Below are 144,179 nucleotides of genomic sequence, written 5' to 3'. Positions count from 1 at the left end.
TGTAGCTGTGAGTCCAACTGAGCAATCACCCAACTGATGAAACAGCCTCTGAAATAGTTTCAGAAATCAAGTTTTAATTTAAAGGTGAAGGAAAGACAAGCTGTAGAAGTCTCATAAGAGAAACAAGCCAAGTTATTTAAAGAAGAAGTTTAAAGGACAGAAAAAAAATAAGGATAAGACAAAAATAGTCTGATGTTATAACAAATACAAAAAGATTTGTGTCAACAAGAGTTCTGTGGAACACTCCAGAAACTCTGGTGTCCTGCTTATCAAAATATGAAACTTATCCATTTAGGTGACTTCTTTGAGGTTTTCTTTCCATAGTAGCAAGGAGTCAGGAGGAATAGTTTGTGCATATCTTGACATGAAGACAAGATAAAACTGGGGCGTGCTTCAAAATCCCCCAGTATAATTGCTACAAACTGTTATTTTTCAGTCTGTTCACAATGAAAGGACCAGTTGCTAATGAAAATCAAACAATTTTACAGGAAATGTTCAACTTTGACTCTGCTGGTTTGCTGTCAACAGAAACCCTTTCAGAAGAAATTGACTTTTCTCATCCACATTTCAACCTAGTTTTTTCTCTGAATTATTTTTGTTATTTAAATAAGTTGCATTATAAGTTTCAAATCTGTCAGTACAACAAGCCTGTTGTTTTCATTATATTTTAATTTGCACGTGTTGTATAACAGAGCTGACATGTTTTCCTGGGATTTGAAAACCTGTGAAAACCCACTTTGTGGCTGATCTAACATGTTAAAGTTACGCTCTATTCTGTCAGCTCCCATGTAATCCATAGAATTTGTCTTGATTCATCTTTCCTGTGTGATCAAACATGATTTGGTCATTACCAAGTCTATTTTATGAGGTTACAGATCATAATAACAAGTTCATAATAGACCTGTTTGGAGAAAAGTAGGGCTACAGAGGTATAATGCATATTTTACATATTTTCAATGTTAACACAACACAATGATTTAGAAATCTAAAAATAATTATGTATTTTATTTTTAATATTAATTGAATTATTTAGACCAGTCCTGTAACTGACTAAAATTGCTTAACTTAGTAGTAGTAATAGTAGTAATAATAGTAGTAGTAATCATAGAATCCCAAGATGAAACACATTTGTGAATTTATAATTCAGACCCTTTCTGAGCCTTCAGAGTTATCATGTCATTTTAGATTTAATCTAAAAGATAAACTATGGCTAGAAGTATTTCTGCTCCAATAATGCTCATGGAAACATCACCTAACAGTAGCATAGTTTTATAGCAGTCCCTTTCCCTTTCCCTTTCCCTTTCCCTTTCCCTTTCCCTTTCCCTTTCCCTTTCCCTTTCCCTTTCCCTTTCCCTTTCCCTTTCCCTTTCCCTTTCCCTTTCCCTTTCCCTTTCCCTTTCCCTTTCCCTTTCCCTCTCCCTTTCCCTCTCCCTTTCCCTTTTGCTTGAAATGTTTAGAACAGTCCTAACACGCACAATAATTCTTGTATTTTCACGTAAAACAAAGATCGATCATACAATAATATTCATAATAATTCAGGCAATAATTGAGAAATGTATGTCTGAAACTAACTCCAGCTCCTATTTGAACTAGGGTCCAGAAAAGGTAGCAAATATATTAAAAAATGAATTTTCTCTGTGTTTACACTGGAAACACACCTTTATGGAAAACGTGATTCAGGGTTTATATTTCCCTTGCAAATCATTTTATTACTCTAGAATCAGATGTGCTGTCTTGATATATAATCTATAGGAGAAGTTTCCTCAGAAACTATGCTTTTCTTTCAACATTTAAATGTCAGAAAAGAGTATCATATGTTCTTCTTTGCATCATCATCATCATCATCTTGCTCAGGGCATTTCAGTAAAACAAAACTAAACATTTAAAATTGAAATATTTTAAATAATTATTTAAGAAAAAATAATATTTGTTTGCAGTATGTTTTTTTTTTTTTTTTTTTTTTTTTTTTACAAAACTGCAGTTTCTCATTTGTTTAGGCTTAAACATATTAGAAGTTTTTAGTGTCATTTTTATTAGAATGCTGTTGATTAATTAATGTAACTAAAATGTCTATTACTGTTTTAATCATATACATTTTAACCATGCTACCTAGTTAGGTAGTGGAGGAAAAATTATAACTGCCTAAATTTTTTTTTTTTTTCTGGGTCATCATTTTTCCTATGTAAATTGGACTACAGAAACAGAAGGTGAAGTTTTTATCTGGTTTATGAAAGAAAATTCTATAAGAAGTTTGACAGGTCTGACAATTCAGTGCTCAAAGACACTGAACTAGAAAGATGTGTACATGTATATATATAGCCAGAAGATAGACAAGAAACCAGGCAGTCCAGAGAAGACATGGAATAGGATTAAAAATAGTGATTTGGGGGGAGAAACATAATGTGGTTCTGAAATATTAGATTAAATAACTAAATTAAAAGTAGATTAAAAGAAATACAATAGCATATTTTAATTATCAAAGAATACATTTGCATTTACTGAAATACAGTTCTAAACTCAGTAAACTGAGTGTGTTATGGATTAGTGAACTGCCATAGAAACACATTTCAACAACATATTTAAACACTACAGATGCCAGAAATTCCTATTAGCTGGGATTGCCTCCCAGCAGGCATGTGTCCTCTTCAGTAAACAACTGAATTAGAATTGATTCCTTATGGCTCTTACCAAAGAAACCTGATAAAGCTCTTTATTTCTCTCTCTTTTATTTATTTATTTATTTATTTACTATTTTCCCCTGAAGTAATGGATTACAAACTCTCATGTGTCAATCTCCAGTTTCACTTATTTCTCTGTAATGATAGAGGTTGTTTTAAGTGGATATTTCATTCCTCTAAAAAGCAAAACAAAATACTGCAAAACAAAGAATGTCCATTTTCAAATTCAGAGTAACTCAGATGCATTTGTCTGCTGAGTAGCTCCTTGTTTTTAAGCTTGAACTGCCTTTTGAACTGAAATACATTTTAGCATGACCCGTTTTGTCACTGACATGTCACTTAGCCTCTTTGAAATGACAGGTTTTATATGCCCTTCATATTGTATTGATTGAAAGGCACTTTTATTTTATTCATAGTCCACATTATTGTTTTGATTCCTTTTTTTTCATTCCTGGCCATCCCTGTCAAATTTTCATAGGCCTAAAAGTGTTATTCAGAGGGCTTACAGAGGTAAGATTGGAGTCTCAATCAATTTTATTCGTCATTTCAAAATACTTGGTAATTCACTTGATTTACTTTTTTTTTTTTTTTTTTTTTTTTTTTTTTTCCAGGTAAATATAAGCTTTATGCATAAAAGAGTGAGCCCCATTTTCAGGGAATATACAGAAATGGCTGAGAAAAGGGAAAACGAATATTTTCTGGAATTTTAATTATGTAGAATTTTAAATATATTATTGAAGATATTTTCAATGGAATATAACAGATGAAACTGATTAAATTATAAAATGTATTTCTTTTGGGGGTGTATGCCTATAGCTGTATTTTATCTATTTGTTTATTTTTAACTCTCTACCTTTTGAATGGTTATTGAATGAAGTAGTATGTCAGGACCATCTTCACATTATAAAACTCTTAGTCTGTAGCAAAAGTTTCAGAGATCATCTTAACACTGGATATATTCAAGTAGCTCAAGCTTTTTCCATGATTTCAGAAGCTATAATAACAATCCCCTTTGGAACAAAAACTGTTGGAATAACAAGATATTCACAATTTTTCAGTGAAATTATGATTGTCATATGTTGACAATAGAAAAAAAGAAATGGGAAAAAAAAACCTGAATTTTAATTTTGCTATTGAGGCTACTGCTACCCCTTTCCATATTCCTCACAGACACATACAGAGGTAGGAAACAAAAACAAGACAAATACCTCAATTAGAAAACTTGATTGATTTCACATATATGTGCAATTCACAGTTTTAATGCCCAAAGGTGTGAACAAAGATAACCTTTTCATTTAGAGGTGATTTTTTTTTTTTTTTAGTAAAGCAGTCAGGCCAATGAAAAAGTCAGCAAACTGCAGTGTATATAAATATTTATTCCTATTTAGTTATGAAGCATTATATTTACCAGGAAATATCACCTGGTAAATCTGGTAAATATTAACCTTGTTAAAAAGGTTAATAATTCATTAAGATAAAAGTTTTCAAGAACATATTAGGAAGTAGTTAGATAATGTATATACATTTTAATGAAACAACAGCATTTTCATCATACTGCCAGTAAAGATACAAACTTGTAAGAGGCATTTTCAATTTTTAACTTTTTTTCCCTTAAAAATTACTTTTAAATTTCTCACCTTCTGTATTCATCCTTTTAAAACAATGATGAGGGAAAAAAAAATTGAATGTGACATCTCTTCATCTGTTTGGAACTCATTATGCCTTCACAACAAACTGGATACTGATGTAAAATAAGAGGATGAAAACATTTGGAATAGTTACTTAATATGTGTGTTTATTCCCTGACATAATTGGGTCATTCTTGCAAGGTTTCCAGAATAAATTAATTCACAGGGAAGTCCGCAAAATGCTTTTAAATAAGGTAGTTATATAAAGGTATATAAGGTAGTTATATAAAATTACAAATGTCTATAGAATACTTATTTTCTTTGAATAAAATATGGACAGTCCAGTCATGATGAACAATATATTAGTCTTTTTATTACTGTAATTTTGTTAACTTTCTATACTCTACCCAATTTTGTGTAGAAAACTGCATGGGATGCTCCATGAAAACTAAATACAAACCCCCATGGGGCTCTGGAATATGAAAAGGTGTTATTAACAAGGTATGTAAATCTTCATCTTATGGGAAGAGTCCAGCGGCATGTCAACCTCAATTGATGTGCTGTGCTGTGCAGTGGACTCTCTCTACACAAACTGTCCCTCTGATGTCTGAAGTCTGCTTCCTGCACTCCTGCTCATCAGGTCGTGTGAGGTGTCTGCCCCAGTATAAGAACTCAAGCTTCGAAATCATCAACTAGAGAATCTAACTGTTGACCTGTTGGGGAAGAAATATTGGTGTCTTCCTCTTCAAGACACATTTTACAAAGTCCTCTATCTGTTAAGTGGATACAAATGCACAAACACTGATAGATGATGTTCAGTACATGTGAATCCAGACAAAGTTTATGCATAAGTTCTGAGCATCTTAATGCTGTGTTTACGTAATTGTAGATAGTCAAGAGACTTTAACAGACTGTAATAGATCTACTTTGTATTACTTTTTTTGTAATATTTTCTCTGTTCTGAAGCCAATGAGTGAAACAATAACCTTGTTTTCCCCAAAGAGTGGTCACAGCTATTCCAGGGAATATAGGCACAAAATAAGTGTATTCTTAATGGTGAAAAAATATTTCAGCAAACTAAAAATTAATCTAGGATCCATGTTTATGCATGGACATTTGTAAATGTAATGGCTTCTTAATATAATAGCTAAACATTAGGAACTTAATTTACAGTTTTAAAAAAGGTAAAGGTTTTTTTCCAGTGTTAAATTTATTTTTAATTTTCATTGTGGAACTGTGTAGTAAATATATTGAGTAAGTAAATTGTAGTAAATAAATTGAGTAAGCCATCAGAGAAACAAAAGAAAATAACTGGTCTAAAAACTATAGCTCTAAAAGAAAAAATGATAATAACATTGAGAAACTTGAAACTTCAGAATGAAGTTAAAGGAATTTTAATTGTTATCTTTTAAAATTATGAGCAAATAATTACATTAGAAAATGTGTAAAGATGCATTATTTTCTGATGATTTTTTTTTTTTTTTGCCCCCTTTGATTACTTTCTCTGTCTTCTTTTCTCACTTAGTTCTTTCTGGATGACATAACTATGTCATCATAAAAGATAGCAGATAATAATCATGGACAAGTAAAAGAAATTGTCTTTCTGCACTTAGCAAATGAATATGTGTATATGTATATGTATGTGCAGGGAAATTAAATATGTGTCATGGAAGTGCTCAGAGGACTGATAAATAAGTCCAGTTTTAAACTTTAAGAATGAACTTTGCTAAGTTCTTTCATTATTAACACACTTCATGTTAATGGATAGGTCTCACTCATTTTCAGTCATTAACACTATTTTATTCAAAAGTACAGTGAACTTAACAATGGTATCTTAAACTAATATAATGCTGTTACAATGGGTACATCAACCCATTATTATGTGAGGTAACATAATACTCTTAGGTCACAGGTAATTCAGACCAGTATAATCCAAAACAGTAGTCATTTTGTAGGAAAGTACTACTTTCAAAGGTCTGATTCACTTTTTCACCATGTTTAGAAATAATTTCTTGACACATTAGGCACTCAGCCACTGTGTTTATCTGAGTAGAGAAGAAAATTAAGACTAATCATAATATATTGCTGTGAGATAGAGATCTTTTTTATCCCTAAAGATGCCACAAAAATGGACTGTTTTCTTGAATGATTACTTGTTACTTCTAGAATGAGAAACAAACACGGAGAAAATAAACAAAAACAAAAACACTTTAATCTAGGAATAGTTCATGAGCTGCTATTTCTAATTTTGATTGGAATTAGAGATATTCCAGATAATACGGTAGCTAGGTTTCAAAACTTATGCCAGAAGTCATGCTAGCATTTTCAATAAAGTTTGTTTCCTACACAGGAAAGATCTTAAACACTTCATTATTGGTATTAATAACAGCAGGTTACACAAAACTTTATTGATTTTTTTTAATCAGTTGCTGTATTGAAGTTGCTGAAAAAAAAACACCTTATGTTCACCATGAAAATTAACTTCTGAAACGTTTAGTAAAAAAATAAAAATTAAAGAAGTAGAGCAAACAGAAATATATTGAAAAAAACTTATCAAGTTACTGCTATGCTTCTCTGTAATTCATAGTAGAAAAAAAAAAAAAGTCAGGTATTTACTTTCACAACCATTCTGCAAAACAATAGTTTATGAAATTGAGATGTTGTGTGAAAACATGATGTCTAGAGGTCCAGTTGAAACTATCCACATGATCAAGTATTTTGCAGTCCATCTCAATATAATTAATGAGATTTCTGGAAGCTTAACTAACTGAATGCTTTATTCATTATTTAAATTCCATCCATGCATTTCAGATTTTGATTTAAATTTTCTACATTTGTACTCGAGTAAAATACTAATGTAACTGAAAAATGAAATATATATTTATTAATAAACCAAAATGTGCAGACAAAATTAAAATATGATTTAAACTACAATTTGTCACAAGATTGATATTCTTAATAAAGAGATGAGACAATTATGTGATATCTAGCAACAAGAAATGACAGTTTTACTTTCACTAAAGTAATTATGTATAAACTTGTTTCTATAAAAAAAGCATTCAATATTTCTGCTTGCTGTGGAAGTGTACTAATTTCTAAGGTCATCTGTCAAAGCAGACCCAATTTTCTAGCAAAGTCAATAAGTAGTTTTCTCATATGATTCTCATTCTCTTTAAGGTCATAATACATAAAAATAAAACAAACTATAAAACAAATCTAATGAAGCCAAAAGATTCAGAGATCCAAACCACTGATTTCATAATTTTGTATATAGGGGCCACATTTTTACCAAGGGAAGAAAAACAATGTGGAAAAGTCATTTATTACTCATTAAACTATAAATTATTTTTTTCTGGTTTCTATTGCCAGAAGAAAACTTCCCCTTACTGTGCCTATCTTCTCTAAAATCTTCCAGTTTGGAAGCTGAGACAGTGATAACCAGTGATAGCCAGTGATGGTAAGGTTAAAGATATGCATTTTGCCCCTATCCCCCCTCCCTCTATCTATCCCACTTCCTCCCCCAAAGCAAAACAAAACAAAAGAAAACAAAAGAAAACAAAACAAAACAAAACAAAACAAAACAAAACAAAACCTTACAGAAGTTTTTATGTTACCACAGTAGATATTATTGAAAGTTTATAATGAGGACTTATTCAGTGTGTAACATGAGAATTGTTCCCTCAATAGAGAAGTATAAGCAATTCAGAAATAGTATAAATACATCTTAACTAATGCTATATTTGGATATGTCCTGATGAATGCTCCTATTAAGTATTATTTTTCCTATAGCACTAAAAAGAGAAAAATAATTTCAGTATTGCTTTCACTGTGGAAAGTAAATTATTTTTCATGTAATATTTTTCTATTCTGTGCTTTGAGCCTAAGGATAAAATTGTTTATTATACCGAATTTGAATTTAATTTCCTCTGGCCTTCTGCCTTCTTGGTTCCCCTTACTCCTTATTTTAACACATAGTAAAAAAAAAAAAAAAAAAAAAAAAAAAGTCTGGTCTGTCTGAATTTAAATATTTTTAATGTAAAAGAAAATATTTTAATTTTTTAATGCATTAATGTTTTAATGATAAATTATCATTTTCTTAAGCATTTTCTTTCCTTTGCCATATAAATCTAATTTTACTAATTTTGTACTTTATTACAATGGCAAAGACAATAAATTATCTTAATTTTAAGAAATTATTTTAGCATTCATTAATTTTTATTTTTTTTAATAAGTATAGGAAGCAACAGATACATATTTTTAGAAATGGTGACACAATTATATAGCAATTATTATAAACGAATCTGTTACAGTGTAGTCATTTTTCCAGATATTAATGCAAAACAATTATAGTCTTTTAAAAATTGTTGAAATCATGAAAGTTATTTAGGCTTTTGTTTTCCTCCCCACCACTAATTTCTAGATTATTTGTAAAGCTGGCTTTTGTCTCTTGGAAACTGTCCTTTTCTTCTACATTCCCACTCACTTAGTTCTCTTGATTAAATTCATCAGAACTATAGAGTTTTCCTTATTCAAACCATCTCGTTATTTTTTCTATATAAGGGGCTAGTATAATTCAAAGATAATTTATGTGCATTTGAGATAACTTTCAGACAGAATGACCCTGTCTGTATGTCTATCTATCTCTCTATATGTACACATCGTTCTTTTATTAGCTCAGTCTGAGAAATTCGCATACATTTAACAATTTTAGAAATGAGATAATTTCAGCTTCACAATTTTTAGAAAACACATTATAGAAGTATGTAAATAACGTACACAATACAAGCACATGAATTGAGAGAATAGAAAGTTTGAAAATGTTAATAATCAGAACATAAGAAATGTCAAAGCTGAGGTTTCTTGTATGACTTTGGTTTGTCCTGACATGTCTATGCACTTTAATTCAGTAATTAATTATATAATCACATAATGCCTTTGAACTGAAAGCCTAAACCACTCAATACTCCTCTTTGACATTTTCTTTTAAATTAATTGTTCATTATATGCCCCTATGAAGATTTATTGCATGTTATGAAAACAGTAGAAATGTAATCTTCACTTTAATTAATTAATTTTATTTATTTTATTTTATTTTATTTTATTTTATTTTATTTTATTTTATTTTATTTTATTTTATTTTATTTTATTTTACTTTTTAATTTAATTTATGTTATCTTATTTTTTCAAAATCTACTTGGTGAGCAAGTATGTTTATTTAATTTATACATATTGGAACTAATAATAATAATAACAATAATAATAATAATAAGCAAGTGCATAAAAACAGAGATGGGCTCAAACAGGGTTTAGGGTTTCAATCTACCAGAACCTTGACATACTTTTGTTTCATTTCTGACATATAGAACATGTGGCCAAAACACATCCCATCAGTTACACTTGCATTTGCTCTGAACTTCCGTAAATTGAGGAGAGGAGAGGAGAGGAGAGGAGAGGAGAGGAGAGGAGAGGAGAGGAGAGGAGAGGAGAGGAGAGGAGAGGAGAGGAGAGGAGAGGAGAGGAGAGGAGAGGAGAGGAGAGGAGAGGAGAGGAGAGGAGAGGAGAGGAGAGGAGAGGAGAGGAGAGGAGAGGAGAGGAGAGGAGAGGAGATACAAAATTTCTTCTAATATTTGTATTTGGAAGAAATGTTACATTCAATATCCAGCTGAGTAATATTATAATTGCTTTGTTGTATATCAGTAATTGCCTTGAATTATTATGGTAGTAGGAATGTTTCAAGCCAACTCAGGTAGTGAGATATATTAACTGTGAAAATAAATGCAAAAGTTAGGACTATTTCTATCATATGATTATCTCAAACAGCACATCATTCAGCACAGGATTATAAAGGTATTTAACTTTATAGTTTTATCTCGAGGAAAATCAGAATTGAAAGGTAACAGAAAGTCCACAGATGAATATTTTGAATACCTATAGAATACACAGTCTAAAACTGATCAGAATATGTTTTATTATTTCAAAATGTTATTGAAATGTGTTGCTTAAAGGGATCAAAGCATTTCACAGGTCACTGATGTTTTAATCTATAGATTTTTTTTGAAGGTCTAGTCCTTTCTAGTCCTTTCTGATGTGTGTGTGTGTGGGGGGGAGGGGGGGATAGTGGCAGGGGGGTTTGTATGAAGAAACAGATACATACGAAGAACTGTTTTACCCTGGCTACACTTCACATAGATGCTTAGAAGTTATTTAGAAGTTTTATTTCAGCTTTACTGAGTAAAAAATAATTATAAATCTTTCAAAGATGTCTTGAATAGGAACTACAAAAAATTATAATTTATATATAGTTTCCTTCTGACGCAAGGGGAAAAGTACAGAAGTGAAACAGAAAGTACACTAGAGGTTTTTTAAAGTATATTCAAGGAGTTAGTGTCTCTGGGGTTGAAAAATAATGGTCAACTTTAAAAGTGAAGCATCTCAGTGGTTATCTGAACATTTTATTTTACATATGAAGGGAAGACTGTTATGATATATTAAAAGTGCTGAATTTAGAATGTTAAAAGTAGCCCTAGGCTATGCCTAGAGCCTGTAATACCACAGATGTACCTGCAGAGGAACCACAAAGTTTCAACAATACATTTAAACAACATTATACTAGGTCAGCTGCAGCCTGAGAGCCTGAGGCTTGGTTTATATTACAAAGTTCTGCTGGCACAGCTGTATCAATATGTAGTACAACAACAACAAAAGAAACAGCAGAAGCTCCCTGCTACACTTGTACACTAGCAATAGCATTTATTCCAGTCCGTAATAAAACTTACTAATAGAGCCTGTGAGGAGCATGTAGATGTGATGTAATTTAATGAAAGAACCCATAACATAGGGTTACAAACTATAGTTGTTTCAATGTACAAATGCAGATAAATAAATAAACAAATAAATAATAATGATTGTAATAGTAATAATTAATAAAGTAAACAAAACCTACCAAAGAAGCAAAGAAATCAACTAGAATCCAATCTCTCCCACCACTAGACTATGGACTCACATTTCTACATGTGCTACCTTTCTAGTCATTTTTTTCTCCTTTTCATACAACAATAATAACTTTTGAAGACAGCATCCTTTCACATTTACTGAAGAAACTTGGTCAGAGTACCAAAGCTGACAACAAATATCTGGATATTTAATGCCATCTTAACCAAGTATACACTTTATAAGATATTTTTAAATACTAAATAATATTTTAAAATTATCAGGGAAAGTGTACCAATTTTAAGTCCAACCTTACATTTATGTTTAAAGCAAAGAGTAATCACTGATATATCAATATCTATTGAATTATTGATATACTATGGATCACCTGAATAAAGATATGAAAGTGCTGTTTTCCATTAGCTTTTTGTAGAAACCTTTTGCATGTCAGTGAGTTAACTGCTCTGCAGCTTATCTAAAGCATCTATCTTGTTTCAGTTACTATGTATACAACTCAGGCTTCTAGCTTATGGAACTGAAATTCATTGTAACTCTAGTTTCTGGAAATACTGATGTTGCCAATGGATTTATTGAACATTCACCCAACACTGTTTTTGTTTGTTTGTTTGTTTTTGTTGTGTTTATTTGTTGTTGTTTGTTTGTTTCTTTTTTAATATCTATTTATTTATTTATTTATTTATTTATTTATTTATTTATTTATTTATTTTTCCCTGATGTGTTGGGATTACATAGCAAGGTTTTGGTAGCAGGGGGGCTGCAGAGGTGGCTTCTGTGAAAAGAGCCCCATGTCAGCTGCCCCATGTCAGATCAAAGCCAGATCCAGATGGTTCCAAAAGAACCCTCCACTGCCCAGAGCTGAGCCAGTGAGCAATATTGGTTGCACCTCTGTGAGAGCAAAGTTAAGAAAGGGAAAAAAAAAATGCTGCACAACAACAGCTGGAAGAGTGAGGAGTGAGAAAATGTGAGAGAAAGAGCCATGAGGATCCCAAGGCCAGTGAAGAAGGAGGGGGAACATGTGCTCCAGGTGCCAAAGCAGAAGTTCCTCTGTGGCCTGTAGAAAGGCCCATGGCGGAGCAGGCTGTTCCCCTGCAGCCCATGGGGTATGATGGCAGAGCAGATCTCCATGCTGTATCCCATGGAGGAGCCCCTGGTGGGGCAGGTGGATGTGTCCTGGAGGAGGCTGTGGCCTACAGAGCCTCATGCAGGAGCAGGGGATCTCGGGGGAGCTGCTGCCCATGAAGAACTCATGTTGGAGCAGTTTGTTCCTGGGGGATGGGCCTCGTGATACAGACCCATACTGGAGCAATCACTGAAGAGCTGCTGCCTGTGGGAAGCCCACACAGGATCAGTTCAGGAAGGATGGCATCCCATGGGAAGGATCCCACATTGGAGGAGAGTCAGAGAGTGACCATGAAGGAACGGTGGAAATGAAATGTATGGACTGACCACAACCCCAGTTCCCTGCTAAAAGAAAGAACATAGAAAAGAGTGTATGGGGAGAAGGTGTTTTTAGTTTGATTTAGTTTCTCACTTCTCTAGCTTGTTAGTAATAGGTAATAAATTTTATTAATCTCCCTATGCCAAGTCTGTTTTGCCCATGACAGTGATTGTTGAGCAATCTCCCTGTTGTTATCTCAGCCCTTGAGCCCTTTCCATCATATTTTCTCTCCTTTTTTCTTCAAGGAGGGGAAGTGTGAGAGCAGTTGTGGTAGAGTTCAGCTGCATATCAGGGTTAAACCACCACTCCTGAAATCTTGTGTACCCATACATTGGTAGTAACTCATGTAGTATTTCTAAACCAAACTGTTCTCTTGATATCTCACAGTTCACTACTCACCAAAGGAAATACAATTTTGACCAATCAATTTTTTTGACCAGATTATTACAGGAAAAAAAAACAAAACACCAACAACAAAACGTGGTTTCATATTTTATACTTTTTCAAGTACATCCTTAGCTTAACTGGAGACTTAATTGTATCTACTTTACAGTAATTATGCCAATAAGTTAAGGAAAGAGTCATTGACATTGTTATTGTTTCCATCTAGGAAGTATTAAAACACATCTACACCTAAAGCTTAGCAATAGAAGCAATAGAAACAAATACCAGCAAAACAGAGAGAGAGAGAGAGAGAGAGAGAGAGAAAGAGTATAAAGATAAATGTCTTCAATAACCTTCTTACTTTAATTACTGTCATTTGCTATTATCATATGAAATAAGTATCACATGAAAAGAAATAAATTAAGAAATGAATATGACTAATGCAACATGCAGAACTGAAGACTGTATAAAGGATATGGACTTTAAAAACAGTTATGTTTTCAAAGTTTGGTTATAAGATCACTAATATTTTTTTTTATTATTATTATTATTTTTAATTTCTAACAGAAATTGTGGGGACAAATCAGAAGTCTTTATGAGGTATTGACTTGTTTAAAATATTTTTTTTTGCTTATACAATTGTAGTGATCCTAACCAGAAGACCATTGTGCATCAAGGAGTTAGTGATCCACATAAATTAGTGATCCACGTAAGTTAACCCAGAGAAGTGCAAACCTGTGCTGTGCTGTGCACATGTGCAGCTTAGCCATCAGACTTGTTCTGTGAATCAAGTCAAGCTCAGCCAGCTAATCTTGATGGAGAAGCCTTCAGGCAGCTCCCACCTCTTACTAGTGTTATGCCATCTGTGTGTATAAAGCTTAAAGCAAAACAGCATTTTATAATGTGAACATTATTTTGCTTGCTGGTAGAAATAATGTCAGCTTTTTCCTTACCTCTTGTCAGTCTTTCTCTCCACATCCAATTAAGGTTGGAGATTCTCCTTAGTCCTTTTTTTCTTATGTATTTATAAAAACATTTTTATTGTCTTTAGCAGCAATAGCCAGACTGAGCTCCAGCTGGGCTTTGGCACTTCTAATTTTATCCCTGTACATTCCAACATTTCTGTAGTCCTTCTGCCCCTCCTCTATGGTCCTCTCTAGTCCTCCCGCACCACCTTTTCTTCCTGAGCTCTAGCCACAGTGGCCTGTTCAGCCAGGCCAGTCTTCTGTACCAGCTCATCTTTCAGCATGTGGGGATGGCCTGCTCCAGTGTCTTTAGGATTTCTTTCTGGAAGAGTGTCCAGCTTTTGTGGACTCCTTTGTCTTTCAGGACTGCCTCCCAAAGGACTCCTCCAATTGGTTTCCTTAACAGGCCAAAGTCTGCCCTCCAGAAGCATTTTCTTCTAGCATTAACTACAATAAGTGGTATTCTAATATATTTCAGAATCTGGGTGACATTTTTACTGGGATCATAACAAACACTAGTCCTAGTGCATTATAATAACAATAGAGAATTAATTCATAGGTAACACATATTTCTGTGCAACAGAAAGAAAAAAGAAAATATGGCTAGACATTTTACTGTCCTAGTAAATATATATTATAAATATTATAGCCTTAATATTTCAGATTATAATTCTAAGTTTTGATTCATGTATCTTTTGATACGTGATTTAAAGTTCATTAATAATGAAAAGTTCAATATCATTCTTAATTTCCATGATAATGGGGGTGGGGGGTGCAGAATATCATAATTCTTAGTTTAAGAGCTATGGAAAATCTCCTACTCCTCAAAGAGATGCGTTCAGGTCATATTTACTTTCCGAAGAACTCAATTTCAGTATCACTTCAAGGCATTTAAAATGTTATTTTTCATACTGTCTTCTAGTCTCCCGGCAGAAGATATTTATTCAGCCTTATTTTTCATGATATAACAAACAAAAAGTTATCTCAAATGCAGTTTAATTTTCACGAGGCTATTCATGTGAACTTGCTGGTGAGGTGAGCATGTTACTTTAGCTTTAAATTTCACATAACATAAATAACACCAATTTAAACATACAGCAAGGGAAACAGACAATAAAACAAAAACAAAACAGAAAACCACCCTTATATGCAAATTAACAGCAATTCCTTACTGGGACAGACAATCATTAATTACTATTACTAGTTCTGTTTTGAAAGTTGTGCCTTGAATGATATCAATCAAATGAGGGAAGGTTATGTAGTAGAAATTCAATATCCTGAGATATCTAGAGATAAAATGCAGATACAAATGCCACTCTTCTCCATTATTTAATGCGAATACTTTCTACTCTGGCTATAGTTAGTAAATTAGTAAAAACAAACAAACAAGCAAACAAAATAACTAACTAACTAAATAAATATAACAAACTTTAAGCTTGCTTGCTTGGGAAGCTCAAAATAACTGCACCATACAGTAATCAAATCGTCACTCCTCCCATCTGGAAAATGCATAACTCAGCAAACACCATGTCCTGTTTAAGTATAGGGATTATAATTTGATTTTAGCTACCTTATTTACAACAGCATAAAAACAGTTATGTTAAGCCCTCGGGATCTGTGATGCAACAATAAAACTCCTAAAAACCTGTACAAAATAAGACATCAGTGTAATGTCAAAGTTTATGGATAAAGGAGCAATGATCTTGAGGAAAACTCTAATTGTTTTACTAATTACTTTATTTTGTAACTATTCTGTCTTTTATTTTTATTATTTTCATTTCCTAATGGCTACAAATATTGAGAGTAATCATTGAAGAATAGCATGTACATAGCAGATCAGATCATGAAACCATTTGTTTTACTGCTAGAAAGATCAATGTCTCTGATATTAAACTACACAGTATTAAACTAGCAGTTTATTAAACTACTGTGTTTTGTTGTTGTTGTTGTTTGTTTTGTTTTGCTTTTTAAAGTAGAGAAATAAGGATGGATAGAAAAACATCTATCTAAACTATTCAATTTGTAAAAAGATAGCAGAGAAATGTTAGGCAAGGTTTTACATTTTATTTATAAATGTTTAATATCCATACATGTCAGAATTGTTCACATAAAATGAAGAGTCCATGCATATTAAGTTTTTTGTTTGTTTGTTTGTTTTTTCAATAAATTTAGTACAGTGTAAGGAGAAAGCAATGTTTTTTTTTTTTTTTTTTTTTTTTTTTTTGTTGGTTGGTTGTTTTTTTTAATTCAAGAAGGCTTTTAACATTTTACCATTGTCTCTGATGTAGCTCAGATGAAATTAATCCATATTCTGTCCCTTTCAATTACAACTGAAAAGCAGAACAAGACATAGGAAATAGAGGGGACCATAAACTGTTGAGATACTGTTGTAAAAAGGCAAGTAACATTGCACGACGCATCAAGAGAAGTATCATATTTGACATATATGGAGTAATTACACTGTTGCACACTTTGCTGTTGAAGCTGTTCCACAGTATCTTTTTATTATTATTATTATTATTTATTTATTTAAGTAAATAAATTAGAAAGTAAAATGATGGAAAACAGTATTATAAAATGTGATGCATAGGAGTGGCTGACTTGGGGAAAAGAAAGAACAGTGTTGAGAGATCTTGAAAAGAATGAAAATTCACATTTGCAGTTAAGGGTCATCTCCCAGCTATAACAAATGCTGAACTATCTACTCAGGCCAGAGAATTTCCTTATTGAAAAAAATAAATTTGGAAACATGCTAGACAAATATCTGGCATTGATTTTTAACATGAAGTATTGAAACAGTCACCACAGAGAGTAAAACAATTCTCATCAGGAAATATGTAACCATTAAGATAATTTTATTTATCACTCTTGAAGTTGTACTTTGATCCACATCAGTGAGGATGGGATTCATCACTCTCCTATAAGCTATAGTCTGACAGTGAGAGGAATTTCTTGGAAGATGTTATGAAAATGTTTATGTTTTATGCTGGTCTCCTGGTTCTAGCAAAAATTAACTACTGAATATATTATTGCATTAAATATATTTATCCCCAGTGAGTGTGCTTGAAAAGAAAGTGATGATACACTCATTCAAAAAGAAAGAAAGAATTCAAAAGAATCTGTACTCATCTGCACAATATAGATTCACAGTGCTGATAAAATACTGAAAACAAATTACAGGAAGCTAAAAAAGAAAAACAACTAAACAAACTTAAATCAAAAAAGACAACATCCGGTGATTTTTGGGCATCTCTAAGCAGGTCAATATACTTGTATGTCCTTCATGACTGTAGCCTGTGCTATCTTCATATTAAATTCCATTTCTAGTTATTTTTCTGGGTGAGTATCTCTATTTTGCGTGTATGTATGTGCAGAACAGTCCAAGTGCCAGCAACTGGTTTGGAACCATGGGCCATCAGGCCCTTGTGGCTGGGTTCCAGCAGCTGGGAGGACCAAAATGAGTGTAAACCAAGTACTAGCAACTGTGGCTTCGTATCATAGGTGCCTATGTATCCATACTGTCAGCAACTGGAGTGATTGTGGGTGTACAGGTGAGAATGATTGCTAGCAAAGGTCAAACCAAATTAACTGGTTGGTAGATGAAGTGTCCAGGAAGCCATGGGGGTGGGAGTCTCTAAGGATGGAACCGCAACAGGAGCTCGTTATGGAGAGACATGGGAAGTCATAGTCCATACTGGAAGAGACCATAGGGTCTGGGGTGTCTAGGTGCAAGACCCATATATGTGTGCATCAGTAATGGTGAGAGCATAGAGAAGGAGGCTGAATACTGGAAACTGGGGCTTTCCCAACTTCCAGTCATTTCTGTATATAAGTATGCAGGGACAGAAGAGAGGGAGGGAGGGAAGGAACGAGGGAGGAAGGGAGTGAGGGAGGGAGCGAGGAAAGGAGGGAGAAAAGGAGGGAGGAAAGAGGTGAGGGAGGGAGGGAGGGAAAGAGGGCGGGACGGACAGATGGACGGACAGAGAGGATCTCAATATGAGCAACTAGAGTGGGGCTGCAGCCTTGGGAGCTTGCATGTCCAGCTGCTACAAAATAGGGAGCCTGGGATCCAGGGGCAGCTACTCAGCAGAGTGGGTATCTGAACCCATCTGCTGGAGGGATCCACATTGTACATAAGCATACATTTGCATTTCAGACCTTCATCCTGCTCAGCCAGAGAGGGGAACAGGATGAGGCCACTGGTGTTCTTTGTGTTCATGTGAGTGTTTTGTGTGGCCCCCAACTAAATCAGTATATACGCGTTGTATACATGGATGTGTATGCATCACATGCATATGAGCATGGAGGGACTCCATGCTCAGCCTTGCTACTAGCTGAATCTGGGGGCTTAGAGCTGCAGCAGCCTGACCTCTGTCAGTCTTATGGATTTGTCATACCATAACAATTAGTAGAAATGAAATCTTAAAAGTCTAATAAAAGAACTATTAATCATTCAAGATTTAACTATTGGAGGAAAATGTATAAGAAACTGAAATAATTCTCTATTTTATTTTATTTTACTTTTTCTTACCCATGAAATGTTTTAAACTTTTTAGCTTTACTGATGTGCTCTGTTTTGGGCACTAGGATCCAAGAGTTGAGACTGGAGGCCTAGAAGTTGTCATGTTTTCTAGAAGAATAGTTTGAATAGAATACAGTGGCTTAATCTAGAAAAGAGAAGATTTCAGAAAAATATCAAATGAAAAATTTATCTGTTACAGATATGACAAGAAATTATAAATTTTAGCCAAGGCAATAACAGAAACATTTCTGGAGGTAGAACGAGGAAAATTGTAAAAGTTGTCTAGATACAAAAAGTTTTCTGAACCTTTATTCAAAGCTTCCTGAGCCTTTATTCAAATAATTATTTGAATATTTGCTACAAATAATGTAGACATAACTGATTTTACCTGGGAGCCAAAGTTTAGATCTAATTTTGCATTGTTTGTCATGATATTTCAATGAGTTTATATCAACTCAAGCCTAAGTATCAGAATGGTAAACAAGTTGCCAAGAGACATCCTGCTGGACCCTAATGAAAACTGGAGTCCAAAATTAATCCAAGTAATTCAGAACTATATAAAAGATCTCTCTTCTGAGAGATATTTTGAAATTAGATTCTTAAAAAAACGTACTTTGCTCAAGTAATGTTTCTACATTTTTACATTACATTCTCTTGCTGTTCCTGATGGTACCACTGGACCTGTTTGACAGACCTTTAACCTGTCAGATGAAACTATTTAAATGTTTTTCTGCACTTTGAGCAGTTTCTGACTAGCAATGTAGAATCCTTCCAGGTGCTGAACTCCCAGAGTCTTTTATATTTGCTTTCCATTCTACATTTCTGCATAGCTAGATGTTTAGTAAGGTGTAGCAAAAGGGGACAGTCAGTTTTGAAAGGAGAATGGAAATAGAAATAATAGAATTGAACCTTTTTCAAGGGGATGGGGCTGAGCAGATGATGAATAGCTCTGAAATGTTATAGTCCTAAGCTACTATGATAATTCTAAAGAACACAGTATATCTGAAAGAAAACAAACAAACAAAACAAAAAAACTACAATAACAAAACTCAAACCACTATATTGTTCTTGGCTGGGATCAGGTTAATTATCATCATATCAGCTCTTATAGTGCTATGCTTTGTATCTGAGACCAAAACAGTGTTGTTAGCGCACTAGTGTTTAAGCAGTAACTGAGCAGTGTTTGCATAGCATCAAGGCCTTCTGGGTTTTTGAAGCTGTTCTGTCAGTGAGTGGGTTGGGGGTGTACAAGAACCTGTGAGGAAACAGCCAAAAATGCAAGTCCAAACTGGCCAAAGGGATATCCCATACCTTATGATGTCATGCTCAGCAATAAAAGCAGGGAAAAGAAGAAGGATGGGGATGATCAGAGTTGCAGCATTTGTTTTTCCAAGTAGCCATTATGAAGCCCTGCTTTCCTGGAAATGGATGAACATCTACATGTCAATGGGAAGAATTCCTTAATTCGCTTTGCTTACATGTTCAGCTTTTACTTTACTCACTAAATTGTCTCTATCTCAATTCACAGGTTTTCTCACTTTTACATTTCCAGTTCTCTCTCCTATCCTGCTTCAGGGGTGGGGGTGTGAGAAAGCCACTGTATGGTGCTTAGCTGCCTCCCAGGGTTAAACCACAGTACCACCAAACCAAAAACCAGTGTGGTTTGCACAGGTGTCTGTCACTGAAACAATACCTCCTTTCCCTTCTAGTGTTATACTGGTGTAAGGAAGGAATCTTGATAATCAGGACTATAACTGACATCATATTTAATGGGCCTTATAGATGTGGAAGAGGGTTTAATATTTTACATCAACAATAATTTGTTAGACTCTCTCTCTCCCTCTCTCTGCCTCCCCCCTTCCCTCTCCCCCCCCCCCCCCCCCCCCCAAGTTTGCCAAAGGAAAAATAGAAATTTTTTGTTCCTTTGTTTCCATGAAAGACAGTATGGAAGAAAGTTAACCCTTAGAGACTTCTAAGGGTTATGCCCCAGTACCATCTCAAAGACTAAATGAATCATTCAAGTTCTTACGTCATTTAAAAATCATTCTTTCCTTTTGACAAAGATGTATGGAAAGAGATGACTCCATACAAGTCATGTGTTTGAACCTCATCTAGACAGGAAGCAACTCTCTTAAACAGGATATTTACATTTTCTTCCTGGCTCGTAGGAACTCTTTTATTCATTCTGGTTTTAATAAATTAGATCTAGCTATACAATCAGACCTCCAGTCTCATGCAATAATAAAAACAGATTAATAAAAGGTTAGATTTATGTGGGAGACTGCATCAGTAGAGTCTAATGCAGAATCACAACCTACATGCCTGAAAATTTTAAAGTCCACAAAATAATGGAAAGAAGCATTATCCCATCATTCTGCTGAATACCGCAATTCATTATTTGAATTATTGCAACAGTGTGTTCTAATTATGTGTAACATTGTCTAAACGTAAAGCAGAGTTTCATGAACTCCTCTGACACATTAAATAAATCAACAGGACTGTATACCATAAAATTAGCTAAACATGAATATACATAAAATCAAATTCTATGTATCATAATAGAGAAAGAAATTTGTTTCTCTACTAGTTAGTATGCCATAGTTGTTTTTCTTGAAATTGAAAGACTATGATGTTTATCAACATGCAATGGTGTTTGTTCATTACATTGATTTTTATTACAGGTTCCCACAATTTAAAATAATTACAAAAGAAACAACAGAAGCAGATTTTTGATTGTTCATTGTTTGTGGCATCTGTAGGAAATGTGTTGGCTTGACATCAACCGTTAACAGGCTTTATTTAAAATTAAGGGAAAAACAGTTGCTAATTATAAACATTGTCTATAATGGAGCTTTGTAGTTTACATAATTATATTTTGTGAAAGAAAGGAGGCAAGCTTGGTCTGACTTCATTTTTCCATTAGAAAAGATTCAACTGTCTTCATCCCATGGTACCAGCTGCACTGTGCTTTGTATGAGATCACTGTGCTTAATTTCAATAGCCTGCAGAGAGAGTTTATTTTTTAAGTGCTGTCTCTTGCAGATGTGCCAAGGGAAAGATAATTTTGGTCTCTCTAATCATATGCAGAAAGCTAGTTCTGTTCTGAATCTTGGTGCTTCCAGAATATCCTTGTATCAAAAATAATAGTTTCAAGTTAAAGTATGTTTTAAGTCAGTCTTTTTCTTGTAAAGATTCTTCACAAAGGACTTATTAAATACTCATACTTTGCTACTCAAGGGTAAAGGAAATGCTATTTGAAAAGAAAATATGTATAAAAACTTTGCAAATATAAGAACAATATAAGAAAAATGTATTAAAAGGTGACATCAGGAACATAAAATCTCAATAAAAATTGATCTTACACCTTGATCAAGATCTTCGGGCACTGAGCTCAGCTTTACAGTGAATGTGAGAGAAAGAAAAAAAAACATTTTACACGGTAAGTTCCTATTTTAACTTGGACTAAATACCTATGGAATAGAGTTTTTGAAATTTTAAAATTAAAAGAAAAACAAACCAAAACAATCAAACAAACAAAAATACACAACTAATTCTTTGAAGAAAAGTACATATACTACAGTATATTCATTTTCCTGATCACAGATGTTCAACAATAAGATTTAGGTTTGAAGTAGTGTCTTATGGAATTGCTGTTCTGCCCTGTGAGTTTTAGATATAGGTTTTATTTTTTTGTCTTGGCAATACAGATAATTAAGTAATTTTTAGTCCCAAACTTTATGCATTTTTAAACTTATAACCTCCTTATTAAACTGAAAAATTAAATTGAAAATTCCACCAAAGTGGAATCAATTGGAAAAGCATTTCATGATACAAAACTATCCCATTTGATTTGAATAAAATGTTTAGTAATAAAATATTAAATACACAAAGATTTAAACAATCTGAGTGAATTTTTCCTATTCTTAATAAATATTTCTGATAGTACTTTTCCTTTCCTGAAGGCAAATTAACTAGTGTTTTATGCTAAAGGCAATAAAAATTTTGTGGAATGAATAGGAGTATGTGTGGAAAGGATTTGAAAGGGTTAGGTAATAAAACCAGATTAAGTAAAGATAGTGACAACAAATTAAGATTCACTCAATGTTATTTAATGAATAACAGGACAGACCTGCACCAAATTGTAAAACAAAACAAAACAAAACAAAAAAAATCAAGTAAAAATAGCAGCAGTAAGAATGACTGTATATAATCATAAAATTATTATATGAAAAGAGTACATTAGCTTGTGCAATAGCAATGGCAGGAGACAAAGTAAGCCTTCTAATCTTCAAATATTATTTACGCCTTGAAATGAAGGAGCAGAGAAATAATGAGACTACTTTTTAATGTTAATCCTTTCTTAGAGGATTAGAAAGTAAAACTAGCAGAGCAGATCCTGACTATTTCTTAGAGCAAGCCTTTAATCATATTATAATGCAACTGAATGTAGCTTGGTCTGGTGATTATTTAATTATAATTAAACGCTTGCAACACATGTCAGTGACAATATCCCTATTGCTAAGCATCAACTCCAGGATATATGTCTAATGATGATTTGAGACTGAAGCAGTTTGAAAGTGTCCTGCACATAGTCTCAAATGGGTAATATCTGAGAAAACAGATTGCAGAGAAAAAAAAGCTAATATTTTATTACCCAAAATTGGGAAAAGTCACCTACAGAGACTCATACTGACTTTAACAATATGTAGATTTATCATTGAGAAATTTTCTGTAAATTAGTGTCCCCTACATCTCAGGTTATTACTTTTCAAAAAGAAGTGTGAATTCACCTGATGATGTATGCAAAACAGATAGAATCATAGAATAATAAAGGTTGGAAAGGACCTTCAAGATCATCTGGTCCAACCGTCCCCTTACTACCAATGTCACCCATTAAACCAGGTCCCTAAGCACCAGGTCCAACCTTTCCCTGAACACCCCCAGGGACAGTGATGCCACCACTTCCCTGGGCAACCTGTTCCAATGTCTGGCTACACTTTCTGAGAAGTAATACTAGAATAGTATTACATAAAAAAAACTTAACCTCTCAAACAGTATAACATGGTAAAAATATGGGACATAATGTCTTAACTGGTGATTGGAAATCTTTTTCCAAATTCTTGTTTCTCTTGTAAAATATAGATTCAGTGAAACCTATCCCTTTTTTAATTAAACAACATCTGGGAAAATAAATTTTCAGTCTGGAAATCTTTGCTTATAACGTAGTAACAACATAACAATAGGTAAGTGATCTGATCAGTCATGATAGTTCAGAGGATCTGAGTTTAAAGTCTATATTAGGCAGAACAGGTATTTCAGTCTGAATCCTATACAGATGACACCATTACTGTCCGTCCTGTGCTATAGCTTCCCTAACTGTTATTCCTAAAAGGTTTGAAAGATCTTAGTTTTATCCAAGTGTTAGACTGTGTTAACTGCTTATCCAAGTGTTAATGAATATTTCAAGTCTTGCAAATAGTTCTCTTCCAACTTCAGTCATAAACTGGGGGTGTTCTTGTAAAAGTAATTCACTTCTCTCAGAGCACTGAACTGTTAGTTACCATCTAACAAGGAGACCATTGATTTCAATGGGTTTGGTACTGATGTAAGAAAAGCATTAGTGAAACAGCTGAGAGATGTCATGGTGGTTCATTGTAAAATCTGGTAGATCAGACAGACAATCTAGGTATTGTTGTTGTTTGTTTGTTTTGTTTTGTTTTGTTTTTTTTTTGCCCCATTTGCAGTATCGCAAAACACCACAATCACCGTACATATGATGTCTTTAACATTCCTCATCAGATTCAACATCAGGCCAGCTTTGGCCTTCTGAATCCCATCCGTGCAATATCAGAAAGCATTTCCATACTCTTCCTAGGCTACCTTCCCTTGCTTCCACCTTCCTTTCTATGTCTGTACATTTCCTTTCTACGTCTCTTTTTTAGTCAGGAGCTCCTTGCTCACCCATGCAGACCTTCTGTCATCTTTGCTTGACTCTTGGTAGAGGTCTTTCTTCAGCTTGGAAGATACCATCGTTGAATATCAACTTTATAATTAAATTTCACAAATGAAAATTAATATTTAAAATAGGTTTCCATTTTGTTTAAATATAGATAAATTTAGGTATAATATAGATAAATCTGACTTTCTTATTAAGTTCTACCAAATTTCAAGCCTGATTACCCTGACTGTCTTTAGCAATAAAGAAGTTGTTAACTTGCATAAAACAAAACAAAACAAACGATAAAAAAACACAACACTTTGCTGTTAACAGGTTAGGAGAAACATATTTAGAATCAAATTTAGAGATCCTCTCATACTAGGACAAATGGAATTAAGAAACACATAAATAATGGTGGTGTACTCAACACTTTTTTTTTCTCAGTCTTTTTGTAGCTTTGAGTAAAAGCTTTACAGATAGAGCATGTTCTTATTTTATTGGAGTACTACCAATGCTTCTTAATGAGACAAGAAACCTGTTTTTACAATGGCAATACAATGTGTGAGATTTCATAAATAGAAAAGCCCTCATATTCTGTAAATTTGTCATTGAAATTGTCCTCTTACCTTAATATTATATAGTGAAGTTAACCTTAAAGATATTACTGAGTTATTTTGCTGACACTAAAACTATCTGGTGTAACATTTCCAGCATTTAATTAACAACTACAATCAGGTTTTCCTAAAACATGATTCTGGATAGCTTTCTAATACCAAAATATTATGTGGCTTTCAAAGATCACAAAGAGCAGCTTCATAATGATGTTAACATACTCCATCAATTCTCTTTGATAAATGTACAGACATCCCTAACTCTGTCATAGGTAATACTTCTCTCCCCACATTGTGCTACTAGAAACAGAGACGTGGAAAGTCTTGAGAGTAAACCTTGCCTATATCTATCTATCTATCTATCTATCTATCTATCTATCTATCTATCTATCTATATACATACACACTATTTCTGATATATATATATATACACACTATATATACACTATATATACACTATATATTATATACTATATATTTTTATATATATAATATATATATATATATATTTATTATCTGATGGTAATACATAAACTATGTTATTTAACTTGGAAGGTCCTAAAGGAAGGAAAGGGTCTACCCAACTGTAACGTATCAGAGATAATACCTAACACTGGGATTAGATTATGAAATTGTATATCCTGTGATTTCAGGATAGTTAAGAAATGGAACTGGGCAATACTCAGTTTTATGCCATATGCTTTTACTTTCCTTGCTTTTGAGATGGTGAATTGTTGCTAATATGTGTACAAAGCTTTTATTATTATTATTGTTGTTGTTATTATCATTATCTAATGCTATATAATGCTAATATAATGTTATTATCATTATCTAAGTGAGTGTAACTCGCTTAGGACTGAACTTCAAGAGTATTGGTAATTAACACGATAAAGCATTTGGGTGATCAGCTTTATTCATGTCCTTCCAAAACAGTTACAGAATTTAGATTCCATATTTACAAGTGTTTTCCTCTCTTTTTCCCTTACTAAAGAACCCTCTTCAGCATATCCTTTCTTTCAGCTAATTCTGGCTTTGGAATCAATCTAGAAAGAGATGCCAACTATTTGATATGGACATCACAGAAAAGTCACAGGACCCAGGGACCACTGCCTTCTACATGAGTCTAAGAGATAATAACCTTTTTTATTTGATTTGATTTGATTATTTTATTTTACTTTATTTTACTTTAAAGTATCAAAAGCTAAAGCATAGCTCTGGAAGCAGCATGAATAATGCTTTACCATTCTTTTATAGAAATGAAGCAACCTCATATTCCCTGTTTTCTTGGTTATTCAAAAGACAAAGCCAAGTATAGGTATAGAGGTATTGTCCATTAATCTAATGGTAAAACAAAACAAAACAAAAAACTTCTAAAAATCTATAAGATTTTTGGGTGCATATTTACCAAATATGGTATTTCCCATTCTACTTTGTTGCTCTTCATTTATTTGCACCTGAACAGATTTCAAGACTTGCTGTGTGTTTTCTTTTTCAATTTGTATTCAAATGAATGTTAGATAAATTACTGACATATTTGAGGGAAAAAAAAAATGTATATATATATATTTGGGATAAGTTCTAGTCTAGAACATTTTCAAAGAGTTGTCTAAATCCTCACAAACAGATCTATTATGACAGACTGATGGCAGTACCTCACGTTTGGCTCAGAGGTATATGTAAGCAAAAAAATCCAATCTTGCTTCAGACTCAGTGTTTTAATCACCAGCTGGCTAAGACTACTAAACCATACATTACCCAAGGAAAGATTATAGAGAAAAAAAGCCCTAATCCCCTAACCACCTCCAGATTCTCATGAATTAATTCATTAGTTCATAAATAAATTGCTTACTCAAACCTCTTTCTAAACTAATGTTTAGTCTATATGTCTGCATCCCAATAGGTGTCTGTGTTCACTCAGCTTTCTTTAATTACAAATCATCAACATCAGAAGGAACATTAGAGTTACTTGCCCTCTCTTTCTCTACCATGTACATAGACAAGACATTGATACATTTTTAGAAATACCAAATGAACAGATGAACAGCAATGAATGGAATATATTTTTACTATTTCCTAAAGTAACGTTATTATTGATATGCAAATGTTAAAATTTATTATAATGACAAAAAGATATTGATACTGAGGGTACTATATTTTTATGTTATTTTCCACTTTTTATTCATTTTTAAGGGTCAGTTTTACAGTATTATCTACCAGCTTTCACATTACATGTTATTTGTTAATTAAGAACATACCTGACAGCTTTCAGTTATTCAGTTCTCTATAAGATGTAGTAGGTAGCCTATGGTATTTTTAAGCACTATTTCATTCACTGGATGTATTCAGAAAGAATAACTAGACCACTTATCTGTGTGCAGCTGCAATGTCAAAGGCTGGAAAAGAACTGATGAACTTAACATGAGTTTTATAGTCTCTCTGAGGCTGATGAGAGAATTTTACGTCCCAGGCAGAAACAGAAGTTCAGGTGCTTTTCCTCTTTATACCATCTACTGTGTGGCCCAGGGATCTTTACACTGTTGTCAGTGATTTCCAGGCATTAAATTATTATGTATATCATAATAATTAATATCAAATATAAAATGTTCTCTCCTCTTGTCATGATATATCATTTGTTTTTTGCCTCTTTTTTTAAAGTATAATAAACTAGTTGGGAAGCAGTTGTAAAAGCTTAATCAAATGTCTGAGCTGGTTCAGCCTATTTTGTGTTCTTATGACAAATATGATAAATTTGCAGACAATATTAAATTAGGGGAAGCTGTTGGCTCTCTTGAGGGTAGAAAGGCTTTGAAGAGAGATATTGACATATTAGAGCTATATAGTCACCAACCACATAAGGTTTAACAAGAGCAAGTGCTGAATTTTGCACCTGGGACAGGTCAACACTTGGCTATATGTACAGACCGGCAGATGAAAGAATGAACAGCAGCCCTGAAGAAAGGGATCTGAGGTTGATGACAAGTTGTATGTGAGTAATTGCTGTGTTCTGACAGCCAAAAGGACCAAATATACCCTGTGGTGCATTAAGTGCAGTATTGCTAGCTGGTCGAGGGAAATGATTGCCCTTCTCTGCTCTGTGCTGGTGTGGTCTCACCTTGAGTACTGCATGCAGTTTTGGGCACCACAATGTAAGAAGGACATAAAATTTTTGGAGAGAATCCAAAGGAAGGCAACAGCAACAACAACAAAATGATCTAGAGGGCAGAATGTATGAGGAACAGCAAAGTTGCTTGGTTTGTTCAGCTTAAAGAGAAGACTGAGCAGAGTTCCTACAGGTTCCTCATGATGTGAAGTGGCGGGACAGGTTATGATCCCTTCTTTCTGGTGACCAGTGACAGGACCCAAAGGAACAGCATAAAGCTGCATCAGCAGTGGTTCAAATCAAATATTAGGAAATAGTTCTTCACTGAGAGGGTGGTTGGACACTGGAGCTGGCTCCCCAGGGAAATGGTCACAGCTCCAAGCCTGAAAAAGCTCAAGAACTGGTTGGACAATACTCTCAGAAACAATGTTTAATTTTGAGGTGGTTCTGTGTGGACCTAGGAGTTGAACTCAATGATCATTTTGGGTCCATTCTAACTCAGGATATTCTGTGATTCTATTTTATGACTCTATGAGATTTGAGCAATGAAAGGCCTTAAAACCCACTGATGACTATATTCTATTCAGTGAGGCTGAGAAAAGCAAGTCAATAGAGTGAGTAAGAGTTTTTCTGTGTTTGCTGAAAAGCAACACATAATTTTACAATTGGCAAATGCTAATTAAATTAAGCTTCATCCTGTTGCAGTTTAGCCCTGGCAGGCAGCTAAATACCACACAACCATTCACTCACTCTCCCTAGGTGGGATGGAGGAGAAAATCTGACAGGTACAAGTGTGAGAAGTTATCAGTTTAGATAAAGACAGTTTACTAGGTAAAGTAAAAACAGTGTGTGAAGCAAAGCAAAGCACAGAATTAATTTGCTCCTTCCCATCTGCAGGCATGTGTTCAGCCACCCCCAGGAAAGTGGGGCTCGTCAAGCATAACAGTTTATTGGGAAGACAAATGCTATCACCCTAAATGTCTCTCCCCTTCATCCTTCTTTATCCCACCTTTTATTGATGAACACGATGCCATATGTTACAGAATATCCCTTTGGCCAGTTTGGGTCAGCTGTCCTGGCTGCGTCCCCTCCTAGCTTCTTGTGCATCCCCAGGTTCCTTGCTGGCAGGGCAAGAAGCTGAAAGAAACTGAAAAGTCCTTGACCCTGTGTAAGCATTGCTCTGCAACAACTAAAGCATTGGTGTATTGTCATTGCTATTTTAAGAAAAAAAAATTGTGAGCCTCTACAGGGAAAATTGACTCCCAGCCCAAACCATGCTTCATTCTTAAGGAATCACTATTGTGGTTTACTGTTTTTTTGTTTGTTTGTTTGTTTGATTGATTGTTTGTTCATTTTTCCTTGAAGAAAAGAAGAAGAAGAAATAAAGAAGAAGAAAGAAGAATTTTTCTGAATCTGTCCGCTATCTCACTGTTGGGGGCACGGAGTAAGAGAACAGCTGTGAGGTGCTTATCTGCCCGTCAAATTAAATTACAACAATAAGTGTTATTTATTAATTTTTTAATAGCAATTATAGTGAATATACACCAAAAATAAGTTATTTTTAGTAAAAAAACTTGTAAATATTCTGTAAATACAGTAGCATCTAAGATCACTTAAATTTAATTGATTTTTGACTGTACGATGTGCAACAGTGCAAACTCACCTAGGGCACTTATTAAAACTGTGTAACTCATCAGCATTCACACACTAGAATAGGAAAGGTAGCTTCATGTTGACAGTAAACATTTTCAGTAAAGACCTAGAACTTCCTAGACCTATTTAAAAAGAGGTGTTATTCCTAACACTGACTAGCAAAGAATGTTTGGTCATTGTCAGGACAAACATAGTCACATCTAAGTTTGCAGCACATGGTACAACATCCAGATAACTAATGATCATAAACACCTTTAAAATGGTCAAAGAACAGCATCAAGCTATTATATAATGTTATGACAAATAAAATATCAAGAAATTACTTCCTGGCATTGCAGAGATTATTTTAATTACTCTGCTGAATCAAACTTATAAACAAACATGGTCTCTGATGGTCTACCAATAGCAAAATAATTCCCTAAATTTCTTTTTATAAGTATCTGATTAAAAGGTCATAAATATTTCTTAAAAAAATAACTTTTATTCTCAATCAGCATGAGGTAAAATAATTAATAGTCTCACTTCCTTTCTTAGTGCCTGAAACCCTTTAATGTTACACAGCTAACTGAGACAAAACCACAGCCACAGTAAAACAAAATACATTGTGAGAAGCTCCTGGGAATTGTCACACACAAGGAATATGCGAGGTTCATACATATTGGGACATTTTAGAGAGAGCAGAGAGGAGTTAAATACAGGAGCTTCCTAAGACATGTCTTGTGGGATTGGAAAAAAAAAAAAAAGAAAAGAAATATTCTAAATGCTCTATGCATATAGTGAAATTCAGTGTATCTATTTTCTACCTTGTGAAGAAAAGTAAAAGTGACTGAAAAGACAAAATCCCTTGAAACTTTGTGAAACTCTCAATTTGAAAAGGTCAAAAAATATTTTTCTAAAAGGAATGAAATGTATTTGACAGGCTAAAGTTCTGAGTTGTGTAAACAGTGTAAGTTTCAGATTAGTCTCAGATTAATATTTAAATTGATGTACTGAATATGATAATGGACACTGAAATGTAACTTTATTGATTTTCATTTTGTTATTTCTGCTTTACTTTCATGTAAATGGCATGAATTACCTGACCTGCAATTTATGATGCTTTAAGATATTTTAATCTATATTTTTATTATGGGAATTATTATATCTTGAACAGAATATTGGAGCATTTGGAATCCTTTACCCTTGAGGACTGCATTTTTTTTTTCCTTTAATTTTCCAATTAAACAAATTATATCACATTCTTGGTCCCTATGGGGAAAACATTTGTTAGCTGTAATACAGCATATTTTTATTATCTCTAAGGAGTTAGAAAGTTTTAAATAGCTTCATTAATATTCACAAAATCCAGTAGTTTCCTGTATCCATCTCACACAAAATACTTAAGAACCTTAAGGAAGGTCAGACAGAGAGGTGAAACAGAGAAAATTAATTCCATTTCAGAAAACAAACAAACAAACAGACAAACAAACAAACAAAAGAATAACACTTCTGCATCCTGTCTTCAAAATCAGAATTAAAAAATAGCTAGTTTACCCAGTTCTATAACAAACAAGTTTTTTTTTATTATTATTTTTTATGTTTTATTTTTAAACAAGTTATTACATCAGTAATTTTGGAAATGTAATAATGAAGTATTACAAAGTCCACTATTAAATAGCCAAGAGAATATGTACTTCATAAATGCATTGCACATTCCTAGACTAGTTTACTAGATTTCATATGGAAAATCAGAATTTATCTGTGGTGTATCATAGAATCATTAAATAGGAATATCCTGATTTGGAAGGGACCCATGAGGATGATCGAGTCCAACTCCTGGCTTCACACAGGTCTAACCAAGAATTCAGACCGTATGACTAAGAGCATAGTCCAAATGCTTCATAAACTCCAGCAGTCTCGGCGCCATGACTACATACCTGAGGAACATGTTCCAGTGCGTGACCACCCTCTTGGTGAAGAACCTTTTCCTGACTCCATTCCCTTTGGTCCTATCACTGGTCACCTGAGAGGACTGCCCTTCCTAGTTTTAGATAATTCAAAGATACAGAAATTAAAACTAACACAAAATGTTGACATGTATGATTCACTGGCAAACCAAAATATTAACAGTAGCCTGTAGTGTCTTGATGTTGTCTAACTGTCATAAGCCCACCCAGCTGCTCTCTCATGTTGGACATGGGGAAGATGGGAAAGCTCTCAGATCAAGCTAAAGACAGGGAGATCACTTACAAGTCACCAGCATAGACAAAACACACTCAAACTGGGGAAAATAAATTTAATTGCTAATGAAAACTAGAGTTGGATGGTGAGAAACAAAGTCAAAATAATTAAAACACCACTTCTTTTATGCAGGCTCAAGTTTACTCCTTCAGTCTCAGCTTCTCTACCTCCCCAGTTTTTTGTGGGGAGGGCTTGTGGTTAACTCCATAACAACTTCTACTTATCACTCCTTTACCTTGCTCATTTACCTTGCTCCAGTGTAGGACCTTCAATGCACTGCAGTCCTTCAGGACAAACGTACTCCATGTACTGGGTCTGGCCGGCTACTCCGGCAAGGAATCTCCACAAACTGCAGATCTTTTAGGGTTTTTACATCTGATCTTGTGTGGGGTATACCTCCACAGTTTGGGTATCTCCTCCAGCAGCTGGAAGACCTTCCTGCCTCCTTATGCTCTGACATTGGTGTTTGCAGGACTTTTTTCTGTAAAACAACCCTGATCCCAGCTCCTTGACATCCACACTCAGCCGGAAGTCTGTGGTTTTATTTGTAGCAAAATTAACTATTCTGTTTTTACCGTAAATAAGCTGTTACAAGTAGTTCAAGATAGAATTTTGTTGTGACAAAGACCTACATGGTATTGAACATCTAATCTAGTGGGATCTTGTTTATTTCATTCCTATGCAATTTCCATCTTAGTAACTTTACATAGGAAAATAAGAAATAGTTAGAGAATCCTTAGGGAACACTTGCACAACTGCAAGTATCAGTGAAATAAACCTGAAAAAAAATACTTTTCACATGGATCAATCTATCTTCAGTTTATAACAACATACTATAATTTGTCTGCATTTTTTGTTTGTTTGTTTGTTTGTTTTAGTAATCTAAAGCATTCTTATATATGCAAAAATAATAATAACAATAAAATATTAACCAATGAGAACAAAGTGTGTTATATTCAAATAACACAAGATTGCAGTCAATGTTGTTTTACTGCACGCACTCAAATAAAACTCGTATAGCTTTACAGAAACCCACAGTGTAATAGGCAACAATGCATATTAGTTCTTTAATGTTTACATGATTAAGCTGAAAGCCTTGTGTTTTGTTCTGTAGAATTTAGGTGTCTAGTCCAAGCTTACTCAGTCAGTCTGTCTTTGTAGTTAGTGATGTATCAAAGAGTAAGTCATGACTTGCTATGTATGGGTCAGGTGGGATAAATATACAACAGATTAGTATTTTTAGAGCAACTACATCCATTAGCTACAGAGGTTTATAGAATATTAGGGAAGACAAATGCACACTTGATTTAGGCATATAACTTGTATGTAGCTAAATTTAGGTAAAATAATAAAGAATTGCATTAGAACGAACCACAAGACATTCATGCATTCTATTATTCTATTATCCTAACATGGAATGCAGAACGTAAGGTTTATTTAAAACTTCTTAATAATGTGCCTTGATTGAATGATTATATAGGAAAGCTCATTTGATACTTTAGCAAACTTTCAGAGACCAGATTTTATTTTTAGGAATTGGTAATAGTGCCTTTCTGAGACATTACTATGTCCATTCTGAGACATTACTTTTGTCCATTACTACGGACAAAGCTCTAAATATAAGCAACATTTGTAGGAAGGACATTCTGCATTACCTGTATATATGTGAAGAAGAATGGCACTTGAACCATCAGTTTTAAGAAACAAAGCCACTTTTCCAGTGGAAGAAAGTGTCATTAATAAAAATAAATAAATAAATACTTCAAAATAACACAAACATGCTTAACTATCATAACTGAAAAAAGGAAGCATTGTGTACAAATGCAAAATGTAAATTAAGAACCTCAGAGTTTATATATCTAGTTAAAAATATTTGATTTTCAACATAGGAAAAGAGGATCCATTGCTCCAGAAGTGAGAAGAAATGAAACTTGGGGGGCAGAGTGGTGGTAGTGGGAGTAAAAATAGAAATAGTAGAAGAAAACAATAAATATTTTCTGAATTTTCACTGAAAATATTATTTTTATTTGTGCATCCTATAGTTGCATCTCTATTAAATTTTATTTTTAAAGAAGTCTTTTTTTAAAAATTTTAAAATATAAACAAGAAAAAATGTATACGGTTAGTGTCCATATAAAATAAATGTTTGCAAATTCTGAAATTATCAGATGACCTCTATCAAATAATATTTATATTCCAATGAAACAGAATGTTATTTTTCTCAGGTTTAAATATTTATGACTTCCTTATATTGTTCAGATACCTATTTGATCAAGTGCTAACTTTTCTAATTTAATATTCATTATCATAAAACAAACCTAGGCACCTAATTCACTAACCCATTCATCTATTCTAAAGCTAATTCAACCATTTCTGTATTCAGAAGAGAAACTTGTGACTCTGCCCAGAGAATTTTAAAAGTAACATGTTTCATGAAAAGCTTTCTCAAGACTTATGCAGATTTTGAGATAACACAAAGTTCAGTCCTGTTTTGATTACATGCTTTGGATCAAATGTCAATCATATGAGTGCTATTCAGAATAATGAATTTATCATATCATTAGCTGAGAAAGTAAACCCAAGTAACTTAGGAATTATTGTAATTGAATATTCAATATTTTAAGAGGTTTTGTAGGCTTTTTTTTTTTTCCCTGTAAGTACAGGGAAATTTTCTTCATTTTCCCTGTAATTATGCCACTACTGCCTTTTCTTCCCTCGTTGACACAGTCATAACATTTGCTAATATGAATAATTGTTCTTGTTTCCACTATAAGAATTCACGTAATAGCTGTTATTAAGGAAATTTCTGCAATATAAGGGAATAGGAGCAAACTCAATGTTCTTGATATTACTTCTTATCTAGAAACCAGTTTTCCTAGAACATAACAAATGTTGAGGAACATATCTACAGATAAGAAAAATTACTGTGTTAAAGTCACAGCATTTGCTGGTGTTAAATTCCTATTTTTATTTCAGGGGCTCCTGCATATCCCAACTGAGACTTTGATATCCTTTCTGTTTGAGAAGTTCAAGAACTATAGATAAAAAAGCAAAGCAAAGCAAACCAACCAACCAAACAATAAAAAAATAAACAAATAATAAGAATACCTCCCCCTCACACAAACACTAAAAAACAAACAGGTACAGAATGGTGAGCTTCTTCGTTTTTTAATAAAGTTTAAATGATAAAATACTATGTATCTGAAACCTTACAGTATCACATTTGCAACACGTGACTTCTCTTGCATTACAGAGCTTAATAAATTCTTTAAATTTAAGATACAGCATAATGTAAAAAAAAAGCTTCCCAGGGACATTTCAAAGAACCTGCTCTGGAATCAGACTACATAGAGTTCCACATTTCTTTCCTTCCACTCCAAAAGTAATGAATCATCTATTGATAATTAATTTAATCAGCAAATAAAATGTTAGGCCACTATTTAATGCAATCTGGGATAGTTTGAAGATACATAAAAATCTATTTCTAACAAATATATAAAATCAGATCTTTGCTAACGTATCTGTAATTTGAAAATTAAATATACTCCAGAACTAAAATCTGTGCCAACACACTAAAATCTGAACCCATGAACATCCCTGCCAAAATGAGGAGGACAGAAAAGATCTTCTTGACATGTGCCACTCAAGTGTGCCCATAATTACATTCAAAAATCAACATATTGCATTAATAACTTATCGAAGTAGAGACCAAAAGAGTAAGATGACTTTTATTTATGAGGATAGCTAGTATATCTATTACCCTAATTTCACAGCAATATATACAATATATTATTGCAATATATGCGATAATTTCACAGCAATATACTGTCCTTGAATTTGATATCCAACAGTGTATGCAGGGTGCCTGAATTTTATACAAAAAAAAAAATTGTTAGCTGACTTTTTTGCCCATTATAGTTTTTTCTCTGATTTTAAGGCAGCTTGGACCAAATTATATGTCTTCAAATTCTGTCTAACAGAAAAAAAAAAAGATTTTTGCAGTGTTGTGCTGTATCTCTAAAATGAAATGAACAAAATTATATTCACATTAAAGAAAAAATGGTGAAATACCCCACACCCATGTACAGAACTTCTGAACTTTTCTGTCTTTCTATCTCAGTTCTAACCTAAAAACTTCAGCTGTTTTCAGTCAACTGCTTGTTCCGGGATGTATTTCAGTTAATAGATATTATTACTATTATTATCTTCATCATTATCATCACCATTAGGACAGGCTTTATTTCAGTGTTTCATGCCTTAAACTTTATAGAGAAAAAAGGCAAATTATGTGTAACTTATACAGACTGCAAATAATTTTTGTTGAACTACAAACCTCTACTGTAGTTCTCCCACTAATAATCAAACAGAAATTTACATAATAAAAGATTTTATAATCTACATGTTTCTTTAGTGAGAGTCTGAGGAAAACTAAAGGAAAACTAAAGGCAAACAATGAAATCTTAGAAGAGTTGTAGTAAGCTTTAAGGTGTTTATTGGTACTATTTTTCCTATCTATAAATTGTCATATGCAATGAGTCTTTAACCAAATCTTTAAGGGAATCCTTGCAGAAGACAAAATTGGCAATTAAATCAATTAAAAAAAAAAAAAAAAAAAAAAAAAACGCTAACTGAAGTACTGTGTTGTGTTTTTTCTTGCTACTGTTTTTTGTTTTGTTTTGTTTGTTTGTTTTTCCAGGAAATGTTTTACCAAGCACTGTTATTTGAAAACATGACAGTAATAGAATTCCTGCCTAAATAAACAAACAAATAAAGCAAAAAGGAATACATGTTTTTTCTACAGGAGAAAAAATGTGAAGCCAAATTCTATACTGGCATTAATTATTATAAATCTAGATAAATAATAGATAAAAGAAACAAAAATCTAACATTGGTATTACTTGTGAGGAATCATGTGACATGATATTGGAATTGAAGTAAATATACTTCAAGCTCACACTGGAAAAGTGGATGAATTCCATAGCTGAGGAGAAACACAAGATTAACACTTTATTATTATTATTATTATTATTATTATTATTATTATTATTATTATTATTATTGTTGTTGTTGTTGTTGTTATTACCTCTTGTTGTTTGCTTTAGCTGTATTTTTACTTGACCAATCAAAAATGCCCAGATAATCTACATATTTTATGACAGGCATATTTATACAATCTTAGGCAATAAAAATAAGGGGGAAAAGGAAATACTAAAATAAAAAAAATACTAAAATAACAGAAAGTTTTTGTGTAAATTTTAAGTAAATAACTGTTTGAAAACGTGGTAGGCAGTATTTATATAATAAAACATTATATTACAGAATATAATATTGATATCCTGGGAGTATTTGACATCTTTTGTGCAGCCATGCCCACTCTAATGTATTCAGAAAGGTTGAGTACAAATAAATGCAACACATAAGCAATCCTTGATTTACTGTTTTTTCCACCTTCCATTTTTTTCAGGTATCTTTTTACATTACTCAGTAATGTAAAAATAAGTTGGAAAATGTAAATAATGATTAAGTAGCTTATATTGTGAATGTTTAATGGATGGATATGAGGAAAAAAAAGTGATTTTTTAGGATCTCTAAAAATTTTGTAATGACATGCTCCCTTTCTAGAGCACATAGAAAAGTTTTTTGTTACTTTTCCTTTTTTTCCTGTGACATATTAAGTACCTAAATAAGATTTGACTAAAGAGTAATATATTAGTATAATCACCAATGTCAAAAACAGAATCTGAAGACTTGGTTATCTTGAATAGTAACTATTCACTGAAGCTAGTTGTGAAATTGTTGTGAAAGAACATGTAATTCAGCTTGAACAACATAGCAGAATAAGATTGTGTACAAATTAGAAAATATTATATAACATAAGCATATATAGCAATCTTTCAGTGTGAAAGACATTTGGTTTTGTACTTTGAACGACATAGCTGTTTTTGTTGTTGTTTTTGTTGTCTTGTTTGTTTGTTTTTTCCATTTGGATTAAGTAACTAGCTGACATTAGTTTAGATAAAAGAAATGCATTTTAGCAGTTAAATTTGACTGGTCATGGCTGAGGATTTCAACATTTATGTAAATGAGATGAGAGGTGAGCTGACGAAATGAGCTAATATCTTTATATTGTTGTCTTTATACTGTTTATACATGTATATGTTGACCTAAACATATAAAGACAAATAATTGTATTTACTACAGAAAGTACACATTTTTAGCATAAATGCAGAAGACACAGTGATCTAATACAACTCAGTCATAGAATCACAGAATGTTTGGGTTAGAACGGATCTTAAAGAACATCTAATTCCAACCCCCGACCAATCTCTCAAAACCACATTATTGTTCTAGAGAATTGTTTTGTTTAATCTTATTTGTAAAACTTATTTTCATGACACTATGTGTGATCCATTCATTTGTTATTAAAACTAACTGCAGAAAGCAAGAACATCAACAACATTCTATCTTTAATATTGGCATTGACAGTAAAGATGAAAGCAAATATAGTTTCTGAAATATGGATTTATCTTGTCATCCATTTTTATTTACTTTTTTCAATTGGAATTTATTTTTTTTTCTCCTATGTAAGTTGCTTCTTACAAATTAAAACAATTAAAACAAGCAATTTTAGCAATAAAATTATATTATATTTCTAAAGTTTCCAATCCAGTTCTGTCAGTTGTAATTTAACTGAGCAGTCCTGTGTTTGGGATTAAGAGTTTTGTATTCTCTATTGGACATGTGCATGAAGGTTACTTACACATATTGAGAACTCAATAAGTTATTTATGTTCACAGCTCTCTTTAAGTACAATATTACTTCTGTTGAAATAAAAAATGCATCCTTTTAAAGTTAGGCACACACTTCATTATCTTTCTGAGTGAGGCAGTTTAAAGAGGGAAAACAAGCAAATGAAGAAGAAAAAATTATTAACTATATGAAAGACTGTTCAAAAGATGGGCATAAAAAAAAAAAGAGAGAGAGAGATTTATGACGTGGAAAATATATGTATATTTCTGATTAGGCAAGTGCTTCATATGAATAAATAACTGCATTTACTATATGCATAGTGTAGGTGTTTCACAAACTGGAACTCCCTACCTCTTCCTGATGTTGTTTACATATGTAATTTGGCTAAACTGTAATCCTTCCCACTTGTGTGAAGACTGCTACACCTGTGTTCTTGTGCATTTGAAGATGCCATTCAAAGCCTTTGGCTCTTTAAAATGCCTTTTGTTTTAGGTGTTGGTTATTTAAAAAAAAAAAATCTGCTTCCTTTGGTTCTACTAAGATTCTCTATCTAAATCTTTATTCTCTAAGTTTATAAAATAACACACAAAACCAAATTCCTTTCAGATTGAATTCTAACAAAAATAATGATTTTATATACTCATTAACATGAAAAATACTGATCTAAGACTGTTTTATCTTTGAAACACACAAATCGGTATAATGTAATGAGTTACTGTGTATACAGAAATAATATATTTCATATAAACATCCAGTATTCTTTATGTTTATTATATTCATTTTGCAATTTGCTTTTAAACCTAGTGTATTCTGAATGAGTAACATTATGGACTGAGCACAAGCAAGAATCAGGATATTTAATAGTCATAAAGCCTTTTGTTTGCACTGTAAGGAAATTGAGTATACCACATAATTTTTCAATATTAGTAGTTCAATAAATGTTATAATATGTAGTTTCAAAAAAAGGTTAAATCTGGATTGAGTGGCCTTTAATTTGGCTCTATCAAGTAACTAAGAATGCCTGTTACTGTTATTACATTTTCAACCCATTTCATTATCTTTCAATACATGGTCTGCACAGAAGTCATAGAAATGTATCAAGAGTCATATCTTTAGATAGACAATATGTCTAGATAGTTTAGGTAGAACAATATTAGTTTAGATAGAACAATATGTCTTATACATTTAACATAATACCAGATACGTAGATATCTATACAAATATCATTAAATGAATGACTTGCAAGGGGGGTTATTTCTTAAAAGTATAATGACTTAATTACTAGATAAGAAATCAGAATTCTAACTGGATAAATGTATCAATAGAATATTAACATAAAATCCATGCCTTAATGAAATAAATTTTCTAATGAAAAAACATTTTATTGGGCATATTGTTTTTTATATTGACTAGTGAAAGACTTAGTCTCTGTTATCATTTGATTATACTAACATATATAGTAAAAAATCTTGGTGGATTCAAAGGTGTTAGAGACTTTTTTTTTTTTGATGAAAAAAGAAATCATTATTGCACCTTTCCAAATATAGCTTTAAATAAATAAATAAATAAAGCTTTCCAAATAGCTTTAAAGATAATCATTTTCCTGAAGAAAGAATCTGTCCCCTCTCCTATATGTTGTGTCATTTGACCGCTGAGAAAAGCTTCTTATTTATTATAGCTGAAAGCATTTTTAAATGGACAGAAAATAAGTTGGTCAAAACTCCTTGGAGGAAGCATACAACAATATCTTGAGCTTACAGTCTTTTTGTGGCTTAAAGCCTATAAGCTACTGTGAAAACTCAAAGTCAGTGACCTATAAAAACCTAGAGCTATTGGCTCTATTCTGTTTACCAAGTCAAGAAATATTATAAGGCAAAGATTTAATTTGTAATTACTTTTCTCCCTTATAGAATATTTTTTGATTTTTCTATCTGATTGATAGATGAGATCTGCGGGGAACATTTGACAAAATGTCATCGTTACTGAAATAATTCAATGCCCAAGTTAATTTATTGCACATTATAATGCATTAAAACAAAAATCCTTTATATTATTTGATTAGTTTGATTTTTTTTTTGTTAAAAATATTCTTCAATATGAATACTTCAAATATTGAATATAGAGTACAGTTAACCTAATTCAACAATCACATGGCATGATTTTATTTTACACCTTCTACTGTTGGTATGATACAATATATAGTAAGGGTAACATTTGACATTTTAGATGAAAACTAAAAAAGCACCAGAGCCCTACTGGATGAACAAAAAATAGCAAATAACATGATATCTTTTCTCTAAGAAAGCTTTCTAACTAGTACCAATGTTTTATAGAGACATACATGTATGATCACTTCATACACTCTGTAAAAAATAAAATCAGTTCAATGTATTTTTAGATGGCTCTGAGACTGAAGACTAGGATGTGAAAAAATGAAAAAATGAATACTATAAACAATTAGGTTGTTTATAATTGAACAAAAAAGTTGAAAATAAATTTCATAGACCTAATTTCCATTTTCTGTAAGTTGTTAGTGTGAAACTTTTCAGCTCAAGATTATATATTAGATATCCCAATTTAATATATAATAATGTCATTTTATACCGTGGGTATATTTTTATACATTATTTTAATTACAGAACTTTACTTCTAAGCTTTTTATTCCTGTGTCAGTACTTAGAATCATAGAATCATAGAATATCCCGAGTTGGAAGGGATGCATAAGGATCATCAAGTCCAACTCCTGGCACCACACAGGTTTACCCAAAAGTTTAGACCATGTGACTAAGTGCACAGTCCAATTGCTTTTCAAATTCAGACAGGCTTGGTGCTGTGACTACTTCGCTGGGGAGCCTGTTCCAGTGTGCAACTACCCTCTCAGTGAAGAACCTCTTCCTGATGTCAAGCCTAAACTTCCCCTGCTTCAGCTTAACACTGTTCCCATGGGTCCTATCACTGGTGTTTACAGAGAATAGGTCACCTGCCTCTCCACTCCCCCTGGCGAGGAAGTTGTAGACCACGATGAAGTCCCCCCTCAGCCTCCTCTTCTCCAGGCTGAACAGGCTCAGTGACCTCAGCTGCTCCTCGTATGTCTTCCCCTCTAGGCCCTTCACCACCTTCGTCGCCCTTCTCTGAACACTCTCCAACAGTTTGATGTCCTTTTGGTACTGTGGTGCCCAGAACTGCACACAGTACTCGAGGTGATACCTCTCTATTCTGCACCAGCGCAGAGTAGAGAGGTATTTGTATTCTCACTTTTTATTATAAATATCTGAGAAAAATAGCTTCTACTTAAAAAATATTTATTTTAGAAACAACTTAAAACACTGGTAGCAGCTCCACAGTCAGATGTAAAAGAAAAAAAAAAAGAAAAAAAGTCTAGTGATAAAAATCTAGCAACAAAAAAAAAGAAAACATTAACAATGGCAACAAAAAATGAAAAAAATAAAGAAATGAAGTTTGACAAAAACAAGAACTGTGTTCAGATACACTATTCCAATAAAAAGTGCAAATGAAAAAGAAATAAAATGAAAAAGCATCAGCAGCACCAACAAAAAATGCTGGAAGGATAGAAAACCTCCAAAAGAGTTGATTTTTTAAACTTTTTTTTTTACTACGTCTAGAGAGGTAGTAAAAATACATACAATAATACAGATTTTTATAAGCTAAAGAAAAAGAAATTTAAAAAATACTTATCTAAACTTATTAACTAAATCCTAAATTATTAAAATTATTAACTCTGAAGTTTGTGTTCATGTCACAATTTCCTGTTTTAACAAGTCTGATCCAGCTTCCCACCTATGGATTGTCTACTTTGTCTTTTCATATCATACACTGTCTGGGCAAATTTCTAAAAATATCTAAATGTATGTAAGATTTATAAATGTCTAAAGTTGTTCCATCACCTTACCAGGGATGGAGGTGAGGCTGACCAGTCTGTGGTTATGAGGATCCTCCTTATGCTTTTTGAGGTCCTGTTGTGTCAGGAGATCTCAAAGGGCTCTTGGGCTGCTTAATATTTATGAAGTAAGATCACGGACTTACAGTTATATTTGCATATGAATGTTATTTTTTTCCAAATTTGGCTTCAGTTAAACTTTCTTCCAAATTTGGACAGCAGTGTATGCATGTATTGTTCAAATTAGCCCTTTGGCTTCTGTCTCCCCCATACTCAGGATGCATCCATCATCACCACACACCAATCATGACTGCCATTGGTGGTTGTCTGTTTGTGCTGGATGTTCTGCTTGAACAGGGGTTTGGGAGGAAGTACATCACAGGACTGTAAATAGAAATCTTGATTAATAATTAGGAAATGTGAATGAGGCTTAAGGATAAAGACATATAAGGTTAAGATTTTATTTTATTTTTTTTCTTCTTTTTCCTGAGATACAATGCAATTCATACTATAAGTAAATATTGCAAATTTGAATTTTCATTTGAATTACAGTTCATAATGTTCCATGGATGGTCAATCAATTCTTTAACGATAACCAATTATCATATCTTGATCATTTCTGAGGAGCTATTGCTATGAAAGCCAGGAGTCCTGAATATTTATATTATAACAAAGAAAGTTTTCATTGAAATATGTCTGTTGGAGAAATAGATAAGTGATGGCACATCCCCTGAACCATAGGTTGATAACCTTAGGACAGGCAGATGTTTGGGTGTTTCCGACACAGTCTCATGCTCTCAGCAAACATATGATGTTCATTCATGGTCTTTTGCTTTTCTGCATTCTCAACCATCTGTTAAAATGGCATCTTGCCTGAAAACAAGCTAGTTGAATTGCTATAAAAAGATGGAAACCAAGTAAATATAGGGTGAGTGGACTGTCTGAATGTCTGAATCAGATATGGATATTTCCACAAAAATTCTTTCCATTTTATCCATATTGTGTCATTATCCTCTTTACCTCCCTAAATCCATAAAAATTAGAAATTAGGAAAAAAAAAACAAACACAAAACACAACAGAAAAAAAAAAACCTCTCTTTGTAATCTTTATTTTATTGTAATATATAATGTTTTGTTTATTATTTTATTTTTATGTTGCATTTGTAAATATTTTTAACCTATCTAGTTAATATCAATGGTTTTCTGATATAAACCACTGACTTTAATAGAAATTGTTCATTTCACACTAGCTAAGCACTATCATAGAATAACAGAATCATAGAATCATAGAAGCATAGAATCTCTCAGGTTGGAAGGGACGCACAAGGATCATCAAGTTCAACTCCTGGCTTCACACAGGTCTACCCAAAAAACACTATTCAGACAATATGTCTAAGAGAATAGTCCAAATGCTTCTTAAACTCCGACAGATTTGGTGCCGTGACTACATCCCTGGGGAATATGTTCCAGTGCGCGACCACCCTCTCGGTGAAGAACCTTTTCCTGATATCCAATCTGAACCTTCCCTGCCTAGACTTGACTCCATTCCCTTGGGTACTATCACTGGTCACTAAAGAGAATAGATCCATGCCTGCCCCTCCACTCCTCCTCATGAGGAAACTGCAGACCACGATGAGGTCTCCCCTCAACTTCCTCTTTTCCAGGCTGAACAGGCCAAGTGACCTCACCCGTTCCTCGTACATCTTCCCCTCTAGTCCCTTCATCATCTTTGTAGCCCTCCTATATATAAATAATGTTTATTATATGTATTTTTATATTTATATATTTATATATATTTATATATATTTATATGCTAAATATATATGACTGTTTTTCAGTACATAGAATATGTACATGAAAGTACATGAAGCTACATATGTACATTCAGTACGTGAAGCTTTATATTTGAAACTCAAATCATATTATTATCCAGCTTTTTCAATATTAAAGAAGGGAAAAAAATTCAACCCTAAGACTTTCTGGGTCTCTTTATACCTTCCTTGTATTTCTCTGATGCAATGTTTTTGGGGATCTTAGATGTCTTCCACAGGAATAAAGCAAAACACTTTGAATATTGAATATAATGTAATATATTTTACTCAAAAAATCTGTCACTGTAGGCCTTCTAATTAATTTCTCATCATGTAAACCTTTTGTCTTCCCATATTTTGACAAAAGTCTGGAAACAGACAAGTTGTGGGAAAGTAGTAGAGTTATCACAATGATTTGTTCTGCATTTTATAATTTCTAAATCAGTAATAAACCACATGAAAGGCTTTTGAATATATTTTTTACTTGTGTTTCAAGTTAAAAGCTTTTTCTTTTTTAAACTATTCAATTTGTATTCATTATAAACAACATCAGACTGATTATCTAGGTGATCTGATACTGTTCCTTTTCCCAGATTGTATTAGCTATCTGATTCTTATTAAAAGGAATATTATCCATTCCAAAGTCTAGAAATTCTTGCAAATTTTTAGTAATAAAAATGAAAAATCTCAAGCAGTTGCCAATAGAGAATAGTACTTAAACACGAAAATATATTTTAAAAATGTAACTTTATTTCACATTAAACTTTTATGATAAATAAAAGATTATATTAAAATGTATTATTTCTAGAATTATAAAATTAACAGCAGAACTGGAAATAAACATAACATTTATTAACATATATTAGTAATTATTGCTGTTTCTTTTTTTCCCTCAACTGTAATTTTCTATACTACACTTGAAGCTTTTTAGATCAGAGGTTGCTCTTTCCCTGTGTCATTTGGAATGTAAATTAAATAGAAGCCTCCAAAATGAATGGAGATTCTGATGAAGTATGTACAACAACAGTCATGTCCTGTTGTTACTGGTATTAACTTAATGAGACATGGCATCAGAAAAGTATATATAAAAGTATATACAATATATATATATATATATTAACAGTATATATAAATATATATATATATAAATAGTAAGTATAATACTTTTTAATATCTTTATGTGAAATATTTGAGTTTGGCTGAAATGATTTCTTATTTTGTATACATTGATAGAAGGGTTCTAGTTAAAAGCTTCCAACACTTTAATTTAATTTTGGACAATATTTATGTAATGTCTAAAACTTTGGAAAATGCAGATACTAGCTTTATCCATTTGGTAGTTTTAATGTTTAAATAAACACATATCCTGCTACTGAATCCTGAAGTGGAGCAGAGAACAGAAAGTTTTTCTTCATATAGGGAAAAAATACTTTGTTCATTTCAATATAATTTAAATAGAGTAAAGAGAATAAATACAAAACCTTTTAGGTTCATATGACAAATATAGCCTTTTCTATTTTTTTTTTCACAATGAAATGAAACAATGTGCAGTTTTATATGTAAATCATGAACAAATTAAGGGCTTATTCAAATTAAAATAAACTCAATCCGGTTACAGCAAAATCAGCACAAACTTATTTCCTTCAGATTACTTGCAGATTAAATTTGCTGGAAAAATTCTAAAGAAAAGACTCACCTGACAACAATAGTTGAAAAATGAAATTAAATTATTACTGTTGGTACAATTTTTCATTGTCCTCTAGATAAAATGAACCTTATTGAAAGTCTTCTAAATATAAGCTTCATAATATAAGTGGAGGCAGAAAAACATCAACAGAAACAAAACTAAGTTCAGGAGGGAAAGAATCATTGGACATATACATATCTCAATGCCAGAGAAAAAGGCAATGTATAAATTAAATATCTGCAGGGACCATTCAGGAAAACAAAGTAATTCCAAAAAAGGTAATGTGGTAGATCTCTACAGATGAACACTTAAACCCATACAGTATTTGCATGTCATGAATGTGAAAAGACCATTAATCTTAACCTTGTTTATGCTTTTATTTATTTATTTATTTGCAGTTATGTGGATAACATAGCCGACATATGTATTAATCCATTCCTGGAAGGATTCCTTTGGCTAATATGATTCTGCAAAAAAAGTGGATTCCTCATAGTGATAAGAATTACATATGCCTCTTGTCCTTACGATCCAGATTATTGCCCACATTTGGCAAATGTTGCTCACATTTTCTTTCTTGTCTTATTCTTTTCCCTATCCCTTGACAGGGACTTCATCCTGCTCTAGATGTGTCTCGCTAATGGCAGTGAGAGAGTCAAAATCCATTACTTTTTATTAAATGGAGATAATTGTCCTGCTAAACTATAATGGGTGCCTTTTCTCCTGCAATACCAAACACCACAGCCTTGGACTGATAATGTGAGAGACTGCATGCTGGGCCTTAGCTTTCAATACAGCCTTTCCATCTCTGTTACCCTGCCTTGTAAGGGTTGATAGAAACAAAGACAGTGGCTATATAGCTTCATTCTTTTTGCATAGCAGCAAAATAAATAAATACATAAATAAATTTCAGTGGATAAAATAAACATTAGAAATGCTGAGGAGGATGAGGAGGTATATTTGTACAGAGGATAAAGAGCAGAAAGAATGGCTCATAAGAATGTAACTGAATTCTCTGTTTTGCTTTGCTTGTTTGTTCTGCCTTTGCTTTAGCTACTGAACTGTTTTTACCGCAACACACACATTCTTGTACTTTTACCTTTCTATTTCTCTCTCCCATCCCACCTGGGGAGAGTGAGAGAGTAGCTGTGTGGTGCTTAGCTGTCTGCCAAGGTTAAACTACAACATCATGATACCTCTCAGAAATTACTGTGCTTCTTAAGGTTAGTAATCAGTGAGAATAAAGCAACAGTCTTGGACTAGTGAGGGGACATCATAAAGGAAGTAGATAAACATAGATGTGGAATACAGAGTACTTCTCTGAAGCATGACAAAATATTATAGACATCTTGTTCTGTAACTAAATTTTAGCACAACCCCCTGCAGTGAGTATTGAATTATGGTACACTGGAAAGAAACATTCTGGGTAGCATTTAGGTATGTGTTTAACATTAATGAATGGTTAGTGTTTTCTTGACTTGTGTCACTAGATCTGCAAACAAAAATGTGCAGGAAATGTTAGGAAATGTGGTATCCTAGAATATATTCAAATTAGTACTATTGCATGTTACTTTTTAGCATCTTTTTGATGAATATTTTTCAAATACAGCTCTTGATATAAATCATTATCTCTCTTAATAAGACAGAGTTACTTACATTTCATTCACGAGAAAAGATGGAGTAAAATAATCTTGGCCTGCTGGAGAGAAGGATTATCATAGCTGTTCTGTTTGAGGATATGCCAGCAGTAGGAATATCTAGAAAAAATAAAGTACATGTTATATGCCATCTTAAAATCAATGATTGGCAACAATTTATGCTGTTTGTTTTCCCAAATTTCAGACAAAGTCATTACTACATTATTTTTTATTTAAGGTACACGCTTCTCCCATGCTCAGTGAAAGCTTATCATAAACATACAGTGTATATGCTTCTGATATTAACTTTTGTTAAAGTTTTATTTTGTTTGTCTTTTAACAATATAATTTAGCAACAAGAAAATTTAAATAAAACATTATTACTGAATTCTTTTTTTTCTGTATTTGTTCAATCCTTTTCAAAATATTAAAAGAGGATTCACTATCGGTGAATCGGTTTTCTTTCTGATTTCTTTTCTTTCTGATTTCTTTTTGAAAACAGTCCATAAGGACCAGAGGGAACAGCACGGAGCTGTGACAAGGTAGGGTCAGGCTGGGTGTTAAGAAAAGGTTCTTCACTGAGAGGGTGGTCAAGTGCTGGAACAGGCTCCCCAGGGAATTGGTCACAGCACCAAGCCTGCTGGAGTACAGAAAGTGTTTGAACAATGTTCTCAGACATATGGTTTAATTTTTGGGTAGTCCTGTGCAGAGACAAGAGTTGGACTCAATGATCCTTGTAAGTCACTTCCAACTCAGGATATTTTATGGTTCTATAACTTTAAAATATAATTTTTGTTATATTATTATTATTATTATTATTATTATTATTATTATTATTATTATTATTATTATTATTATTATTATTATTATTATTTTAGTCTAATTATTAAGACTATTTTAGACTAATTATTATTAGTGTAAAATTATTATTAGTCTAATTATTATTAGTCTAAAATAGACTAATTATTATTTAGACTAATTATTATTAGTCTAAAATATAATTTTTAAAAATCTATGATTTTAAGATAAGTAATGATGTGACTAATTCACTAGAATAACTTCTGCAGTCCTTGCTCCAGTCTATTTCAGTGGTCATCCTTACCATGAAGTGTAAGATATATTTTACCATGCATGCTCTAGTCTGTAAAACTCTTCAAATCACAGAACCAGTGAAATCCTTCTAGACGCTTTATGAGAAATTTATATTTTCACCTACTTTTCATTATTTAAAAAAAAATATTAATAATTCAAAAATGGTTTAATTGCGGGGAGGGCAAGAAGGGGAATCAAACTGTGTTTTGAAAGTTGTTTGCATCAAAAGAACCATTTCTCAACAGCAATGTCATATTCTCTTATTGCTTTCTAATTACTACTTAGCAAGCAGATTAAGTTCTATTGTGTTCCAAAGTAGGTTTAACTTGCTGTATTGCTTATCAATATAACCAGCTGTTCAGTGATAGATTCAGTGATGACGGCATTTTTAATTGCTTTTTTTTTCATTTGGCTAAGTAAGTTCAGATGGTCACTAATTAGTTCTGTCATGCTGAGGTAGTTTTGCCATGAACAATGCAATCAGTGTTTCATTGAAAAGACAACTTTCACAAGATCAACACTGGTTAATTATCCCTAGGAATCCATCCTCAGTTTCTTTATTTGTCATCGCTGTCATGAGTAAGGTGACATGAATTAAACTGAACTGCCACTTAAAAGAAGGCTTCTACTGGTGCACATAATGATTTCTCATTTTCCTCTGCTCAAAAGCAATCAACTGAAACATTCATAAAGACTTATTCTTTATTAAGGTGTATGGCTTGCTTTAGGGCAGCCTAAGTTATTTCAAAATTATAAAGCATTGAAGCAGATTATGATATACATACTTGTGTCTGCGTCTCTTGTACATAAAACTTCATGAGATTTTGAGCTTTTTCTTAGGTATTTTCATCTCATTCTATGAAAGAAAATAGTCCTGAAATATCAGGGAAAAATAATAATGGCTCTTTTATTCAAGATAAATAACAATAAATAAAAGTAAACAAATAACAACAAATAAATCATGAATACGTTATTTTTCCCTGTGTTTAATTTTCATAAAAATAATATAAATAAACTCTTAATCTTTTGAAATATAGCATGGTTCTGGGTTATATAGTTTCAAAAATCATTTATGGTTGGAGGCAAGAATGTCAGTGGAACTCCCTGAAGGTTTTCCTTAAGAGTTTTTAAAATAAATGTTTCTTCATTACTGTTCCTTCTTGGATGTTGTATAATACCTGTTGATTATAAAAGCAAATGCACGTTGACGGAATAAAGAGACCAAAGCTTCACTAGTGAAATATCATTTCTGTGGAAAAGATATGTAATACTTTCCAGAAACCACTTATGATACACGAGGAGCCTATGTAAAGGCTGATTATAAAACAGCGTTACATGAGATTATAAAACTCAGCATTAATGTAGTAAGGAAATTTTTAGCTTATTCCTCACCATTTTGTGTATCTTCTAGAGTGCAACCGTGTTTCTTGACATTGTCTTTATCAATCCTATGTTTTTATCATAAATATGTGGGAATACTGAATTGTACTTTAATGAGACAATGTGTGCTTCTGGACTACCAATGTCTGTTTCAGATGGTTACCTCTACAGAATTTTTGCGAGAATATTTGAAAAAAAAAAAAGGGAAGGAAGGAAGGAAGGAAGGAAGGAAGGAAGGAAGGAAGGAAGGAAGGAAGGAAGGAAGGAAGGAAGGAAGGAAGGAAGGAAGGAAGGAAGGAAGGAAGGAAGGAAGGAAGGAAGGAAGGAAGGAAGGAAGAAAAAGAAAGAAAGAAAGAAAGAAAGAAAGAAAGAAAGAAAGAAAGAAAGAAAGAAAGAAAGAAAGAAAGAAAAGATAAAGAAAAAATATCTTGCAGGAGAATAGTTTGTAATGTACACTGGGAAAAAATATATTATCATGATCTGCTGAGGAAATACTCAACTGCAGATATTAATTTCTTCCTATGTTCATCATATTGTAGAAACTCCTTAATAGTAATTTCCATTTGAAGAGACAAGTGGAACAGAAAACACAATAATGATTATGTGGCACTAAAAAGTGTCTTCTTGTCTAGCTGACAAAACATGTTTGTAGCAACTCAGTGCAGAAAAAATGGAATGGTTGTATAGATGGTGACTCCCATCAGGTCCAAATCTTTATTAGAGTGTCAGTCACTCTGTATTAGAATTTCTAACTTTATATTTTCTCACTTACAACTTCAATTTCATGGCCCCAAAATATTAAAATTAATTTTATAATTAAATGTGTAATATATTTATGGTTTTAAAAGCAATCAGAAAAGATCTTGACATTTCCTACATACAAATGTTTTCTTGCTCCATATTTTGTGGTTGTACAATAATTGTTCCCTGTACAACAAATGATGGAAGTATAAATGAATAGTATTAATACAAACTAGAGGTATGCGGGACTAGAACCATGGTAAAAGTACTTGAAATCAGTTCTTAACAAAATACTATCTTATGTATGTGAGTTTCACATGAAGAATTTATAAAACAAAAGCAATAAATAGGTGAATTTTAAATTATACAGACATTTCAGAATCACCAACAACTTATTTTGAAGGATGCTAAAAAACAAACAAGCAAACAAAAAAACTAACTCAGACCTTATTTAAATTCAAAAGTGGAAAACGTAACAAAACGAAATGAATAGAAAGGAAAAGAAAAGAAAGGAAGAAAATAAAAAAGAAAATAAAGAAAAGAAAAGAAAAGAAAAGAAAAGAAAAGAAAAGAAAAGAAAAGAAAAGAAAAGAAAAGAAAAGAAAAGAAAAGAAAAGAAAAGAAAAGAAAAGAAAAGAAAAGAAAAGAAAGAGAAAAAACAGAAAGAAAAAAAAAAAAAAAAACAGAAAAAAAAACATAGAAATAACATAGAAATAACATAGAAATCTAAGAAACAGTTTAAGACCAAAATACCTGCCTTTAGTGGGAAACCAGTGTCAAAGAAAAGTTTCTTTTCTTGAAATGTGATCTCAGCCTCTGTGCATCTAAGGCAGCTACTTAAAAGCGGGTAAGAAGTACTGAAAGAGCAATGTGTTGAAAGAGCTATTTCGACACTATAAATTAAACGGTGTTAAAGTATAAGCTCTAGCATTGTTCTGTAAGTATCTATTCTGCAGAATTAACTTAATTGACACTTCCTTTCAATGTCTTCCTTTGTGTCAGCTAGCATTTTCTGAGAAAATCCTGGTGAAAGTACCGGGCATATATATGATATGTACCACATCCGGTAGGTAGTTTGAGTGTGGCAGTCTTGAATTAAAAGAAAGCTTAGTTGTATGACTGTGATCCAGGCAGCTCTGCTTGGCCTCAGAATGTTTCCTGTCTTGTTTTACTCAGTAATACAGACATTGCCTGAATTCAGTACTAAGGACTGTAGAGAAGCACATCAATCATTTAGGATTCAAAGCATGACATTAGCATTACTTAACTTTTTGTGTTAAACATAAAACATTTTTGTGCAGCTCCAGGTCTCAGTTTCTATAACTGATCACTGGGGAGTTGTTTCTAACCATGAGGTTTTCAGTTTGGGCTCCACCTCTTAACATCTCATGTTATCAGTCCTGCATACTGCATCCTGTGTTTCCACTTTCATACCATGGCTGCATTCCCCTTACACAAGTCAAAATCATCTTATTCTGCACATAAAAATTACTGGTTTCTACTAACTATATAAAAACAGATGATTGCACCAAAAGTAGGCAAAAGTAAAAAATGAAGAAATAACCATAACCACCTGATCATTAGGAAAATTGTTTTTACAGATTAACCAAGTGGAAACAAAAGCTCCATCATGTCAGAAGATACTCAGAGCAAAACTGACATGTCCATCCTTTGGCCTTGCAAAACCTGTAGTTTCTTACTAGCATTTCCAGAACTAAATTATGGGGCTGCAGGGGTATTTTTATGGAATGCAGGGGCATGGGATTGACAGCAGTTCACTATAATACGTTGAATTTGTATCATTGTAGAGAAAATGATGCAAGATGCATTGTGATAGTAGGAATAGGATTCTCAGTTGTTTATAGAAAAAAAAAAAAAAAAGTTCCTCTTACCAAAGTTATTTCACCTGCTTTTCTTTTTTGTAAGATTAGTAGTTAAAGCATCTTCTCAAGAGATAGGAGATTTGGGAATGAAATGTTGAGAAGTACCTTGATGTTTCTAAGACATATCATGACAATATCTTTATACATCTGGAATTCAAGCTTTAAATGAGAAGTCAGGTTGAGATCTTTAGTATCACAACCTTAGAACCTGTATCAGCCCTAGTTTGAGCACTTTTCTTTATATTTATACCTGAAAATTAAATAATATTTTCTATAAATTTCATTACATAAATTAAATATTCCAGGGTAATACTATAATTAGCTGCTGTTAAATACTGTTTAATTATTTGGCTCCTCTCCTTTTATTCAAGCAACTCAAAATCTGGATTCTACATGATCTCAGATTTTCATTTCTAAGAACAAAAATCTCTGCTTTTGGCGTGCTATTAATTCTCCTACATGTCCATTTATGAGAGAAGAAAAAAGACAGGGAGACATTATGACCATCAAGCCTATGTTAACTACTTCTTACAGCAGTGTATCTTCAAGTTTGACCACCAACCTGACCTACTGAGTCCCCTCCCACTTTGTCCCACTTAAAAACATTGCCCCACTTAAAAAAAAAAAAAAAAAAAAAAAAAAAACTTTTTAAAAGCTATGGCAATTTCTTAGATAATGTTATTATTCCAATTTTCTTTAAGTTTCTTTGAAATCAATGCATGAGGAAATAAATTAGATGCATTTATAAGATCTTCCTTCATTTTTATTAATTTACTTTTAATGTAATCACTTTGGATATTGAGTGTGCTTGTTTTGTTTTTAGAGAATAAACTATATATCCATAACTGCAATCTACGTTTGACAGTGATTTTGTCCTGTGATGAAGTGACAGAAGTGATCAAATTGTCATTACTTATCCTGCTATTATCCAAGTTACTGGTTATTTATGAAATGTTACATCAGTTAAAACCCCTTAAGTCTTTATCTCTGGATGTTGTTTGCAAAGTGATTTGCAAAATGTACCAATCTTTTATTTATTTATCTGTTTATTTATTTATCTGTTTATTTATTTATAGTATTTTTATATTTATTTATTGTACATGTATTTGTTATATTTATATTAATCACATAAAATATTTTACAATTTTTGAAACTTTTTAAATCAATCATCATAGTGCTTGTGCCTATGGCTTTTTTTTTTTTTTTTTTTTTTTTTTTAATCTGTAACCGAGTGTATATCACAGTACAGAAGGGGTAAACATGCACAAAATCTAGCACAAGTAGGTCTCTCAATATTAAAAGTTTCCAATCAGCTTGTATCACCTTCCCTAGCAAAAAGGCTTGACATTTCAAAAAGTATTTTGACAGTGTAAGAAAATGACCTTAATGTATTTTATTGACGAAACATCTTTTGAACTGTGTTATGAAATATGCTACAATGATGAATCCCCAAGTTGTAGGCGGAAAGACAAGCTAATCATTATCTGCACTACCCACTGTGAGCTTGACAGTACTACTTTTTAATGTGCATTATTTTCTGGGTATTTCAGAGTGAAAGAACATAACAAAGCACAGTAGATTAATATATTATAAAGTTTTTTGTAGAACCCCAAGAACTGTCTCTTCCTATAACTGGAAATGGATTATTGCAATTGTAGAAACTGAGTGATGACTAAGTCACCCTACAGGCATATTCCTTGTTCACCTCAGTGAAGAGTGAGTGAATCAGCAAATTCTACTTCACAGTTCAATTAAACTGATTTGGATACCATGTACAGCAAATACAGCTTAGCTTATGTCATTACTGTTAAAAGAACACAGGCTTTATACTGGTTGGACAGTGAAGGTTTTCAGGACAGGCTAGAGCATGGACTAAATTAGTGGGGGCTTCCCATGGAATGGCTGGGCCATCCATATCCCATTCCCCATCCATATCCCATCACCCCAGCCAGGGCTGACAGCCAGGAGGACTAAAATAGGGACCTGGGGTGTGGGCAGAGTGGGGGGGAAGTCCAGGAAGATGGGCTCAGCCAGTCAGGGCTGCTTTGGCTCATCTGCCTCACCTGCTTCATACAAAGTTCTCTGAATCTCTTCTGAGGTAAAAGTCTGAATAAAGGAGGAGGTTACAGTGCAACCAATCCCCTTTTCTGTCAACTGAAACTGGGGAGGTTATTGTGCAACTTTTGAGCAACTTGTGAACCAGTGTTAAAGAAGCTTTTTACACATTAGAAAATGTATAAAGCCAACCCCAAGCAAAATCAAGACTGAAGGGAAAGATTTTCTCATTATGAATATTATACTGTTGGTGGTGAAGGATGCTGGTGACTCATCAGAAAAACCTTTCTCCACTCCTTCTCTGAAGACTGAAGGACCCGGAAGGACTTTGGAAAGGAGCGCAAAACACCAGAACAAAGGGATTGATACTATAAATGTTTGTATAAGACCTTTAACTGTATTATAAAAGGGTTTTCCTTTATTAATTGGTGTAGTGGCAAGATTTTGGTAGGAGGGGGCCATAGGGGTGGCTTCTGTGAGAAGAATCTAGAAGCTGACCCATGTTAGATAAGGGCCCAGCTTCTGGCCAGAGCCAAGCCAATAAGGCTTTTAGGCTACCACAATTGCTTAGTTTGGACAATATTAGTGTTATTGTAACTTGACTAAACTTAGGAGACTGAAGGGAGGCCTCATGATGGCCTACAGCTTCCTCATGAGGAGGAGTGGAGGGGCAGGTGCTGAGCTCTGCTGCCTGGGGACAGTGACAGGACCCAAGGGAATAGCATGAAGGTGTGACAGGGAGGTTCAAGCTGGATATTCTGGAACAGGTTCTTCACTGAATGGGTGGTTGGGCACTGGAATGGACTCCCCACGGAAGTGGTCACTGCTCCAAGCCTCCTGGAATTTAAGAAGCATTTGGAAAATGCTCTCAGACAAAAAGAAAAGATATAATAACAAATCATAGGCTTCCTATGTAATGTGTGTCTCATTATGCTCCAAAAGAGAATTTGAGTGTAACAAAATACAGGAATATTTTTGTCCAGTTAATATTTTTTTTTCCTCCATACAAATTATGAAATACTATAAAATAGAACACTAATGAAAATTATATATATTTTTTTGCTAATAAAAGATAAAATGGGATAATCTTGCTAGCTTTAAGATTTTTTTAAGAAATTGCATACGTGATTCAGAATTCAAGCAATTAAATTTGAGGTTAGTATTAAATTTCACTGACATGGCTTTAGGAAGACAGAAGGAAAAAAAAAGTTTTTTTAGCAAGCAACCATTATTTATTTGGTTAGTCAGATTACTCTTAAGGTGTAGTTCACAAAGATCTTGTAATACAAAAACATATTTAGGAATAAAAACATATTTAGGAACAATGTCAAAACCTCCATTGATTCTGCTGGGGTTAACCAGTTTCCCTGATTTTGGAAAATGTCATCTGATCATATAATCTCTATAATGGTTACAATGGTTAAAGTTTTGGTCTATTCTCCCACGTGCCTGGTGACAGGACAAGGGGGAACGGGCTAAAGTTGCGCCAGGACTGTTTTAAGTTGGTTATTAGGAAGAACTTCTTTACTGAGAGGGTTGTGAGGCATTGGAATGGGCTGCCCAGGGAAGTGGCGGAGTCACCATCCCTGGAGGTCTTTAAAAGATGTTGAACTTAGTGATATGGTTTAGTGGAGGACTTGTTAGTGTTAGGTCAGAGGTTGGACTTGATGATCTTGAGGTCTCTTCCAACCTAAACAATCCTGTGATTCTGTGTGATTCTGTGAAGTATTGTATTAGGTTCTTCAAAATTTTCATGGACTTGTGTCCTGCTCTTGACTGGCAGGACATGGTTGGAAACACAGCCAAAGTAAAAATGTGAAAGATGTGGACTGGAGTAAGAGATATTCACACAATGTTAAAATCTCACCTTAAACAATGTTCTCAGTTTCCATAAGCCAACAAAAACCTTTTCATTATTAAAATTAATAAAATTAATATTTCATGTGAGCATACCTACGTTTTAACTGAAATGTCAACTGTTTAAGTTTCTTGTCTGAATATTGTCAAGACAGAGAACAAGCTATATGGTATGTTTCTGCCTGCAAGACAAACAATTTAGCTATTTAAGATACAGTGTTTTAGGTTGTTAAGAGGATAAATTTGGTCTAAGATAATTTTAATCATTGACACTACATTTAGAGTACTGACCATAACAAGACAAAATACATAGTCTTTATTTCAGCCTTCTCTTCCAAAAGCTTAATCTCCATACTTTGCATTCTAAACCTTTCAAAGTGCTAAATTCATTGAAGACTTTTAAATAAAAAATAATGTCAATGGCTTAAGAAATCCCTAACTGCTAACCACTGGAGTGTGAAAGAGTTTTATGAGGAAATGCCACAATATGCTTATTCTCTTTTTGTAGTTTTACCTCAGCTTTCTTTGATTATTCAGGAAATAGTTATCAAAACAATAGCTACAAGTTGATGTATGCATCTGTTTGTGGAAAGTATACTTTAAATTTAAGGTCATATAAAGCATAAAAGAAAATCCACTTTGTAAAACAGAAATACCGTATTTTACTTGTGAAAGTTTGAATGACATGATGTCAAATTTGTCCTAGCAGATTACAGACAGTGACTATGGTCTGTTCCTTGAAACAGATGACAGACAGAAGCTGTACCGTCACTGAACAATCATTGCACATGACAGTTTGTTGCAACAAAGCTATCCAAGTATGAGAGTGTATAGTATTAGATATCCAACAATGGATAGCACAAAATGTTCCTATGATGAAGTCAAACTGTTAGAAATTACATTTATGGCCAAATCTTGATTTAGTTTAAACAATGAATTACCTTTGAATTCACTGGAGGGATGATTGTCACTACTAAAATAGGAGTCAGAAGTTGACATCTTGATTACAAAGAATGTAAAGCTCCTAATGCTTCAGCAAGAAAAACTTTTGCTCTAATTGCTATAATAGAATGCATTTATTTCTCCATCTGTGAGATCATTATGCATTTCCTTTTTTCAGTAACTTATTTCATGAGCTACTTTTTATGACTCCTGTGAAGGATGAGACATTGGTAGAAAAGCAGAAACAATAAAGTTAAGGATATTATGAAGACATTATATTAAGTTAACTTCTTGGATTGATTTAAACTTTTTGTAGGCCTCTCTATCCAGGGGATGTTTGTTTTTTTTTTTGTGTGTGTGTTTGTTTTTTTTTTTTTTTTTTTTTTTTTTTTGCGTGTGTGTGTGTTTTTTTTTCTTTTAATTTATTTTCCCTTTTTTTTATTATTTTTTTTATCTTTTTTGGCTGTTCATTGATTTTTTGTTTGTTCTTCTGATTGAATTTCATCATATACTCATTAGTGAAAGTAAAATCATTGCCTACTGTTTTCATAGCCTCTGTTGTTTCTTCTAGGCCTTTTTCTGGTATCATCTCTGACCTTTTCTTTTTATTGTGTGCTCATCATATAAAGTATCAGGTAAAAAAAAAAAAAGAATGGAAAATCAAATACGATCCACATATCTTGTTTCCTCCAATAAAACAGACTTCACAGTTATTTCTTTATAAAAGTAAAGTAAAAATAAAAGCTTCCTTCCCCTTTCCCAGATTTTATTGTTATATGGTGTGGAATATTCCTTTGATCAGTTTAGGTCATCTTCCCTGGTAATGTCCTCCTCCCTACTGGCTCTTGGAGGTTTGATAGGAGTCTTGGTGCTGTGCCAGCACCTCTCAGCAACAGACACAGCACTGATTTGATACCAATGCAGTTCTAGCTACAAGTGCAGAGCACAGCATTGTATGGGCTGCTATGGGGAAAGTTCACTCCATCCTAGCCAGACCTAGTACAGTGATGTCCTCTGACTATTGTTTTAGTGAAGAGTAACTGCAGGAGACAAAATAATTTTGACTTTAACAAGACTTTTTGAGAAGCAAAAGTACCATCAATATAGCACATAAATTATAAACTCCCTTGAATGTATGTTTGTTTGGTGACCTGAAAAACCACCTGCTGGAGACAGTGGAAGCCTGTAAGCTGGAATAGACCAAATGCTCTAATATGGAGGTATAAGTACTGTGATACTGCAACCATGTAATATATAACAAGAGTCTGAGTAATTTTGTGTTACTTGATCAATAATGATTCCCATAGAATCTGATAACAGTGGCAATGTTTCCAGTGCTGACTATCCAATATTTAGCCATATGAAAGTTTACTTTGAGGCAGGAGATCTCAGATCTTAGGAGACTAAGAAGATCTCAGAATACACACACACACACACACAAAACAAACAACCAAAAACCAAAACACTTCTGACATCACAATGCAGTGTCACAGAGATGCCTCAAGGATCATTTTGACCTTTTTTTCTTGAGATAAGAATTACAGTCTTAGTTTCTCTCTCCCCCCCCCCCCCCCCCTAAATTAATACACTTTTCTATGAGCAGCTGCTTGCACAGGACAAAAAAATTAATTTGTATCCAGAACCTGTCAGAATTCTACATGAATAATTAGTAAGACTTGATTTTTATTTTTTTTCTCTCTATTTTTCTTTCTTAAATAAACTGTTTGTGTTTTCAACAATTGTCACTTTCCTTAAAGGAAGAGTAAATCTTCAGCTGCTCAGGAATTCAGTCACTCACAAGTCACTGAAAAGAATTATAAAGGGATTTTTAGACAAAACAAACTATGTTGGGTTTCCACTCTGGGAAGTTATGGATGCAAGTTATGCACACAGTCCAATGGGAAAGCTACTCTTTCTGGCCAGGGAAGAAGTTATGATGCCAGCATTCAGCCTTTGGCACTGTAAAAAGAAATTTTGACTGCTGCTGTTTCCACTGAAGAATTTCTTTGTTGTTACTAATATTTCTGTTTCTTTTATTCTTGTTTTCCAGCTGACTTTGTTTCAAAAGTCTCTGTAATTCCTGATTACTGCTTAATCTGACCAACACAATCACTTTAAGCAAATGTTCTGCAGGCATTTTTTTTGTAGTTGATACACATTCTCGTAATTCACACTCTCATTTTTGTCTTCCCAGGTATTGCTATCCAGCCATTCACAAAGTGTGGGCTGTGCAGGCATCCCCACACAGGTCCAAAGTACCGTATTTCCTTTTAATTCTTAGAAGTTGTCTGTGAGACCAATTCAAGAAAAAAAAAATAAATATGAAATTTAGCAATTTCAGTAGAGGGTCACTAAGCTGGCCAGGGGCTGGAGAACTTGTCCTGTGAAGAGAATCTGAGGGAGTATCCTAGAAAAGTAATAGCTTTGGGGAATCAAATGGCAGACCCCCAGCACCCGTGAGAAGTGAAGGACCATTGAGAAGACAGAGCCATGGTTCATGGTAGGAGGATGAGACACAACAGATGTAAGCTGAAACAAGAGAGGATCCAAGTAAAAGCTTTTTCCCCAAGAGTATAGTCAGATGCTGGAAAAGACTGCCTGAGACTGTGCAGTCTCACTTTGGGGATTTTCAAGACAGACTGAATGCAAAGTCCCGACCAAACAAGTCTGACTTTGTTTTGATTTTGAGCAGTGTAATGGATAAGAGACCTCCTGAGATACCCTACCATATGAATTTTCCTGTTATCCTATAAAGGAGACATTTTGATGAGCACGGTTCGTGTGTGTACACATTCAGTAGTGCTGTCATTTCTCTGTATATCTACTAGGAAAAATAGGATTCACCATCAAAAACAGTAAATCCCGCCGGTATTCATTTCACTCAGCACACTTCTATTTTGAAATTCAAAACATTCATTTTATCATACCTTTGTTTGGCCTGTGTCAACACCTACACTGTAGAGAGTCGTGTTTTCATGGCACGTCCAGAAATTTAAATCTGCAAAATTTCTGTTTCCACAAGAAGAAACAAGTTATTTCTGCTTGTAAATATCATTATTATTACCATGGAGTCATCCACCGAGATGACCCTGTGCAGGTGTATTCTGCAGGAGGTCATCGCGTGCAGGTGGCTTCCTGCATTGAGGAAACCCTAGGGAGCAGAGAAAGCCACCAGGAGCCATGAGCCCTCACAAGAGCAGCTGAAGAAGCTAAGGCAGGGCCAGGAGCAGCATCAGCCACCCGCAAACTCCAAAGGCAGCCCCTGGGGAGTACGGCAACCTGGGTGGGCAAATAAGGTGTGGCACATCAGCCAGAGAGTGGTGTGGAAGTTTGTGCAGCGGCTTGTGCAGGAGGGCTGGAGGCAGGCAACTTTCTCCTATTCTGGGAGAAATAAGAAGCATCCTTCTACTGAAATAACTAAATAAATTAATTAATTAAAAAAAAAAATGTCCACCTGCCACAACTGCTGGACTGAGGCTGAAACCCAGACAGAGGAGCCACAACCTCCCAAACGCACGCCTATACACAAACAGACCTCCCTAGGACCGAAAGAGCTGCCCAGCCCCTCAGTTGCAGGGAGCTCCAGTAGTTGGGGTCCACTACAGTCTGCTTGATCAAGAGCTGACAAGACTTTCTTGCTTCAACTTCAAGAAGCATTGTGCTCAAAGGCTCATCCTGATGGGAGATTTCAACCACCCAGATGTCTGGTGGGAGAGCTACACAGCAGGCTGTGAGCAATCAGGAGACTCCTGGAGTTCATTGAGGATAACTTCCTGGTCCAGGTATTAGACAAACCATCCAGTGGAAAAGTGTTACTGGATGTGGTACTCACCTGTATTGGATGTAGCACTCACCAATGCAGATGAACTCATTAAAGAGGCTAAGATGGGAGACAGTCTGGGCTGCACTGACCACACCCTGTTTGAGTTTGTTATCTCAAGGAACATGGGCCTGGCAAAGAGCAAAGTCAGGACCCTCAACTTCTGAAGAGTGAAATTCCAGCTTTTTAAATAACGTATGAGAACTCCTGGAGCACTGTGCTTGCGAACAGAGGAACTTATCAGAGCTGGTGACTCTTTAAGGGCACTCTTCTCAGAGCACAAGATCTCTCCATCTCCTTGTGTAAGAAATCAGACAGGAAAGATAGGAAATTGGCATGACTGAGCTGAAAAAAAAAAAAAAAAAAGTAATGAAGGTAATGTCTGTATTTGTTCAGCATTAAAAAACAAAACCAAAGAAAAAAGAAATACTATGTTTGCCTTTTCAGGCAATAGTCAAGATTCAGACAACACTGTAATGCACAGGGGACTGTGCATTCTTAACTTCTCATGACCTAGTGAGTGCTGATCCTAATTTTAGATGAGAACACAGAAGCAGAGGACTGGAAGGACCACAGGCCCCACAGATGATAACTTTATAACACAGTGATCTCTCACAGGTAAACTTTTCAACATTATATAACAAAAGTATAATCTTTGGTACAAAAATCCCAGTGCTAGTTGTTTATTTCAGACTACTTGCTTTCTTCAGATCCTCTGGCTAGAGTACAGAGAGTATACAGCACAGCCATACACGATGACATATAGCATATGACACTTCTCTTCCTCTATGGCAAATAGAGAACTACTGAATTTACTGCACATCCCAGAACAGCTCTTTTTCATGTCCAGATTTAATGTGCTTTTTATCATAAATATTAGTTTTATTTCTTAAAAAAGACATTGGAATAATTACTATATGTTGAATTGGAATGATGGTTTCAATATACATAAATGAAACCTGAAAGCTCCAAGAGAAGAGGACTTTTCATAAAAGTCATAAGCAATATGCATTGCTTAAGATTATACCTTCGTGACTTAAGTTTCTGGCAATTTGTTGGATAAATATATCTAGAGAATTTAAACTAGGATGTACTCAGTATTCCATATTTCATCAACTAAAATCTTTAGCTGGATTTTCATAGACAGGCCCCATATATTCAGCTCCTACCCTTGAAGGTATTTTTTTCATGGTCAAAAAAATGAAGCATCATCAAAGCGTTAAAAACTGTTTTTGCACTTGGTATTTTAACCTCACTATAGCTGGTACACATTGATATTTTGTTAAACATAATAAGTGAATGACATGGTGAAAAAAAAATGTGTATGGCATAGAAGTTTATATAGCTATTTCAATATGATCCCCCTTCCTTCCTTCCTTTTCCAACAAGATTTGATTCCAGATTGCACAACAAATACTTATAAAAATTCTGTAAGAATTTGAAAACTGGCTAAGCAGAACAAGCACTTGGTATTTGTGGTTATGTCCATATTGTTATGAAGTCAGTGTTACTAAGTGGCAATGGATTAACCACTAAAAATAATTAAAATTTGGAAAGTCTATTTTCCACATGAAAAAGAAAAAAAAAAAGAAAACAAACAACAACAACAAAAAGGTAAGCGCTCAGATTCTATTTGTGAAGCAAAGTGCTCTGTCTGATAAATAAATCTTATTAGAAAGCATGTATAAATATATGATCAAACTCTTAAGACAGCTCTAGGGCCAAACTACTTTCTAAGCTGCCAGCAAGCATTATCAAAGTCAATGAAAAACAGAAATAACAGTAGTCCATAATAAATAGATCAATCAGTATTAAAGTCAAAGACAATCAACATACACAGCAATTCTTTCAATTAAAAATAAATAAATAAATAAAATCTTTTTTTTTTTTTTTTTCAAGAAAGCGTAAGTTTAGATTAAAATAATGTAAGAACAAAATTGTCAGCTTTTGTGATTTTTTCCCTGGTGTTTAACTGACTATTGAATTTTATTATCTGTCTCTAATTATCTTCCATTTTCATAAAAGTATAATATCTTTCTGTTATGTTCTTTATTAGGCAAATTCTGAAAACTTAAGTGCAACTGACATGGATATTTATGGTCTTGTTGAAATGTAAACAGTGTTACTTCCTGCTTGTTTTACATTTTTTTAGGAACTAAGGAGTAAGAATAAAGGCAATGCTTGGAAGAGAATAACGTAGCTTGAAAAAACAGCAGATTTTCCTGTATACAGTGGATAAGTTACAGAACATGAAACTATAGTTATTTCACAGATTACTGTGAACGAAGAGAAACCAAAATATACAAACTCTAATAGAGGTATCATATTATTTACATTGGTCTGTTAGCTTTATCCTGTTATTTGGTCAACAATGGAGAGCAGAGGTTTGAGAACAGTAACAAACTGAAGAAACTGAGGTCTTAACTTTAAGTGAGAAGTAATATGAGCTCCATCCAGTTCATTTAAGAAAATCTTACATAGAACAGTTTCCCACCTACATATCTATGTGGACAACAGGAATTCAACAGTGTACAGATAGTGCCTGGCAGAAAAAAATATGCTGATAATGCTAATGACTTTTTGTCGATGTCAAATTCTGACTTTGTATAGGATATACATTTTAAACATTTAAATTAGTTCATGACTAAAAGAAATTATCCCAAGTTAGTTAATTTTACATAAAAACTGGAAGGTTTGGGGATTATTTATTTTCTTTGCAAAATCTCCTTGAATTTAATAGAAACTAGGAATTATAAATTCATTAACTTTTAAGAAACATATGTGTTTGTTTGTTTTCCAGGTCAAGCTAGATCATTACAATGATGTTTTTTGGCCATTTAATTTACAAATATATAAGGAATAAATATTAATATGTGTGATATTAAAATCATGCTTCATAAGCTTTAATGCTTTTACAAAACATAAAACATTTAGAAGTCTAGCTGCAAAAGCAGCTGTCATTTCCTAAAGCATGAGCAAACCCTAGATTTGTGCTCCTTAGAGCGTGAGCAATTATTAGTATTGGATTTGTGTTTCTTGTCCCAGATGAATGAGGAACAGGATTGTTTTACATGAGTGTCTTTTACACTTTCCAATATTTAGCTGCTCTAACATTGCATCAGAATGACTGGAAAATACACAAAACAGTACATAATACAGATTTGCTATACGAAATTCACTATAGATTGATTCTGGAGATATCTATGCAGACAAATGCATTGGACTGATAGGTAATTTCCTATTGCCCTAACCTCTAAATTTAAGAATCCTGATGACACAAAATTTTAACAATGATACTTCTAAACATTGGTCGTCAGTGTATTCACAATACCCGAAAGAAAAATTCCAGTCCCCTGTCATTTGTCCTGGCAAATCTCTTGGTATGTTTTACAGAATTTCTGTAGATATTTGCTTGTTTCAGTTAATGTTATAGAAAACTACAGATATCTTGAAGCTAAGCTTAAAATAAAGATTCAGCAACCAAAGCAATGATTGCATCTTTTTTTTTTTTTCCTAATCTGAAACAGTTGTGATGAAAAGTGAGAAAAGTGGCACAACATAGCTCGTCTTTTCATTAGAAATGATGAACATAATAAATTATATTTTTAGACATTTTATACTCACATTGTTACACATTTTTATACACACATTTTTATACACACATTTTTATACTCAAAAACATGAGGCGTTTTTGTTACTCCATGTCTATTTTCTTTGGGGTTTCTTCTCAGAAACTAGTTTTCATTTCTAAAGAACTAACATCTCCATGTACATTGAGTAACAACTTCATTCTTATTTTATTAGTCCTAATTGATTTTTTCCATTACTTCTCAAATAAGTTATCTATCATAAAAATATTAACAATACTTTTAGAACCAATTATCTGCTGAGCATTTTTAAATAGTACCTTTTCTCTTATCTTTTTTTTTTTTTTTTTTTTTAATTTTCAGGTATATTAATCTGAGGCATCCATTAGAAAAGTTATATATATATATATATTCTTTTATTTTCAAATATTTTAATTCAATACTACAGTAACTGGGAATATACTATTATTGTAGAAGACTAACTTACTTTGGGGAAGGAAACAATTTTATTTTTCATTTTTGTTATTAATCTGACATTGAAACACTGTATGGTTGTAAAATTACAACTACTATTGAAAACATATTCTGTTGTCTTCACTTGTGCTATCCCTGTGATTTACTAGAATTCTTCTCCAACATTGTTTTAATTATCTATCTATCTGAATCATCATTTATTAGGAGTTCTCTTAGAAGGTAAGCACAGTCTGAAAAGTCACTGCTTGTGGAAATAAATCCATAATGACAGCAAGATATAGAACCCTCATTATCATCACATTGATTTCAAATGAATGTTTCTCTTGTCGGTGTTCTTTTAATTGGAATTAGTATCATTACAATCCTAATCAATTACTATATTTTGATTTCAAATTCTGTTTTCTCCATCTGCCCAGTTACTGTAAAAGGGTGTTTTATTTTCTTTTTCTAATCTGAGAAGCTAAATTGGAACAGATGCTTAGTTTCTAGAATATAAGCCATCAGAAACATAGGGCCAAATTTTTAAGATTTGTTATATCAAGCATCGAGATCAGTCTTATTACACTGCAATGACATTTTGTCATAGTTAGATAATTAGTAGGAATAGTTGAAAATAATTTTTAGACATATAATTCCAAGACTTCTGCAGTATGCAATTTACAATTTTTTTTATTCTCCACTCTTGGTGGTCAGTACATGCTCTACAAAGGATTTGGTAAATTTAAAAAAAGATAATAGAGCAGGAGGTGTCCTGTGGAATCTCAGTTGTTGCTCTTATCATTACCATTTGAAGTATATTGCATATGCATGCAATAGATCTTCACAAAATTAATTCTTTAGAGTTCCCAGTCACACTGCATCGAGTTGTTAATTTTAAGGAAGTTTTCTATACAATGAGAAACCATACATTTAGATTTATAGGTTTATGGTAACTACATGACGTCCTGACATATTCTTAAGATTTATTTTTCTATTTTTCTTCCCCTCCAATTTTCTTTTTTGTTTTGCAAGTTCACAAGTACATACTAACTGTTGTTAGTCATGTGTCATATATTTGGAGGGTAGGGGGAGGGAAGGTGAAGGAGGTGTCTGAAGACCATCTGTTCCTTTTCTTTTTTTTCTTCCTCCTAATCTCAGAGTGCAACCATTGTAAAAAGAGTAAGATAGAAGTCTTAATGCCTTCCAAGGATGGCTCCAAATAACTATGAGAATTCATTAAAAACAGAAACAGAGTGACGCTGACTTCCAATTCCAGAATAAAAAGGCCCATCCTATGGAGGAAACATAGAATCATAGAATCATAGAATATCCTGAGTTGGAAGGGACCCTTAAGGATCATCAAGTCCAACTCTTGACACCGCACAGGTCTACCCAAAAGTTCAGACCATGTGACTAAGTGCACAGTCCAATCTCTTCTTAAATTCAGTCAGGCTCGGTGCAGTGACCACTTCCCTGGGGAGCCTGTTCCAGTGTGCAACCACCCTCTCTGTGAAGAACCCCCTCCTGATGTCAAGCCTAAACTTCCCCTGCCTCAGCTTAACCCCGTTCCCGCGGGTCCTGTCACTGGTGTTAATGGAGAAAAGGTCTCCTGCCTCTCGACACCCCCTTACGAGGAAGTTGTAGACTGCAATGAGGTCTCCCCTCAGCCTCCTCTTCTCCAGGCTGAACAGGCCCAGTGCCCTCAGCCGTTCCTCGTACGTCTTCCCCTCCAGGCCTTTCACCATCTTTGTAGCCCTCCTCTGGACACTCTCTAACAGTTTCATGTCCTTTTTATACTGTGGTGCCCAGAACTGCACACAGTGCTCGAGGTGAGGCCGCACCAGCGCAGAGTAGAGCGGGACAATCACCTCCCTCGACCTACTAGCGATGCCGTGCTTGATGCACCCCAGGACACGGTTGGCCCTCCTGGCTGCCAGGGCACACTGCTGGCTCATATTCAGCTTGCTGTCTACCATGACTCCCAGATCCCTCTCTTCTAGGCTGCTCTCCAGCGTCTCATCGCCCAGTCTGTATGTGCAGCCAGGGTTTCCCCGTCCCAGGTGCAGGACCCGGCACTTGCTCTTATTGAACTTCATGCGGTTGGCGATTGCCCAGCTCTCCAACCTATCCAGATCCCTCTGCAAGGCCTTTCCACCCTCAACAGAGTCCACAACTCCTCCAAGTTTGGTGTCATCAGCAAACTTGCTCAAAATACCTTCTATTCCTACATCCAGATCGTTTATAAAAATATTGAAAAGTACCGGCCCTAAAATGGAGCCTTGAGGGACCCCACTGGTGACCGCCCGCCAGCCTGACGCAGCGCCATTCACCATAACCCTTTGGGCCCTGCCCGTTAGCCAATTGCTCACCCATCGTATGATGTTTTTATTTAGCTGTATGGTGGACATTTTGTCCAGTAGGATCCTATGGGAAACCGTGTCAAAAACCTTGCTGAAGTCCAAAAAAATCACATCAGCTGGTTTCCCTTGGTCTACCATACGGGTGATCTTATCATAAAAGGAAATCAGGTTAGTTAGGCAGGACCTACCCTTCATAAACCCATGCTGGCTGGGACCAATGACTGCTTTGTCCCCCAGGTGCGCCTCAATAAGTTCGAGAACCATCTTCTCCATGATTTTACCAGGCACTGACGTGAAACTGACAGGCCTGTAATTGCTAGGGTCTTCTTTCTGACCCTTCTTGAAAATCGGCACAACATTTGCCAGCTTCCAGTCTACCGGGACCTCTCCAGACTCCCAGGATCGTTGAAAAATAATTGAGAGAGGTTCCGCGATGACATCCGCCAGCTCCTTCAGCACCCGGGGATGAATCCCATCCGGACCCATGGACTTGTAGGGATCCAGGTGGAGTAGCAAATCCCGCACACGTTCAGGGTCGGTTGGGAGTTTGTCATCCCCACCGTCCCGGTCCTCCAGCTCAGGGCACCCTGGGTCCCGAAACAGAGCTGACATCTTTCTCAGGATGCCTAATAATTCACTATAGTTTTAGCCAAGCAGATTCACTTTGAAGAGGTTTGGCCATCTTTTCATTTTTAAGATACATTTAGTTTAGTAGACAGATTAAAGTAACAATTTTGTGTACTTCCACAACTGTTAAAGAGTCCAAAGTCTGAACATTATTTTCTATAAACATTCAGTCTGTTATAAATGAAGTCTCATCTCAATCTGAGAGTTAAACGAGTACTGAGTAATATTTATAAACAGAATATTTATAAAAGGTATAAAAGGCAAGTAAACAGCGCTAGGTGTGCGGGGAGTCTACACTCCACTAACATGCACACACGAACATCAAACATTAACATTGCTTTTACGTACTAAGCCTGAGTATACCTATACATATGTACAATCAGAAAAGGTAACAAACAGTCCTTTAAGTTCCATGACTTAGTCTCCATTTTCTATTCCTTTTCTTGATTACAAACAAGTCTCAATTTTCCATTCCTTTTTAACAATATGTCTTGCTTTAAGTTGTCAAGCAACTCGGTCTTCAGGCCTTATGTATCCCGTTCTTCCCGGAATGGGAAGAAAAGCGTATCCATCGAAGAAAAGCGTATCCATCTCCTTTTCAAGGCCATTGAGGCCTGGGTCAAAAGGCATGTCCAGGTCAGCAGGGGACATAACAGCAAAAGCCTTCGATGGCTGTAGCAGCAGAGGGGCCAATGGCGTAACAGTCAGATCAGTAAACAAGCCCACAGCTCCCTCAAGTCTGGCAACCAACATGTTTGTGATTGTGGTCCCACAGGGCTCTTTAAGGCCTCAGAGATTGCTCGTCAGGTGTCTAGCAATCCCACTGCAACCTTGTCATTTTTAGTAACGGAGTCCCCCACCTTGACCTCAATTTGGTCCCATGTTTCAGGATCATAAACTGTTAATTTAAGAAATTTATTGTTAATAAAAGGAATAAGCTCTAAGGTTACCAGGACATTTTTTGTTTCTAAGGATGTATGAATCCCCATGGCACGCAACTGCTTACCTTTGGCCAGTGAGGGACAGTTGTGTGCACAGGTCCGATTCTCTAAGCTTGAGCTCTGATGCACCTATTTCCAGCTACTGTCAGTACAAGCTTCTTTGAGCAGTTTGCTGAGTTTGGCCAAACCTATCTTCATGAGGCAATCAATGCCCCGGTTCCTGTCCTGGTCCCTGTTTTGTTAGCCTGTCCCTGTTCATTCCTTTTTTGTTTTTGTCCCTGTTCTGTCAGCCTGTCCCTGTTCGTTTTCTTAATGTCCTTGTTCGTTTTCTTCTTGTCCCTGTTCAGGCACCATTTGTGGAGTAATGACCACATGGACACCAGGGTTCTTTTAGGATCAGTAACTGCTGCTACTTCATTGATGACATAACTTCATCTCTCTCTTACTAAGGACCTAACTTCATCTCTCATACTGAGGGTATAACTTCATTATCCTGTTGCATCCCCATATTGAGACAACATTCTCTCTTATACCATTCGCCCCACAGTAGTACTTTTCCACTCATTATTCCTTGGTCAAACAGCTTTGCCAGCCAACCGCAAACACCCAGGAACCCCCATGCCCCAGCGGCTGGAGAACAAGCAACCCAAGACGGTAAGGCGTCTGCTGAATCACCCTTCTTTGTTCCCTCTAAACAATTTACATTCTTGATGGTCTCATTGTTAAGAGCCCATTGTTATCATCAACCATGGGGCTTGTCGACCCCCATGGCCACACTTCCATTTTAATATCAATAAATTCTTTATTGTTTGTTTGTTTTGTTGGCTTTTTTCTTTTTTTTTTTTTTTTTTTTTTTTTGCTTTGTCTTGTTTGTTGTAACTGTACTGCTAATTTATTCATTACACAATAATATTTGATTTTACTATGTTTCCAGACACTAACATCCTTTTTGTTTGTTTGTTTTTTCCTCACAATGGCACTGCAGTACTGGGGTGATGTATAAATCCTACGTAGGTCCATTTTCTGGTTCCAATAACAATTTAAAAGATTGTCCTCAAATCAAATATTAGATTAGAACTGACACTATAGTAATGTAGAGCTGTTTCTTCAAAGCCTGGCTTTATGTGTTGCAGACCCCCAAAATCTGTCCCCATCCCACCCCACCCCCAAGAATTGCTTGAATGATCTGCTGATATTCTAAATATGTTGAAATTAAGTTTAAAATGAAGAAAATATATGAAAATCTGTGAAAATGTACTCTATCAAAGAATAAAACATCAAGTATTTAATAAACTTGAACTTAAATATTTTAAAAATACTAGCCTTCCCTATTTCCCACCAAGCATGTTCTAATTCTGCTCTGTATGATGCCTATAGTTACTAATACTAGATGAGAAACCGAGGTTATTTATAAATATGTTTATATTTATAAATAGGCAATTAGATATTGGTTTACACTTTTCCTAAATTATTAGTTATTTCACTTTATCTTTTAGTATTTTAATCTCTTAGCTTCATAAACTATGCTTCACCTTATGATTTTGAAAATCCTGACCATAACAGCAGTCATATTTTTATATGGTGTTCAGGCTTTATGTGAAATTAATAGCATGTACATAGTATTTTGCTGTGCAAAAACTATGATTTATGTAGAATGAAAAGTGCCATGAAACTAAGAATAAAATATATCTGAAAATATATAATTGTATATTCCAAAAAAATCAGTTTCCCTTTAAAAAACACAAAATGTGAAAAAAATATTGCATTACAAAATATGAATATTTGAATATATGTGGTATTTTACATATATATATATATATCAACAGCATTGATATTTATCATCTGATAGGCTTGTATTTAACAATACTCAGTGAGAAATGTCAGTCAACAAGTCAGTTCTCTTTTGCAAATATAAAGATATAATAATACTTGTCCATTATGTTCTCCAAGTTGCAAATAATTTTAATACAGTTACAAAGAGCACTACTATTTTAATTTCACTGGTAATAATGATATTATTGTGTTCAAGATTAATAAGTGAGAATTATTTGCAAAAAAATTTATTCACTGAATTTAGTATCAATGATTTCTTTAAAAAAAATCCCCTCTTGGAGATTTTTTAGCAACCCTTTTTATAAAATTTAATATATATTTTTCCTTCCATGTACTAAAAATTAATACACATAAATGTACACATAAATGTATGTGTCATAATTAATTTAATTTAATAAATGTATCTATATATGGAAAAATAGATACGTATTAGGTATAAATATATGCATAAATACAGTCTTAATTTTATGAAGTTCAGGAGCAAAAGTTTCATCCAAGTTAATACATTGTTACTATGGAGACAATTCTGCATGTTTGTTTTAATAGCTACAATTTTCAATTAACAATTTTATGGCTTACCTATTCATAACAGCTTTGTGGCTTGTTATGCAGGATTTGCCAGAATGGCTATTTATTCCAAGAATACTGTAATTATCCACTGCAACAAAAGCAATCAGATGTCTTTGTTTTTGAACATAGGAAGTATACAGTATGACTGATAGTTCATAGAAGAGACACATAAAGATCAGGATGAGCTGCTTAACACAAAATGTGTTTTCTTTCTTTTCTGAAATATTTCACCATGTTTTACATTCAGGGAAGACATATGTAAATGGAGTAACTAAATTATGAATTATTTTAGAATTCTCAGATTGTTATTTGAAGCTGTACTTTCAAATTTATTCTATGGTCCAAAAGAGATCTGTAACCTGTTTCTATTCCATGAACGTTTTTACTCTATCATCTAGATATCAGCTAATTTGTGACAACGTTACAAAACAAGAATCTATTTATTTTTCTTCCTCTTCACAATCTGCTTTTTTTTTTTTTTTTTTTTGGGGGGGGGGGGGGGAGGGAATTACTTCATATTAATTTTAGCAAATATATCTTTAAAATTAATTAAAATGGCAAAAGTCATGTGCGTAACATTGTAACCATTTTATGTCAGTTTGAATTTGCTTTTGTGAAGATAAAGATATTTTAAATAGATCTTGAAATGAAAATTTGTGGTTTCAGGATCCTTTATTAACACAGGAAACAACACATCTGAATCACATTTAAATTAGAATTTTTTCAATATTGTCCTAGAATTTCCCTTGACACAATTTAGAAATCTATTAAAGATCTAGAACACTGAAGGCTAAATAAGTCTCGTTGGAGTTTTGGGATGTGTGTATTTTTATTACTATTACTATTTTTTTCATTAGTGATTTTATATAAGACATATATGTCCGGGAGGGTGAAGAATAGTGAAAAACAAAACAAAACAAAAACAGCACACCCCTCCCTCCCCCCAAAATTATCCAACTCTAAATATTTAAAATTTTAAGTGTTGAAAAAAAAAAAAAAGACAAACCAACTAATATGGCTACACAGAAGAAATCCTGATGTGGGTGTTGTAATTCAAGTAATTTTGGTAATTAAAGTAATATTTGTAATTAAAATTATATCTTTTTTCTTCATAGTTCACATTTGTATGTTATGCTTCCACAGAATAGTAAAGAAATAATACCAAAAAAGAAAAAAAGAAAAAAGAAAAAAAGTTAATAACTAATATTGCACTATATAACCTTATGGGGCTCTCTTGTAGCTATCCTCCTGGATAATTTCACAAAACCTTCACAAAACCTTTCAGTAATTTGCAACTTAGTATCATCCTGATATTGTACAAAACATTCTGAAGATAAAAAAGAAGCATTTCTCACTAGTTAATACATTTTTCTTTAATGTCATTTTAAATTTTTGTTTCTTGTTGTTTGTTTTTCCGCAGATGCATTTTCTATGAAAATTTTAACAGATTTTCTGTTTTATTTTATAGGACAGAAGTATTAAAAATGAACATAGAAATTACAACTTACAGTAACGATTGGTGCTCTTTTATCTTCATTTCAAGCTGAACAGTAAGGTTAAAACACAGATCTGCTTCTTCTAAACTCTCTTTTATTTTGTCTGCATTTCTGTCATTATTTAGAAATTAATTTTATTTAAATGTTTGTTCTTCCCCCTGCTTCACAAATAGAAGTCATTTTTCCTTCTCATTTTTTTTTCCGTAATTTTTTTTGCCTTCTGTCTTAAATTGTTTAAAAGTGGTCAAGCCATGGATGTCATGGGGGAATTCTATGAACAAAGAGGGGCTGGTGGGGATTGTTAAGTTCAAGGGCACCCCGTATAATTTATTGAACTTAATTTTCACCATCTTATTTGCTGGTTTATTCATTTCCCGTAGACATGTTATTTTAGCCAGTATTTTTTGCCTGAAGCAAGAGACATCTAAGAAGGAAATATGTTGAGTAGAATAACTGCTGATTTGTAAATCCTACATCTGTATTTATGATTTTTTTATTTATTTACAAATGAAACACTAACATTGAAGACAATTAAAAAAAAAATGGGAATTGTCATACTTTTTCTAGGTTTAATCAACCTTCTCTTGCAAAGTCTTAGGAATTTTCAAAGGAAAAAAAAACTATTTCTAAATGTATTTAATTTAATTTAAAAATAAATTATTTAAAATGAATTTTGGAAAGCTAGTAATATTTTCTTGAGAGTGTGAAATACCTTTTTTATAGATGAAAACTCAGATCTTATGTAAAAGATGATAATATCCAAATATAATTCACCCAAGAATGAATGTTCTTAATCTACCTCTGTGTTTCCTCTGTAATTTTTACTTTCTTATATAAGGTATATGAATCTAAAACCTGGATATTAAATATATATATTATATATACACATATATATTTTGTACAGGACTTAATTTGTGTCCAAGAAATGAAATCAATATAATTCTACAAGTACTTATATTAAAATACAGTATTGCAAATTGTCAGGTCAGGTGACAGAATTTCACTCCTTTAAGTTAAATTGACGATAAATGATTAATTCATTTTATAAAAAAAAAAACATAAAAATGACTTACATCTTAATGCCTATTGAAGGTTTGCACTGAATTATCTGCTATTTGTAGATTTTATAAAGATACTTCTGGTATGCTTGCTGGTGAAAGCAAGCTAATTTCATTCCCACTTTACAAAATGTAATACTTTTGCTAAGAATGATATGGGTTTGACATCTTGTTTCTTTTCCTTTTTTTTTTCTTTTTTTTTTTCTTTTTTTTTTTTTTTTTTTTTAATAATGCAGACCACATTGGAAGATTTTTAATTAACCTGAATCCTCATTCTACTTCATCGATATTATTTATACTGGTGAAAACCATTCTTTATTAAAAAGGCCAAGAAACTTTCTTCCTTGTGACAAGAACTGTATAAATAAATAAGAATTTAGTTTCAAGAGACTTAGAGAATACTCAGTTTAAGATGTTATTTTTACAATAAAAAAGTATTAAACCATCATATAATGCTATACTATGATGACACGAGTTGTTTCTCCTCTCTTCTACTTTACTAATTGATTGATTGATTGATTCAATGCTAATTATTGTTTACCCTCATAAGTGTAATTTCATACAACTCTCCTATCACAATAGGGCTAACCTTTTTACATTTTCTGTTGAACATATAAATAATGGAGTGTCACAGGTATATCAGTAATTCATGCTGACTCATATTTGAAAGGTATTTGGTGAAAGTACTATACTGGCTATTCATTTAGATTTACTGTGAGAATTATGATGACTGGTGAGAGGATTTCATATGAAGGTATGAAGGTGAGTTTTAGTACTTCACTCAGAAGTTACATTTTTAAATGTGTTCTGAAAATTTCTGAAATCCAACAGATAAAATTCTGTGGCTGACAAGAAATACTTTAATGGATTCTGCTCATATTAGTTAATTTATTCTTTCTACATACCATCTTAAGAACTCTTCTTCTAAAGATACCACATCTAGACATGTTTAAGTAAATACTTATTTTGTCACCTTCTTCACTGCCATGATATTTTCTTTGAAACCTTCATGATGTACTGACACCATGGCTTTTCCTAATTTACTGAAATTTCAAAGCTTGAATGCATCTCTCAAGTTTTCAATACGCTCACCACATACTTCAGATTTTTTTTTAGTTATTATTACTTTAGAGGATTTAAGGAATCAAGCTACTCCAGGGCCTTGAAAATGTTCAGACAAGTGAGATTGCTTGTCTATGAGAGCCATCACAAGCATAGAGTTTCTTGTTAGTGAAGCACTCAAGCCTTCTTGGATTGCAAACTCAGGACATTTTGCAAAATTTCTGGGTAAATGACATTCTGTGATCAAGGCATCTCATTAATAAAGCAGTAGAAACAAACAAACAAATATTTACTACTAGCCTTAAAATAATGTGTGAAATGTATCTTGGACTTCTTCGGCATCTTAACCAATTCCTATGAATGTCTTCAAATTTCTCAAAAACAGCATGCTAAAACAATACATGGAATTCTCCCAGTGAGAATAGTAGTAAAGTGACTGTGACCTAGAGAAAACCAGGTTCTAGGCATCTGTTGTATATCCATGCACTATATGTTGCAGTGATATAATTATTGCAAGTGTACAAAAATGCATGCTCAAGGTCTTTATTTCTCCAGACATAATTTGGGTCTTCTCTTGCTTCACTTCTAAAGACTCACAAGAAACGTATGTTCAGTATAAATGGTGTTTCAGGAGAGTCATGCAGTTTCTTTGAGTACTATACATTTTGCTATCTATTTTTCATAAAGTCAACACATACAGTCTCCGTGTTTTAGTCAGCAAGAAGGAATGACTGAAAAGCAATCAACATGAAGATTTTTGTAGGAAGCAAAAATGTATTTATTGAATTTATTAATTTAGTTCCCCTTTTATAGAAAAGTATCTTGGAATAGTTAGCTAAATGGACTGAAAAATATCTTAATAAATGAACCCATATTTGAGAATTAGATGTAGTCTTGATTGCTTTTAGAAATACTAACCTAAACAGCAGATCTATTTTGGCTGTTACTGAGGTCTTACAATATTCCCCTATATTTTACTACTGTAAGTCTCATGCTCATCTTATGGAAAAAAAATATGTTTGAATATATATACACAAAATATTCAGAAGAATAATTCAGATTAACTTGCATCAGACTGTTGACAAGGTAGAGGTAGAAAACATAATATGTATAGACAGTGAAATAGATTTTAAGAGGTAGAAGACTGCCTTTAAGTTATGTTAAATATTTTGAACCCCTCAGGTTATTTAAGGGTATAATGTGAGATTAGATCTTGGCATTCTCTAGATGAACTTTTAGTTGTACTTGAAAGATGACGGCAATGTCTGCTGGTCATGATTAGATTATATGACTAATGATGTATCACAAGTATCACTTAAGTAGGGCAAATAATTAATGCTGGCAATAGCTGCCACAGCAAATACATATATGCCTTACACCATATAGAAAGGCAATGACTCATACCTATCTAACCTCAGACACTTAACAAAGCTACGTAATTTGGGAGAACAGTTATCAAGACTCTCTACAGACAAGGGAGAAACCTAGCTGTCTCCAACTGGTGATTCAGCTCACTGAAAGTATGAATGAAGGTGAATATATGATTGCAGAAAACGGGGATCGTGTAAGTAAGCAGTACTTTGTTGTATTATAGACAGGAGGGAAACATGACTGATGAAAATCATTGACAAAAATGTAATAATATTTGAAAAATACAAACAGTGCATAGGGCATGTTTTGATAAGCATTCTTTTCTTCTTTTTTTCTTTTCTTTTCTTTTCTTTTCTTTTCTTTTCTTTTCTTTTCTTTTCTTTTCTTTTCTTTTCTTTTCTTTTTTCTTTTCTTTTCTTTTCTTTTCTTTTCTTTTCTTTTCTTTTCTTTTCTTTTCTTTTCTTATTATTTATTTTATTTTATTTTATTTTATTTTATTTATTTTATTATTTTATTTTATTTTATTTTATTTTATTTTATTTTATTTTATTTTATTTTATTTTATTTTATTTTATTTTATTTTATTTTATTTTATTTTATTTTATTTTATTTTATTTTATTTTTTATTGTATCTTATAGCAAAACCCTGTTACAAGTTGGTATTTCCCACAGTATCTCTTAAAGCTAAGAAGAAAAATATGACTGCTCTGAACCTAGGGCAGAACATAAGACTATTGCTTCATGGAAGGTAGAGATTTCTGTAACTCTTTGGTTGGTATCTCTTAACTTCAGGACCTACTGTAAGTTATGCAGTGTTCATGTTGATATTTGAGGTAGCATATATGTTTGTTTTTAAATATTAAATGCTCAAAGATATCTCTAGGCTAAATGGAGAAACAAATAAAGCTCTCATTGTCATGCCATGGAAATAACACAAAAAATTGAAGTAAGGAGTTAGGTTAAAATTGTCATAGAAAACCTTTTTATAAAATTAGTTCTCTGACAGATGCAATATGTTTGTTCTTGAATAAAAGAATTTCTTTACAGTTTTTAACTAATACAAGAAAAATCTGAAGTTACGATTCTGCTGTGTCTATCCTGAATAAAAACAACTACTATTATTGCATTATGTGCTGTAAAAGAAAAATACTTCATTTCTATCCAGCAACAATTATAAAGATGGATAGTAGGAAGAATTATTTTATTGCTTGACATGCTTTGGAAAAAAAAAAAAAAAAAAGTAATAACCCACCATTACTATTCAGGATGACAGACATAGAAAAATGTAATCTTAAAAGAAAATGTCTATTACTGTAGAAAGATCTCATTAAGTAGTTTTCATTAGTTTGCATGAAATAATCACCAGACAATAACTTAGCTCATTTTATTATTTTTCTCACAGAAGGTGGCAAGCCCAATACAGTGAGATATTTGCATTAAAAATATCTCACTGATAACTGGGCATCAAGGCTTCCATCCAGCAGAGCCAAAGGACAAGATTTCTAAAGCCAGTGATACTCTCCCTTAACAGGAGAAAGAATTTCTACAGAAATTGGAGATAGCATGCATTATTTTTACACCCCTAATATTTTTAACCTAGTACTGAATAACATTTTGATAACGAAGATTTGACCCAAGAGCATGAGACAATGTAAGTAGAGAATGTATTTATTATTCCATATAAAATATGCTCATTTTATTGATTCAAATCGATAACCAAGACCCTACACACTGTTTAAAATGTATCATTTTTTAAATTGCATATTGGGTGGCACTAGTATTTATTCAAAATCATTTTAGTTATAAGCATATTTTTGTGACTAGAGGTAATTGGAGCAGAACATATTTAGTGCCTCACTAACAGTATATAGAGATTTTTTCTATTCTGTTAGAGTATACTAGAAAGCTGTTAGACTATTTGAAAAGTTTCCACGTCTGTAAGTGTTTAGTTTCCCTACTGTTGTGGAACATTTATGTAAAAGGTGTTTTGTCCACCTTTGGTCTTTTCAATTATTTCTTTTATTTCAAAGGAGATTATTATAAGCATAAAAATCAGGACTTAAAAACATCTATCGCATGCTCTTATCAGGCAGATATCAGGTTTAAAGAAACATTTATGTATATACAGTTATTTGTCTTAAGATAACAGAATTTTAAGATAGATCACAGACATGTATTATTTTACTGTCATAGCACTTTAAAAATAACTCTTGTATGGGACAGCAAGCTATCAGAAATGGTAAACAGCCATGTACATTTCCTTATGTTCTACAAGATTCAGACTGTACCCAGTAAGGGGAATAATTCAGATATGTTCTTGTATCATATGGCATTTGAAATATATCTTTGGAAGAGAAACACCCCTAACTTGATTTTAAAGCTTTAGGATGTTGTTAGACTTGGGAAAAAATACTACTACTAATAAAAAAAGTATATTAATTCCTACTAGCATAGTTTATATTCATATCTCAGTTTATACTGAGACATGAAGACATAAATAATTTGTAACTCAGGAATATGCTAGGCATATTTCTTTTACACTGCAGAGTTTCTGTTTTGCACATATATTCAAAAGCACTGAAGAGAAATAATAGCCATATCCCAGACAGGTGAAATCAGCTGCTGTCAGCTGGCATCACTGGGGAGCTATTTTGGGGAGTTTCCATGGGGAGTTATCAGGGATCTTCCTGATCCAGTCTCTTCAAACTGTAATTTTCTTACAAATAGTATGGAACACATTATATCCTGCATTGCTGAACAGACTGTATTCAGACTGGTATTCAGGGCTATATTCAGGGCTGGTTTTAAGCAGAAAGAAAACAGAATGCTGCCTGGGACAGAGTAGTGCCAGGGACTATAGGAAATTTAAGTTTCTATGCAGGAAGAGAGAGAATGAAAAATCTGAGTAATGACCATTATTTTATCCCTGTTTATGAGATAGCAGCATTTGATTCTGTCAGCGCTGTAAATCATGAGCTAGTTTTTCCTAAACATATTTTGAACAATATGTTAAAATCTTTTCAATTTTACTGCAGTATAATGCTAATTTAAATACTACAGATTAGTAAGTAGGAAATGACTTATTTAAAAAAAATGAACCTCTGACCTAACACTAACAAGTCCTCCACTAAACCATATTGCTAAGTTCGACATCTTTTAAAGACCTCCAGGGATGGTGACTCCGCCACTTCCCTGGGCAGCCCATTCCAATGCCTCACAACCCTCTCAGTAAAGTTCTTCCTAATATCCAACCTAAAACACTCCTGGCGCAACTTTAGCCCGTTCCCCCTTGTCCTGTCACCAGGCACGTGGGAGAATAGACCAACCTCCACCTCGCTACAACCTCCTTTAATATACTTATAAAGAGCGATAAGGTCGCCCCTGAGCCTCCTCTTCTCCAGGCTGAACAAACCCAGCTCCTTCAGCCGCTCCTCATAGGACTTTTTATCCAGATCCCCCACCAGCTTTGTTGCCCTTCTCTGGACCCGCTCAAGCACCTCGATATCCTTCTTGTAGAGAGGGGCCCAAAACGGAACACAGTACTCGAGGTGCGGCCTCACCAGAGCCGAGTACAGGGGGACAATCACTTCCCTAGCCCTGCTGGCCACACTGCTTCTTATACAAGCCAGGATGCCGTTGGCCTTCTTGGCCACCTGAGCACACTGCTGGCTCATATTCAGCCAGCTATCAACCAATATTCCCAGGTCTTTCTCTGCCTGACAGCTCTGCTTGGGGTTATTGCGCCCCAGGTGCAGGACCCAGCACTTGGCCTTGTTGAACTTCATACAGTTGACCTCAGCCCATTGGTCCAGCCTATCCAGATCCTCCTGCAGAGCCTTCCTATCCTTGAGCAGATCGACACATGCACCTAACTTGGTGTCATCTGCGAACTTACTGAGGGTGCACTCAATCCCCTCATCCAGATCATCCTTAAAGATGTCAAGCAGGACATGCCTTTCATAAACCCAAGCTGACTGGGCCTGATCACCTCGTTGCCCTGTAAGTGCCACGTGGTGACACTCAAGATAATCTGCTCCATGAGTTTCCCTGGCACTGAGGTCAAACTGGCAGGCCTATAGTTTCCCGGGTCTGCCCTCCAGCTCTTCTTGTAGATGGGCGTCATGTTTGCTAGCCGCCAGTCGACTGGGACCTCCTCCGATAGCCAGGACTGTTGATAAATGATGGTAAGTGGCTTGGCCAGCTCCTCTGCCAGTTCTCTCAGTATCCTCAGGTGGATCCCATCCGGCCCCATCGACTTGCATACATCCAAGTGCCGTACCAGGTCACCAACCTTTTCTTTGTGGATAGTGAGGGCCACATTCTGCACCCCATCCCCTTCTACCAGCTCAGGGTCCTGGGTATCCAAAGAGCAACTGGTTTTGCCGCTAGAGACTGAGGCAAAGAAGGCATTAAGCACCTCCGCCTTTTCCTCATCTTTTGTAACTAAGTTCCCCCTCACATCCAGTAAAGGCTGGAGATTCTCCTTAGTCCTCCGTTTTCCATTAATGTATTTGTAAAAACATTTTTTGCTGTCTTTGACGGCACTAGCCAGACTGAGCTCCAGATGAGCTTTGGCCTTTCTAATTTTGTCCCTGCACTGCCTCGCAACATCCCTACAGTCCTCCCGAGTGGCCCGTCCTCTTTTCCAAAGATACTAAATCCTCTTTTTTCTCCTAAGCTCAAGCCACAATTCTCTGTTCAGCCAGGCTGGTCTTTTTCCCCCCCAGCTCATCTTTGGGCACGTGGGGACAGACTGCTCCTGTGCCATCAAGATTTCCTTCTTGAAGAGTGCCCAGCCTTCCTGGACTCCCCTGCCCTTCAGAACCATCTACCAAACAGTATCCTGAACAGTTCAAAGTTGGCCCTCTGGAAGTCCAATACAGCTGTTTTACTGGTTCCTTCCTGGCTTCTCCAAGAGTAAAGAACTCTACCAATTCATGGTCACTCTGCCCAAGACAGTTTCCAACCACCACATCCTCCACCAGTCCTTCTCTGTTTGTGAAGAGGAGGTCTAGCAGGGCACCTCCCCTGGTAGGCTCACTAACCAGCTGCGTCAGGAAGCTATCTTCCACGCTCTCCAGAAACCTCCTAGACTGCTTTCTCTGGGCTGTGTTGTGCTTCCAGGATATATCTGGGAAGTTGAAGTCCCCCACAAGAACAAGCACTGATGATTTCGCAACTTTTGTCAGCCGCCTGCAGAACTCCTCATCAGTCTCCTCATCCTGGTTCAGCGGTCTATAACAGCCCCCCACCAGGATGCTTCCCTTGTTGGCCTTCCTGCTGATCCTAACCCATAAGGACTCAACCGTATCACTCCCAGCCCCAAGTTCCACAACATCAAAACTCTCTCTGATATAGAGAGCCACACCACCATCCCTTCCATGCTGCCTGTCCCTTCTGAAGAGCCGATAGCCAGACATTGCAGCACTCCAGTCATGAGAGTGGCCCCACCACATCTCCATGAGGCAACCAAGTCGTAGCCTGCCTGCCGCACAGTGGCTTCCAGCTCCTCCTGTTTGTTACCCATGCTGCGTTCATTAGTGTAGATGCACTTCAGTTAGGCCATTGCCTTATCCCCTGGCCTTGCTATTGTTCCCCCTGGCACAGCTCTAACAAGCCTTGTTTCAGCCCTGTCCCCCTTCTCACCTAGTTTAAAGCCCTCTCCATGAGCCCCGCCAGCTCCTGGCATAGGATCCATTTTCTCCTTAGAGATAGGGACCTGTCTGCGGCCATCAGGCCGGGTGTCAAGTAAAGCGCCCCATGGTTGAAAAACCCAAAATTTCTGTGTTGGCACCAGCCCCTGAGCCACGTGTTTATCAGGTGGGCTTTCCATGTCCTCTCCGTACTTCTCCCTGCCACCGTAGGGATGGACAAAAACACCACCTGTACTCCCACTCCACCCACTAACCATCCCAGTCCCCTAAAGTCCTGTTTGATGGTCTTCAGGCTTTTCTCTTCAATGTCATCACTGCCAGCCTGGACTATTAAAAGAGGATAAGAGTTAGAGGGGTGTACCAGGTTGGGAAGCTTCCTGGCAACGTCCCTGACCCTGGTCCCAGGGAGGCAGCAGACTTCCCTACAGGTAGGGTCAGGCCGACAAATAGGGCCCTCTGTTCCCCTGAGAAGGGAGTCACCCACAACAATCACCCTTCTTTCTGTCCTGGTGGAGGCAGTCCTGAGGCGTGGAGTTGATTTCCTTGCCCTAGGCATCCTCCTGGGTAGACTTTCCACCTCTTCCTCAGCTACTGGTGTTTCAAGCTCCAGGGCCTCAAACCTGTTGCGTAAAGGCACCTGGGAAGGTGGGGCCTGTAGGAGGGGGCATTGCCTGCGATGTCGAGCAGGGACCTGTTTCCATTCCTCCTCAACTCCTAGGTCCTCTGCCCAACAGCAGCAGGGCAGGGGGTCCACCCCCATTTGGGCATCTCTCCCCAGTACGTGTCCTTCAGCCACGCAGGGAGTTGCTCCACAAGTCTATCTCCTGCTCACACTCCCTGATATCCCTCAACCTCTCAACCTCCTCCTTGAGTTCTGCCACAAGGCAGACCAGGTTGTACACCTGCTCACACCTCACGCACACAGTCTCTTTGCCCCCCGCAGGTAGTAGCAACAGGCTCAGGCACTCCCTGCACCAGGAGACCTGAACTGCTGCATTTTTTAATGGGCAGTCGGTCTGGGTGTGTACAGACTTCCTGGAGAGGGCACTGTGCCTGGTGTACACCTTTGCAGCTGAGCCATCGGTAGACCGCCGTTAGAGGAGGTGTTCGTATGGGCGGGGGGGTACGCTCTGCCCTGCCTGCGCGAACTGCCGCGCTAACTGCCGCGCCACTCCGTTCTGACGCACCCCGTCTTGTTTGCCTCGCTCCTGGTCGCTCGCACTCCCTAGGGGCAGCTTTTGAATGGCCGGGGAGGGGGCGCTGCTGGCTCCGCCTACGCCTCCTTCTCGCCTCTTTTACCTCGCTCAGGAGGGCTGCCAGGTCCTGGTGGCTCCCTCGAGTGGGCTCGGTGACGGAAAAATTAGCCCTGTTTGTCCGATCCCCCGCTCCGCTGCAGAACGCGTCTGCCCTGGAGCCAATCGCCTCGGCAAGATAACACACAATCTTGTCTGCTGTTTCATTGTCGTGGTTTAACCCGGCCGGCAGCTAAACACCACACAGACCCTCCCCCCTCCCTCTCTGGGATGGGGGAGAGAAACAGGAAAGTGAAGCCCGTGAGTTGAGATAAAGACAGTTTATTAAGACAGGAAAATAATAATAACAATAATAACAACAATAATAATAATAACAATGATGATAATATTACTACTAATTATAATGTGTACAAACAAGTGACGCACAATGCAATTGCTCACCACCCGATGACCAATGCCCAGCAATCCGGCCCCCGAGCAATCCTGACCCCGAGCAATCCGGCCCCCCTCCCCCAGCTAGCCACCCCTATATGTTGTTTAGCATGATGTCAGATGGTATGCAATACCCCTTTGGCTAGTTTGGGTCACCTGTCCTGGGTCTGTCCCCTCCCAGCTCCTGCTGCACCCCCAGCCTGCCCGTTGGCAGGACAGAGCAAGAAGCTGAGACGTCCTTGTCTTAGTGTAAGCACTGCTCTGCAACAAGTAAAACATCGGGATGTTATCAGCACTCTTCTCATCCTAAGCCAAAACAGCATTCTACCAGCTACTAGGAAGAAAATTAACCCTGTCCTAACTGAAACCAGGACATTCATAAACTATAGCTTTTGTAAAATGATAGTAAAATGAAAAAAGGAAAAGATACCAAACATTTTTTTTTTTCAAGAGAAGTAAAGATTTATACTTCTGCTTGTCTAATTTGTGATCCATAGACAGTTTTATTACTTTTTTTTCCACATAATTTGGCTGATTTCTGGCTATATTGGGGAAAGTTAGGCATTGCCTTTTCTGTTTAACGTAATGAACATCTTTTCTTCACTTCTGCCACAGCACAGATGAAAATCTAATAAAGCAAGGTCTTTAACAACTTAAAAATTGCCCCTGACATTATCTTATCAGTTGTATCAGGCCTTAAATGATACAGACTAGGAAAATCTTTCAAGAAAATTTTGACAGAGTGGGGCAGGTATTTGTAAAAACAGCAAGAATTTTAAATCATTTTCAGAGACATAAAATAGCATAGACTGTACTTGCCCAGAGCCAAACTGTTGGATTCTTAAGTTCAACATTTTTTTTTCTTCAAGGTTAAGGTTTGATTACTGAACAATATAAAGTGCATTGACAGTATAGATTAATTCCCTAATACACAAAAGTGTACAGAATATCTCATACTGTGCTTTAGATCAGCAGCTTTTTGTATGCTTTTTCTATGCTTTTTAAGTAATAAAGCATACAGGGATATATTATATTCATGAACATGTCAGCTAAGCTTTGTAAAGCCTAAGGATGTGTATAAATCTAAGCAATGAGATGAAAGGAGCCTTTTAAAAGTGCCACAGAAAAATTACATAAAATGTTAGTGTAGTCAGTGTTAGAGGAATGTTTTTACTTTTTTTTTTTTTTTAACAGTTGAATTAAAACTAAACATGAAATAATAATCAGAATCACAAAAATTACAAGACAAAATATTATGTTGATGAAAGCTGAAAAAGCATAATTTCCTGACAAAGATTTAAATTAACGTCACTAAATTATTAATATTCTAAAGACATAATACCAGTTTGTATAAATAAAAACTAAAATCAATAACATTATATTAAATTACAGCAATGGGTGGTCAAAATTTTACTTTCTTTTTTTAAATGTTGATTTGTCAGAGAGAAATCTACTCACAGGTCTTATTCCATAAAAGTAATATCTTTTGCTGCTGGAACAAATCATACAACAAAGGACAGCAGCGAAAATCAATTGCACACAAAAAGATGTGCATAAATAAAAGTTTTCTAACTTAAATCTTCATTTGTTATAAAAAAGCATAGTTTAAAATTATGTATCCCAGCTTGTTTTGCATTTTTTGCAAAAATATTATCATATATGAAGAAGAGCAGAGATTCATAAAAAAATTAAATAGCTGAAAGAAATACAGGAAACAGTAAGAAAAGCAAGAGTGTCAGTAGCCAGTAATAATCACAGTGAAAGGGAAAGGAAAGATTCTTGATCATTCTAGTGTTGCTTTGAATTTCAGTTAAAATCATAGTTTCAAAGGAGTACATACATTTAGAGTCTAAAGGAAACAATACAACGTTTAGAATGTACATACAACATACTCAGAGAGGTCTAAATACTCAACTCTATTGATACAGGCAATATTATTTCATTTCTTGTCCAATAGTGTGATGTTTTCATTAGAAGGAAAAGAAATTATTCTTTTATCCGGTGTGTCTTATTCTACCAACATTCCCTGTGACTATTTTTTATATTTTTATGTTTTTATATTTCTATTTTTATTTTATATTTATATTCAAATTATATTTGAAAGTGTAATAGAACCCACCATCACACATAGACCCCCATAGAAAGACATGATTAAAAAAAAAAAAAAAAAGTTTTGCAGGATTTGTCTGCATACGGGATATAAAAGACTGGAATGTTCCATTTACCAAAGGCCACCACCATTGCCACTGGTTCCATTTAAAATGGGTGTTCACCTGAAAAAATACTTAGTTAAATTTTATTAAGGGCATCCCTGAAGTATCCCTTTCCATTATCTACAAGTTGACCCTTCTGTTATATAAAAGTGAATTTAATATTTTTAATAAAGATGAAAATATTTCCTAAAACCACGTAAAATAAAATACTTTTTTTTTTTTTTTTTTTTTGATTGATTATAGTGTCATTTATTTATTTATTTATTTATTAGAAAATTTATCTATCCAAAAGCTGGATATAGAGTGGCACATTCCCATAGCTGTATTCCTATAACCTCAGGATAGACAACCATCTGGTACTTCCTGGCTAAACTTGTGCCCTTCACAGAGATATTTTGTGATTATAGATGGTGTCTTAAATATTTGTACTCATGCCCATCTGTTCATATGGCATTATGCCTACGTGCAAGTCAGTTTTTTTCATGAGGTCACTGGTTCTGGACATCAGTGAGCATAGATTAGCAGTCTAGCTAATAATACTATTGCCATATTTTTTTTAGTTGCACATAAAATTCTGTCTCAGTGATATTATTTTTGTGGTAGGTTGACAAGCCACTTCATGTATAATTGCAGAGTGATGACATTATACCTTCAAATCAGTAGATGAATACTCATGAAATTCTTATAAGAGACAATAAAATACAATAAATAGACAATATACTATACTGTACTATATATAAATAGACAAAATACTATAAATAGCCAATAAATTCTCTGTCTTCTTACAAAAGACAGAGTATTCTGGTGATAAAAAAATGTCACTTCTACCTATAATCCATCACATGTTATTATTAGCTGCAATCAGGTGTAGGCCTAAAGAGAAACATTTTGAAAGAATGCTTGCACTGGCACTAGCTGGGATGAAGTTATGAAGTCAACTTTCTTCATAGCAGCTTGTAAACTACAGTATTTTACATGTAAGGCTAATACAGTGCTGATAACACACTGGTGGTTTAGGTACTACCAAACAGTGCTTACAGTGTCAAAGCCTTCTCTCTCTCTCCCTTACTTCCCCAGAGTTAGTAGGCTCCAAGTGGGCAAGAGGCTGGGATTTGATACAGCCAGCACAGCTGACCCAAACTAACCAAAAGGTTGTTCCATACTACATGACATCATGCTCACCAATGAAATCTCATGGAAGGAAGGAAGGAGGGACATTTGTGGTTATGGTGGTTCTTACCAAAGAAGTTATGTATGCTGAGGTCTTGTATCCCAGGACATTGGATGCCTTTCTGCCAATGGTAACTAGTGAATTAATTTCTCTTCTTCCTTTTTTAGCATGAACAGCTTTTTATTTTCTTTTGAAACTGTCTTTCTCTTGATTCACAAGTCTTTTCAACTTCTGTTTTTCTCCCTTGCCCCTGAGAAAGAGGAGTGAGTGAAAGACAGGGCGAGTGTTTAGCTGCTGTCTGGGTAAACCCAACACAATTCTAATATAGCATTTGTAGACAGAAATTTTAGTTAGAAGATCTAAATTTGAATACTTTATTAAAATCCACATGTCAATAAGTGACAGCTTGAAATACAGTAGTTTGAATTTCATCTTCAGACCATGTCCAAGGTCAGAAAAGTTTACATTCCAATAAAACAGTACAAATTTCAGATAACATCTGACTTTTGATTTGCAAGCACTCTTTTGAAATTGTGGAAACACTTTGTTTTTCAGCAGTGGAAGATAAATTATTAATATAAAACATGAAAGCTGCCAATTCAGAATTTTTGTATTCTTTAACTATCTGACTGAAGAATAAAGACATTTATAACTGGATAAACAGGTGACTAATATTACATAAGACTAGAGGTGTGATTAATAGGTATTCACCTGAATTTAATGCATTTACTATTATTCAATGTATTTTTTCTATTATTTAGTTTTATGTCACGAGATGAACTTTATGCAGTGTCTGAAATTGTGATTTTTGTATGAGATGAGTAAGTCAATAACCAGCAGTAAAGACAGAAAAGTGAAACTTAGGAGTTAACTGCGTAGTACGGCAGTGCTGTGTCCTGGTTTCAGTTAGGACAGAGTTAATTTTCTTCCTAGTAGCTGGTAGAATGCTATGTTTTGGCTTAGGATGAGAAGAGTGCTGATAACACCCCAATGTTTTACTTGTTGCAGAGCAGTGCTTACACCAAGCCAAGGACATCTGAGCTTCTTGCTCTGTCCTGCCAACGGGTAGGCTTGGGGTACAGCAAGAGCTGGGAGGGGACAGACCCAGGACAGGTGACCCAAACTAGCCAAAGGGGTATTGCATACCACCTGACCCCATGCTAAACAATAAATAGGGGTGGCTAGCCGGGGGAGCCTATAGTTAAGAAGTGTATAGTGAAGTCTCAAGCTTAGTTGTGCACAGTGAAATAACAGTGTCACATACATGAAAAAGACAGGAAAAAAAAGGGGAAAAAAAAAAAAGCTGTATTGACACTTTTATATAGGGCACAGTTCAGCTCACAGGATAGATCTCTTTGGAAATCTATATCCTCCTATCATTTGTGCATATGTATATTAAATTTAAATCCCCAATGCCCATTAGTGCTACTCACTTGACTCCATTATCAAAGTACAGTCAGTACACTATTCATATAGAAAATCTGGACGAACTTTATTAAGCAAACCTTCTGTACTATTCTATGTTTTCAACATCTTTAGTGCTGGCATCAATAGTGCTGGCATAATTAATGCAACTCTACATATAGCAGGAAATTCTGAATCTGTGAAAAAACAAAACAAACAAACAAAAAAACAACCACGTGTAATCATAAAATTACATGTTAAAGATACATATTGAAATTCATTAATCACTGTGAAAAAATCTTTATAAGTTTTTTATGTTACAATTCAACAGAATTGTTTCTATATCAAGTTTTAGATAACTTCGAGCAATATAAATCTTCAGGAATCACAAAGATGTGCAGAGAAGAGGTGTTACTATACAAGCAAAAATGTATACAGGTATAAGTATAATCTGTAGTTGGATTTTAGACCTACATAATATTGCTAAGAAATGTAGTATAGAAAAAAAAAAGTGACTGGTAAAGAAAATACTGGAAATATTCAGGTAGCTATAGGTGCTATGAAATCATGGTAAGTTATATCAGCAATGGAGTTGACATGGACAACCATATCTTGTGATAAAGTGATCCAAATATTTGTAATGACCCAGAAAAGAAAAATAATTAAAAAAATCAATGATTAACAAAGTACTCTGTCTAACATACTCTCTAACAAAAGAGATGCAATTAACACAATACTGAAAAGTAATATAATGTATTGTAAACAATTTTGCTTAGAAGATTCCTACACCTAACAGAAATGGAAAGACAGAGCAGAAGTTTAACTTTATAGCTAATATAGTGCACTTAATCATTCAGAAGGAAACAAACAAACAAACAAACAAACAAAAAAGCCACCAGCATTTAAGATATGAATAGAAATCACTTTAGTTTTTTTTTTTAGAGGGTAATTCTGAAGATTTTTCTTCATATATTTCATATTATGGAATTAATATGAACACTTCTTTTCTTGTTACTAAATCATTTGATGATGGACTTTTTAATTGTTGGGATTATAGGGTGGGATCAAAATCAAGACAAAATAGCTGATTTTTAAGCATGCATGTACTATATCATTCTCATTGCAGGAGAAATGCTATTTAAGTTCTCTTAAGATGCTTTTCTAACATAGACCAGACCCCCATAGACCCCATACATACTCAAGGAAACTGAATGACACAATTTTTAAGCTATTAAATATCAAGAACAAACAAGTCTTACTCTCTGTTTTAAAGGATATGTAAGGGAAGCTGTAAATCAGTGAACAGTTAGATTGTTCCAATTCATTACATCCTTTCTTTCTTATATATATTTCAGTGATGAAACCTAGCATGCTCTAACAGCAATGTACAAAGCTGTCTTTAGAATCTTGTAAAAGTACAATAGGTCACTTATGGGTTGTCTAAGAGTATCTTTAGAGTATCCTTATCTCTTAACACCAGCCCCTTAAAAAACAACCTCCAATAACTACTTCGTTGATAGAAATAGATTACATGCAAAACAGTTAATGGAACTAAATGTAATCCTTCTGAAGCCACAGAATGCTAAGAACGTTGCATTAAAAGCACATGAGTGACAATGATCACAGTCCCTTAAACCTCAGTCTCCTGTGTAAAAAGCATGGAGTCCACAAAATGGTCCAATAGGTACTTACTATGTTTTGTTCTTATTCCACTAGCAGACACAAGCAGAGTCTCAAAATCATAAACATCTCCCAAATTCTGTGATAAATGTACATATGTCTGTCCAGGTTATGCTTAAGGAAAAAAATGTAGTAATATCGTTCCTTTGTGGAAAATACTTTTGCATCTGTGAACCCTCTGCTGTGCTGAATTTTGCAAGAGTTTCTTGGTTCCAAGAAACTATAGCTCCATAACCTGAATTCAAATATCTAATATCTTTCAGTAGTAGTACTACCCAGATCCTCTTTCTAACCACTAGAACTGAAGCCTATTGTAGTTCACTATTTTCTGAACAAAACGGTAACTATTGACTAGGAATCTAGTAAGAATCTAGTAAGCCCTTTTCAGTAGTTTTGCAGCAGCTTTTCTGCAGTTCCAGAACTGGTGATGTAGTACTTCAGTAACATTTTAACATTTTTATTGCTTTCTTGTACCACATTCTAGTAATATTATTGGAAATCCTAGGAGTGCTTCAGAAGTACATCCTCACTGCCAATAAAAACCAAGCTAGTAAGTTTCCAGACTTCAAGTTATATAGCTATAACACAGCCTCATTTGCAAACAAGGAAGGAAGAAGTTACAATTTTGGCTCTGATACTCTCTGAAGAGGGTTTTAACATTTTTTAATCTCAAAAAAAAAAAAAAAAAAAAAAAAAACCTGCTGATATTTATGATTTCCCACTTTTTTTTTTTTTTTAAATGAACAACTGCTAATATATATTTTTGAAAATAATTTTTTTTGAGAAAGGGAAATCTAAATAGAAATCTAGAGAATAAATGTGTTGTAAGTAAGAGAGATTCCAAAGTGGCAATTCTTTGAGATGGCAGTTCTTTATTCAAAATAAATTTCAGTACAAAAATAATATATATATATATATATATTTGTGTATATACATATATATATATACACACATATATATATATATATACATACATATATATATATATATATATATATATATATACACACACACTTAGAATTGAATTCTTAGATTTAAGGTTAGTAGATACTAGCTTGCCTTAAAAAGGCATGAGACATGGAACATAAAAGTTTCATAATATTCTGAATAAAGAGATATATCTGGAAGGTTGAAGCATGCTTAATATTGTGAAAAGTAGAGCATGTAACAGCAGTAATAAACTTCAACTAAGAACATACATCAGGCTGCAAAAGATGACCGTCTTTTCAAGTATTCAAAGGACTCTATTAACCTTCAAGGTTGCTGATGCCTTCAGGTGTCTGCTAAATTAATTTATTTTTCTGGCAAAGATGAAAAATCAAACATCTCCAAGGTTTCCCTGTATGGAAATTTCTTAGTGTTGTCAAGTTACTACTTCAGTGTCAGGCGGTATTTTGGCAGAAAATACTGTTCATATCCCAAGAAATTGCAACCAGCTAAAAAAAAAACATTTCAAAAATTAGCTTGACGGCCATAAAAACCAACCTTTTTAGCTACCAAAGGGCTTTAACCAAGGTTCATTAAGGGATGAGAAAGGAAGACAAGATGTATGTGAAGAAATGATGCTAAATGAGAAGATAAATATAAGTGAAGGTTAACGGGGGAACTTTGACATACTTAGAGGGGCAGGTGTTAAAAAGATTGTCTAAAGGATTGTCTTCATTGTCTATACAGTAATGCATAGAACTTGGATAATAAACAAGAACTAAAAGCTCACAGGGCTATGACATTGTCTGAAAAACTTGGTGAGGTAACGTACATAACAGAAGCAGTGTTACAGGTGATTAAATCAGGCATCACAGGCAAGAAAGAAGAGAATCCTTCCTCTTGTCCTGTATGCTAAGGAAATCCTTGGCTACACAGGCTTTCAGCATGAAACTAAAATATGCCTGTCAAAATCAGTGTATTAATATCAAAGGGAACTTTGGAGACATGTTCGGGGAAGTCTGTTACAGACTGCTCGACCAAGCAGATAAAGTGCATAAAGCTTTATAGCAAAAATCTCTATGTTACAGGCCCAGTTTGTCATAAGGGATTTAAACCATCCACACACCCAGTGGAAGGGCAAAGCAACATTATACAATCATGAAAGTTTCTTAACTACATTTCTGGTAATTTCCTAACACAAAAGGCAGACTGGTAGAGTCTGGACACTGGAGAGTGTCTTACTTGACTTCTTACTTGACATAAACAGTCAAGAATTAGTGGCAAAAGACTTCACTGATGGCAGCTTGATTGGAGGGATAACCATGAGAAAACTGCATCCAGTATTTAGAGGAAGCCTGGGAAGGTGAGCCAAAGACAACTATTGATTTCAGGAGAGAGGATTAGATTAGTTTGTAAATGTGATTCAGGAGTGAAGGAAAATGTTACAATTATAATTAAAGACTATTAAAGATTCTTAGTTAACAAAAGGGAAAAACTATCTGATATGTACGTCTGTAGGATAACCACTACTGAGGGAGTGAAGATTATGGTACAGCAACCTGTTGCTTGAGTGCACCATGGGATACAGTGATGTGCCAAGGAGGTGATCAAATGTGAAGTCCAAGGAGCGGTTGTAACAGCACCATTCTCATCTCTCAAGTGAAGCACAACCTACAAAGCTTCTTGCACCCTCCTAGAGGTGAGCCTCAATTCTGTTTACTTCAAACTTTTCTCTTAGTTACTTTGGAGTTCTGGTGAAGGTGTGCACAGGATTGAAAGACAGACCTGGACAGTCTGCTTTGTTGGGTTAATTTTGGTTTGAGTTGCTTCAGAAAGTACTTATTGTTTTTTTTTGTTCGGTTGGTTGGTTTTTGTTTTGTTTTGTTGTTGTTGTTGTTTTAATTGATTTATTTTCTGGTGTTTCCTTGTTTATTTACATTTTCTATGGTACTGCTTCATAGTCTCCTTTCATGGAATCAGAAATAGAGTTTCTGCAACTGTTAAATGTTGCCTGAATTATTACAGTGTCTATCTACAGCATCTACAGCAGAAGATAAATGCCTTTAAACTAAATGCAAAGGTACATGTGGACAGCTACAAATAGCCTGTTTAAACAGAAGTCCAGCATGTTGGGCAGTATTGATGGACATCAGTTCAATGTCTCATCCATGCCTCTTTGTCACCCAACCAGATCTCTCTGCTCCCTTCTCTGGATTCTGACACTGGATCTTACAGAGGCTTCACTGCCTATCAGCTGCACAGATGTACCCTCTAGCTGTTGTCATTATTTTGTTTACTGTATCTGACATTAACAGTTGAAAGGGAAAAGTTGTATTTGTATGTCTTTGGTTAATACTGTCTTCAAAGACACAACTTATTTGTGATTACCCTACAGAATTCTAAATACTTTTGGTGACTGTGACAACTGTGACCATTGTTCTAACTGAAAACAAGAAAACATGTTGATAGGATAAAAATGAACAGGGATTTTTTTCTATAAACAGTCACAGGCAGATAAGAACGATCTTGAACAAAACAAAATATATTAAATTAAATATATTTCAGTCAGTAAATCTATCATATTTTCAGTTGCAATATTTTTACCATAAAAACAAAACAAACAAATAAAAAACAGATATTTCTATTCATAGTTAGAAAGATATCTATTTTTGCAAACTATAATTTAGTAGTATGGCTATATTTACATGTCTATATTCATGAGATATTTTTCCAAATAAAGAATACTGAAGGCATTTTATTTTCAGTGTTGTAATTAAAAGCGTCCTATTCATAAGGAAGCACTTTCTGAAGGAACTCAAAACATTATTATGCTATAAAGCTTGGGCAGGAGAAACTGTCCGTAAATTACTTTTTTCCAGAACTCAGAAAAATTATGTAATGAATCCTTCCCACTCCCCACCCCCCATAAAAATGTGACAAAAAAAAATATGAGCATCACTATCTTAAGGAAAATATAGCTCTTTTGAAACTAAGATGAGATAAGATAATTATATTATTGATTAATATAACAATATTATATTATGTCAATATAATATATCAATAATTATATTATTGATTGTTATATGAGTAGAATTTCCAGGATATTTTAAAAGGATACTTCATAACAATATAAAATTATAGAGGAAATAATAAAAGGACAGACAAAACAATGGCACTTCCTCTGATGAAGTACAGCTGTGTCCAATTATGTTTTATGGAGTATGAAATATAAAGTCAAAATTGAAAATTCTAGAAAAATGTGAAATTTACATATGATTAAAGTTTCAAGAATCAAGATTACTTATGACTGAAAAGGAAATAGTTGAAGAAAACTGAGATGTTGGAGAAAATAAAAATAACTGCAGCTTGTTTTCTTCCTCATCCCATTAAAAGATAGGTAAATGGTGAATGCTTGTAAGCTTTACTAACTTGTTTCTTGTTAACTTTACTAACAATGTTAGTAAAGCTAAAATTCAGATAGTCCAATGTCCTATGGAATATAATTTGATCTTTTATGGAGATGAAGTCTGAGGCCTTTGTTATGTAAAACATTCTTCATTAGATCAGAACAAAGCTTATAGGTTTGTGCTAATGAGCAGCCTGAGAATATTAGGTAGGTCTCAGACCTTTCTGTATATTTAGTTCGTATGAGTAAAACAAGTGACTTAAACATAAGAGCATATAGTCCAACTATAAATTTAAAATGTCATATATAAGACGTATAAATTACTTCAGATTGGAGGAGTTGTTTCGTTATTGTTTTGGTTTTTAACAGAAGATTGAAATACTTAAAATAAAAAATTACTTTGACTATATTGCTCCTTGAATTATTTTTGGAATTTGTCATTTTGCACATCACAAACCTATGTCTGGCCTGATTTAAGAGTATGACTTTTAAGAACAAAATTACTGATTCATTTCTAGGTAACTAAATTATGGACAGTCTTTAAGAGTATGTTCTGACAGTGAGGATAAGGAAAAGAAGAGGATTAAATCTTCCATCTAATGTGTAAACCAGCTCATAAAATAGGCTGAAGTTTTTGTCTTCACAGAACTAGAATGCAGTAGAGGTCATGGTGATTTATATTTGGTCATTGTGCCATTGAATAGTCACAGCAGTTTTGGAAGTATCGAAGGAAAAAATGATATGCTTGCTTTGTAGACATTTACTACCTAAAAAGTTAAGTGGAATCATTTCGTGGAGTATCTCATGTATTCGCTTCTTGGGCACATCTCTCTCAATACTTACATATTTGCCAGAAAATTATTTTCTAAATTGTGTATGTTCATATATTAAGATTCACAACCATTTCTATAAAAGAGGACTAATGGAAAAATGAAAATATGACAAATGAATAGCTATGTTTCTTGAATGCTACTGATAGTGATCATTTTACCTGAAAAGTTTAATTATTTGCAAGCAAAAAATAAATATGCTCTTGCGCAATGATTGAATCCCTAGAAGTAAAACATTATCAAAATTACATATCCAAAAAAATATATTGTTTCTCTTTATAGCATAGCAAGTCTACTGATTTCAACATATTTTATACCTGCATAATATACTAGTTACTACATTTTTCATGAGTTAATAAAAGGTGGTTTAAGAATGACACTGAGAATTCTTATGTCCTTTTTCCTTGAATGTAGGAAACTACATTCTACATACTACAGACTGGGGAACAAGAGGCTGGAGAGCAGCTCATAGAAAGGGTTCAGGGTGGTGGGGTGTGGTGTGTGTGTGTTAGTCAATGCAAGTTGATTATGAGTCAATGGTATGCCCTACCAGCCAAAAGGGCCAACCATATTCTGGGATGCATCAAGCATGGCATTGCTAGCCAGTTAAGGGAAGGGATTGTCCCATTTTACTCTGCACTGCTGCAGTCTCACCTTGAGTACTGTATGCAGCTTTGGGCACCACAATATAAGAAGGACGTAAAACTATTAGAGAGTGTCTAAAGGAGGGCTACAAAGATGATGAAGGGTCTAGAGGGCAAGACATATGAGGAGTGGCTGAAGTCAGTCGGATTGTTCAGCCTATAGAAGAGGAGACAGGGGAGACATCATCGTGGCCTAGTTTCCTCACAAGGGGAGTGAAGGGGCAGGCACTGATCTCTGCTCTCTGGTGACAGTGACAGGACCCAACAGAACATCATGGAGCTGCAACGGGGGACATTCAGATTGGATGTTATGAAAAGGTTCTTCCCTGAGTGAAGGGGGTTGGCCTACTGGAAACAGGCTCCTCAGGGCAGTGGTCACACATCAAGCATGCCAGACTTTTGGACAACATTCTCAGATATAGGTTCTGATTTTGGGGTGATCCTGTGTGGAGCCAGGAGTTGGACTCAATAATCCTTGTGGGTCCCTTCCAACTCAGGATATTCTATAATACTGACTCTAAATTTACACATCTTTTTTTGTACTTATCAATTTCTCAAATCCATTTGTATAAATAGAGAAGTTGTCTGATCATGGTTTGCCCTCCCACAATCCTTTTCTCTTCTTTTCTCAGCTTGTTGGAATGGTAAGGGCAAACCTGTATGTGTGGAAAATGCTATTCCTAAATACCATGAAGGGGCTATGCAGTTATTCCAAGTCGAGGATGAAATCATGTTTCCTAATGTTATCACAGTCACTCCTGGAAAGAGATTTTTTCAGGCCAGCCTTCCTTCTAATCATCAGGGGAATTTCAAGCTAAATTGTTTTAGTTTAGAATTCTAGATTACCTGTAAAGTACCCATACAACTAAAATTAATCAACATAAATCAAATTTCAAAGAGCTGCAAAAAGCAGAATTACTTACAAGGGCTGAGATGTACAAAGCAGGTACAAAAAATCAGTGAGACTGCACAGTTAGATATTGTTTGCTATCTTTATCATCATTTTAATCCATACTTCACCCAAGAGTTTCTTTTCCCAGGATAAAATCTAGTGCACTGAAGTAAGTAGAAATTCTCACAGTAGGCGAGAAATTCATTCACAATATTTGAGTTCCTTCAAAAGTTTAAAATAGATTCATTACTTGCCTGAAATTATTTCCTACTGAATGAAAAATCCTAATTTTATATTTTCTTTTCCACAGTACTGCAGTTAAGTTAGTGGACAGCTTTCCACTGTGGTCAACAGGCTTTGGAGGTAATACCAAGGATCTGATCTTGCAGACCATTTCACATGTGTGAAATGGTCACACAAGTTTAACTGAACGGTGATTTTATAAATTGAGATCAATTCTGTCATGTTTTGAGTAGAAAGAGGAATTTGAATGAATAATTTATTTTTATTTCAAATATTTTTTAGCATTCTAATAATGTAAGTTAGTAGGACAAAAAATGAATGTCATTAATAAAAAGATACATCAATATTGTAGATAAAATGGTTGCACATACCACATACAAAAGCTTCCTATTATCCCTGCTGTACTCATCATTTCAGTGCTCCTTTTGGTTGAAACTTGAGCATTCCTCAGGAAGAATACACTGGGGAGAAGTATTCAGTTAGCCATTGGTGTCCTGAGTCTTGAAGGACAGTGTTCACAGTGTTGGTGGCAGAAAAGTCCTTCCTCCACAATTTTGGATACACTTCAAAACAGTTTAATGTTTTTGCATTCTATTTCCTTCTGACTGCTTCCAGCTTAAGTTAGAAAGATACAGAAAAGCCAACCCCAGCCTCAGATGACATCAAGTGCTACTGTTTTTTATTTACCTCAGTTTACCACAGGTGGCATTCACAGAACTTCATCTAAAACAGGTGGGGTGGTAGGTAGACTACCAATAGTTATTTGACACATTCAGCCCAAAACAAGCTTTGACTAGTCCTGAAAGTTTGCACTGTCAGGTGACCACATAATCTATTGATTTTTAATAGTAAAGAAAAACCTGTCACCAATGTGGTGGCAGTACTCTATAGTTTAAGGAGGTAATATTTGTAATCTTTCATGGTTTCACAATTAATGAAACTGTTGTGTTCTGTTAGAATACTTGATTATGAAATTTGAATATCAGGGCTTTTAGGGCTTTTTTTTTTTTTTTTTTTTTGAGCGAGCAAGCAGGAGAGAGAGAGGAGAGAGACCTGCAGTGCATCAACTGTGACCTTATAACATGGTCTCTTCAAAAGGTAAGTCTCTGCATGTGATCCCTTTTCACCCTGTTACTTCAACTCAAACATCTTATAATCATACACTATTTACAGACATCTTGGAAGAATTTCATAATCAGTTTCTTCTTTGAAGTTTGGAATAGTAAAAGACTTTGAGAAAATATTTATATTTAAAAGTCTTTGTAGAGGAAATGAAAAACTGTTTACAATAAGCATTAACTATCTTTAAAAGTAATAAAAGTTTGTTTCCTTGACAGTGAGGAGGGATAATATGTAAGATGCTGCTTTCAATTCAGAAAAATGGAAAAATGTTTCATTTTCAAAGAGAAACTAAAGAAACAGTATATTGAGCACTGCATTTAGAAATGTCAACCTGCCTATTACGTACCCAGCAAGCACTTTGTTTTAATTTTTCTTTCTTTATGCTTCATATATTAGTGTCTTTCCTTATCATGCAGTTTGAGTAAAATAAATATTTATAGATACAATATTTAAAATCCCTCATTGCTTTTTCACTTTCTTTTTTTAGGTAAGGTTTATACCATGGATGATGCAGGCAATTTGCTAAGTTCTGGAGTTGCTCATCCATACATTATTTAAAAAAAAAAAAAATCAAATCTGTTTTCCACTGTTGCTGAAGCACATATCAGGGTCAATATAAGAAGCTAGATTTCCTGTGGCCCAATGTAATATTATCATTGAATCATGATGCTTTGTTGTGTTATAGTATTGTTTTCGATAAATGCTTGCAATATGGGATAAATAATTTTACTTACAAAAGGAGAATTCTCACCTTGCCACACAACACCAACGTGAAGACTATTCAGAACCTCTGCACCCTGACATGTCTGTGAAATAAGGGAAAACATAAATCATTAGAAAGAATGTCTCTAATGCAGTTATGTAGCTGTCAAACCTTTTTCCCTTTTCCTAAAGAAAGAGTTAACGTCTTCAAACCTTGGCCATCTTGAGAACACTTGAGAATGATGTCAGTGTCCCAGCTGAATATATGGCATGTTCTTCAGATGACTTAAAGCCAGTTAGTAAATGAATCAAACATTGAAAAACACCCCATGGATGTTGTTTTTTAGGACTCAGTCTCGCAAACCTGACCAAAACAGCAAGAGACTCACTCATATGAGCAGACCTATTGTCTTTTCTTCTTCTTTTTTTTTCTTTTTTTTTTCTTTTTTTTTTTTTTTTCTTTGAGTTTGCAGGCTGTTGCAGGTACAGCTGGCAGGTTTTTGTATGTTCTTGTATCTTTAAAATCAAAGATTCTTGAAGAATTGAGGGAGAAATCTTTGTTAGTATAACAGAACAACAGTAAATCTATCCTATTGTGTTTAGGGCATTTGTTTGTATCACATAAAGAATTCAATCTGATATATTATATATATTTGATTATATGTATATATATGTCAGACGATACTTTATTATTATTAAAAATAAATAAATAAAAACAGTTTTATCTATTACTTAGCTCTGGTTTTCTTTGCAAACCGGAGTCCCAGTCTGAAACCTTAAAGTGGGTATCTTTGGAAAGCTCTTCAGGTTCCTTGATTTTTATTTTTAATTTGTTTTCTGTTTTTTAAACCTATATTTAGAAATTCATCCCGTATTAAAAACTCAATTATTTTTCATTCATTGGCATCAGAGAAATGAAAATACAATACAATTTTATGCTATAGACATTTCTACAGGCTTCACTTTTCAATATTAATTGTTAGAGAAGTGGTTAGTACTTTTGTGAATGGAGAAAGGGGGAAAAAAAAAAAACAAAACACATGTTCAAGTCTGGAAAATAGTGTCTAGACCCTGGTTCTATAATAAATAAATAAATAAACCAAAGCAGCAGCAACAAAAACTGGTTAGTTCAATGGGTTAAAACCTGGAGTTATCATTGAACCAACGTATATCTACTACATCTGTTTAAATTTGATTTTAGATATTTGTAAGCATATTAAGCCGTTGATCCAAAGCCAAATTAAAATTAAAAAAAAATAAAATGTAAACACTACTAGCTATGTAGTGACTAGGCTAGCTGTGACTCTTTTTGAATGGAAATGGCTTGCAGGGCTTGGGTTATAGTTTTTCTATTTTATTTATTTATAGATGTATGCTCAGGATGACTGGGGAACTCACTTGTAAGTTGTTAATTAAAATCAATAAAGAAAATAGCAAACTGTAAAATATGTCAAGCAATAAAATTTAGAAACCTTGTTAAGGTGTTAATGTCACCAACTTTGTCTTCACAAAGTTACAGTGTCCTTATTTTGTCTTATTTAGAATAAATCTGTTTGGGATTAACCCCAAAATATTTTTACTAAATTGGTTTAAATTGACTCAAAGGCAATGTAGCCATTGAATGAGGTTTTAATTTTATATCTTTATTCCCATAAATAGCTGCACTATTATACGAGTACAAAACAAAGTTTTAAGAATTGTTATACATTCTTTGCAAAAGGATTTTAAAAATACAACTTCTAATTCCTAACAGTTGACACTTGCAGTCAGTAGCCTCCTTTTTTTTTTGAGTTCAACAATGAGAATGCTTTAATTATATATATATATATATTTTTCCCAAATATGCGTTTAGAATTCCCTGACAATTTATAAATTAATAAGTTTCACATAGCTTTTGATAACAGATATATCCCTCATTGAATTTTTGGTCATTCTTTCCAAAGCAAAAATAATTGTCTCCTAGTACACTCATTTTTCCTTGAGACATCTCAACTACCCAGTTATCCCAGATCAATATCAGCTATGTATAGCCTATAACATTTTTAAAAATATTTTTCTTCCTTTTATTTATATGATATCAATGCTGTTGGAAGAAAAAATTATAAGAATTTATAAGAAATAAATTTTACAGATTTTTTTGGAAAAAAAGTGTGAACCTCAAGCTCTAAAATTCAGTTTATTTACTTTGAAGTTACAAAGATGAAGGATTCAGCTAACCTTGGCCAGATTTCATTTAAGGGGCTTCAGGGACACTAAAGACTAAAGTCAGTTGTTCACAGTTCTAAGCCATCACCCTCCAGGAAAGGTAAGTAAATACTCCACTTCCGTATCTGTCTTTTCATTCATATCTTTTTGAATTTGCTTTTATCTCCAAAGAAAAATACTCTCCACTAATCATTGCAGTCTCTTTTACTTCTCCTCAGTTCGAGTAATTGAGACTCAGCAATTGAAACTCTCGGTTCAAGTAGGCTACACTAGGTCTTACGTGAAAGAATAAAATGAAAATAAAGTGAAACATAACCCTGTTCTTCAAGATATTAATATTTTTGGGATGAACTGTTACTACATGCTGCTACGTGTTTACAGGGAATTGTATAATTAATTTATAACTGTTATTGAAAGATATGATAAGTGGGGAGATTTAAACCTGATGGACAGGAAAATGTTTGCTTTCCTCAAAAAAAAAAAAAAAAAAAAGATTTACACAGATAAATAAACTTAAAACTTTCTGTACTCACTTGCCAATTGGGCCAACTGTGACTGTTCTAGAAGCAATGTCTCGGTATATGAGTTACAAGCAGATTTTCTGACTGGACTAATTTGGGAACCTATTGGCTAAAAACCCAACCAGGCAACTGTCCTTTTTTGCCCCCTTACCCTGTATGTCACCTAAAATATTAGTATGCTATGCCCAAATCACTGTGAAAATCATGCTTAGCATTTTGAGAATATGAGTAACAATAATTGTATTTAAAACATGATACTTGTGCCTCAAATTTGTAAAACAATAAAACACAAACAGAGAAGTGCAAATGAAGCATTAATGAAGAACCCAAGGGAAATATTTATCTGATGAACAACATATCATGTTAAACAGTACTACTCATTATGTAAGAAAATACAAGAAAGGGACCATAAGCAAAATGACTAGCATCTTGGGTTGCAGCAATCTGAAGGATAAAGTCTTATAGTTTTTAAGTGGCTGGATGTATTGGAGCCTTGTGGAATACATCATATTTGAGAAGTTAGTGATATTGGTCAAGCTATGTTTGCTCTAACGGCTTTGTACTTATGGAGAGGTATAGGAGAAGCACTTACCTTAGCATGACCAGTCCCTGTGAAGGAATCTGCTGGAGTGCCCCAGGCTATGCTGTATGCTGTGGATGTTGTGACAGAGATAACATTACAGATTGTCAGGACACCAGTAATTTTGTTTGTTATGCAAAACAAAGGGCACCACTGTTCAGGATGGAAGAGGAGTCTGTCTCCAGAAACAGAGTTTCTACAGTATACCATGAGAAAAATCTATATGGGGTCCATCTGAAGCTGCATGAATGTGTAGCCCACAGAATCTGAAGTGAAGGATGATTTACTTGCTGTCTGTAATCCTCTTTTTATTCTACCTTATTAAAATACCTATTTTATTATGCCATTTCTTGTCAGGCCTTTCTTACTGATATCCTGAAGGAACCCTGCATGCTCTCTCTCTCTCTCTCTCTTAATCTCTCTCATACTTCACTCCTCCCCCATGGTGCAGAAAGTTCATTAACAGAGTATTGTAATAGCCGTGAATATTGAAAAATGTGTCTCTCTAACGAGTCTCAAAATAAGCACTAAAATGATGAATAAAAGAAACGTCTTTATTTTAAAACCTAAAGCCTGATTTTTGCCTTTCATGCATTACTACCTGAGCTCTTGAGAGGTACATAATCCTTCCAGACTAATCACTGTTCATGATTTTAGCTTACTCAATGTTCAGTTCTGTATCAGAGAACAGAGTTAGAAGTAAAAGCTGTTTGTAAGAGGCTACCCATTTTGGAGATTTTGCTAGTAGTGTCTCAGTTAAGATAGTGTATATTTTGAGTTAAAACTTGTGACGACTAAAGTTAATATTACTGTTACTGCTAATTTTCGGACATTGACAATCTGTCAGTATACAATCTGAAGATCAGCTATTGTTGCTCAACACTCAAAATCCATTAGAAACTGAAAGATAGCTACATTGTTTTTTGTTGTTGTAATTTAGATAAAACTACAGAGAAATTTTATTTTTTATCTCTGCATTGCACCTCGATGTTATCAGTTATAACAAATATTTAACCTGCATATTACTTTTTCTTCCTCTAAAATAGTTGTATAATGAAACTCAACATATACATGTAGCTGATGAAATAACACAGGAAACATTAATTTAAAATATATGAAAAATATTTATTAACCTCCTAAAAATACAGAGAATATCCTTGTTAGATTAAATATAGCTTAAAAATTTGCATTATTTCTGCCTGGCGTGATCTTCAGAAAGTCAGTTTCCTTTGCAATTTTAGACTTTTCTGATGCAACAGAAACTGTTATTATGACATTAATTAAATAATAATATGGCATTATGACATTAATAAGACCTTGTTATGTTTGGAAGGTATTTATTTATAGGATGAAAAAAAGGTGGGGGAGGAGAAAAAGTAGGGATCAGAAAATCCAAAGTAAATGTTTCCAAGCCTGAACTACAGAAATGGTCAAAAATAGCAAGATTTGTAAGAAAATAAATTAGGCAGATAGACCTATAGCTAATAATCGATAACTGTATAATTACAGTAGAGATAGAGATTTGATAGAGACTCAAATTTTGTGGAAAAAAAATCATCATAAAATAAGATATTTGGAATCAACATTCCCAAAGAGCTAAGTACTATTTGGTCTACTTTATTAGCTTGTGAATGCTTGTGATTATAAAAACCTGGACAATATATGCAATACCTTGTTTAGGTAGTTGCCTACCTACATAATGGTTTCATGATATTTTAAGAAACTCAAAAATATATTGCTCCTTTTAGTAACTGATGAGTATTTATGGTTATTATTACACTAGCAATAGTGTACTCCAGTTGAGCAGTTATGGGTTAATATCTAGATTAAAGAACACAGTAACCAAACAGTTTTAAATGTAAAGTGGTTGGTATAATTTATCTCTATGGGTAGATGTATAACTTCGCATAACTTAATTCTAGTAATCTCTCTCTAGATATGGAGATTCTGTCTTCAAAGTTGTCATGCTGTGATGTGTTTTAGGGAGAGGCATATTTGCATTTTTATAATAAAGGATGTATGTATTTCTTGCCATATTTATTTTTACCAAAAATGATTTGCAAGTAAATAACATTTCCAATTAATCTAAACATTGATATTGCTGCTGTTGAACCCTAACCAATCTTGCACCGTATTTATTTATTTATACAGACTATTGAAGCCAATCTACATCTGTCTAAAGTTATAAAACTCTAGTGTCACAAAAAATGACACAGAAGTCAAGTCAAGAACAATTTAAAGTTCTGACCTTTAATCCTTAGAAGAACAAAGGATTTTCACCCTTTCTTGTTCATTTGGTAAATTTTACTTGTAAATATGAACAGCTTGCTTGTTTGTTTGTTTTCTGTTTTTAGCTGAATATGGAATAATTGCTCCATACTGTTAATTTAGAGTAATTTCCACCTGCCCCCCTCCCCCCAACACACACACACACTTGGGGCTTCTTAAAGTGAATTTATTTCAACTCTTCTTATTTCCAGTCTTGAAAGATTTCTAATCTGTTTCATGGCATCATGATGCTTGGATTAAAATCAGGGATAGACATTACGAAATGACTTAGATTAGTAAAAACAACTTTCATATTTTAAAACTGAATAATCAGCTTTGCACTTCATAATCATACTTCACAGGTAGATAAACTACTGCATTACTAACTCTAGGTAGAAGAAAGCAACTACATAAAAAAAATAATAATAATTTCCAAATAACCTCTTTTATAATTATTCGAATAACATGGAATAAGCCTGAAAAACACTGTAGATGAACTAAAACCAGATGAATTAGGGATAAGCGTTTTTGGTATTCTTTGAATAAAATAATCTATGTAGCAGATCTTTGCAGAATCTGCCAACTTCTGCAAATCAAATTCACTCAATTCTTATGGAAGACAAAATCCATAGCGCTCAAGATATCTTCGTCTCATATGACAGTATGTATTAGGCAAAGTTCTCTTCATCAAATGTCAGATTATCTCCTTCTCATCATGCTATAATTCATCTACATTTCCTTCAGTCACATAAAATTGTAGGCACAACTTGATGAAACATAAAAAACAGCAAAGCATCCAAAGGGCTAGAAAAAGATATGGTGCGTTTCATACCTGTTGTGGTTTAGCCCTGGCAAGGAGCTAAGCACCACACAGTCATTCACTCACTCTCCCCAGGTGGGATGGGGGAGAGAATCATAAAAGTGTAAGTGTGAGAATTCATGGGTTAAGATAAAGATACTTTACAAGATAAAGCCATAGCCGTGTGCACATGCAAAGCAAAAAAAAAAAAAAAAAAAGGAATTAGTTCACTACTTCCCATCATCAGACAGGTGTTCAGCCATTTCCAGCAAAGCAGGGCTCATCACACATGACAGCTTCTTGGGAAGACAAACAGCATCACTCCAAACACCCCCCAGCCCCTTCCTCTTCCTTTATCCCAGCTGTCATTTGTGAACATGATGCCATATAGTATGGAATATCCCTTTCTTCAACTTAGGTCAGCTGTCCTGGGTGTATCCCTCCCAGCTCCTTGTGCACCCCCAGCCTTCTCACTGGCAGGGCAGCATAAGAAACAGAAAAGTCCTTTAATCTATGTAAGCACTGCCCTGCAATAACTAAAAACATTGGTATTCTATCACCACTATTTTTGTCAAAAATCCAAAACACAGCATCATGTGAGCCTCTACAAAGAAAATTAACTCTGTCCCAGCCAAAATCATGACAGTACCATAACTGTCCTAAAAATGTAATGATTTTACTGCCCATTCTCTTCAGATTTAAGAATTAATTACCCCATTATTTTTCCCTCTTTTTTTCTCTGTTGATTACTATTTTTCCAGTGGGTGTTCAGAACGTGAAGTTCTGACCCTATTAAAGATGGTGTTATTTTCTTGGCATACTGCCTAGGTATAAATTCAACATGTTCCCAAGGATAGTAATATTTTTTCTTTATATTTTTGAATGAAAGAAGTGAAAGACAATCAACAAGAATAAGTGAAGCAAAAGGTATTGATTTTCAAGAACTGCAGTTCCACCTCACAGGTAAATTTGAGGGGTAGACCAAAGAGGGAGGATTAAAAAAGAAAGGATTGGAAAATCTGATATATGATGACAATTGTTTAAAATGTTTAGGATCATAAAAAGAAAGACAAGAATGGTTATAAAGAAGAATAAATGGTAATGTTGAAGAAACACATTCCTACATGCTACTCATTCCACAGTTTTTGTTTTAGCAGTTTCATGGATCTCTGAAATTCCTTACTTATATGTTTCCCCATCTCCTTATATTTTTGTCTATTCTAGATGATCTTGAAGCTCTGAAATGCACTTTATTATTGATGTTACTAATGTGGAAGGTGCAATTTTTATTAGGAAACTAAAAGCTCTTTACTTACCTGCACTCAGAAAAGAAAAGCAAATACATAGTAGTATCTATGCTTTCATGCAACTATGAACATGAAAAAACTTCAGATATTAGCACATTAAAGCAAAGTTCTTGCAGTCTGATCAGAATGCCACTCTTAGCCTGCCATCCAAATCTGGTTTCTTTACTCTGAATGTAAGTTCTGAATTGAAAATAAAATTCATTAGCTAAAATAAGTATGTCATTTCTAACATCTTTGAAAACAGTTTACCTAGATACTTTTTCCTTCACTGTTTACTGGGATGCTGTGAAGTGTTGGTCTCTTTTGTTAAGGGTTAATTAAATAGGCCATATGGGAAATGACTGAAATAGAGATCTATTAAAATTATTAATTATGCAGAAGTTAATTGTTCAAAATTATGACTTTGTTTTGATACCAAGTTTTCACCATTTTACACCAGCTGAAATGACTGTTACTTGTCTGATGGGACTCACTATGGTATTCTCTTGTGGCTGAAAACTGGTGGCAGAAAGAACACAACTTTGCATTCATAGTATACTTCAAATTCTTTTTGATGTGAATTAAGCATAAATTTAAAACAACCTGGGAAAATACTCAAATAACTGAAAATTATTTTAGTGGGATTTTTCTTCTCAGATACAGGAAGATAAGAAAGTAGGACAATATCCATAAGATAATAAGTGGTTGACAAAACAATGGTACTTTATTTTATTTATTTATTTGTTTATTTTCAGGTATTTCTCCATACAGTATTAATTTTATCAAGTACTGAGCTTCAAGTGAGTAGCCTCAGGGATCAACCTAGTAGTTAAATATATGTATATATATATATATATATTAACATAATAAAAAAGTAGTATAAAATATGTTAAGCTATGAAGTTTAAGCTTTAAACTATTTTAAAACATGAATATGTTTAAGCTTTAAAGTGAGGAATGGCACAAGTATCTCACAGAGTTTTTAGATCTGATATAAATATGCAGCAGGTGAGAACAAAGCCATAGAGAAGGAAAGAGCAGAATTTTAAGGGAAAGAAAAGAGCTGAGATGATCAACATAAATCAAGCAGATATTTCATCATGCAAATTGGTAAGGTGAGACAGAAACAAATACAATGTTTATGTATTAGTTTTAGAAGCCTGGGAAATAAAATGGAGAATTAACAATTCTGATACAAGACACGAAATCAGACCTTACAGAAAATAATAACAGATGTTACACTTTAACCAGAGTTATTGAAAGCTCAAGTTATTAGGAAAAAGAGAAATAGGAATGAAAGTAGTGAAATCATACCATACATCAAAGAAGTGTTTCATCATTAATGATAAAAAGAAAAAAATTAACAAGAACAGACCAGAAACTGTGAAATATCTGTGTGGTTGTGAAAACCGTATTGTTTCCAAGACAGGAAATCTGTTCTAGACTTCTAGTTTTGGCTACAAATGGTGACCTCAATGCAAGAATGAAGAAAAGAATACCAAATTAATGACAGGAAGGAAATTAATTTCATAAATGTACATCTAATTTCTAGATAGTTCTGGAAAACAACTATTAACAGCTTTTCCTGCAAAATAACCAACAAATCAGCTTCAGGTTTTACTAGTTTAATCTCAGCAGTGAGTATCCTATCCAAACATTAAACACAGATACCAAAGATGAAAGAAGTAGTCGTGATATTGAAATTTTAGTCCAAAGAAAATCTGTAATTTACTCATTTATTAGTAATGCTGTAGAAAGGAAAGCTTAAATTACTTAAGGAAATGTGTTAGGTTGACAAAAATGGGTAATATCCTTTTGGGGCAGGGTAAAACAGGGCAAATTAAAATGCAAAAATTGAAAAAAAAAAGTTGCTATTTCTCAAATTAAAGATATGATCTTCATTTTATTATTATTATTATTTTGTACTTATAATAAATACATTATTTTTTTCCCCTGTTTTAATTCTTTGATTAACTTCCTTCAAAATTCATACCTACTTGCTATGACATATACAATACTATTTCAGGATAAAGGAAGAAGTAAAAATTGTTTCATTGTGTCACTATCACTTAGAATGTGTTTCAAGACCCTGATGATAAATCTTCCTCTATCTTTTGTCAGTTACTTTATAGGAAAAAAAAAGGGGGAGTTGAGGGGGGACAGGGAGAGGAAGGGAAAAGCAGAGGTGTTGAAAAAAGATAGGAAAAGGACATTTCTTACTTCCTAGCATCTAGCACCCTCCAGATATAATTTTAGGAAATTCTATATATAGTTAAAGAACTATGACACTGAATGATCAGGACAATATCACTGTAATTTGTTTTTACTCTTTTATTCAAAGAGTGTCCCTGTGGCTTATGGTTTGTGGTCTATTGTACTACATGGGTTTCTACTTATTAGTTATTTGCTTGCGTGATTCTATACATCTTGGTTTCATAATGCAAGTAGCCTTTACTAATCTCATGTTCATGTTTTGCATTCAAAAAAAAAAAAAAAAAAAAAAAACACATAGAATAAGTGGAAAAAAAAAAAAAAAGATCTGCAGTACTCAAAATATCACATTCTGTGAAATAAAGTTGCACTTCATGTTTGACAGTAAATTATTAGTTACATTAAAAAATCCTGAGTTTAAGTCATCATTAGATGTAAAATATGTGAATCTAGGAAAAGAGAGCTAGTGTTTTACTTCAGGTGTTCCTCTGTTATTCTGAGAAGTTATTTTAAAATTATTTTATATAAAGGGCATGAAAACTTCCTGTCTCAAACAAAGGTGGAAGAACAAATGCGGCGAAGTAATTCACCCAATACCATCAAAATGTGGCTAACACTGAGAGGTGAATCTTATGAAAATACAGAGCAATTTTATTTTAGAACTTAAAAAGAGTGCCAGGCATACATAAACCATGATTCCTATGAAGTATTTAAATATTAAAAAGTCAGAATCCTTCATTTGACAGTGTCTGACCTTTAAGCTTATCTGCTCCTAAAATACATCTTACCTATCAACCCAAACTTTAATCACTTTCTCATTTTGGATATTGAAAGAAAGATTCCATTTAAATCAAGTAAAGGTCATCTTTCTTTGAAATATAGATTACTCACCTGCATTTTTTGAAGAAGTGAAGACTAGAGAACAAACTCAAGAGAAGCAGCTCTCTCTGCACACTGGCAAAGCACTTAGTCAGCAGTGAAAAGATTAACCACAATTACGCATAACTCCCAGCAATTTTAAGGTCCAACCAATAAAGGAAATGGAATTTAATTTCAAAATATATGAACTTCATATAGTGAAGAAGAAATGAAATGTTATATTATTCAGTCTTTCTGAGCTATTTTTAAAGTAATAGGTGGGTTAAAATGCCACCAGAAGCATCAAGAGATAAGAACAAATCTGTAATTAGTCTGAGACCTCTTGAGGTTAAGATAAACTTTCACAACATCTGATTACAGGCTGATGTGATAAGCAGATGATTATCTTGTTCTAACTCTTACATACACATTTGTTTTGCTGAAATATTCTATTACTTTTTAACCCTTGCCCCCAAACATCAGCAAAATTCAAACACTTCAGATATATTCAGAATGGGATTTCTGTGGGTCTCTGAATGGTTGAATACTTCATAGAGAAAAAAACAACAGCAACAACAACAAAATCTACTATCTAATATTCTAAAATAATAGTGGTAGCACTTCCACTATTATTTACAAACATCTGAGAATCTGATGGGTAGCAAAGAGTAATCCCCCATGCATACTTGCTCTGCACAATATGGTTAGAACATTAATCTAAGAGTAAATTGGACTATTTAAAACAGTGTACTGATGCACAAAACAGTGTGCTTATTAGTCCACAGTTTGGAACACTAATTGTTTTATAAAACTCTTACAGATGCGTGGTGGTGTTTTTTCTGTTGTTGTTTTTGTTGCTTCATTGTTTTGTTTTTGTTTGTTTGTTTTACCCACTGAACTGCCCCTGTCCTCAGTCAGCATTGTGATGTCACTTCTGTCTACGTTATTCTTATTTACCACTTGTTTCCAGCTTTATAGAATGCATAGCCACAGAGACTATGCATAGCCACAGTGACTATGTATAGAATACATAGTCACAGAACCTTTTGCTTCTATCAAGACAAAGAAATTATGTAAGACATAGCAATACAAGAGATGACAAGCTTGCAGCATTTACTACTTAACTTCATTTGGAAGTAACTATATAATCTCATTTCAATGTTTTTAGAAATGTATTCACCAAGGAGTTAGTCGTTCCAAACGCATCACAAACTACATGATCATTGAAAAGAAACATGAATTAGGCAGGATTTTTTGAAAATGCATTATCTGTAGAACCAATTCCAGTCAACAGCATTTTTCTTAAATAAGAATGCTATGAAGTGTTTGTGGAAGTATATCTAATAACATTTTGTAGTTTTAAAGTATAATAATTTTTCTTAGAAAAATACATGTATTCTGACAGTTTACAACTCTGATAACAGTCACTATTTTTTAGATAGAGCAGATTAGATTCTTATAATGTTGGTGCACCTAAAAAACAAAACAAGCAAACAAACAAAAAGCTTATCTTCATATATCAGATAAAAGACTGTATCTCTACTGAATCCACAAGGTCTTGTCTCCTCCAGGAGGAGAAATATGAGCAAAGTGTTCTAGCTTTAAAGACTGTCAGGGTAGCAAGGTTACAACTTCTATAAAATATCATATACAAACTAGAAATAACAATAATATAACATACAAAAAATAATGGTTAAAAGAGAAAAAAATTGTAATTTTTGAATTTTAAGCAGATTTTTCCTGTTCAGGGTGATGAAATCTGACTTTGTTGTCCTCGTTTCTATTATTGTTGCAGAAAGCATAACTTACTTTTGATTTTTTCAGTTGGTGTTTATCAGTTTGTAATCGTTTCCTTTAACATTATATAATTATATAAAATAAGATTATTTTTTTTCCTTTCTCAGAAAAATGTGAAATATTCCCTACTACTGATGAGTTTCCTGCAATTATAAGACCAATTTTTAAAATTATTCTGTTTTTTAAAGAAGAAACACATCAGCTACATTAAGGGCAGCCAGTTGATGTGATCTTTTGGGATTTCAGCAAAACTTTCAATGCTCTTTCTCACAGTCCTTCTGTACAATATGTCACAAATATATGCCATGGTTTATGACTTCAAGTGTAAAGAATGATGAAGCAGTTGGCTTCATAAGCTCTTTACAAGATAGAGGTTCTCATGGTACAGAAAGCACAATGTTTTATTTAGGCATCTCAAACAGCTTGGTGAAAGGTAAAAAACCTATTCCTATGTCAAAATGGAAACTGTTAGTAATACGCTTAAGAATTGGGAAATCTGAATTCTGATTGCAGTGATGTTAAATTTCTAACACTAACCTTCTGTAACATGGGTCAACACTTTCAAACCTTACAAAACCTTAGTTGCTGGAAAACTTCATGAACTGTTTAACCTCACAATAAGAAAATTATGACCTACGGAAGTCAAAACCATAATTATCCAATTAGCCCATTTTGTAATATAAATATTACAAATATATATATATATATATATATATATATATATATATATATATATATAATATAGATATAAAATAGATATAGCATCATATATATTTGATTGAATATAAGTCCCTTAAGAGTAAGACTCACTGAATGTGTTGATAACCTTCTCATGTGCAGATTGTTTATGTATATACATGCAAACTTTTTTGTATATATGTAATCCAAGATGATCAATTGTGTACATATATATAAATTAATATGTATACATTATATATAAATTATTCAATATTTATGTGTTATATATGTATAAATAAGCTATATTTTATAGAGATAATTGGCTCTTAGATCATTTGCATTGTTTCTTATTCAATAAAATAGGAAAAGCAGAAGATCAGCACATCTCCATGATGTTTAGTAACATTTTTAATATTTAATTAAAAAATAAAGGAGAAAATGTTATAGTTTTTTTAATGTTTTCCTTACAAAGTGTCTTTGATACAGAATCAGCAAACACTTGCAGTGACAAGAAATTTTAGTGTATTTAGCCATATAACTTGTGATTCAAACAAAATTCGGGATAATTTATATTAGCTTCTGGTCAGATCATACTAACTTTTCCTAAAAGTCATTAGTTTCTCTAAATTAGGCAAGACAAACTTGTTTTACTTGTTGAATCACATGTATTGTTGTTTTCAGGACCAGGAGACTGATCGAATGCTTATGTATCAAGACTAGCAGGCAGACCAATATTGCTGTTATAGAGGGTATCTGCTACAGAGGTCTTGTTCAGAAAAAAGAGGTAGCTGTGACCTGCTTCAAACAACAGGAAGGAGCCTCATGTTCACAGCCTGTACTCCTTGTGTGGAGTGTTAACCACCTTAATACCTTCTGGAAGGACAATATAGTAGGGTACAAGCCAACTAGGAAACTTATGAAGTATGCTGACAACTTCCTGTAACAGATGATTGAGGATCCAACAAGGAAAGCAGTTCTTCTGGACCTGCCATTAACAAAGTATGAAGAACTGTAAATGGATGGAAAGCTGGGAGAAACTTTGGCTGCAATGACCATGGAATTCAGGATACTGAAAAGGAAGAGCATGTCAAAAAGCAGGACCACAATATCAGGAGAGTGGAATGTAACAAATTCAGAGATGTACTTGGAAGATTCCTATGGAGAACTTTCCATGAATTCATCAAGGGCAAGTGCCAAGTCCTGCAGCTGACGTGGAACCAGCCCAGGCACCAGTACATGCTGGGGGTCACCCAGCTGGAAAAAAACTTTGCAGAGAAGTATCTGGGGCTCCAAGTGGATACCCACTTGAATACAGGTCAACAATGTGCCCTTGACTCCAAGAAGGTTAACAGCATTCTTGGCTGCATTGGGCAAAGTATAGCCAGCAGGTCAAAAGAGGCGATCCTTCCCCTCTATTCAGTGTTGGTGAGAGTAGTGGCCTGATTTCTATTATGGCAGGTGAAGAACACAGAACGCAGCCACCTCCTCCAGCTGCTCTGGTCCAGGACTTCTGCTGTCCAGCCACTGGAGCTCAGAGCAGTTCTGGGTCTCCGCCCAGGCTGCAGGACATGGCTACCACTTTTGCAGGTCCAGCCAGTAGCACATTTGCAGGTTCAGCCAGTAGCAAAACTGAGCACATATCCCACAGACACACAGACATAGACAGGACAATGACACAACCAGCTGCCATACCAAGAGGTACTTCCAGAAGCACTTACAGACAGAAGTCACGAATAAACTTAGGCACAGGCAGCTGAGACTGCTTCTGCTATTCCTGAAGGCAAAGTTCACTGGTGCAGGCACACACACAGCACTCTCCAGATTCACAAGCACAGGTGCATCCATGTATCCTTGAAGTATCAGCACAACCCCTCTGTCTGCCCAGCAACCCTGCCCAGGTCCTGACCCTGCCTTGTAGCACGTGCACACACATGCACAGCAAAGAGAGTTCAAATATGCAGACAGTTAAGAAAAGATTTAATGAGAAAATATAAAAAGATAAAACAGACTGCAGTATCCAGCTGCAGATGAGTTTACTGACCAGCCCTCATTTTATGCACCAATAGCCCTTTTATACCTTTTTCTAATCACAGAATCACAGAATGTTAGGAAGGGACCTTGAAAGATCATCTAGTGCAATCCCCCTACTGGGGCAGGAACACCTAGGTCACGTCACACAATGTCTTCAGAGAAGGAGACTCCACGACCCCCCTGGGCAGACTGTTCCAGTCCTCTGTCACCCTCTCTCCTTATGAGGTAATGTTTGTAAATGCAAATCTAGAGGATCTTACTGTCCTGCTTTATTATTATTATTAATTATTTAATACACAGCTTGTGAACTGGCAGTATATTTTTATGGTGAGTGTCCTTGAGCCAAGAGAAAATATGAGATATATGAAGCTATATTACTTTTGTAAGCAGTATGTAATAGAGCTTTTGAAGAAATTAATTATTCCAATCCCAATAAAGAGAATGGGGAAAAACAAAACAACAACAAAAAAACAACAACAACAAAAAAAAAAACTTGGTACTAATTACAGTACGCTAACATTGTTTTTATGTCATAAAATCTATGAAGCATACAAAAAATGATAAAAAAATATTTTCACCAGGCAGCAGGTATTTCAGCTATACTACTTTCTTGTTTGTATAAAATAGTCAATATTTTGCTGTGATATTTATGATCATAATGTAATTTCATAATAGTTGGCCAGGTCACACATGATTCTCTGTATTATCGAACAATAGTGTGAATCTACCTTTTTAAAAGTGCAAAACCATAAATGGACATCAATGTCAGAGCTTTATTGAAATGAATGTGGAACGATGGCAATTTACACAAACCAAACTCTCCTAAAGGATAGATGCTCTTTATTTGTCAAGATCATTAAAAACAGTCAGGTGTGGAGTGAATGAAAAGTTCTATTGAATATAAGAATGTATAGTACATTACTGAATGTGTGCCTGAGAAAAATACAAGCACTTACAAAATAAGAAAGAGCAGAGAGTTGCTACAGCACTATTACTGATGGAAATGTTCACCAAATAGGTGTATTCTCCAATAAATAGTTCTATCAGATTTGGTTATATTTCTCTTCCAGATAACTCTCATCTAAAAATCAAATATTTATAACCTGACCCTTGAAATATTATTTATATATATATATATATAAAAAAAAAAAAAAGATGATTAAAAAAAAAAAAGTACAGATAATCACATATAGAAAGACTAAAATCACACAAGTACAGTGATTAGTATGTGCTGGGTTTATTGATTTGCTTGTGAGAAGTTCCTGATTTATAAATAAATAAATAAATAAATAAATGATTTATATGTTTTGTATTTTTAACAGTACTAAAATTGCACATCACAGAGCCTCATTTGCTCACTCTGTTTCTTACAGACTAATGCAGCTAAACCTCATTTCTCTCTATTTAGAACATCCATCAGCCATTTCCCCATCTTTTGCTCTGTATGTAATGTAGTATATACTATCTCATATTTATGACTTATATGGATGGCTGTCCTTACAAATTCTAGAGGTGGTAATATGGAACTACTTTGATATGGAACAGACACAAATTATATATATTGTATTGCTGCCACGAGAGGCAGCTAACTGTAGATTACTACAAATTGAAGGGCAGACCTGAAGAAGAGTTGAGGCTGCAATCCAGAGGGACATAGGCAGGCTGAAGAGCTAGTGAGGCTGATGGAAAGAGCCACTATTGACTTTCTGAAATTCAGCCAGGACAAATGCTGAGTCTTGTGGCTCAGAAAAGTCTGCTGTGCAACACAGGACTGGATGGGAAGTAGATGTACTGAGGAGGAGCTGGAGGTGCTGGCAGATGGCAATCTGGGCATGGACCAGCAATGTGCCCTGGCAGCAAGGAAGGCCAAGAGCTACCAGGGCTGCACTAACAAGAGCATGGGCAGTACATCAAAGGAAGAGATCGTTCCTCTCTCCTCAGAGCACTTGTGAGACTCTTGCATCCAATTTTGGGCATGCTGTTAGAGAAAAATGCTGATGAACAGGATTGATTTCAGCAGAGGGCTACCAAGATAGTGAGAGACTGGGGCACTTGCCCTGTGAGGAGTTGCTGATGGAGCTGGGCTTGTTTAGCCTGGAGAAGAGAAAATTTTAGACAGCATCTCCCTAGCACCTATACAGACCTTATCAAGATGACAGAGAGGCTCTTTGTGTATGGTAAGAGGGTGAGAAATAGACATCACAAATTTAAATAAGAGGTTGACACTGGGTATAAAGAAAATTTTTTTATCCACAAGGACAGTCAGGCATCAGAATAGGTTTCCAAAAAGTTTGTTCACACTCCATCTTTGAAGATTTTTGAGACCTAACAAGATCAAACCCTGAGCAGTTTGATCTGACTTCACAGATGACTGTGTTTTGGGCATACTGAGCTCCCTGTCAAACTGAATGAGCCTATGATTTTTATATAATTTTGTCTCAGAATGCATTGAGGACACAGAGCCTCCTAATGTTATTTTAGCAGGAAAAGGAAGTAGGATTGAAAATGATTGTGTGCTTCTTCTCTGGGAGATTAATTGTAATATTGCAGAATAAACTTTAGAATTTCATCATGTTTCTGAGATGCTAGCTTGTATGAGACACATTTCTTTCTGACTGGCTGAACTAAATTAGAGATTAATCTGAACTGCAGAACTTGTATGAACTCCACTGCATTGAAAAGTAATGGTAAAATCCTCACTGAATTCAAGTGGAATCATTTTTTACTTTCTACATATAAAATATTAGAATTCAGATAGACACCAACTGAGAAACCTAGATATGAAAACAATTCCAATCTGTATTTCCCCACAGCCTATGTACACATAGTATCACAGAATCACAGAATTTTCTAGGTTGGAAAAGACCTCAAGATCATCGAGTCCAACCTCTGACCTAACACTAACAGTCCCCACTAAACCATATCCCTAAGCTCTACATCTAAACGTCTTTTGAAGACTTCCAGGGATGGTGACTCCACCACCTCCCTGGGCAGCCTGTTCCAGTGCCTCACAACCCTTTCAGTAAAGAAGTTCTTCCTAACATCTAACCTAAAACTCCCCTGGCGTAACTTAAGCCCATTCCCCCTCGTCCTGTCACCAGGCACATGGGAGAACAGGCCAACCCCCACCTCACTACAGCCTCCTTTAAGGTATCTGTAGAGAGCGATAAGGTCACCCCTGATCCTCCTCTTCTCTAGGCTGAACAAGCCCAGCTCCCTCAGCCGCTCCTCGTAGGACTTGTTCTCCAGGCCCCTCACCAGCTTCGTCGCCCTTCTCTGGACCCGCTCAAGCACCTTGATGTCCTTCTTGTAGCGAGGGGCCCAAAACTGAACACAGTACTCGAGGTGCGGCCTCACCAGAGCCGAGTACAGGGGGACGATCACCTCCCTAGGCCTGCTGGTCACACTGTTTCTGATACAAGCCAGGATGCCGTTGGCCTTCTTGGCCACCTGAGCACACTGCTGGCTCATATTCAGCCGACTGTCCACCATCACTCCCAGGTCCTTCTCTGCCTGGCAGCTTTCCAACCACTCATCTCCCAAAAGAATACAGGATTCTTTGCGTGAATATCACTTCCTACATCCACGTCTTCACATAAAATTTCAGAATTGCTCTCTGTTCTATTTTTATACAAATGCTACAGTTAGCATGCAGAGAGAATCTATTTTAAGTACTATTCTTGAAATCAAGTGATTTGAGGAAATTTGTGTGAGATTTTAGATCTTAAATTACTGGAAGGTAACTTGAAACTGTGGGTTTGTAAATCCCCAAATCTCCCCAAACTGCAAATGTATGTATTTATTTATTTATATTATTAATTATACATACTATATATTCAAATGAGTTTTAGGTTAGATGTTAAGAAGAACTTCTTTACCGAAAGGGTTGTTAGACATTAGAACAGGCTGTCCAGGGAAGCGGTGGAGTCACCATCCCTGGAAGTCTTTAAAAGACGTTTAGATGTAGAGCTTAGGGATATGGTTTAGTGGGGACTGTTAGCGTTAGGTCAGAGGTTGGACTCGATGATCTTGAGGTCTCTTCCAACCTAGAAAATTCTGTGATTCTGTGATTCTGTGAAATATATTTAAATAGCTATATATTTAAATAGCTACTAATTATTTTAATTAGCTGGAGACTGACATCAAATGCTTAAATTATATTTTTTCCATTTATCTTACATGTGTAGCATGCAAAAGCTTTTATGTTTTAAAATATATTTTCCATAGATGCCCAATATCATTGTAAGTAATTAATCTGTCAGGTAGCACAGTCCATGAAAGACAGACAGGTGAAACTTCAAGACTGCAGTACCTTTAATGATTACTGACTATATTCATATGACTTTTTCAATACTGTTCTCATATTTATAAGGAAAAATGTATTGAATGGTTAGGAGCTGCCAAAACCCAGGTAGTCCAGTAGATGTGAGCCTTGTGTAGCTGCATGTTTCCTAATCCAGACAGCAGTGAGTCAGAGCAAAACATGCAATCATCTATGTATACTTATACTCACAGACAACCACAGAAATCAACTCCAAAAGGGAAAAGAAAGAAAGAAAAAAAAAGGCATTCAGTGCAAACACGAACAGCTTCAATAGCTCCTGGCTGAACAGAATGAAATTATGTTGGGACATGTGCATGCAATGTATGTAGTGTGGATTCCCACCTCTGTTCCTGCAAAAATGCATCCTGTGGCATGAAGTCATGCTGGAAAAGTTTTTGAAGAACTTCAGTCTGTGGGAAGCCCATGTAGGCCCAGAAAGCAGTGGTGAAGGGAATGAAATCCAGCTGGCAACCAGTGGTGTTCCGCAGGGGTCAGTGTTGGGAGCCCATCCTCTTTAATATCTTCATTGATGATTTGGATGTGGGAATTGAGTGCAGACAACACCTAGTTTGGGGGAAGTGTCAGTCTGCCAGAGGGTGGAAGGCTCTTCAGAAGGACATGGACAGGATGGGTCAATGGACAGAGGCCAATAGGATGAGGTTCAACATGGCTAAGTGTTGGGTTCTTTGACCACAACAACCCCATGTTGTTGTACAGCTACATGGGTTGAAAACTGTGCAGAGTAAAAGGATCTGGGGGTGATAATTGATCCTCACCTGAACATGAGCTGGCAGTGTGCCCAGGTGGCCAAGAGGGCCAACAGCATCCTTGCTTGTATCAGGAATAGTGCAGCCAGCAGAACCAGGGAGGTGAGCGTCCCCTTGTATTCTGCTCTGGTGAGGCCACACCTTGAGTGCTCAGGAGGAAGAAATTATTTATTTATTTTTATTACCATTAGAAATTTTGGGTCCCAACTCTGAAACTTCAGAGCAGCTATCAAGTGGATGAATAAAAACACAAGTTGCAGAGAAAATTTCTCCCCTAATTGATTTTAACTAGCAGCTGTTTTTCTTTGCTACTTTAGGGTATCTGTGTCAATCTCAATCATTCTTTTTTTTTTTTTTTTTTTTTTTTCCATGGGTTTTTGCAATCTGCACATTAGGGGAAGTTTTGAACCTGAAGACTTGTATATGAGTTCATGTTTGGGTAGTAGTCTTCCATTTTTTAGTTAACTCAAAAGGAAAAAAAAAAAAGTAAAATTATTGTTCTTTCAGTTAAACTTGATGAAAAGCATTAGCTATGGCCAGTACTTTTCTGTGAGATTGCTTCAACTTTCAGCCCAGCGATAAAATCCTTCATTGTCAGGAGGAAACTATATCAGCATAATTACTAGTGTCACTTAAAAATATTGAGCTAGTGTCAGAAATGAACACAACTGTTTTTATATGAGTAAACCAAAATAAAATAAATCATTACAATTATTTATTATAATTATATATGTATATATTTATATAATATTTATTATATACATTATATATTATATTATTATGTAAAACTATATACTGTTTGACCAAAAGAACTTTTTTCCTTTAGAGCTCCAACAAAATAATAGGATACTGAGCAAAATGATAAGATACGTTTGAAAGGCTACATAAAGAATTATTATTTTTTGTTAAAAAAATAATTTTTGTTCTAGTTTTTCCCATCCTTTTGTATTAGTTACTTACAATACCAGGCAAATTTTACTGCTCTTTTCAAAAAGGTGTTTTCTTGTTTACTCAGTTAATTTTTTTCTACTATCTTTTATAGTCTTTACTAGCTTTTTGCAGCAAGATACTACATATTTTGTTCTTCAGCAGATCTACCAAGAATTTATGTAGCAGAGGATTAAAATCAAACAAAAAAAAATGTGACCCTACTTTCTAGAAAAGGCAGTAAGTTATCACATAACATCTGTTGAGGATGGAACAGCTTAAAAGCTACATTGCAACAGAGTTTTCCCACATCAGCAAGAATCTCTTTCATACAATACTACACAGTACATATTTTCATTTATTTATTTAAATATTTATTTAGTTAGTTACTTATTTTATTTAAATTTATTTATTTATTTATTTATTTATTTATTTTTACCATCAATCAAAATGCCACATGCAGCAGTTCAAATGCAGTGGACTTCAACAGTTCAGGAAACTTCAGGTTGATATTAAGTGGTTGAACCTAGTCCAAAACTAGCTCTACACTACTGACCTCAGTCATTGAACTATGCAAAACTGAATTATTTCAGCTGTCCAGTGGGAATATTTTTGAGTGCTTTTCTATCCCAAAGGAACAAATGTAAAATGTCATTGACTCCAAAAGCATATTGCAAAATAACTCAGCAAACAGTCTTAGAACATAAATGTGATATACATTTAAAAAGTGGTTGTTGTTATTGTTTCCTAGTGCTAATAGAAGACCTAAACAATGATTTTCTTGGTTAAAATTCTACTACTCCTTTAACAACAAATGTACTACAACCCTAATATGTCTTAAAAACTGAAATCTGAGATAAAACGTATCACTAGCAGCTATTATTCATAGTCTTCATAAAATAGAAACAAAACTAAGCAAACAAACAAACCAAACCAAAACAACAACAGCAACAAAACAGAAAAGAATGGCATATTCCTTTGCTTGGGAAGGCTTTTCACCAATAACTATTATTTCATGTTCTGAATGATTGAGGTCTATAAGGATGAAAAATAACGTCACAGTTTTGTCAGTACAGCTGTTATTTTGTTACTTCCATTTGCATAATTGCTAAATTTGTAAGGAAAGGAAGAAACTTAACATGGAAAGAACTAATTGCTTCCAACAGAAAATTGTATCCAAATAAAGATAATTTCAGAAACTGAAGCATTCCTTGACCAGTGCCATGTAATGCATTCTTACAAAAGTTAAGGTATATCGTGAAGACAGGTATATTTGGGGGGGAGGCAAGGGGAGAATAGAAAAAAATAATAATAATTTTAAAAATCTTTGAATTATATTACAAGAAATAACCTGGTACACTGGGATATTGGATCCCAGATTATATACTGCCATATCAAATTATGGAGTTTGTCATATCCATATACTGTAGCAAAAGATTAATTACCAGTATACTTTTATTATTAATAAACATTATACTGTTTATTAATAAACAGTATATTAAACAGTTTATTAATAGAATAAAAAAATATAGAAGAGTGTAACTACCTAAAATGCTTAAAGGTTACTGATCGCTTTGATGTAGTTTTTGTATGCCTCAGTACAGGTGGCTTGGGAATACCTGCATGTCAGAAGAAACGAGGACACTTTTTGATTAAAAAAGTGATTAGCCAAAAACTGATGTACTTTAAATTAACAATCATTATTAATACTTCTGGAGATATAGCATCAGTTAATTTGGGGAAAAAAATAATTTAATTTGTAATTTTTATGTGCTAAACATAACATACACAGAGCTGTATTGTTTTAATTCCTCATTCTTTACAAATTCTTATACAGCTAATCTTTAATTATTTCCTGCATCTTGTTCAAAATTAGGGCTCTTTTAAAGCAGTCTGTTATGCCTATTTATTTCCCAGTGTCTCTGATTTATTCAAAATAAAATTTCTACATTTTAAAGTTCTGTTTGTTGGTGCTTTCCTTTTGTTTGTTTATTTTTGTTTGTTTGTTTGGGGGTGGTGGTGGTGTTTGGTGGATTGAGGATGTGGATTACACAAATAGAACAAATAGTCAGGTCTTCCAGTGTCTGGATGCTTTCAGACTCCTTTATCATTACTCATGTTTCACTTGTCCCATCTATTTTAGAAAGGTACCTCAGAAGAATTTAAGAAAGATTTAAAACCATTATAGTTTTAAGGCACTAATTAGAGGGATAATGTGGAGCCCATAGTTTAGTATTATTATATATTTCAGTGCTATATATATTCACTAATTGATTATAAATACGAAATAATGGGAAAAAAAAAAAAAAGCAACAACAAAAAAGAGAAAATAGAGCTCAAATAAAAACTATTTACCTTAAATTCAATGAACCAAGCTAGCTTAAGGCAGGTAAGTCGCCATTATGTAATTTCTGTGGAAAAAAAAAAAAAAAAAAAAAAAAGCACAAGTGGAGAAACTGTTATAACATCATTAAGTGTGGGAGCATGGCCGTGGCCATGGGGGTCGACAAGCCCCATGGTTGATATCATCAGACTCTTAACGATGAGGCCATCAGGATTGTAAAGAGTTTAGAGGGAACAAAGGGTGATTCAGGAGACGCCTTGCTGTCTCGGACTGGTTGTTCTCTGGCCATTAAGACATGGAGGTTGCTGGATGTTTGCTGTTGCTGGGCAAAGTTGTTTCACCAATGAATAGTGAGTGGAAAAGTACTGCTGTGGAGCGAAGGAAGCCTGTCCTCAATAAGAGAGAGTGGAAGTTATGTCATCAATAAAGTGGTAGCAGTTACTGATCCTAAAAGAACCCTGGTGTCCATGTGATCGTTACGCCACAATTAAGTACACTTATTTATATTGCACATTCAGAACTCCTATGACAAACTGTTACTGAGGGGGTGACAGAGCACTGGAACAGATTGCCCAGAGAGGCTGTGGAGTATCTTCTCTGGAGATATTCAAAACCCGCCTGGAAGCCATCCTGTGCAACATGCTCTAGGTGACCAAAGCCCATACTTGGCAGGGGGTTGGACTAGATGATCTTCAGAGGTCCCTTCCAATAACAACCATTCTGTGATTGTTTTAATATGCCTTCTCCATTTTTTTACAGCTCCTGTAGGTTATTCTGCTATCCTGCATCTTTTCATCATTTGGAGTTGTAATTCATATTCATTAACAAACTGTTGCAAGCCGTGACTGGTGTTGTATATTACATGTATATTCCTATAGCAGGATCCACCCAGACCAAAGGAGGATGAGACCTGCAAGACACCAGGCAAGTTGTTATATGGATACTTAACTGTAGGGTAGTGACAATCCACAATAACAGTTCAGTAGTAAAATTAGCAATTAATTTAGATACAGGAACTGAGTATTTTATAAGTTGATTTGTCTACATGTAGCTTAGAGAGACCTGGACATCAGAAAGTACAGTGACAACTGGGTGCTTTTATGTATGCATTTGCTGCAAAAGGCCCATTTGAATATTGCTGATCATTAGACTTTGAAAGAATTGAATGAGTATGGTTCCCTCCTCTGAGCAGCTCTACAGCAACGATGATGCCAAATCAATAAAATAGAGTTCTTCACTATGGTCCCTGCTATAATTCTCGGTCAAGGAAGGAGAGCAAGTTACTCCAGGCTAAGTTTTAATAGATCTGATTCCGTAGTTGTCTCCCATCCTCCAGAAAATAGGATGATTTTTTCATATTGCATTCTTCTTAAAGCTTATTAGGTTTTCTTTTTGAAAATAGCGGTAAAGTGCAATTTTTGCAAGAAAAAAATATCTAGTAATAGTCTGGAAACGGCTGGACTGCACAATATAAGGAAGGAGTAACATTGTAAATGGTCATACTGAAAAAAATGTGATCCAGATGAAACGAAAAAAAAAAGACTTCTTTCCTGTCATGGTTTTGCTGGGACAGAGTTAATTTTCTTCATAGAGGCTCACACAATGCTGTGTTCTGGATTTTTAATGAAAATAATGGTGATAAGAAATTTGTGGTTTTAGCTGTTGCAGAGCAGTGCTTACACAAAGCCAAGGACTTTTCTGCTTCTCATGCTGACCTGTCAGTGTGGAGCCTTGGGGTGCACCAGGAGCTGGGAGGGGACACAGCCAGAACAGCTGACCCAAAATGGACCAAAGTGATATCTCATACCATATGGCGCCATGCTCACTAATAACAGCTGGGATAAAGGACGAGGAAGGAGTGGGATGTTTGGAGTGATGTTATTTGTCTTTACAAGAAACCATTATGTGTTGTGAGCCCTGCTTTGCTGGGAGTGGCTGAACACCTGCCTGCCAATGGGAAGCAGCAAACTAATTCCTTGTTTCACTTTGTGCACACAGCTTTTGCTTTACCTAGTAAACTGTCTTTATCTCAACCAGTGAGTCCTCACACTTTTCCCTTTCCGATTTTCTCCCCCAGCCTTCCTTGGGAGAGTGAGCATATGGGCTTGTGGTGCTTAGCTGCCTGCAAGGGCTAAACCACAACATATCCTCACATTTTTCTGTTCACTTATTTATCTGTTTATGTATCACCATGCTACCAGTAATATTATGTGATCTGATCATGCTTTGGTCTTAAAGAACAAAACCAAAGGAGAAGTTGATGTACTTAGCAGAAAGCTAGTCTTCAAATATTTATTTTTTTATTTATATTTTTTAGTACAGTTTGAGATTCATGAATCCTTATATGACTGCAGATGGTATTTGAACAAGCTCTGAAAGTTTTGTTTATGATCCCTTTTCTTCCATATAATAATCTCTAAGAGATTATAATCAAGTGCAAAATATTACCATAGCACCCAGATAACCTTTAACCTTATGTTTTTATTACACAGAATCACAGAATCACAGAATTTCTAGGTTGGAAGAGACCTCAAGATCATCGAGTCCAACCTCTGACCTAACACTAACAGTTCCCACTAAACCATATCCCTAAGCTCTACATCTAAACGTCTTTTGAAGACTTCCAGGGATGGTGACTCCACCACCTCCCTGGGCAGCCCGTTCCAGTGCCTAACAACCCTTTCAGTAAAGAAATTCTTCCTAACATCTAACCTAAAACTCCCCTGGCGTAACTTTAGCCCATTCCCCCTCGTCCTGTCACCAGGCACATGGGAGAACAGGCCAACCCCCACCTCGCTACAGCCTCCTTTAATGTACTTATACAGAGCAATAAGGTCACCCCTGATCCTCCTCTTCTCTAGGCTGAACAAGCCCAGCTCCTTCAGCCGCTCCTCATAGGACTTGCTCTCCAGGCCCCTCACCAGCTTTGTCGCCCTTCTCTGGACCCGCTCAAGCACCTTGATGTCCTTCTTGTAGCGAGGGGCCCAAAACTGAACACAGTACTCGAGGTGCGGCCTCACCAGAGCCGAGTACAGGGGGACGATCACCTCCCTAGGCCTGCTGGTCACACTGTTTCTGATACAAGCAAGGATGCCGTTGGCCTTCTTGGCCACCTGAGCACACTGCTGGCTCATATTCAGCCGACTGTCCACCATCACTCCCAGGTCCTTCTCCGCCTGGCAGCTTAAAGCAACTAGACTAACATCTCTTTTTTTTTTTTTTTTTTTTTTTCCTTTGAAAACTGAGGGCAAATTATAAAGTCTGGAAATTCAAATTCTAATATTCTAATTCAAAATGAAGACAAAATATAAAAGAATAACTTTTTTTTTTTTTTAATTTAGTGCTCATGGGCACAGGGGAAAACTGAATAGTTTCTTAATTAAAACAACAGCAACAACAAAAGAAATTACATTTTCTTTGTTTAGCAGCTTCAAAATACATAAAGCATTATGTATACATTATAAATGTATAAAATACATTAGCTAAGCTCACATATAGATATTAAAAAAAAAAAAAGCTAAATCAGTTTAATTTGTTGAATACTTATAGATTGTTTCTGTACCACAATACAAATTTATCTGAAATTGTTAAACATAATTGCATAACATTGCATAATTATGAAATATTTTAGAACACATTTTGAAATCATAAAATTTCTGAAGGTTGCTCACTACAGCATTAAATTCATTAATGCTTCATTCATTAATGCTCATTAATCTTCACAGAATCACACAGAATCACAGAATGTTTGAATTTGGAAAGGACCTCTGAAGATCATCTAGTCCAAGCTCCCTGCCAAGCAGGATCACCTACAGCACATTGAGCAGGATGGTGTCCAGGTGGGTTTTGAATACCTCCAGAAAATCAGACTCCACAACCACTCTGGGCAACAATGGCATTAGTGAACACTTTCCACAGTACCAGAAAAGTTTAGGCTGTATCTGTCCAAGGTTAGAAAGCCCACAAAATGTCTGATACATCTTAGTTAGGATATCAAGAAGTGTAAGAAATTGTTTATAAAGACAAAAACAAACAAACAAACAAACAACAACAACAAAACACTTAAATTTTCTTCATTAAGTATGCTCAATTGAACAAAAAAAAAAAAAAAAAAAAAAAGAATGAGAAATAAATATTCCATGCCACTCCTGAGCAGGTAATGAAATGTTAAAAGTACCCATGTAAAAACAAATGATTCCTTAGTGCGACTTCACATCAGTTTATCAATGAAAATTGCAAAGTTCTGTACCTGAAGTGAAATAACCCCATGTATCATTACAGCTTGGGACAAACCATTTGTGTAATAGCCATGATGAAAATGACTGGAGGGACACTGAGATCTATATAAGCCACCACTCTATTTTCACTGCAAATAAACTGAACTGCCCAAACTGCCCCCAGATGGACTACATTAGAAGCCAGGTAACCAACAAATAAGGGAAGTGATTATTCCCCTCTGCATTGCACAGGTGAGACCACAAATGGAAAAGTGCCAAACCACTACTATTAGAGGAATTTCAAGACGTTTGAGTGTCCAGTGGAGGGCAACCAAATGTTAAAGGGACTTGATTTATTCATTATAATTCAACATCTTTGAGTTCAAGAAATGCTCTGAAACTGGTCATAATGTACATAGGATAAATATTTGTCAGGTCCAAAAAAAGCAAAAAAGTTACAAAAAAATCTGAAGGTCATATCTAAGTAGTTAGGGGCCTTCAACACATGACTTCCAAATAGAAATTGAGAGTCCTGGATTAATCTGAAGTAGGTGAGGTTAGAGGGTAAACTACTAGTAACCCACAGCTATGTGAACAGGAATTACAAACACAACAGAGACAAAATCTTTTTGGTAACCAAGAATGTTGTAGTCTTTGCAACCTTTGAGGTTTTTAAGATTTAGATAGTCAAAGTTACAGTGACCAGATCTCATGTTGGCAACAACCTCATTTCAGGTCAGACCCTGGACTAGGTGTCTTTCAGGGATTTCTTCCAAACAACATGGTAATGGTTAACTTTGATGTAAATAGAATGAAAAAAATGCTTTCCTTCAAGTACCTGTCATTTTCTACCACCAAACTGACCTCCTGGCCCAAAAGGAATTTCAGGAATTACTTCTAAAAGCCATTGACTGTGATAAGACTGCAGCCCTGTAAAAATGATTTTTGACATTACTAGTAAAAAACCACAGGCCTTGCACTGACCCGACAGATCACGGCTGAGCTTGAACTGGCTTCATTGTTTTTGACAAGCTGCTAGCCAAGTGACTACTGCCTAGCCTGCTCCAGCTGAGGCTCTGTTAATGCTATCCATGCTAAAGAATTGATCAATCTCTCTGTCATTGTAGCTGAGAGATATTGAGAAGGATGCAGACACATATAATAGGCAGACTCCAGGAGTAAGGAGAAAGAAACCATGCCCCATGAACACAATTATACTTCCAGTGAAGAATGCAGGAGTGATGATGAAAATTTCTTGTATATGTTAGCAGGCAGCATGGGTGGCTGTTATGCATGGGAAGGTGAGGTGGTTGCCAGGAGTCACAGCAAGACCAGCCTGTGAAGAAGTCTTAATGGCAAGGATCCATGATGCTGAGCCAGGAAGTCAGCAAGGATCAGGACTGGGTATTCATAAACTCCTGATTCTGGCTAAAGAAAACTTCATATTATCAGGATTTTCTTATCACTGTTGGTTTTGACTATTTTTTAGTATTTCATTATAATAATATCATCTTAATATGCCATTACAATATTTGCAAGAACTAATTAAAACACTATATAAAATCTTATAATTCAGACAAAATTATTCTAGACTCAATTTTTTATGAAACACTGAAAACATTTAATGATACCATATAATATTTGATTAAGCATAGTATCAAAAGGCAAACTGATACACAAACCATCGAAAAGCAAGATGATGAGAACTGTTGTATTGATACTATGCAGATGGAAAATCCAGATCCTAAAGTCTTGGATCACATATGCACAATAACTATCAAAATTCTGTATTCACCTTGTTGATAACTATAGTTTTGTTGGTCCTATAGTTCTGAATAATTCCAAAGACACTTTCAATAAAATTAATTCTGAAAAGATGGTACTTAGTATTTCATCTGATCTTTCAAAATTAAGCTTCTCAGTGACATCTTTTATAGGAAGAGGATGAAAAAGGATATGGAAATGAAAAAGCAAGTCAAACAAAACATCTTGGAGAAGTTCTGGAGTTTCTATAGTATCTATGTTGAGTTTCTACAGTATCTATGTTAAGTCAGTATATTTTAGTGGAAGGTATCCCTGCCTATGGCATGGGATTTGGAACTAAATGATCTTTAAAGTTCCTTTCAACTCAAACAATTCTATGTTTTTATGATTTTCTATAGTTAGTAATAATTATATAAAACATTATATATATAATAATAATAATTTGAAGGATTTTTTGTTCTATATACAACTTATAAAATTCCCCCAAATATTTAAGTTTTGAATATATGAAACTATTACCTGCAACAAGGAAAAGCAGCAATTCATGAGTTTAAGAATTTCTTAACCTCAGCTTTGCAAATAAGAAGTTATAATAACATCTAAAACAGAATCTTCCCTGAGCCAATAGGCCTGAGTATCCTCACTGAAAATAAGATTCGGAATATCACGCCTCACTCATTGCAGCAAGATATTTATATTTTTAGAAATACAGAACTTTAAGATCACTTTTTCTTTATTTTCTTCTAGCTCCTTACTATTAGTTAAGGAGTATAACCAGTCTTGATAATGGCATCATTTACTATACCACTGTATAATAACAGACATTACAGTAGTGCAGTACAAAACAATATCTGGATGATGTTTTCTTTTTATTGTTTGAGTGATTTTACCAATCATTACTGTAGTAATATGTTGCATCTCACTTATGGGTTGTCATGTTAAAATTTTACGAACTGCTACAAAGTACTATACAAAACATTGAAGAACTATGACTACAGACTAGTTTATAGCTATCACATTTTCATATTACAACATATATCATATCATAATGCAAGAAGGGAATGAAATGAAATTTGCTGCAGAGTGTTCGCTCTCATGAAATTTTACTGTCATAAGAACACTGACTGATAACAAATTAGGAACCTGATGACTGAAAATAGGAAAAATCTACAAAAAGCTATTTAAATCTAAATAGCTTTCCAGATAAATGGAAAATGAAGCCCATATGCTAAACTTTTTTGAACACTTCCAAAGAAGACTTCCAAATAATATCTATTAGTTGCCTTTATTGCACTTAATATAGTCCTATTTTTGATGAGGGAGACTTTCATTAAAAATAAAGATCAAATAAAATATTCTAGAAATATGTTTTTGTGGTTCAGAGCCTAAATACTTCAATCATTTAGATAGTTCACTTACCTATACTACCAGTGTGTGAGGTAAAATCTGAACCACTGAAAAACAAACAAGTTCCCCCATTGCAAAAACATTATGAAACACTGTAGTGTTTTCAATAGGTAATTAACACAGTTGTCAAAAGTTCATGAAAGGCCTATAATTATTATTTTTTCCTTAAATATGCAATTATTTCAGAATTACTTTGGCTCATTTCCACTAAAGGTAACTTTCATAACTGTAACCTCTATCTGGTAAAGCATGAAAACTTCAAGCATTCATTCATTGTTTCAATTATTCTTCTAATTAAATATTACTAAAAAACTACCTTTTTCTTTCATTAAAAATGGCCTCTTTAAACAAGCATGTTGTGGTTTAGTTCTGGGAGGCAGCTAAGTGCCACACAGCCACATGCTCACTCTCCCCAGGTGGGATGGGTAAGAGAATCAGAAAGGTAAAAGTGTGAGGATTCATTAGTTGAGATAAAGACTGGTTGAGATAAAGTTTGCTAGGTAAAGCAATAGACTCATAGACAAGCAAACCAAAACAGGGAATTAGTTTGCTGCTTCCCATTGGCAGGCAGGTGTTCAGCCACTCCCAGCAAAGCAGGGCTCACAACACATAATGGTTTCTTGTAAAGACAAATAACATCACTCCAAACATCCCACTCCTTCCTCGTCCTTTATCCCAGCTGTTATTAGTGAGCATGGCGCCATATGGTATGAGATATCACTTTGGTCCATTTTGGGTCAGCTGTTCTGGCTGTGTCCCCTCCCAGCTCCTGGTGCACCCCAAGGCCCCACACTGACAGGTCAGCATGAGAAGCAGAAAAGTCCTTGGCTTTGTGTAAGCACTGCTTTGCAACAACTAAGACATCAGTCTCTTATCACCATTATTTTCATTAAAAATCCAGAACACAGCATTGTGTGAGCCTCTATGAAGATTTTTTTTTTTCTCTCAAATTTCACACAGTTTATTTGATTTGTTTCTTTTGCATTTAACTTCTACAAAAAAATGCTTTGATCAGTTGAATGACAAGCAACTTCATGAATGTCAATTTCCTAGTTAGCAAAATGATGTCGCTTTCTAAGTGTTTGTATCACCTCAACACCGTTTTACGACTAAATAAATAATACAGGCTTTAGGATTTTTTTTTCTACAACAAAAGATATTAAGAAAAATCCACTGACGAATTTCCTCAAGATTATTATGTTTTGAGAGAATTTTGCCTTCTAGAGATCTCTTCCTTCAGTCTAGCTCCCTTATCACGTTCTAAGACAAAATGGATGAAAACAAGGGATTTGAAATTGGAGTACCTATAGCAAGAATTCTGACATGGACGAGGATATGTACAGGTCATGATTTTAATGAAAATGTATCAGTAATCATTTCCTCTGAGTTAGAGCCCATTCTAATTCAGCTCCTTTCATTTGAAGCTTCACTTCACAAAAATATCTTGACCAGATGTAGTGGGTTTACGTGGCAAGGTTTTGGTAGCAGGGGGCCACAGGGGTGGTTTCTGTGAGAAGGATCTAGAAGCTGCCCCATGTTTGGTAAGGGCCCCGCTGTTTTCCAGAGCTGAGCCAATAAGCGATGTTGTTTTGTGCCTCTGTGAGAGCATATTTAAGACAGGGAATGCTGCGCCAGACAGCAGCTGGGAGAGTGAAAGGAGTGAGGAACGGCCTTGCAGGCGCCAAGGTCAGTGAAGAAGGAGGGGGAGAGGTGCTCCAGGCGCCAGAGCAGAAGTCCTCTGCGGCCTGTGGTGAGGACCATGGTGAAGCAGGATGTCCCCCTGCAGCCCATGGAGTACCACGGTGGAGCAGAGTTCCACGCTGCAGCCAGTGGAGGAGACCACGGTGGAGTAGGTGGACCTGCACCGATGGAGGCTGCCGCCTGTGGAAGACCCCTGCCAGAGCAGATTCCAGGCCGGACCTGTAGCCCGTGGAGAGGAGACCACGCAGGAGCAGGTGACCTGGCAGGAGCTGCTACCCGTGGGGGAGCCAGGTTGGAGCAGTTTTCTCCTGAGGGATGGACCCTGTGGTACGGACCCATATCTGGAGCAGTTCTGGAAGACCTGCTGCCTGTGGGAAGCCCATTCTGGATCAGTTCATCAAGGGCTGTATCCCGTGGGTGGGACCCCACAGCACAGGGGACGAGAGTGACTGAGAAGGAGTGGCAAAGAAGAGCTGTAGACTGACCATAACCCACATTCCCCCATTCCCCTGCGCCGCTCAGGGGGAGGAGGTGGAAGAGGGTGGATGTGGTGGGAAGGTGCTTTTGGTTTCTTTCCTTTGTTTCTCACTTCTCTAGCTTGTTAGTAATGAGCAATATATATTACTATCTCCTTATGCTGAGTCTCTGTTTTGCCCTTTACTATAATTACTGTGTGATTTTCTCGTCCTTATCTCAACCTTTGAGCCCTTTTCACATATATTCTCCCCATTCCTCTTTGAGGAGGGGGAGTGAGAGAGCGGCTGTGGTGGAGCTCGGCTGTCCACTCGAGTGGAACCACGACACCAGATTAAAGAAAGAGAAAGTTGTTAACTTTAACCCTCTTAAGCTTTTGAGGCTGAAAATATTTGTCCATAATTTTAAAGGTAATGTAAATGGAAAAGTGATCCAGATCCATAAACAGTTTGTATCTTAAAGTGATAAGATTCAAGCACCGAATTCAAGTAAGCAAGGAATGCAAAACCCCAATAATTTTTGCTACTTTGAAAAATTATGAACAATTGTTCTTAACTATCTCCTCCAAGTCAAGAAAAGAAGTAGGAAATATTCTTTGATATTTTACTATGTTACTTCCACAGTCATAAAATGTCATTATTGTGGCTAAACTTCTATTGAAAGTTCATTTAAAACTTCAATTCATGGCTATTTAGAGTAAAAATGTTTTAAGACAGTTATATATATATATATATATTATATATATATTTATATTATATTTATATATAATTTATATATATATATATATTATATTTATAAAATATATATATATTTTCCATTGGAGATTAGCTGGTTTCAATATAATTTACTTACTTTCAGCCTGAAGAAGAGAAAGCTCCAGGGAGACCTCATTGCAGCCTTTGAATACTTGAAGGGAGCTTATGAAAAAGGTGGAGAGCAACTTTTTACTCAGGCAGATGATGATAGGAAAAGGGGGAATGATTTTAAACTGATGGAGAGGAGATTTAGATTAGATGTTAGGAGGAAAATCTTCTCTCAGAGGGTGATGAGGCACTGGAACAGGTTACCTAGAGAAGCTGTGGTCTCAAACCCTGGAGGTGTTTGAGACCAGGTTGGGTGAGGGCCTGGGCAACCTGAGCTAGTGGGTGGCATCCCTGCCTATGGCAGGGGGGTTGGAACTAGGGACCCTTCTTTAAGGTCCATTCCAACCCAAAACTACTATATGATGCTGTGACTTCCGTTTCTTACACATAGATCTAGCCTCCTTATGCAAATTAATCTCCTTCTTTTTGCTTAAGGACTTATATATGTGAATTTCCAATTTACCTCAGGATTCTTCACAATGCTAATGAATATTAGTTTATAATTATCATGTTCAATAACATTGTCAGTTGAGATATAAGCTAATTCATGCATAACCCTGCAAAAAATATCAGAAAGTAGCTTTGAATCTTTCAAAAATGCTGCAGAAAGATTTCTAGCCCAGCATATGCCTCCTACCTCTTTCTATCACCTGTTATTTTGTGTCATAATGAATCATTACAGACTGATGTTTGCTTCTGTAAAGTCAGCAAAAAAGAGATTGCATAGCCCACATTGGCCTCCTTTCTTTGCATTAACTCCGTCAGTTTTGGTTTTCTATTTTTCACAGTCTTTCAAGCACTGCCAGTTTGAGGGATTTTCTCTTTTGTAAAAATATATTAGAAAAATATTTTCCTTAATTGGGACGTATAAAATTTTTATTACTATATCCAATCAAGGAAAGAAAAAAAAAATAATAATTATATTGCAATACTGATCTTCATCAGGAATGTTTTATGCAAGATACTGTAAAATAGTATGTCCTGTGTTAGGAATAAAGGTGTTAATGAATCCACATTCAGCTTCTCTTATTACTAATGGAGTAGCTTAAGACCAGAGCTTCTTGGATCATTTTGAAACAAATACTTTAATTTGCTTATATTGGCTGTTAGCTGACTGAAAATTATTTAGTACACACATTTGCATAAACAGTGTTTGTATTGATTCTATTACTACAAAAAGGCACATTTGATTTCAAACATATGAATAATTCTGTTCTTTGAAGTGCGTAGTGTAAGTAATTGAGTAAGGTAAGACCAGTAACGCCCCCCCCCAAAAAAAAAAAAAAATATATATATATATATATATATCATTTTTGGTTCTACATGTGTGGAAGAAATAATGAATTTTCATTAAAATGAAAAAACAGATAAACCATTTTTTTAGATTGGACAAGAGCTCAAGACACATGGAAAGAAAAAAGTAGGGATTGTCAAAATACGTATTTCTCAATAAATTTAACAAAAAATGCTTTGGGAGTGACTCTTGATAAGAATCAAAAGAAAGCCCTTCTGGGTCCAAGTAAGATGACTGTATGTCTTGTAAGTTTTGAAAACATCTGTGCTGTTCTAGAGATATTGCCAATTGAGTGCTCCCTGAAAGAACTATTTTCAATGCATTTAAATTTGCCAAACCCTTTGTGTGTGTGTGAGTGTGTGCACGCGTATGTGTTGTACAGGCTTTTTGAAATCTGATACAGATATGGCTGTGAATGCTAACATATGATAAAAATTTCTTTTGTTTACATACAATTTATTCTTTGCTTCAAATTGGATTATCTGTTTACACTGTTGTGTTGTTTTGGCACAGAATATGATAATTTCAGACTTTTTTTCAGCATCCAGTTTCTACTTAATTATATTAAATTTATACTTAAATTTATACTTAAATTATATTAAATTTATACTTAATTATATTAAATTTATGAATTTTAATATTTGAGTCATTTGAAGAGAAACATTCATATAAGTTCATAGTTAGCTTCCAGCTATTCAGACTGTGGAGGTTTTCCTTTTTCCATTCATGCCGTGCTTTTTTTCCTTTTAATAGGATCAAACAAGATCCCTTCTAGAATTCATAATTCAGCCAATCATTGCTGGACAATTCAGAAAACTTGCTTTCTTACCTGTTAGAAACAAAGTTATCATCTTCTGTCAATGAGATTTGAGCACAGTGCTTCAATACTCATCTCTTCATAATGAGTAAGGAGAAAACTAAGAATTGACTGTTTCCTTTTTATGTCTTCATTACATGTCAATTCAATTTTAGTCAAAATTATTTTCTTTTCTGAAAGTCTCACTGTTAAATCTTCTCAGTGAAGGTCTCTCTTTTATTTTCCTTTTTTCCCCACCTTTCCAAACATATTGAAAAATGTCCCCTACTTCTTAAGTTTTGATGTAATGCCAAAACATTTAAATAAGTATCCAGCAAGGACAGATTGCAATTTCAAGATGACACTTGCTCAGTGAGATGCTAATGGGGCAAGCGTGTGTGTGTGTAATCCAACTTTTTCAAACCACCCTGACAGTTCATTAACAGAGCTTTGACAGAGAATGATTTTACAGATAGATATGTCCAAAATTCTCATGTTCTTTGGCACTTAGATGTTGGTGCTTTCCAATGACTATTGCTCCAGGTAGATATTAATTGCTAGTTTATGAGCATGTATAAAGATTCTTGTTCATTAAACATGTACTACCTGTATGCATTTCAATACACTTTCATTTTTATCCTTTATTTTGTTTTTATCCTTTCCTTATAGAAAATCTTCAAATATACAGAGCATTTTTTCTATATACTTGGGAGTTGCAAACTGAGAAATATTTTGGTGAGAGAAGCATCTTGCAACACCGTATAAAAGCAATAGAAGCTCCTGGTTAGATCTGTAAGATGATTTAGGTATCTTTAATCATCCTTTGATTTTGGCATGACATGACATTATATGAATAAGGTATTCAATAAGCTTTCTCTAGTACATTTTCCTTATTATACTGTCTTGTTCTATAGATAGAAACAGTACATCTATGATGGTGTAAGGCTTTTCAGCTTTACAATTTGGTGGTTCACATCAAAAGATATTCAAGCACTTTATTATTTGCAGTGGCAGTTGAATGGACAATTTTATTTCTTGATGTCAGTCACTCATTTCATGCTTGAAGTACTCTATACTTTTATCTCGGAAATGATTGTGCTATGCTTGGAGGAAGCAGGACAGCTTGACTGGTTTCAAACTTACTGTTTAAGACATTTGTTTGTATATATATACATATATATGTACGTATATATATACATATATATACATATATATACGTACATATATATATGTATATATGTGTATATATATATATATACATTTTTTTTAACTAAAAAATATTTTTTACCTAATGCAGTGTGGAAGAAGTCCATCTGGATGTAAATCAGGTATAAGTGCTGTTACAAGGTTCATTTTGTGTTTCCAGACAGATGAAGAGGCTACATAGTTACTTTTTATCAGATGCTTTTACTGAACCCACTTTAGGATTAACATGAAGAATTTTGTTTCATGTTTCTTATCTAAAGCCGTTGACCTCTGGGTAAACACAGAGCATATGAGATCCTCAGTAAGTAGGAAAAGGAGTAGCAAATGTATATAGCAATGCTTTTATTATTTTTGTAACCTAATAAGCATGTGACAGTAATGAAGAGAGACAATGGGTGGTGCCAAATTCCTAAGGAAAAAAGAAGTTTAAATATTAAAAAACAGTAAAAATCAGGATGAAGAAGAGGGGATTGTAGAAGACAGCAGATATGGGAAAGGAGGCCCCCTTTGTTTTGATTTACATTTAAACTGCCCGTCCATGTTTTGCTGTTTTTGCTGCTTTTGGTTTTGTTTAGTTGTTTAGTTGTTTGGTTTGATTATTTGATTGATTGATTGTTTGATTGTTTGATTTTTGTATTTTTATTCACAGAAACACAGCAATGTTGTTTGGAATGAATCTCTAAAATTCACCTAGTCCAAGGTCTATTGTTAAACGGGATTGTTGTCAACATAAGATTTGGTATCTGTGACTTTGACTAGTCTTAAAAAAGAAAATCATAGGATGCAAATTTTACAATACCCTGGATCAATCTGCTCCAGTGCTTTTGAGCATCCAAAACTACAATTTGTAGCCATTGCCCCTTGCTAAACTGTTCTGCATTTGTAACTCTCTTTCACAAAATCACAGAATGTTTAAGGTTGGAGGGGACCTGTGGAGGTCATGTGGCCTGGCTCCCCCGTTCAAGCAGGGACACCCAGAACAGATTGCCTAGAATCAGGCAGCTATTGAAGATCTCCAAGGAAGGAGACATCTCTGGGAAACCTATTCCAATGCTCTGCCACTTTTACAGTGAAGAAGTGCTTCCTGATATTTCACTGGAACTTCTTGGGTTACAGTTTGTGCCCATTGCTTCTTGCCCTGGCACTGGGAACCAGTGAAAAGAGCTTGGCTCCATCTTCTTTGCACCCTCCTTTCAGGTGTTTACAGACCTCAATAAGATCTTCCCTGAGCCTCCTCATCTCCAGGCTGGACAGTCCCAACTCTCTCAGCCTCTCCTTGTAGGAGAGGTGCTCCAGTCCTACCATCATCTTCATGGCCCCCTGTTGGACTCTTATGTTCAGGTCTCTCTTGTACTGGGGAGCCCAGAACTGGACACAGTACTCAAGGCATGACCTCAACAATGCCATGTAGAGTATCTTCACATAGCTGTAGGCCCCTAACAGTTTACCTACTAACCTCATCTCCTTCTGATTAAGCAAGGCCAGTATTCTCAATCTCTACTTGTAAATTGTGCATTGAAGGCCCCTAACCGATATGACCTTCATCACATTTTTTTTTTCCTTTTTTGTCTCTGAAAAATTGTTCATTGGTGTACATTACAGTCTCTGTTTCAGAGAAGCTCTTGAACTCTAATACTTTGAATTAGGCCTGAAAGGTAGTGTAGATTTGTTTCTTTTCTTGGTGTCTCTCTAATTTCTCTTGAAAATTACTTGAAATTACAATAGCTTGAATTTTAGTCTTTGCATTTTGCTCCAGTATGACACATGCCTGACAAATTTTCTACCAGTCCATCAGTTTAGAGGTTCTAAGGAAAACCTCTTTAAACAAAGCAACAATTAACACAACAACATAAACAAAAAGAAATTCAAAGCCCCTTATGAAATCCCTAAATAATTAAAAAGTCTTCAAATAAATTTCAATAAATTTCACAGTATATATACTGTTCCTGATTTCCCAAAAGGAATTTAGCACTGAAGATTTGAATACTGTCTCTTAATTCCACATTTCAGTGTGGTGAATGGAGTGTAACCTCAGGACAGTTGTTCAGATCATTAAGAATAAAATTATATGAGCTGTAGGAGATTTTGCAGTTTAAAAATTTAAGACAGCTTGCTTCACAATCATCATTTTCCTGCACTTCAGAGCTCTTTCATATTTCTTTCTTTCTGATATTCTACTTGTACTTCATATCAGTTTTGACCAGATTAAATAAATTGTACAGTCTGGAAAAAAAAAAAAAAAAAAAAAGGAAGGCAGTAAAGAGAGAAAGAGGGAAGGAAGGAAGGAAGGAAGGAAGGAAGGAAGGAAGGAAGGAAGGAAGGAAGGAAGGAAGGAAGGAAGGAAGGAAGGAAGGAAGGAAGGAAGAAGCAAAAGTAATTGACTTTAACCCTCTAAAGGTTTTGAATCTGAAACTTTGTACCTGGATATCTTAAAGCAATGCAAATTGAAAGGTGATCCTGTTGAAGTGAAAAAAAAAAAAAAAAAACAAACTCCATGTTATTTGAGGGAACAAAATATTTTCATATTTTTCTGCTTTGTTGCAATCTGAATGATAAAATAAATGAACAATTTGTATGTAACTCCTGTTAAGATATTTTTCTTATCTTGCTGCTATAACGGTATAGTTGTCAAAATAAATTACATTTCAGTCTTTCACTTCTCAGCATACTTTTTTTTTTTTTCCTCTTTGCTGTCTACACAAAAACTGAAATGGAATAATGTATGTTAATGAACTCTATCTTAAATGATTGCCTTTGGCAAAATGCAATTTAAGTACAAAGAATAAAATGAAACCTTAATATGTGTCACTAACCAAGAATGTAAAAATGAATCCTGATTTTTGACAAGAGCTTGTACAAAGAACCTATTGCCTCAGGAAGACAGCACTTTAACCTAAATTATTATGTATAATTTTAGTGTCATCAGCATGACTATTTTATATAATATGCGTTTTCTTTCTGAACTCTAGAGGCACAGTTCAGCAAAGTGTTATGCTGTCCCATTCTATTGCCTTGTTGTTTTTATTTGTTTGCTTTTTGTCCCCCAGGTTACTGTAAAAAAAAAAAAAAATGGAAATTTTATACTCAAGTATGCTTGCACATGTGAGGTCTACTAGCACTTTCACCCTCTCAGAGTATTGTAGTTTATTGACCAGAGTTATTGTAGTTTATTTTACAGGAGAACATTTCAGTTTGTTAAAAGAAGCCCCAGGGAACAAAAAAGAGAAAGCTGCTTATTCCTTCTAATCTAATTGTAAAAATCAGAACAGACTAGCCTTGTTTTTGTTTAAATAGAACATTACCAAATTACCCACTATGTGAGATGGTGCTTAGCTACTGACCAGATGAATATCAATTCCCCAGTATCCAATGGGCGTTCTTATCAGGACAGTTAATGATAAAAATCTTCTTTGTTTTTGAAATATATTGTGTTCTGAGAAGTTCATGCTCTTATTTAAAGCTGAGAACAGAGCTGTACTGATATTCCATACTTTATGTAGTTTATCAGTGAGACATAGCAAAATTGTTGATTTTTTCTTTTTTTAGGACAGCATGAGTTTATGCTTTATTATATTACTAAAATGAAAAATTAATATACTTATATTTGTTAAATGAAAGAAAAATTAACTACTGTTTTATATTCTTTTCCACATTTTCTTTAATTCCAAACTCATTTATACTGTTATGATCTGAAAGGTTTTAGTAGTGTTATAACATATATTATTTATTTTTACACAAATAGTCTTACATAAATTATTCTTCACATGTCAAAATAGATGTACCAGTGATTATACATGAAATTCAAACTTTTTTTTTTCTGTGAAAAGGGAAATCCTACTGCTTCAATGTCTGCACATGTAACAAATTGCCTTATTCACTTTTATAAATAAATAGATAGTGGTGCTCTTACAGGAACAGGTGGTAGCCCAGTCTGTTAACCTCTTTTGTCTTAAGAGTTGGAGTGGGAGCAAAGGTGTACAGATCTTTTACTTCACTTACTCAGTTTACTGCAAAGTATGAGTGACACACCTGGAAAATACAAGTGACACACCTCCAGACTGACTGGAAGGATATTGCAAAATGCTGCTTCCCAGAAGGGAATTGCTAATGACAGTGTGTATTTTTATAAAGCTTTGAAATATAGCCCATATTCTTAGATGTGTTGGTGTAGCAAGAATACATCATCACTTATTCAGGTATCAAGGAAAACTTGCAGCTGAACGCAGATTCAAAACAGAGCTTTATTTTTAAGCGTTTTAACAGATATTTTGTTGTTATAGTTTACCATCTTATTATTAGTGGGATTGTTCAAATTTTCATACTCGGATTTCTATTTGCAATCTATTTGCAATGTAAGCAATTTATTAAACAACAAAAACATTGAAAATAATAGAGAGGAAAAAAAACAATAATATTTCTGGAAATAAAATCTTATATTTTTATGGATTGTCTTATATTTTTAACAATATATGTTCACATTCTTTTTAAGCAATAGTACATAATTGTACCTCTCTTCATTTGCATAACCTAAAAGTAACATTCTGGATATCAGAAGTGTAAACTTTAACAGAAAACCTTACCTCTTAAGGTTATCTCTTAACAGGAATAAATATAAAAATAAATAAATAAATAAATAAATAATGATGAATAAATAGAAAATAAAGTGAGTCCCAACCACATGGACATGCTCTTTAGATTAAAAGAAGCTGAGGATTTAATTACTCTCAAAAGCACTGCATTGCAGGGGTTAAGGTGTCTTAGCCTTATAAATTATAGTCTACAAACGGTTAGATCCTTGACTCCTCTTTTCTTGGTCTTACTTATATCCTACAAATGCTTTATTATCATTACATTGTTTTTGATCAAGTAAAAGAGAAATATACTGTAGAAGTATAAGAAAGGATTAATGCTTATAGAATGTAAGCAACTCCTAACAGGTGTTTTACACTAAATATATAAATTGAATATTGACATGCTCCTCTCTATTTCAAATGACAGAAGCAGTACTGTGATTCTCTAACAGGTGAATATTGAATAAATAAATATCTGAATGAATATCTGAACACTCAGCAACAGGCAATTTCTGAAACTTTCCCATTGCCAGAATCAGGAGCTTTTGGTATATCTCCCATCTCTTACTCATAAAATATAGCTTACTAAAGCTTGAATTGTTTGTGGTAGCTACTGGGTAATGGTTAATGTGTATTGTCTATAAAAATATCTGAAGACACTACAATGATGAAGAATGGAAAAGCTGGTTTGATTCATGCAGTCAAATGTGTAGCTTATGTTTTTTACGCTAAAACAATTTATCGGAACATACAGTACTGAATGACTTCCAACAAACCTTTAATGAACATCTTTCTTAAAGTCTTACAGAAAACACAATTGAAAGATATTAAGTACTTAAGAAGAATATATATGAAATATTTAATTTATATGTCAAAACACAACAGGGTTGTGTATCTCAAATATGAGATACACTGCATATCTGCACCTTTGTTTAATTTCAAATAGCTATTTGAAGATATTTGTGGAACTAAACTAGATGTCAGCATAGTTAAATTTAAGATAATGGTCCTATGTTTTAATAGCTTTTCTTAATAAAGCATGACAGAATCACAGGAGGGTTGTGGTAGGAAGGGTTCACTGAAGATCATCTAGTGGAACTCCCCTGTATTCAGGAGTGTATCTAGAGAAGGCTGCTGTGGACCAGGTCCAGCTGGGTTTTGAACATCTCCACAAACACTCTGGGAAATCTGTTCCAGTAGTCGACCACCCTCACAGTGAAAAAATTAAAATAATAAAATAAAATAAAATAAAATAAAATAAAATAAAATAAAATAAAATAAAATAAAATAAAATAAAATAAAACAAAACAAAACAAAACAAAACAAAACAAAACAAAACAAAACAAAACATTAAATTAAAATCTTGTTTTTAAGTGGAATTTCCTGTGTTTCAGATTGTGCCCATTGCCTCTTTTCCTGCCATTGGACAACGCTAAGAAGAGTCTGGCTCTGTCTTCCTTACTCTCCCATCAGGCGTTTATACACACTGATAAAATATCTCCTTTTTTTTTTTTTTTTTTCAAGCTAAATAGCCTCACATCTCTCAGCCTCTCCTCATGTGAGGAATGAAGTAGTCCCTTCATTCATGGTCCTTCACAGGACTCCCTTTAGTATGTCCATGTCTCTCTTGTACTGGGGATCCCGGAGCTGGACACAGGGACTCCAGGTGTGGCCTCAGCTGTGCTGGGTGGAGGGGAAGGAACACCTTTGTCAACCTGATGCCAATGGTTTTCTTAATGCACCCCAATATACTATTAGTCTTCTTTGCTGCAAGACCACACTGGTGGCTGAAGTTCAAGACTCACAGATCCCAAAGTTACTCTCCCACCAGTCAGCACCCAGAATCCCAGAATATCCCTGATGTCTTAAGTTTCTGTTTGAATTTTATTCAGTGCACAAGAAGCATGTGTTCATGAATATTATCGAGCCATAAAGAACATACCTACTATAAAAAAAAAGAGTAGAAAACAGGAAAAAGTGCAGCATAATCTATATGTGCAATCTGTAAAACATAATAAATACTTTCACAAAATATATACAAGGTTAAGAATGATTTTTAAAAAAGCATTTTTGACCTATGCAGATTAATAGTCTGAAATACTCTCATATCACTGCCTAGTAACATAACACAAATAATATCAAAAGTTATTTGTAGAATCTAGCCCTGAGAAATCTATGTTCTAAATTTATCCTTATTTTACTTATTACTGATTTCTTTAGAGGTTATTAGCATGTTCATAGAATATTATAATAAAATTATATATTTTTCTTATTTTCACTTCATTTTGTTGGTATTCTGTGTAGCTATTATAGTTTGTGACATTTCTCATTTTTTGTAGAAGACCAATGCACTTAACCAGAGAGTATTAAAAAATATGTAAATAGCTTAAGGATGCTCAGGCCTTAATTCACTATAAATTCACTATCAGGCAATAGAGAATTGACAGACTACTTATCATTTTGGGAATTGCGCTTGCACTTTAATTTTACTTGGATTACATACATTCTAGAATTTCCAAAGGATTTCATTACATTCTTTTATTCATAATTCTGTAGCTCTTAATAACAGTTCTGTACATACATAACTCAGTTGATGGTTAGGTCAGTAAATATATTCATTTGACCTAAATGGTCTAGTTATCATCACTATTTGCAACATATAAACAAAATTTCTTAAAACAACTATAACTTGTATTAGAATAGAAATTTGCTTTTCCATAAA

Source organism: Anas acuta, chromosome 4 (assembly GCF_963932015.1).
Source record: "Anas acuta chromosome 4, bAnaAcu1.1, whole genome shotgun sequence".
Classification (NCBI taxonomy): Eukaryota; Metazoa; Chordata; class Aves; order Anseriformes; family Anatidae; genus Anas; species Anas acuta.
Note: the sequence above shows the minus strand (reverse complement) of the source record.